This window comes from Giraffa tippelskirchi, chromosome 8 (assembly GCF_054371585.1).
Source record: "Giraffa tippelskirchi isolate mGirTip1 chromosome 8, T2T-mGirTip1v1.2.pri, whole genome shotgun sequence".
NCBI classification, from domain to species: Eukaryota; Metazoa; Chordata; class Mammalia; order Artiodactyla; family Giraffidae; genus Giraffa; species Giraffa tippelskirchi.
Genome location: NC_137282.1, coordinates 157,271,189 through 157,392,095, shown reverse-complemented (window position 1 = coordinate 157,392,095; position 120,907 = coordinate 157,271,189). Strand labels below are relative to the sequence as shown.

Sequence of the window (120,907 nt, the reverse complement as noted above, 5' to 3'; positions counted from 1 at the left end):
GTTGGGTGTGTGTCTGGGTGGCTGGGTGGGTGGAGAGAGAAAGAGAGAGAAAGGTTTCATGGAGGTTGGCTCAGCTGTCGTGGAGGTTGGCAGGTCCAAAATCTGCAGAGTGGGCCGGCAGGCTGGAGATCCAGGCGAGCCAGTGCCTCAGTTCAGATCCAAAGGCTGATTGCCAGCAGAGTTCCCGACAGGAGCCTTCACGGGCTTCTAGCTGTCGGGCTTTGTCTCTGCTAGGGAACTGCACTGAGATCCACAGGCAGCTGTGAGAAGACCCCAGCAGAAAGCTCTCGAGAGGACTGTGAACCACCCTCAGAGGCTGGCCCCGCACTCTGCCCCTGAGTTACCTCTGATACTGCATCCGAACGGAGCAGACAGTCAATGATGCCTCCTGATCTGCTGGGTGCTAGGATGGCAGGGCCTCAGAAGGCAGTGAGGACAGAAGGCGGTGGCTCTCCTAGGTGAATGTTTAAAGCAATCAAACTTACTACATTCAATTATGCCTCATCTGCTGCCCCTTCCAAATAATATTCAAACAGAATTCCCATTTATCAGTCCTTCCAACTTTGGCTGCCCATTGGAATGACCTAGAAGTGCTTTTAGAACTCCCAATGCCTAATCCAAAGCCTAGAACAATTTGGAATTTCTGGATGAGGGATCTGGGCAAAAGTATTTTTATAAGCTTCCCAGGTGACTCCAAATATGCAGGCAAGACTGAATAGCTCTTCTGTATACAGCTCCAGCAGCTCTTTGCACTACCATTGACCTTGAGTAACACAAATCTGAACTGCACAGGTCCACTTTTACCTGGATTTTTTTCTGTAGTGAATGCTACAGTACCGCATGATCTGCTGTTGGTTAAATCTATGGGTGTGCAATCGTGAGTACAGAGGAACCTCGGATACAGAAGGCTGACTATACAAGATACACAGATTCTCCACTCTGTGCGGAGTCGTCACTCTTAACCCCTGCATTGTTCAAGGGTCAGCTGTATTTTCTTCTCCACCTTCCCACATTGTATGAGGCTCCCCACAATGTCCATGTAACCCATTTTCATGGCCATTTGAGCTGCTCGGGCTCTGGAAAGAGAGTTTTCCACAATAATGTGATTTTCCTGGGGCCTGTACCTTCCCATGTCATATCAGAGGGTATAAAATGATCTTGAGGAGACAGCAGGAAGGACTGATCATGAAGGAAAGACATCATGAAGGAAACAGAAGCCAGATTTGGTAGAAGTTACATGGTGTAAAGAAAAGGAGGCATTCGAGCTGACCAGACTGGGCTTGGGCTCCATTTTTCTGGGGTAACTTTCTTTCTTGGTCAAATTCATCAACCTCATTGAGCCTGTTTCTTTATCTTTAATATTGGGATAATAATGTCTGCCCTTCAGGCGAGGAAGGGCTAGAGAGATCAGTTCAGTTCAGTCACTTGGTCATGTTCAACTCTTTGTGACCCCGTGGACTACAGCATGCCAGGCTTCCCTGTCCATCACCAACTCCCAGAGCCTACTCAAACTCATGTCCATCGTGTCAGTGATGCCATCCAACCATCTCATCCTCTGTCGCCCCCTTACCTGCCTGCAATCTTTCCCAGCATCAGGGTCTTTTCTAATGAGTCAGTTCTTCACATCAGGTGGCCAAAGTATTGGAGTTTCAGCTTCAGCATCAGTCCTTCCTATGAATATTCAGGACTGATTTCTTTTAGGATGGACTTGTTGGATCTCCTTGCAGTCCAAGGGATTCTCAAGAGTCTTCTCCAACACCACAGTTCAAAAGCATCAATAGACTAGATGATAACGCATAAAAAATGGCGCATAGTAAATAATGCATAGTGAATGGCATAACACATAGTAAATGTATAGTAAAATGGTCATTTTCGTAGTGAGTACTCAATAGATGGTATAAACTATTGGTGACTGCTTGGCTTAAGACAGATAAGAGAGAGGAATTAAAAGCTAAAATTTGATGTCCAATGACTTGTGCCCCTCGGTTCTCTCATGTGTAAAACAGGGATAATGTGTTGGGTTGAATAGCATCCCCCCAGTATTAATGTGCACTTGGAACTTCACAATGTGACCTTATTAGGAAATGGGGTCTTTGTAGATGTGATCAGTTAAGTGTCTCAAAATGGAATCATCCTGGACTTAGGGTGGGCCCTAAAACCAATGACTGCTGTCTTTACACAAGAAAGAAGAGGGGAATTTGAACAGATTCCAGATTTCCTCTAAGGTAAGAGACATAAAGACATACAAAGTAGAATGTCATTTGAAGCTGGAAGAAGAGACTGGAGTGATGTGGCCACAAGCCGAGTATCATCGAAAGCCCTCAGAAGGGAGAATTCTTCCCTGGAGCCTTCCAAGGGTGCATGGTGCTGCTAACACCTTGATTTCAGACTGTTACCTCTGGGACTGTGAGCAGATAAATTTCTGCTGTTTTTAGTCAGCCTGCTTTGTGGTCCTTTGTTATGGTAGCCCTAGGAAACTAATTCAGTAGGTAATATAGTACTTCCGGGTTATTGCAACTATAAATGAATCTATATTGTAAATATAATTAAATTTAGAAATGGTAGTTCAGTTCAGTTCAGTCTCTCAGTCATGTCCGACTCTTTGCAACCCCATGGACTGCAGCATGCCAGGCCTCCCTGTCCAGCACCAACTCCCGGAGCTACTGAAACTCATGTCCATTGTGTTGGTGATGCCATCCAACCATCTCATCCTCTGTCGTCCCCTTCTTGTTTTAGCTAAATGTTAATTAGGATTATTTAGATACTGGATAAACAACCTATCTGATGACATTCTATGCTAGGAGCCGAGACCACTAGCACTGGGAGGGTCTTTCAAGGGTGACTGTGTGAGAGCTGCGTGAAATAATGAATGATGCGCATAGAGGGGGCAGGAAGGCAATAAGGAAATGTCGAATTGCTGTTGCCGAATCCTGCCCTGGGCACCTCTACCCACCAACCAGGGGAAAGGGGCTTGCTGCCCTTGAGTCTCAGGTGCACAAGCACAATTCTTGTAATGCACATGTAAACACAAGCACACAAACAGCTTAGACTTCGCTGGCTTTCATCCTTGGACATCCGCTCCTAGAGTTGTGATCTCAATCTCTGTCCCAATGAGCAGCCACAGAATGGAGATTCATGAGCACAGAGCCTTTTCATTAAACCCACTAGAAAGACAGCAAAGTCTCCCTTCATCATTGTTGATACAGTCACACAAGTAACCTCTATATTCATTCCAGGTCTACAGTCTAATATGGCCCCCAGGTGGGCCCGAGAGAGGTTCATCTGTAACAGGGAAGAAATTTCTCCACCCATCTTTTCTTTCCCTTAATGTGAGGCTTACCCACACTGCTGAGCAAGGCAGCTGTGACTGAATTGGGTGCAGATAGAGCTCTTGGCCTCTTCCTTGTGGTTTGGTGGTATAAGGGCACTGGAAGTTCATGATGGCAGGAAGTATACAGAAGAAAATTCAGGCAGTGCCAACGCAATTTATTTCACAGAAAAAAGAATTTTATTTAACCCCATGATTTTAAAAACTGGCAAAGTTGCGTGTACATAAAATGTCCAACATGAGTGCATTTTAGAATTTAGTTAGAAGACTTTTCAAATGGAATAAAACATGCCTAGATTGAGAGTTCTCAGAATCCTGTACCAGATTCCTGGCAAGGTAGAAGTCGTATAGTATTTGTTTTCCTAACTCTGCGTCATCTAACTTCATCATTTGAATCTTAATAAAATTAAGTGTTGAGTGAAAACAAATCCCCAAAGTGTAACCAAATATATTGGCTCAGGCCAGACTTAAGCCTCAGCGGAAGGTTTTGTAAGCTCTCGCAGTGGAAGTGTTTTTTCTCTTCTTCCTGTCGGCATCTCAGAGGAGCTGCGCCTGGCGGAGCAGCTGCTAACAGACTGAGCTGGAAAAACAAGGCTTGGTTCTGTATCCCCAGGGGTGCAGCAAGATAAAAAGCTGCACACCCCAAACCCTAATGCAGTGACGGCCACCACGTTCCTGTCCTCAGGCCACGGCGTGTACATGGCCAGGGCCATACACATAGTATCCCTGGTGGCTCAGATGGTAAAGAATCTGCCTGCAATGCAGACAACCTGGGTTCAATCCCTGGGTCAGGAAGATCTCCTGGAGAAGGGAATGGCAACCTACTCCAGTAATCGTGCCTGGAGAATCCCATCGACGGAGTAGCCTGGCAGGCTACAGTCCATGGGGTCGCAAAGAGTTGGACACGACTGAGAGACTAACACTTTCACTTTCATACACATAGTAGGCACTTTATAATTACTTGTTCAATGAATGAATGAATCCCACAATATGATGGAGTACAGTGTTGTTCAACTTATTGGTTGCAACCCTATTGCTATTGTATTAAGAAATCAATTTAATTATCATAAAATCTTTCAAATAATAGAAAATAATAGGATAGAAAATAAATTGGTCTATCATACATATTAAAAGTGTGTTTTGTGGGTGGTATGTGTTTCTACTGGGTCATGATGTAAAATGCATTTCTGAAGGCATCAGAATTGCTTCAGGAGCCAGTGGAATCTCTTTTTGTATTTGCTGTCCCCTCTCTTCTTAAGACAGTGACTTCTCTCCCCAGTCAGAAAGCAAGTTTAAATGCTTGTAGTGCAGCCAGTTGGTCAAGATTGGAATCATCAAGTGTGGTGGGTCACAGCCGTGCTTCCTCAAAGGGATGCAGAGTTTTTCTGACCCATCAGTGGCTAAGATCACTGTCTCCTCTATCTGGGGGTACTCCGACCATAGATTAGCTCTTGGAAGGAGGAGTGAGCATCATGGCACACGTAGCCAGTCATTTCTTGGCAGCCACATGGTATAACATTGGGGACTAGTAAGGTTTTTCCTGAGTCTGTAGCTGACTCTTTCTGTACCGCTCCTTTTCTTACAATATCCCCATCTTTATTCTTCTAAGCATGCCTCTTGCCATATTACAACTTACTTTTAAATCACCAAATATCTTTCATTGATAATGGGACATGGATGAGTACAAGTCAATAGGTTACCTCTCTCCTAAGAAGTGAAAGTGTTAGTTGCTCAGTTGTATCTGACTCTTTGTGACCCCATGGCCTGTAGCCTGCCAGGCTCCTCTGTGCATGGAATTTTCTAGGCAAGAATACTGGAGTGAGTTGCCATCTCCTTCACCAGGGGATCTTCCTGACCCAGGGATCGAACATGGGTCTTCTGCATTGCAGGCAGATTCCTTACCATCTGAGCCACCAGGGAAGGCCTCATAAGTGTTTATGTTCAATATGTCTCTCCATGTAAAATGAAAGGTTTTAATTTCTAGTGAAGGAGGTTTTTTGTACATTGGCAAGATATTCGGGGTGGCAGAGTTCCCTTTTCAGGGTCCCTGAAGACTCATACCATGGAGTGACTGAAGAAGTCTTAGTTATGATGAAGTAAGAGTTAAATTAGACCAAGCCTCAATGACAGCAGGTATCATCTGTGAGGAAGAGGTGGGCAGGCACCTAAAGGAAAATAAATTCAGAGCTAAACAAGATCAATTTTTGATGCCCTGCCCCCGACCTTTTAAAGGTCAGTCTCCCTGACCTGAATCCTAGCATCCTATGGGCTCTCCTTGGGTTAATCTGTGTCACTCTGATAGCGCAATCTGGAGAGTCACCTGTATGCAATGCTTATTCTTCAGGCCTTCCCTCTTCTTTCTTTTTGTTTCTTTATAAAAATTTACTCATCCTAAGTCCCATTCTATCCATATGCTTTCCACTGCTGTATCACGTGAAAATTTGATCATCATTGTCAGCAGGATTTAAGGACTTAAGATGGAGAGAGTATCTTCAATGAAACAGTGAATCACGTGCTGGGACTCTCAGCTTCTGGAAAAGGAGGAAGCTATTTGGTGGTTAGGCCTATAAAATTTGGAAGTTGTAAGTAATCCTCAGTACTTTCTCATGGTATGCAATTAGGCATTATGGGGGATACAGACAACTACCTGGGCTCCAGGAGTTTGCAGTTAAGCGAGGTGGAATGGGGAGGGAACCTTGGATGCCAAACATTTGCATGCATCACTTTAAGTCATCTTACTTGATCAGGATTATCACATGATTTTAAGGGACCAAGACTCAGAAAAGTAAACTGTTTTCCCCAGGTTCTATATAAATACTGAGTGGTGGAGTCAGGATTGAAATTCAGGTCTGACCGGGTTCTGATGCTTGTGTTCTTTTCAGCATTCCACCGTGTTATGGAAACACAATCCAAGAGGGAGAGGTGAGAAGGAGAGCGGTAGAAGGCGGGGTGGGCCTGCGGTGGGAGTTTAGAGGAAGAGCCCACTGCCCTGGACCGGCAAGAGAGAACTGTTTAGAATTAAGTGACACTCAGACAGAGTTGGAAGCCACGAAGGATAACATATTTGATAGTCGCTGGAAGAAGAGGGGTCTTTCCAGGTTTGTTGTTGTTCAGTCACTCAGTCGTGCCCGACTCTTTACGACCCCGTGGACTGCAGCACGCCAGGCTTCCCTGTCCTTCACCGTTTCCCAGAGTTTGCTCAAACGCATGTCGATTGAGTCGACAATGCCATCCGACTTATCCAAGTAGGATGGCCAATAAAGGAAAGACTTGGGAGTGGAAATAAAAGTGTGCCAAAGGACAAAATCCTGGAGATCTGATTAAGGGAATGAAAATTGCTCCTGTGGTCTGCCTTCTCTTTTACTGCATCTTAATTCAGTTGAGGGTAGAGGCATCATCACCAGAGACGCTTTCCCTCTAAGGGACAGGAGTTCAGGAAGCTCAGACTTCCACGCAGTCTTACCTGGATCCACTGCCTCTGAGAAGGAGGCTCAGGATCCCCAAGAAAGGGCCTTTCTGAAGAGTCCCTGGTGACGCAAGTGGGGAGCTTCTGGGGAGCCAGGCTGTGGGAGCCAGGTGCTTCTTCCTTACTTTTCTGAAATCCAGGCCAGTTTCAATTTACATAACACAGTTTAATCCACAAACAGGAGCTGGAGGCAAGTTCTTTCCCTTTTTCTTTCTTTCTCTCCATGACACAGAAACCTTTATTTTCTCCCTACACCACAAACCGGTGCTGTTAAATAATATTGGATAATTGCACCTGTCGCGCTCCCCATATTGTGCTGGAGAAAAATAATTGCTGGTTTTCTGCTTCGCAGTTTAGCTGTGACTCCGTCATTTGACTCGGAGCATGTCATTTTCTCCCGTTTTAGACTGTGTACAGTCAAACTGTGTGAAAGGACTCTCAGATAGCGGCCCTGCGTGTGTGAGTGGGCGCGGGCCTCATTCAGCAATGATTTCTAATTTATACAGCATTGAAAATCCACTGCTATAAATAAACAGTTCTGACTGGCTTTGCTGCCTACTGAAACGCTCTTATTAAAAAAAAAAAGAAAAAGGAACCATCAGCTACATGAGAATGGAAAATAAAGTTTGGATATGGATTCAGGTTTCTGACACTTGTGCCCTTGAGGTGGGGGTACCCAGACTTGGGATGGGCTCAGTGCTCAGCCAGGCAGCCTTCGGGGAGACTGGCCTCCTCACTCTTTCCTCAACCCCCCTTCCCCCACACCCCACACTCTCCACATGCTGGCACCACGTGTTTGGGGATTACAGTATATGAAACTGACTTCCTGTAATGACAAGTGTTGCAAGTAAGTAGGTTCAGAGGAGCCAAAAATAGCTTGAGAAACGAATGACCCATTCCCAGGGAGAATGGGGCTAATGTATTGTTTAGGCAAACAAGGTAAGTCTTCTCCCCAAACTCAAAATTGGTGTCACATGTGAGATAGCAACTCCAGAATATAAGCACAGGTATGGACCAGTCCCTGAGTTTGAGCCAACTCTGGGAGATAGTGAAGGACAGGGAAGCCTGGTGTGCTGCAGTCCATGGTCACAGAGAGTCAGACACAACCTAACGACTGAACAACAACCAAGATAAAATGAGGTCTTGGAGGTGAGAGTGGCTCTAAATTCATGACACTGTACAAATATTATTGCTAGTTTTCTCATCGTTATCATTTGGTTTGTATTGTTCTCTAACCACTAAGGGTCTAACACAGCTTTATGTAGGCAGCTGATTATCTCCCTTTTAATGAACGTTTCATCAGTGTTCATGACTGGTGTTCTGTTTCTTCTCCTTTCTTAAGCTACAGCAGCACCAAGGAAGCACTGTGTGATTATGTCTGTGCTCAGTGGGGAATGGTTCTGAGGTATTTCTAGGGCTGGAATAGCTACGGCGCGGTGGCCAGTCATGAAGCTAGCAGAGTTTAATTTGGTCCCGGGGACAGTGAAGTCACAAATAGAAATCTGCAGGCTCATCCCAGCCAGGAGCTTACTATGACTCTGAGAAATATGCAGCCTGAGTCATTTGAGGGGGTGTGGAAAATTTGGGTGATCCCCTGTGGGCTTCACCTTTGGAGAATTTCCACTGTGACAACTGATTCTGGACTCCCGCTGAGACCAGGTGTGTGGAGCAGTCAAGAAGCAGCTGGTGTGGGAAAGGAGGTGGTGTTCCCAGCTTCAGAACAAGACTTGAGGCTCGTATTTGTATAACTGAAGAGGAGTGAAGATCCGGCGGGTCTCGTGGTGACTGTCCTGGTCTTCCCCTGGACTCCCTGCCCTATTGGAATATTCTGCTCTCTTCCCTAAGTCTATCAGACCGCCCTTGGTGTTCATTTTAACCATATTTCTCCTGTATCATGTTAGATTGGAAAGGCCAAGTACAATATACCCAACCCATATGAGTCTGTTGGCATATCGATGGACTCGAACATGTTTCAGTTCAGTTCAGTTCAGTCGCTCAGTCATGTCTGACTCTTTGCGAGCCCATGAATCGCAGCACGCCCGGCCTCCCTGTCCATCACTAACTCCCTGAGTCTACCCAAACCCATGTCCATCAAGTCGATGATGCCATCCAGCCATCTCATCCTCTGTTGTCCCCTTCTCCTCCTGCCCTCAATCTTTCCCAGCATCAGGGTCCCTTCCAATGAGTCAAATCTTCGCATCAGGTGGCCAAATTATTGGAGTTTCAGCTTTAACATCAGTCCCTCCAATGAACACCCAGGGCTGATCTCCTTTAGGATGGACTGGTTGGATCTCCTTGCAGTCCAAGGGACTCTCAAGAGTCTTCTCCAACACCACAGTTCAAAAGCATCAGTTCTTCGGTGCTCAGCTTTCTTCACCATCCAACATCCATGCATTACTACTGGAAAAACCATAGCCTTGACTAGATGGACTTTTGTTGGCAAAGTAATGTCTCTGCTTTTTAATATGCTGCCTAGGTTGGTCATAACTATCCTTTCAAGGAGTAAGCGTCTTTTAATTTCATGGCTGCAATCACCATCTGCAGTGATTTTGGAGCCCAAGAAAATAAAGTCAACCACTGTTTCCATTGTATCCCCATCTATTTGCCATGAAGTGATGGGACCAGATGCCATGATCTTAGTTTTCTGAATGTTGAGCTTTAAGCCAACTTTTTCACTCTCCTCTCTCACTTTCATCAAGAGGCTCTTTAGTTCTTCTTCACTTTCTGCCATAAGGGTGATGTCATCTGCATATCTGAGGTTATTGATATTTCTCCTGGAAATCTTGATTCCAGCTTGTGTTTCTTCCAGCCCAGCGTTTCTCATGATGTACTCTACATATAAGTTAAATAAGCAGGGTGACAATATGCAGACTTGACGTACTCCTTTTCCTATTTGGAACCAGTCTGTTGTTCCATGTCCAGTTCTAACTGTTGCTTCCTGACCTGCATATAGGTTTTTCTCAAGAGGCAGGTCAGATGGTCTGGTATTCCCATCTCTTTCAGAATTGTCCACAGTTTATTGTGATCCACACAGTCAAAGGCTTTGGCATAGTCAATAAAGCAGAAACAGATGTTTTTCTGGAACTCTCTTGCTTTTTTGATGATCCATTGGATGTTGGCAATTTGATCTCTGGTTCCTCTGCCTTTTCTAAATCCAGATTGAACATCTGGAAGTTCATGGTTCACGTATTGCTGAAGCCTGGCTTGGAGGGTTTTGAGCATTACTTTACTAGCATGTGAGATAAGTGCAATTGTGCGGTAGTTTGAGCATTCCTTGGCATTGCCTTTCTTTGGGATTGGGGCAAAAATTGACCTTTTCCCATCCTGTGGCCACTGCTGAGTTTTCCAAATTTGCTGGCATATTGAGTGCAACACTTTCACAGCATCATCTTTCAGGATTTGAAACAGCTCAACTGGAATTCCATCACCTCCACTAGCTTTGTTCATAGTGATGCTTTCCAAGGCCCACTTGACTTCACATTCCAGGATGTCTGGCTCTAGGTGAGTGATCACACCATCGTGATTATCTGGGTCATGAAGATCTTTTTTGTACAGTTCTGTGTATTTTTGCCACCTCTTCTTAATATCTTCTGCTTCTGTTAGGTCCATACCATTTCTGTCCTTTATCGAGCCCATCTTTGCATGAAATGTTCCCTTGGTATCTCTAATTTTCTTGAAGAGATCTCTAGTCTTTCCCAATCTGTTGTTTTCCTCTATTTCTTTGCACTGATCACTGAGGAAGGCTTTCTTATCTCTCCTTGCTATTCTTTGGAACTCTGCATCCAAATGGGTATATCTTTCCTTTTCTCCTTTGCTTTTTGCTTCTCTTCTTTTCACAGCTACTTGTAAGGCCTCCTCAGACAGCCATTTTGCTTTTTTTGCATTTCTTTTCCATGGGGATGGTCTTGATCCCTGTCTCCTGTACAATATCACAAACCTCTGTCCATAGTTCATCAGGCACCCTGTGTATCAGATCTAGTCCCTTAAATCCCTTAAATTTCCCACTTCCACTGTATAATCATAAGGGATTTGATTTAGGTCATACCTGAATGGTCTAATGGTTTTCCCTACTTTCTTCGATTTAAGTCTGAATTTGTCAATAAGGAGTTCATGATCTGAGCCACAGTCTGCTCCAGGTCTTGTTTTTGCTGACTGTATAGAGCTTCTCCATCTTTGGCTGCAAAGAATATAATCAATCTGATTTTGATGTTGACCATCTGGTGATGTCCATGTGTAGAGTCTTCTCTTGTGTTGTTGGAAGAGGTTGTTTGCTATGACCAATGTGTTCTCTTGGCAAAACTCTATTAGCCTTTGCCCTGCTTCATTCTGTATTCCAAGGCCAAATTTTCCTGTTACACCAGGTGTTTCTTGACTTCCTACTTTTGCATTCCAGTCCCCTATAATGAAAAGGACATCTTTTTTGGGTGTTAGTTCTAAAAGGTCTTGTAGGTCTTCATAGAACTGTTCAACTTCAGCTTCTTCAACGTTACTGGTTGGGGCATAGGCTTGGATTACCGTGATATTGAATGGTTTGACTTGGAAATGAACTGAGATTATTCTGTTGTTTTTGAGATTGCATCCAATTACTGCATTTCAGACTCTTTTGTTGACCATGATGGCTACTCCATTTCCTCTAAGGGATTTCTGCCCACAGTAGTAGATATAATGGTCATCTGAGTTAAATTCACCCATTCAGTCCATTTTAGTTCCCTGATTCCTAGTATGTCGACGTTCACTCTTGCCATCTCATGTTTGCCGCTTCCAACTTGCCTTGATTCATGAAACTAACATTCCAGGTTCCTATGCAATATCACTCTTTATAGCATCGGCCCTTTCTTCTATCACCAGTTACATCCACAACTGGGTATTGTTTTTGTTTTGGCTCCATCCCTTCATTCTTTCTAGAGTTGTTTCTCCACTGATCCCCGGTAGCATATTAGGCACCTACTGACCTGGGGAGTTCCTCTTTCAGTATCCTATCATTTTGCCTTTTCATACTGTTCATGGGGTTCTCAAGGCAAAACACTGAAGCGGTTTGCCATTCCCTTCTCCAGTGGACCACATTCTGTCAGATCTCTCCACCATGACCAGTCCATCTTGGGTGGCCCCACATGGCATGTCACATGTTTACCTACCACTAATCATTTGTGTTCTTTATAAAATGTGTCTGAAAATAAAGACCCAGAAAAATTCTCTGGGAAAGTTAAAGCAGGTTTATGAACATGTTCATTAATCACCTGACAATCAGCTCTTTAAAACCATAACCTAACTCAGCCATGAGATGAGTTAGATGGCATCACTGACTCAACGGACATGAGTTTGAGCAAATTCCTGGAGATGGTGAAGGACAGAGAGGCCTGGCTTGCTACAGTCCATGGGGTAACAAAGAGTTGGACATGACTAAGCAACTGAACAACAACAACAACTCAGCAAAGTGCTTCGTGCCAAAGCAGTCTCCAGAGTCACAATCACATCACTTCCCGTCCAGATCATTCCCCAAGTTAAATGTACATTTATTTGATGAATCAACCAGTATTCCCATGTAAGAGATTCTAACAATGTCCCTGTGTTCCATGTTTACTTGCCCCAAATGCTTGCTCACAAAGGGACAGATTTCCCAATATTTTTATAAGTTATATTCTCATTGTCCCAGTTAATTTGCTAACAGCAGCCATCTTCCTACATTTCCATTTACAGGAAAAAAAAAAATAGATGAGAAATCCATGAAAATAACTAGCTTATGAAAGTGCTTCTTTTGAGGAAAATTGGGATTATTCAGAAATGGGCCAGGACTGGGAGTTGGCAGGTAGGTCTGGGAGATAAAAGTTGTTGTCTTGGTTCTAACATTAAAGCTTTGGCCGCGTGAGGTAACTTCCCGTCTAGGTCCTCAGGCTCCTTCTCTGTGAAGAGTGTGGATGACCCTAAGTTCCTTTCTCTTTAAACATTCTCTGACACTGCATTTACATGAGTTTCTTTGGCCTTTGGTGAGGCGTTGACCACAGACCATCCTCCTCAGAGGTCAGACGGAGGTAACAAATTCTGAGAGAGCAGGAATTGTTTTGGGGGTAAATATTTCAAAAAGCCAAAAGTCCTCAAATTAATCCCTTACCTTCATAACCCTCTTTTAAAATTTATATATCATTCCCTATCCTTTCTACTTTCTTATGTTGCTCTACCACCTTCCCCTACCAGGAAAAAAAAAAAAAAAAGATGGGAAAAAATTCTCATGTTTTCTTCCTTCTTAGTTCTTGGAAAACAGTGTCTGATCACTTCATCTTCTTCCTGGGCTGCATTGTGTCACCTGCACAAACGAGAACAGAAAGAGACCTTAGCCTTCAGGGCTTCCCTAATGGATATTCTCATGTGGGTAGATGTCCACCCTGACTTGGGACAGTGGAGAGTTGAGCAAACTTTTCCACAGGCGAGATGATGTACTTTAAGAGCTCTGAAACCCACCAGCACCGCTGCAAGGACAGGAGGGGACATTTCTGCTGTCCTGCTTGGGGCTTGGCTCACAGCTGGCCAGCTGATCAAAGGAGCAGCTTGCATCACGTGGCTCTGAACATTTCCTGTGAACCACTGCTGGCTGTTGCTTTTGGCATGTGTTTGTAGGCTGCTCACAGTCCATCGACAAATTTTGAGATTTTGCAGATGAAGATGAAGAGACCACATCAAGCAAATGAGAGAGGAAATAGAAGAGTGGCTATTCACCTAACTAGGGGCCATTCTGTGACCTTTCACCAAGTCAGTTTATTGGCATGGGTAGAAAAGTACTGGCATATTGATTAGTGTTTAGTAAGCTTATTAGAGGGGTTTATTCTACTGAAATTGTAGCATTAGATTTCTAGAATGACTCCCATTTAGGCATCAATTGGTACCTCCATCTTTAATGATCACAGATTTTTGCATAAACTTCAGAAACTTCATTAACTCACTGTCCTTCCTGTCTGTTGCCAAACGCAGTCTTTTTTCAGCTCAGCCTCTTCTCAGTCTTTCTAGAGCCCTGTTACTCCTGGCTCATATTACCACAACAGTCTCAGCTTGCAATTCCAGGCTTTGTTCTTCAAACCCTGCCCCCTCCATCAGTTATATCCTTAACAATAAACTTTAAGTAGCTTATTGCATTTTGCTGGAACTCCCCTTCTCAGAGGCGTTAGAGAGGTCCTCCTCCTCACACTGATTTTCTAGGGTGGCTAGCTCCTAATCACCCAGCCCCCACAGCCACCTTTGAATTCATGTCTCTCAACATTTTTAACCACAGTCTCCTTTCTTCGATTCCTCATCAATCCATACTATGTCCAAGAACTCAAGTGAAGCCTTGCTGATTTATCTAGCTTTACATGTTTCACGTTCTTTTCATTGATGCTTCCACTTGTTTTACATTTTTGATGTGAATTCTCTTTTCCTCAGCTAGGTCTTCTCTACATTAGGTCTGTAGACATAAACACATTATCTTCTCTTTTCTGAAGTATACACTCAGGGCCTTTAATGCATCTGTTTTCAGGTAAACAACACATTAGTTCTCGTGTGTTCAAGAGCTTGCTCAGTGTGAACTTCTCAAAGCTGTTCCTTCCAGGGTCTCTCTGAGGGAACCTAAAACTTAGTTTATCCATGTTGTTACCAACCCTCAGCATTTCGAGTCTAACTTTGGATTACACAAAAGCTCATTGCTTCAACCCCGGTGCCAAAGATTGGAGATTCCTTCTTGAGTCAAGAGATACAACAGAACATGACGGCTTGGAGAGAAACAGCAGGAGCAGGAGCGGAGGTGATCGTGGGAAGTTCCTCAGGGGAAGGAAGGTAGGTGGCTCCTTCCATTGGATCAGAGTCTCCATGGCCAACACCATGAAGCTCTGGGGGGACTCACACTCTGTGAATATCACCTGAATCATATTTTTCTGTTGGGTTCTAGAAGGTAGGGATGGGTTCTTGGTCCTGAATTCTCATGGGGCTCAACAGTCTCTAGATTTCTTTGAGTCTTCAGAATTTATCTATGACCATGTTTTCACAATGTATAGCTGGTTTCTGTATATACGTTGTAGTTTTTCGACTTGTAGTTACTGTGGAGTTCATATATGTTGATCTATAACTATATCCATTTATTTTAAACTGGTAGTCATTTAAGTTCAAACACATTCTAAAGTTCAGCTCAGTTTAGTTGCTCAGTAGTGTCTGACTCTTTGCGACCCCATGGACTGCAGCACGCCAGGCTTCCCTGTCCATCAGAAACTCCTGGAGCTCGCTCAAACTCATGTCCATTGAGTCGGTGATGCCATCCAACCATCTCATCCTCTGTCATCCCCTTCTCCTCCTACCTTCAATCTTTCCTAGCATCAGAGTCTTTTCTAATGAGTCAGTTCTTCACATAGGGTGGCCAAAGCATTGGAACTTCAGCTTCAGCATCAGTCTTTCCAATGAATATTCACATTCTAAAGGGTCTACATTTTCCCCCCCTCATCTCCATGTTTTGTGTTTTTGATGTCACATTTTATATCTTCATGTCTGTCCCTTCCCTGTTTATTGTAGTTATAGTTTATTTTACATTTTTATCTTTTAAGCTTCATGCTATCTTATGTCAGTGGTTGATCCACAGCCTTTACTATATATTTGCCTGTGCTAGTAGGATTTTCCCCTTCTTATAATTTTATCTTTTGTTATAGCCTTTTCGTTTTTATTTGAAGACCACCCTTTAACACTTCTTGTAAGATCGGTTTCTCTCTCTCTCTGTGCACTCTGTCGTGTCCGACTCTTTGACCCCATGGACTATGGCCTGCCAGGCTCCTCTGTCCACGGTATTTTCCAGGCAAGAATACTGGAGTGGGTTGCCATTGCCTCCTCCAGAGGATCTTTCCAACCCAGGGATCAAAACCACGTCTCCTGCGTCTACTACATTGGCAGGTGGATTCTTTACCACTGAGCCACCTGAGAAGTAAGATTCGTTTAGTACTGATGAGCTCTTGATGTTTTCTTGTCTGAGAAGCTCTTTATCTCTCCCTCAATTTTGAATGATAACTTTCCTGGGAGGAGTATCCTAGGTTGTAATTTTCTCCTTTAAGCACTTTACCTATATCATGCCACTCCCTTCTGACCTGCAAACCTTCTGCTAAAAATCACTTGATAGCCTTAGGTGGGTTCCCTTGTATGTGACGCTCTGTTTTTCTCTTGCTGCTTTTAGATTTCTCTTTTTGTCTTTAACCTTGTCCGTTTTAAAGATCATATGTCTTGGAGTAAGTCCCTTTGAGTTCAACTTGTTTGGAATTCTCTGTGCTTCTGTACCTGGGCATCTGTTTCCTTCTTCAGGTTTGGGAAGTTTCCAACCATAATTTTATCAAATACATTTTATACCCTTTTTTCTCTCACTTCTTCTGGGAAACCCTATGACACAAATGTTAGTACTATTGATAATATCCCAGAAGTCTCTTAGACTATTCTCATTTTTTTTTAAGTTTGTTTTCCTTTTTGCTGTTCTGCCTGGGTGATTTCCATTATTCTATCTTCCGGATTGCTTATGCATTGCTCTGTATCACGTAATCTGCTCATGCGTTCTAGTGTATTTTTCATTTCAGTTATTGCATTTTTCAACTCTGATTCTTTACTGTAGTTTCTAGTTCTTTGTTGAAATTCTTCTTGTGTTCATCTATTCTTTTCTCCAGCTTATCATTCTTATTACTATTTCTTTGAATTCTTTGTCGGATAAATTTTCTGTTTCATTAGCACTTTTTGTTGTTTGTTTGTTGCTTCATTTGAAACATAGTCCTCTTGTCTTCTCATTTTGTTTAGGTGAAACAAACAAACCTGTTTTGTTTCAGGTGAAACAGATGCTCATCTCTGTCTTGACGTCAAGTCCTTGTGTTGGATCATTCCCCTGTAGTCTGCGTGAGCCCATCAGCTCTGGTGGGAGAGCCACGTTGGCTCTGGTGGGAGAGCCGGATTTGAAGTGAGCATGTCTTCATTCAGGGTGTGCTGGTGGTCATGGCCTCGGTGGGCAGAAGGACTGGGGTTGGAGGGGCAAGAGCCAGAACCAGGTGCAAACCATCGCTGCTTCTCTGCTCAGTGACTGTCACTGCTCTGCTGGAGGGGGGTTGGGGGCAGAGGGACTGGAGCAAGGACCCCTGAGGGAGCTGGTTTCTCTTGGATGTGATGGCAGTCTCCATTTTGGTTTGGGACAAGGGCAGTGCCTAAGGCCTTGGGGACACACTTCAGTGCTGGTTTCACTTTCTCCCCCATGTGTGCCCTCAGTTAGAGGCTGATGCCATGCCACTGAGCTGAACACCCCCCCCGCCCCCCAGGGGCGGGGACAGGGGATCTGTCCTGCTGTGATGGCACTCACCCTCCGGAGTGTGGGCAGGGATTCATGAGCTGGTAGTGATTGCCTCCACCTTGGTCGGAGCAGGGCCAGGGTCCAGGCTGGCTGCATGCCCTCGAGTGTGCACGCTCTCGCTGGCAACAGTGGCCTCTGCCTTAGTGGAGACCAGCACCGGCAGAGCAAGAGGGGCTGGAGCCGGAGCCTGGTGTGGGCCGAGGAGCACCCCGAGGCAGTCCCTAGGTATTTTGCAGCCAGTAGCCTCTGTGCTGTCGTTGGGAGTAAGCAGACCTGTGCGTGCGCTCCTTAAGAGTGGACTCTCAGTCTCTTACAGCCCTTAGTAAATTCCACTGGTTTTCAAGCCAGCCAAGCGGGCTCATCTATCCCATGTCAGACCCAGGGGCTGATATATGGTTCAACGTCCTCGTTCCTCAGGGAGGACCCCTTCGCCCGTGATATCTTCCCCTCCTCTGTGTCCCCCACCAGTGAGGGGCGGTCCTGAGCAGACTGCTTCTCCTCCCTCCCTCCTCAGTTCTGCGTGGATCTTTCCTTACAGCCTGGGCTGGAGCCTAGCTGCTCTGCTGGTCCCCGGGTTGGAGAGTCGCTCCATATGTAGCTGTGGTTCTGATGTGCTCGTGAGGGAAGGTGAGCCCAGCATCCTCCCACTGCCCCATTTGATCTCCTCCCCTCCTGAATTATTTCGGTCCTCTCTTTATCCTCCGTTAGTACCAAGGAGTAGAGACATTTTAAGCCACACATTTAATGTTCGTCTCATGCAAGATTCAAATGTTTTCTGCGGGCATGGTAAGGGAAACCACTCCTTTAGTCAACATCACTATGGACACATATGTAATTAGATACCCTATTATTCGTCCAGTTGGAACACGGGATAAATAAAATCACACTATTTAAAAAAATTGACACCTATGTATCCACAATCATAAAAGCTACTGACAGACTTAGAACTGAAAATCTGAAGAACATTTGCTGAGTTTCAGAGGCTTGGCTTGGATAAGGGTGAGGAGGCAGATTGTTGGGGGGATATGAAGTGTTAGAAGAATGAGATTCGAACATATACAAGATTCGAACAGTACAAGTCACAGTGCAGAAAGCAGTGGGAGGAGATGGAATTGAGAGCTGGCTGGAGAAATCCTCAAGAGAGAAGAGGCTGAGGAAGACGGAGAAGTAATAATCCTGAGTGGACTCTCTTAGAGCTTAGAGAGATGAAGTTAGGGCGAGAAATGCGAAAGGGAGCTGTATTCTTCTTTTTGACTAAATGGTGCCCGGTGGGGTTACGCTTTATACATACATGTGGAGTCAACTCATGGTAGGATTATTTTTTATGAAATGATCAGGGACAATATGTAAGATAGACAGACCTTATAACAAATCTTGTCATGGATAAAACCGAGGGGATATAGTCGATGTCCTCTAAGCAGCTTTCAACAATGAAATCTCCTTTAAATAAATCTGATCTATAGGAAATAATATTAAAGGAAGATTTTAATATCATTCCGTCCAAGGCACCATCACAAGGTTACTTGGCTAGACTGGAATTTTCAGCTTATAAACTATCCTGGCAGGGAAAGAATCTGTGGTCTTGGGCCTTGACAAAGGATACGCCTGGCACATAGCCCTCATGTGGACCATGGGCCACAGGTAAGAAGACTGCCTCTCCAGCCACACCTACATATAAGAGGCTCTCCATTTTGACCTGGAGGCACTTGGCCCCTTTCATGCCTGATGTATCTTATGGGTTGTTGGGTTTTTCTTCCTGACGGACTTGTTTCCTGGCATCAGCATCTTAATGTCTTATCAAGAAGGGGGAAAAGCAAAAAGCAAAATTAAATACTTAAGTGGCAGAGAAGGGGGCCTGTGTTGGGACCCCATGACAGCCCCTCTCTCTGAGCATTCAGAGTGGAAGTAATCTGTCTAGAGCATCTCTAGGTGCTCAGACACGGAGAGCCAAGCTTTCAGTGATCTACTAAAGACTGCTTCCCCTGTTGGCTTCCATCAGTGATGGAAATCCATGTTCCACCTCACTCTGCCTGCAACGTAGAAAATGACTCTTACCCAGTGGGTTTCTGGCCCCAACAACTGGCTCAGTGCTTGTCCACCCCTCTGTTCCATGACACAGAAAAGCTAGTACAGGTCTGGGAATGAGATGGTAACAACTCAAGCAGGTCAGTCCTCTGGAACCTCTTGAGAGCTTTCTGAGCCACAGCATCTTTTTGAAGGCCAGTGGTACCTTCCTGCAGGCCTGACCACAGTTGTCTCCCTGGTGCACAGGGCTTGCTCTCTGTGTTTATATACCCCTGGAGAATGTCACACACTTCCAAGTTTACATTTGATTCCTGGTGTCACTCATGGTTATTGCCCTTCTAAAGCTTCTGCTCATTTTCACCTACTGACATGACATATGAGGAGGCAGAAAGTGGGTAGACATGACCATCATTACCAACACCCTTCTCGTTCAAGCAGCTGACTTGGGAAAACACCACGTCGCACAAGGAAGCTAGTAGATATAATGATCTCAACTGGGAGGAGTCCAGGGTGCTGTGGCACATCGGGCTTTGTTCTCAGACCAGCAGTGTCAGTCTCTCTGGGGCACACGCTGGAAGGACAGCATGCCGAGCTTTTCTTCAGATCTACTGAATGAGAGTCTACATCTTAACAAGATCCTAATTTTAACAAGATTTGCAGGTGCATACGAGTTTGAGAGGCACTGTTCTATGACAGTGGTTCTTGACCATGACTATAAATTAAAATAACAGAGAAGTTTTGAAAAATACCCATGCTAAGTCCCCATCTCCATGGATAGATTTAATTGGTCTGGGGTGGGCTTGGGAATTAGTATTCTTAAAATTCCCCTAGTGATTTCATAAATCTATAGACACATTTGAGCACAACTACTAGAGAGACACCTGCGTATGACCTGGGTCTTAACTGATACTTCTTAATCACCTGGTAGTTGGCTGGTGACTCCCAACCAGCGTAGCTCAGAATTTCAGGAGCACAGATTCCAATTAATTTTAGCCTCAATTAGCCTGACCTCCCGTTTCACTCTGTAAATTCTTTAGGAACTACACTACCTCTGTCAATTTGCATTCTGTTAGGTGGTTGCTACTTTTAATCACCTTCAGCTGGAGAAAACTGATAATGTATACATGACATTGAAGGAGATGATTGGAATATCCACACAGAAAAGACGGTTACTGATTTTTCCCTGGTGAGAATGAAATTATTACAGCAATAGTAATAATGTAATTATTACAGTAGTAGTAACTAACCCTGTGTTCCAGACCCTGTTCTTGGCAGTTGACACTTCCCAAGTCATTTCTGATCCTCCAGAATCCCATGAGGAGGGTACTAAAATTGTCTCCATAATGCATAACAGAAAACCAGAATGCAAGGACATGGAGTGCCTTGCCCAGGGTCACAGGTCTATAAGTGGTAAGCCCAAGGGAGGAACCCAGGCATTCAGGCACAGTTTTCTCTTAACCACTGCCTCCCACCGCATCATCAAAGCACTCTTTTGAATTTCTGTTCTCATCCAAGGAAGCTCAGGCTGTGGGAAAGGCCAGAAAGTAGAGTTAGCCCTCAATTTGGACAGAGTAGGTGGCTACTTACATGTTTCCATAGATCCAGAACAGAGGGTTCGGAGAGGGACTCAGAGATAGAAGGATGTGTTGTTCAAGCCTGGGCAGGGTAAAGCTCTATTCACATGGGCACAGCAGGCATTAACCAGGACTGTCCTGGGCAAACTGAGAGGTGCAATTGCCCTTCATACAGGTCATCTTATCACTGAGGACCTGAATGCATTAACACAGATACGTGAGCAAGAGTCAAGGCAGGGCCTGGCTCACAGAGACCCTTGTGAGCCTTCTGAAGACTCAGATTTCCATCTGTCAATTGAGGAAGCCTTGCAGAGCTTTAGGGCTACCCTGATAGCTCTGTTGGTAAAGAATCCATCTGCAATGCAGGAGACCCCAGTTCCATCCCTGTGTTGGGAAGATCCACTGCAGAAGGGATAGGCTCCAGTATTCTTGGGCTTCCCTTGTGGCTCAGCTGGTAAAGAATCCACCTGCAATGTGGGAGACCTGGGTTCGGTCCCTGGCTTGTGAAGATCCCCTGGAGAAGGGAAAGGCTACCCATTCCAGTATTCTGGCCTGGAAATTCCATGGACTGTGTAGCTCATGGGGTTGCAAAGAGTCGGACATGACTAAGTGACTTTCACTTTCTTTATAGGGCTTTCAGTAGAATAGGAAGTGAGAAACGTTTTCACATATTTAGCTCTGTTTAGTTGTAGGTGATTTAAGTGTTCACTGGGGACATGGCTAGCTTCCCAGGTGGCTCAGTGGTAAAGAATCTGCCTACTAATGCAGGAGACTCAGGAAACGCAGTTTCGATCCCTGGGTCGAGAAGATTCCTTGGAGTAGGAAATGGCAACCCCCTCCAGTATTCTTGCCTGGAAAATCCCATGGACAGAGGAGCCTGGTGGGCCACAGTCCATAGAGTCATAAAGAGTCGGACATGACAGAGTGAATGAATATGCAAGCCAGTGTTCACTGCCATTGCAATTGTATGTGATCTAATTTCTCTTTTAATTTCTTATCTAACCATTTATAATTAAGATCAGTTCAGAATATAACACATCCTATTCCAAGGCTACATAGAATTCATATATGATACCCATTCTATTCTTAAGGAGTTAAAAATCTGGAGAGAAGAGAGACACACAGCCATTGATGGTAGTGTCTGTCACTAACACGAACATTCATACAGGCGTGATGCAAATGAGCAACCGCATGTGGATGCTAGCTCGTTTGCTCACTGGGGCTTTCGTGGAAAACTGGGTATAGTACTTAAACAATGAGGTTTATTAAAAGGGCTTTGTGATGAAAACAGCAATTTCAATAATATGAATACAGTGAAAATTTTGTTTTTTTAATTCAATAAAATGTTTAAAAGTCACTGTAGACTGTCAATTTTAAAATTAATCCTATTGAACTCAATACAATTGATTTAAGAAGTTATTGTTCTCTAAGCTCTGAGTAATTACTTTTTTCTCTGCACATTTTCTGCCAAGTTTTAAATGGATTAGTTTCTTCCTTTCTTTCTTTTTTTTTTTTAATATAAATTTTGGGAAGGCATCAAAAGTCTACCCAGAACTTCAGGAAGCCAAAACTAGTTAGAATCAGAAGTAAGCATATCTGAAATGTCAACACTGTTTTTTTTTTTTTTTCTGGATAATTTCCTGTGATTTGAAATACTGATTTTTTGAGTAATTTTTAGTATTTCATTTTTTTCTTTTAAAGTGTTTGCTTTTAAGAAGAATATTGCCTTTGAGGCTTTCTTAACCAGTTAAATTCTACAAGAGTAGAAAATATGTGAAAAAGCCAAGTTGTATGCTTGTTTCTCCAGAATCTTAGTCTCCTCTCAGAAATACACACTCTTGTACTGAACCTTCTGAAACTGTTGGTTTTTCTTTTTAATTTTTTTTGCATACACAGGCTTATGTTTTCACACCAGTTCATAGATTGGGTGGAAGATGTCACTTCTATTTTAATAGAACAGAATGGCTCGTGGGTGTGTGGTGTGGGGGACTGTGTGTGACTCTTGCCTTCCTTATGTACAAAATCAGAGTGGAGTTCCCGCACTTCTCCTGGGGTAGGTAACAAATCACGGATATTTTGCAACCTGACTTTTCCGTGGTTACTTTTCCAAAAGAAAATATTCTGGGCGTGGGGGCAGTAGGGGAAGCAGGGAGGAGAATCAAATCTTCCACTTTAAAACCAACTAAGTTAAGATTATTTTTTGCTATGAAGAAGCAACGTGGTTCTGCCTACCTATAATTAGAAAGCTCAGCTCTCTGACATACTCGCATTGCCTAAAACCTCCAACGAGAATTCTGATCTCAAGTACAGGGTATGATTTTACCTGATGAACACTTTACTGAAGGCTGAGAAGCAACCTAATGCGAAAGGGGTGGTAACTCTTCAAGGAAGGCACAGCGGAGGGTGGAAGGAGCTCAGAAGGTCATCTGGACCCACTTCAGTCGAAGAAGAAATCTTGACATTGAAGAGCTTGTGAATCTCACGTCCCCACTCAAGGGAGGGAGGTTCTGAATCCACTTTCTCGTGGAGGGGATGGGGACACCGTGCTCTTTGGATCTGAAGCTCTCTAAACAAGATGACGTTTAGCTGTAAAGTTAAACGAGGTGTTGTTTGGAGGAGCGGTGGGGGAGATAATTTGATGAGGTCTTTTGACAAAGTGTGAATTTCCCCCAGGCTTTCCCTTTCCTACTTTGGACAAAGGCATAAAACATTACTGCCTTCTACTTTACTAGTTTCTCCTTCTATTTTCAGGAGGAGTAAAGACATATAACAAAGAAAGGTTTCTGTAGGTAAAAGAGAAATGAACTGACCCCATTTCCAGTGGTTGAGCTTCTCTCCAAATAGGTAGATGCCGATATTTAAGATGTAGCTGACAGAGAAGAAGGCTGCTAGACCCACTGGGCTGAGTTTGGCAAGTACAGGATACACCCATGTACCCGTCTCAGAGTAGATCCATAGGACCCTGCAAAAAAAGACAAATTACCACAGTTAGGGCAGCAGCCGGAAGAAAGCCGTAGTTCCTTCAAGACCGATGAGATCCTGGAATCCAAGCAGAGGAAAAGAAGCCATGGGGGACATTTTTTAACAGCTGAGGTGTTTTCTGAAGCTACAGAAGTGAGTGTTTCCTGGATAACTAGACTGTTTCATTGAGACCTTCTGTTTTATGGGCTGGGCTGGGCTATTTTACCCAATCCATTAAAATTCAACAATTGTAAAAGAATATGGGAAAACATTGTACACATCATTAGCTAAACAAAATGTATAAGAACATGGATTATTTCTTCCCCTGAGAGATATGACCTGCTGAGATATTGAACTTGCTGAGATGGTGCCCAATATGCTCACTCTCAGCCAGACAAGCAGGGTCTGCTTTTCTGTACCTAAGAGTTAAATATGGCTTTTCTATTAGCTCCCCCAAGCCCGTTGGGGGAGGAGGGGCAAAGACTGAGCACTGCTGCTCTAATACAATAGGCCTGGGCTTTAATTGTTGGCCTAGATTTCAGCTCGGGGAAATAGCCACGGGTAGAGTATTAAGTAGGAATGGATGGATCTACAGGAGGCTCAGATTTTGCTCTTGTGAGGATAGAATATAAGTCATTTCTGTCAGCCAAGAGAAGGAAAAGAAATGCTAGGAGAGGAGCCGTGATGTCTAAGTGAAGCCTAAAAATGCAGTTTGCTGGAAACAAACTGCACCAGAAGATGCCAGAGTCTGAAATAACTCTTTAAATATGGGGAAGATGATATATCAGCTACAGTTTATAGTTGGTTAAGAGTACAGAATGTGGAACCAGGCTTCTGTGATTCAGACCCTAGTTCTGCTTCCTACTAGCTATGCTGCCTTCACTAATTTATTAAGCTTTCCTCTCCCCCCAACCTCTGTATAAAGTGGGGGTACACATAGCATACACCTTATAAAACTATTGTAAAGATTAAGGGTGTTAATGTAACACATGCAAATTACACACAACAGTTGTCTGGCATATAGTAATCATTTTGTAAGAGTTTAAAAGCTTCTTTTCTCCGAGGGATGGCACAGTGGGCATGCCTCAGCAATCTTTATGGCTATTCATCCCTTGTAAAACTTAGGACAGCCTAGGTTATGCTTCAGAAAAGATGTTCAGATTTGGATATCCAAGGCTGTCACAGGAGTTCAGATGGAGGAATGAAAATTACACGCTTAATTCAACTTTTAGAACCCAAGCGTTCTTGGTTGTTTCAAATACTTTTTCAAATGCTTTGTTGGAAGAGAGAAGGGCTAATATCAGGGCCAGGACTAGGGTGAGGTGAGGGAGGTGGACCTAAATTCACCTCTATGTATCAAAGGACACAACCAACAGAATATAAAAGGCAACTTACAGAAGGGGGAAAATATTCACAAATCATGCATCTGATACAAGATTATTATCTAAAATATGTAAATATATAAAGAACTCCTAGAACTTAACAGGAAATAAAAAATCCAATTAAAAATGGAGAAAGGACTTGAATAGATCTTTCTATAAAGAAGATATACACATGGCCAACAAATACAAGACAAGATACTCGGTGTCACTAATCATTAGGGAAATGTGAATTAAAACTGCAGTCAGATACTATTAGTCCGTCATACTCATTAGACTATCTTCTATAAAAAAAATAGAAAGAAAAAAAACATCAAGTGTTGAAGAGAATGTGCAGAAATTGGAACCCCTGTGCACTGTTGTTGGTGGGAATGTAAAATGGTGTAACTGCTATCAGTATGGCAGTTCCTCATAAAATTAAACCTAGAATTACCATATGATCCAGCAATTCCACTTCTGGGCACAGACTCAAAAGAATTGAAAGCAACGACTCAAAGAGATATTTGTACTCCTATGTTCATAGCAGCATTACTCACAATAATTAAAATATGGGAGCAACCCAAGTGTCCATTTAAGGATGAACAGATAAAATGTAGTACAGGTATACACACGCAATGAAATATTATGCAACCTTGCATGCGTGCACGCTAAGTTGCTTCAGTCATAACCAACTCTTTGCAACCCTATGGACCATAGCCCACCAGCTCCTCTGTCCATGGTATTCTCCAGGCAAGAATACTGGAGTGGGTTGCCATGCCCTCCTCCAGGGGATCTTCCTAACCTAAGGATCAAACCCACATCTCTTAAGTCTCCTGCATTGCAGGCAGATGCTTTACTGCTGAGCCACCTGGGAAGCCCTATGCAACCCTCAAAAGGATGGAAATCCTGACATATGCCACAACATGAATGGAACTTGAGGATACTAGGTAAGATAAACCAGTCATAAAGGGACAAATACTGTATGACTCCACTTATATCAAGTACTTAGGGTCATCAAACGCATAGAGACCAAGTAGAATGGGGCTGAGGGGAGGAGAGAATGGGGAGTTTCTGTGTAAGGAGTACAAAACTTCAGTTTGGGAAGAAAAGCATTCTGGAAAAGAATAGTGGTGATGGCTGCACAACAATGAGAATGTCTTAATGCCACTAAACTGTGTACTTAAAATGGTACGTTTCATGTTGTGTGTGTCCCTCCTTCTGGCCCTGCTGGTGTCACTCTGCTGCCCTGGACTTATTTAGATGCTGCTTTCATGTCCTCAAAAGCAGACTGGATTGAAAACAATAATAGTTATTAGTGTTATGACTAATGCTGGAATTCTGTGACATGTGTGTCCTGTGGATGCATTCTAGAAGGACACCCATGACACTTCTTTCCTGCCTGGCTGCATTGCATGACAAGACAGAGAAAGGGACAGAAAGGAACATTTTTGGGACAGAAAGTAAATACCCTCAAGTAACCTAGGGCCAGGCGTTTGAGGTCGGTGAGGAGCTCCAGATAGATTCCAAACGGGTTGCATTCATTCATTTGCTTTGTTTACTTCCTAGTGTTGAATTTAGGGCTTCCTAGTTTCTGTGCACATTTATATAAGATAGTCTACAAATAAGGACATTCCCCTAGAGGCCTGGAAAGTTTCTGTTTATTTACTTTTTGTTTCCTCCAGAGTACGGTTTGTAAAGGAAAGTTCCTGAAGTAAGCTAATGAAGTCCGTGCTTTCCCAGAGAAGGTGCTGAGAAAGTTATAAGTGTAATAACTGACGGTGGGGAAAGTAATGTAAATACAAATAGAATGTCAGGGGAGATGGCAGTCAATTTAATGCAGGGCGATCAGCAGAGAGGCTTGAGTGCAGAGATAGTCATGCTCAGGTGCTATTACCTCTTTATGGCTTGCCCAAATCTATGTAAAAAGGGAAGAGAGAGAGGGAGGGAGAGAAGGAAGGAGATGGCGGAAGATGGAAGGCGTGGGGGGGGGGGGAGGCATTCAGCCTGTGTGCGGCTGAATCGTCTTGGTCCTCCACCTCAGTGTCAGGTCCTCCCTGGTGGTGGTGGTGATGGTTTAGTCGCTAAGTCATGTCCGACTCTAGCAACCCCATGGACTGTAGCCCACCAGGCTCCTCTGTCCATGGGATTTTCCAGGCAAGAATACTCCAATGGATTGCCATTTCCTTCTCCAGGGGATCTTCTTGACCCAGGAATCGAACCCGGTCTCCAGCATTGCAGGCAGATTCTTTACCAGCTGAGCTATGAGGGAAGCCCCAGGTCCTCCCTAGCTGCCAATATGATCCCATGGAATCCTATTTAGGTATTTCTGCAGTGCACTGATTTCATGATTTCAATCCAGGATCCGCCGTTTCGTCCACTTTCCACACCGCAGCAACTCAATAATGTCTCTAAAAGAAAAATACCTGTTCCTGGCGCTCTCCCTCCTCCCAGGAGATCCACGTTGCTTTAGGAAAATGCCCACACTCCTCGCCCAGCCTACCTGGCCCTGCCCTGTCCACCCTCCACCCATCCGTCCTCAGATCCGCAGCCCAACCATTATGGACCCATTTCTGTTTCTTGAATGAACCAAGCTCTGCAGCTTCTGCACCCTACTATTGTCTTTGGAACAACTCTGACCTTCACCCTTCCTAGGACATACTTCTTACTCTGTCCCTAGCTGAATCTTCCTCATGTTTGAATGTCAACTTAACAGTTCATTTCTCCAGAAAAAGTTTCCTGCCCATTCTTCCCACAAACCCCATTCGATTAGGTTGCCATGCCAATGTGCTTCCCCGACCGTGAATTTACCCTGGTCGCATATTTGGCTGTCTTTCTTCAGGGCTTCTGGGAGCTCTGTGAGGACGGGGATTTTATCTGATATGTGTATCTGTTTCCCAAGCTCCTTATTTTTAAATAAATGGCTGTTGAGGTGGTACTACGAGCACCAGTGTTTCCTTTTAACTGCTGTTCACTGTGGCTTCTACAGGCAGGCCTTGGCTGCTGACGCATCAAGAACACCGCAGAAGTGTAAACAGTAGCCTTCCAAATAGTAGTTAATTGGCTGCTCACTTTATTAATACTTTGAAGAGGCCAGTGCTTCTGACCCTCAGTTCGGCAATGAATATTGTATGTGGAGCTGTCTGCCATGTGAATCTATGTGAGTCAGGCTAGGAGGGCATAAAGTGGTAGCCAAACATTAATCTTTTATAATCTCCTCATCCTAAAACTTGCAGCATCAAATGATTATCATGAAATTTGTATTTTCTGTGTCTTATCAATAGTGGAAGTCTGTTGGGTTAGAGGTTAGTAGATAACTAGGGGTTTGGTCGGCTTCAGGCACATAATTCTTAACGTTTTAATTCTCATGTCATATCTTTCGAGACCAGCAGAATAAATAGAATGAAAGGATCCTCTGGTCCCATGTTTTCATAAATAACCCCGTGAGAGGGTCACAGTTACATCTGATGCCAGAAAGCAAGCACAGTCTGCATTTACATTTTGTGAATAAATTGGACAAGTTAGCAGAAGACTTCCTGCACTGAAAATGCCCCTGAGAACTTATTACCTGGTGACTCCTCTGTGTCGGGGTGGAGCTGGTACTGACTTTGAAACTCCTACCTCAGTTCCCCTATCTGTCAGGGTTTCTGTTCCTAATGAAATATGAAGGATGATAGCTTCCTGGGTGGTTCGGTCGGTAAAGAATCCGTCTGCCATGCAGGAGACCCGGGTTTGATCCCTGGGTCAGGAAGATCCCCTGAAGAAGGAAATGGCTTCCCACTCCAGTACTCTTGCCTGGAGAATCCCATGGACAGAGGAGCCTGGCAGGCTATAGTCCATGGGGTCACAAAAAGTCAGACATGACTGAGCTACTAACACTTCTACTCTCTTAGCTTTAATAACTACAAGAGTTAATTTTTTTTTAACATTAAGTCGTGAAGTTCTACTGTTGCCCTAAAAATAAATTTCCTGCATGATTTACTTTCAAATAAATCATAGGTGGGAAGTAAAAAAACATAAATAAATAAATAAATACTTTTTTTTTAAAGGAGTGAGAAGAAACTGTGAAGCTAGAGTATTAGATAAATAGATTACCTGGGGGGGGGGTGTTTAAAATACTACCATTAATGAGAGTTTCTGGGGCTGGCAGCTTCTTCATAGGATTTAGAACTGTTATCCACCCTTGCTGGAAGGCTCGCTTCTGGCTCAAAGATTCCTCTTCCCTCAGGGCCATGGGATTCGTTCATGTTCCTGGTTTTCTACCATCTGGTCATTCTTGGCTACTTTGCTCTCCCTCCTGCCCCTTAGAGGAGGGCGTTTCCTCAGCCTTTGCAGCCCACTTCTCTCCTCTTCCCTCTGTCTTCTCTTGAGAAACCTCATCCCACCATGGGACTCCACTTCCTGCATCTCCACAGTCCCACCTCCTTGGAGACAGTCAGGTCTGCATTTCCAATTTACAAGTTCCTCTAGGCAAGTGGCTCATCTTTGACTGAAGATTTAGAGTTGTCTTTGGGGCATTAGCCACTCAGCCATGTCCGACTCTTTGTGACCCCATGGACTGAATGAGGTCCACCAGTCTCCTCTGTCCATGGAATTCTCCAGGCAAGAATATTGGAGTGGGTAGCCATTCCCTTCTCCAGGGGCTCTTCCCGACCCAGTGAACAAATCTGCGTCTTCTGCATTGCAGGCAGATTCTTTACCATCTGAGCCACCAGGTGAGTTCAGAGTTGTCTTGGGGGTGCTAAAAATCCTGATGCCCAGGACATATCCCAAACAAATTAAACCAGAATCTTCTGGAATGGGACCCAGATATGGGCTTTTAAACTGACTTTTAAATGTTATACCCCAAAACTATTTGTTTTCTAACTTCTCCATATCTTTTAATGGAATCACCACCTTCCCAGTTCACCAGCTGAAAATCCTGAGAATTCTCCTTGATTTTTCCTTTTCATTAGCCTACTACACACCAATCAATCCATAAAACCCCATTCTGTTCCACCAACAATGTGTCTCAGGTATGTCGCTCTTTCCTAATCATATAGCTATAAGAGCCTTTTCAGGCTCTTCTTATCTCTCACTTTTGTAACAGTCATTTTGGGTGAGCAGGAACTGAGATTTGCACAGGAAGAATGAAAAGTATAGACAATCATTTCCATGCCTAGCCCTCCATTTCCACTCCTTTTCAATTTGCATGCAGGCTGGCCTGGACCCCAGATGTTGATAACAGCGGAAGCTGTGTGGCATCTTCATATTTATTTTCCTACATTAATTTATATGAGGACTAAGAAGTCCTTCTGTGGAAAATGAGGCTAGGATTCTGACCCCCACTTTGTAGGTTGTAAAACAATGGTGCCACGCAGATGGTCCCGGACTAAGGTCACGTTTCAGGAAAGGGTAGCAGTGGCTCTGGGAGGGAATTCACACAGTGCACTAGTGGGGGTAGGAGAGGATTGTTGGTGCGTGTGTAATAGGGAGGCTGATACTGGAACTCGGCTTAGTTTGCCCTTCTGGCAGTTTCTAATGTCTTGTCTGGATAAGATGTCTAGGTGTGTACCTGTGCGTGTGTAAATGGGTGCAGAAACTTAGAGGGTTATTACACTTGGAGTGACCAGACAGCTTTGCTCTGGGCCCTCACCCGAGTGAGCACAGAACAGAAGAAAGGAATCATGTCTCTTTCCCCATAAGAACTGCAGTTGAGTGGTGACTTTACAGATCTCTCTCCCCAGGCTGGGTTATGGCTGCATATCTGTGTGACACTTACCTGGCATGGAATACCTTACACCCTGGCAGAGACACCTACCGCATCAGCGGATTTCTGGTCTATCAAGAGCAAGCTGTTGGTGCACGGCAGACCAGGTGGGGCCGTTGCAGTAGCCGGTAGCATTGTTCTTCTTCTGCCAACAGAGGAGACTGATGGGCGGGGGGGCGCGGTAAGCTGACCTTAAGGCAGGTCCCGGTTGGGGTGTTGGATCCAGGAGGTTGGGTACTGTGACTTTACAGTCTGTGAGGGAGAGGAATGCTCGGGACAGTGTACACAGGGCCACGTGTGAACACTCACTGAGTTATTAAGATCCCTTAGAGATGGAGGTCTCGGAGGACTAGACCCCCTGCAGAAGGATGGTCCAAGCGTCCAGACGTGGGGTGACAGTGAAATTGTTAAATGTCCGCGGATGAGGAATAAACCATTGCGATTGACCTAGATGACTTCAGAGTATTCTGGATGACTTTTTATTTGGATATTGCTTGATTCTGTATTGCTTTCCATGTCTTGCCGCTTCAAGCCATTATAGGTACTGTTGTCAAGACGGTCTTTGTAAAGCATAACTCTCGGGCCAAGGTATAGTTCTCACTGCTAACACCGCAGCAAACAAACAGCAGCAACAGCCACGTCTCACATAGTCTCTACCGTGTTCAACCCCCTCCAGCCTGCCATCTGCAAGACTGTGAACGGGCAGTTTCAGAGTCATTTCCTGTTAGTTTCTTTCATTAGTAGGTCCAGCTAAAGTGAAACCATTGCTTTAACGTGACCTGTGTCCTCTTGGCTTTGCGATTGTGCTTTGTTGTTCAGTTTCTCCTTTTTTTTTTTTTTTGCTGCTCCATCCCAGCCAGTCTCCTTGAGGGCCCAGATCCAACGACACCTTTGATGAAGTCCTTCCCACACGGCCCAGTCAGACGTAACCGCCTCTTCCTTGTGTTCCTGTTGGCTCCTTGCACTTGTTATGACATCTTATCACTTCCCATCTTGTGTTCTTATAATTTGTATGCATGGCTCATCTCCACTTGTTAAGTACAAACCCCCTCCAGACTGGGGCTTGGCCTTATATAACTTTGCTTTTCCCAGCAGGACCAGTCCTGTGTTAGGGGAAATATTTGTTCAATAAAAGAGTGAATAAAAGCCAGTAGTAGGAACATTTCTGTTTTCCTGCTCTTCAGCACGGCCTCAGAGAGAGCTAGGTGATGTGTTCCGGGGTGAGAGAGAAGGGCGGAGTGAGTGAGCTGCCATATTTATAGATGACTAATGCTTTCCAAAGGAAATGAAAGATTTACAGTTATTACTATTTTGTGAAGCTTTATTTTCCCTCTTTGGGGCCAGCCCTCCAATTTTGCAATCTGAAAAATAACAAAAAAGCAAGTGCCACATAGGAGGCTGTCCCCTTGATCTTGGGGGCTATTTTTAAGTCATTGTAACGTGGTTTCAGCAGAGAAATGCTTCCCCGGGTCAGGGTTGTTGCCATTTTTTTGACTCATGTTTGTTTCCCACGCTCTCTCTGGCCGGGACCATATTCTTTACCTCATTCCTGCTGTGCGGTTTCCCTATTTGAGTATCCAAACTGACACGCCTGACAGATGACCCTAAAATCTCTCCATGGATATCCACAGTTTGTGGGACTTGTTGATGGCCATCTGTGGGCACGAGGGCCCACGTGCCCCCAGAGTGTTACGTAAGGGTGGAGGCAGCTGGCAGCAATGAGTCTGAGCCGCCCTGGCGAGGGAACAGCCAGAGTGGGGGAGCTGTCAAACAGGAGGGCAGCGTAGAAAGCCAGCGCACAGGTGTCTTTGCTCCATTCCAGCAAAAATGAGGCCTACTGTCCAGAACGCTGATTTTGCACTTCCTTAAGGATTTATTGTTGTTGTTGCTTCATCACTAAATTGTGTCCGACTCTTTCATGACCTCATGGACTGTAGCCCACCAGGCTCCTCTGCCCGTGGGATTTCCCCGGCAAGAATACTGGAGCGGGTTGCCATTTCCTTCTCCAGGGGATCTTCCCCACCCAGGGGTCGAACCCGCGTCTCCTGCATTGGCAGGCAGATTGCTTACCAGTGAGCCACCTGGGAAGCCCCTCATTAAGGTTAAGAAAAACCAAATCCCAAATCACTTCAGCTCCCTGTCAGGGTCCACCCACCTACATTCCTGCTGGTGATAGGGCTCATCCCTTCCCTTCATTTGCTCCATTATTTCACTGTAACATACAATTTGAGCACAGACCTGAGAATGACTTCATGCAAGCTTTTAGACTCTAGAGATGATGGTAAGATTGGTTGCATTCTCACCCCTCTAGCATTTAGTAGCGTATGTTTTACACAAACAATGTTAGTCCGGGCTCCTCTGTCCATAGGATTCTCCAGGCAAGAATACTGGAGTGGGTTGCCATTCCCTTCTCCAGAGGATCTTCCAGACTCAGGGATCAAACCTGGGGGTCCCACATTGCAGGCAAATTCGTTACCATCTGAACCACCAGGGAAGCCCCAAATAGGGAGTGAACAAATACCTGGCCATCTGAATACACTGAAAAGAGAACTGGATTTGAAAGTCCTTGATTTAAGTTTCAGCTTTGATTTTTCCCTCGCCATGTGACCTTGGTTATGTCAGTTAACCCGCTGAGCCTTCCACCACCCACCCTCTCTGATTCTATTTGCAGATTGACTGATATCGCCATCTGTAAGCCAACATCAACTCTCCTGAGTTACTGCAAATGCCACAAACTGGCTTCCCGGTCTTGTTCCTCTTTAATTTACACACTTTTCAGCCAGAATCATCTTTCTAGGCATCTTTCTCTTCGACAAGCCATGTTATTTCACCTGTGTGCAAAAACTTAACAGAGAAACCTCCCTCAGTTTAGAAGTCTGAACTCACTGATGTGAATTCTTGATCTAATTCCTCCCAGTCTTAAAGTTGAGCCACGCCCTCAGCTTCTCTAGCCTTTCAGGCATGCTATTCCCTCTGCCTGAAGCTCTTTTCCACATCTCTTTTGACTTCTACTTATCTTTCGAGTCTCAGCTTAGACATCGCCTCCCTTGAGAAGCCAGTCCTCGACATTCCCCAGCACCCTGGGCTTATCCATGTTAGAGTCTCATCACCCTGTCTGACCATTGTCTCTTTTCTTTCTTCTGTCTCGGGCAGTCCCTGAAGGCAGCCTGGTATCTTGTACATCTCTGTGTCCTCATATCTTTGTTCAATGCCTGGCACTGAGGAATAAGTGCCTTCTTGTTACACCTCCTTTCTCCAACACCCATGTTCCCTGCATTGTCAGAGTACATGCCCAGGCAGCTACGAGCCAAACCCTCTTGACCACTGCTTTTCAACTTTACGGGCATCACAGTTTTCTCCAAATACCAGTGGCCTTAGGTGCTCTTTTACCTCCTTGGTTTCTGAGGAGAAAGAGTGAGGGTAGATACGAGGATTGATGATCAACTCCCAAGTCCTTCGGCAGAAAAAAATTAATAGACCAAAAATGTTATCTTATATATAAAGTCTAAAATTTACCCTTGGCAAGAAAGAATAAAATCAGCTGAAAGTCCACCAAAAAACAGTATGGAAATTCATGTGCATAATCAACCAGCTACCATCCTGCTTCTTCTCAACACACACAAGAGGAAAAAAAAAAATGTATCTTTTATGCACATGCTTACCCCACCCCAGGTCCAAGATATTCTGTAGTTAGGGATTTAATTCTTTGGTTAAGCCAGACTTGGAAAATACATGGCACATGTCCCACCACTCTCCAGTCACATGCTATTGGCAGATATTGCTAGAAGATAGCACAACTCTTTTAGGGTCCCAGAATCCTCCTCGACACCGTGCTCCAGACCTCAGCTACCAGCAGGTCCCCAATTCATGCCTTATCCTCTCAAACCGTCCTTTGTCAAAAGGCAGAGGCCCAGGCTAGTGAACAGTGTAGGTCAATAGAGAGTTGGGGTGGATTTATTGAGCAAGTGATTTCTTAGGGACAGGAGAAATCTGAAGGACTTTGCCCTCAGGGAAAGAATGCTGCAGAAGTGTGGGAGGAACATATCTTGCAAAAGGGAAGGGAAGGCTAGCCAGAAACCAGCACCTGAGTTCTGGGCACAAAGGTTATGGCTCTAAGACAAAGGCTGGGGAAGCAGGTGCTGCTGGAGACAAGTCCTGTGGACTGTGTTCTCTTCCAGACTTTTGTATCGACTAGAGCACTGCCCTGGGTGAATCTTTCCCCCAATGGGGGTTGGGGAGTTAGCCAGATTGGCAGATGTGAGAAGCTTAGGTGAGGCGAGGCTAGAGTAGGAACACCATGATTTACATCCAATCTGCAGGTATTTTGCTTGGCATGCCCCTCCTAATAAGAGCCAGAGCTTGGCCGTGGGTGAGAAGGCTGTGGAATGGAAAGGGGGGTTTCCAGTTACTGTATGCATGGCCAAGCACTTTCCCTTGATTACAGACACTGGGCATAATTTCTGAGAATTAGTGTCGCCAGGTGGTTGAATGATGAAATCTAGGCCAGCTATTTAAACTATCTCCCAGGCCTCCAGCTAGGCTGTTCTGCAAGCCCCTGGGCAGTTGCCCAAATGCCCTCTTGGTGCTTGAGTGCCAGATGTTGATGCAAAGAAGCCCACGGTGATCCAGGCAAGAGGGATGGACCAAACCTGGGCTGCTCAACCTGTCAAATGACTTCTTAGATGGAATATATTTAGATGCCCTCGATCATCCAGCCATTCAAACATTGTAATTACAGATGGAACCAAAGATTAATGTTTCCCCAGGGAAAGCTTTACAACGATGTGTGCATGCACGCATACCTGCATATTCTTGGGCGTGTGATGCTTCCATGAGCAGCAAAAGCAAACAATAAGATTAATTTTTTCCTGAAAGTTAAAAGATGGTGAAATCCCTGCTGTCCCAAGATAAAGGCACGTTTACAGAACAGTGTGCTGCTTCTGGAATATTCCTCAGAGTCTGGAATGACCAGTCCAAGTCAATTTTTCTCTCTGCCAGTCTTACCTGCTGACATAGGCGAGGCACGCTGCAGCCAGCAGGGTGAGTCCTCTCTTCCTCAGTGGATAGCAGTGTGGCCTGAGGATGACCTCGACTAGTGAGAACGGCAGAATGGACGTGTGCTGCAGGCAAAAGGGTGGGAGCTCGTCAAGTCAGGGCGCCCTGGCTGCTCCCAGCGCCCCCAATTCTCTCTTCCCCCCCAGCCTCCCCTCCTACACAGACACCAGACGAAACTTTCCAGAACTTGGCTTGGCTCTGCTCCTCAGAGGCCAAGGGCTTACAGTGGGTCTCTACTGCCCACCACATTGATCCGGACTCCTCTGTCTGGCTACCAAGGCTCCTTGTAATACGTGACCACCCTTCTGGCCCTGCATATTGCCTGCCGCTCCACTATCCTAACACACACACACACACACACACACACACACACACACGCATATGCAACACTCTTGTCACCGACCAAGGGCTGTTTCCTTCCCTCTTTGCAGTCAGCGTGCCTGCTCCCCCTTCACACTCCTGTTCATGCCTCGACTGTGGGGAGTGCGTCTTCCCGCCCCCCCGCCCCCGCCGGGTTCATCTCGTCCACGGTATTCACAGCCAGCGCAGTCTTCCACGCCGCTGTCTCTGAATTTCCCTCTTGTTGGTTTCTCTCCCTCAGTGCCGCTGCATTTATACCCCGTGCCGTGGAGTCTAGCACTCTCGGCCCACATTCGTCAGCTCTGTGAGGGAGAGGCCGAGAAGGCATCAGCCCGTCTCTGCCCGCCGCGGGGCGCCTGGCTCCCTGGGACCGTCCTGCCGACGGGGCGGGGGGGCCGGGAGAGGCTCCTCTGAAAACTGTCCTCTCCCCACGCCTTCCCTGCTGCACCCCCTTCTTTACAACCATCTGTTTTCTCACATCTTCCAAACTCTTAAACACTAGGTTTTACTAAACGACAAAGTCGAGGATGAGTGGCATTTTCTGGCGCAAAGACTGCGTGTCCCACTCCGCTCTGGCTTCTGGGAACTGACCTGGGAAGGGTGACTGGAGTCTGTTGGCAACATCCTTTCATTTATTAAACACATTTATTAATTTCCTCTGTTGTACTCTGTGCTTATTGGCAAGCATCTCGCAGTGTTAGTATCTTACACTTCTTACGTTTGGAGCGATCATCCCTCTTCCATCCCTGCTCCCCAGTTCCCTCAGCTTTTAGAAGCCTCTTGCATCCGTAGGTGCATCTGCCAGCCCTATCTGAGCCCTGAGCCCCGAGACAGCCATATCAGCACCTCACTCACAGCAGTGGTCGAGGCTTAGGAATGTCACAGAGCCACGTCACATGCTCCTGTGCCCGGCTATGCTATTATCCCTGTGTTTGTCATCCTCCCTGTCAAGGGGACCCAGTGTGGAGTGGGGTGAGTTCAAGGTTCTGGGATGTCCGCAGCACCAGGTATCTGACGGCAACCTTGCCTGTGGCCAGCGACCAGCTGGAGTATGGTTGTGTCTCCATGGGTCCCTCCCCAACCCATAGCTGGTGCCCACACTCCCAGTGATGGCCACCTCAGAGCCCTAGAAACTCTGTGACTGACACTGATGCCCCTTTCATCTTCCAGCAGGCCAGATGGGGCTGTTGGTCCAGTAGAGCTGCCTGCCTCTCTGCCCCGCCTTCACTCCGTCAGGAAGGTCCGAGACTTCTGTTAGGAACCATTAACAGTCCCATTATACTGGCCACTGATCTGACAGAGTTTATTATCCCTGCCCACAGTCAGCAGCTTCTGTTCTCTACGTTAATGATCGCTTGGAACAGAATTCCTGTGCCACACTGTAGTGCGTTTGCATTGGAAGCAAATGAGTTCACAGTGATTAATGCTTTTACAACAGATAACTCAGGAATGCATGACTGGTCGCCTCTTCTAGAAGCCTGCCCTTTGCAAGTGACATTCAATTGGATTTCCAAATGAGTTCTCCCTGATGGCTTCTGGGAAGTTTACTTCAGTGATGTCATTAGTGATGGGCCATATACTGTGGCTTAATACCAGCTAAAAGGTCTTTAAAAGAATCACATTGTTTGGTCAGGGCTGGGGGGTAGGAATGAGGAAAAGAGGAAGATTGTATTCTGTGAGCTTTCTAAATATTGAGCTCTCGTGAAGAGCCAGGCGTGATGCCATAAACCTCCTGGTATTCCAGAGGTACTGGCATTTCACCTCATGTTGACATAAATTACATAACCTTTGTCAGGCAGCACATATTTTTGAAAAACGGGAGAAAAATTTAGTAAAAGAAAAATCAAATATGCTTTCTGCTTCCAAAAAATCTAATAATTAGGCTGGGATTGACACAAATTAGAATGCTGCCAAAAATTACTGAAAACAGTGACTCATTCTGTATTTCAATTAACAGTTTCTCAGTTTCCCTTATAAACAGTGAAGCTGACAAAAATTAATTATCTCAGAGGGGGTAAAATATTTCCTTCCAAAGTAAACAAAACATCACAGGCTGAAACAATAGTATGCATAAACAGAGGGGATGGGAGGAAGCTATCTTTCCTCGTCAACTGAGCCATCGTTTCTGTAGATTTTTCTTTAAATACACCGTTCTAAGAGTATTGGTTAAAAGGCAAGTGTTTTTCTTTTTTTTTCATCTTTTTCTACTAAGTTACACCTTTCCTCCTATCCTTTGTGTGATACCTACTTCCATCTGAACATCTTGGAGACAGAACTATAAGCATGAAAGACTGATTTAAGTATTCATATAATAATTGCACTTCAGATTCCTTGGTTGCAAAGTAGTCTTGCAGATAAGTACTAAAATTTACCAGCCTATAGAGAATTCCTGTAAGGTTTTATGAATGGCAACACGGAAAGTAATGAGCACTTATTTTTACTAACTTCATAGCAGTAGACAAGTAGCTGCTCTAAATAGCTTCCCTGTGTCTGAGGCTCAAATTAAAACAGGATGCATTTGCCTGACTATTGAGAAAGACACAAGTCTCGATCACTCATATAACCCATGGAGATGAAAATTCTCCATCCTTTGGAAGGCTAGGATAGCCACACTCTTAGCCCCAAGATTCTTGGAGGTCCAAGAGCACTTAATTGTTTTCAGCGAAAGGAACTCAGAGAGCCGAGACATTTTAAAAATCAGACAATAATATTTTAAAGTCAGTTCTCTACCTCTTTCCTCTATTTCACTTCCTTATGACACCAGCTCTTAGGTTGAGTTGACCAATATAAATACATCAGCTTCTACCTTCTCAGACTGGTCATTGAGAGGCTTTTTCCTCCATGTGCTGTTTCTAGTCATGAGCTGATGTAACACTGCCCAGTTCACATTTGCTTTAGTCTTCTCCCTTCTTCCTCTCTGTTCGGCAACACTTGGATCTGAGAATTAGTTCCCTCTATTGGCTCTCCCCAAACTGAGGTTCTTTCTCTTGAGTCTCTAAGATCACGTCTTTGGTTTGTTTATCATACTAGTGGATAGACATTTAAAATGAAGTTTTAGTGCACCAGTAAGATTTTACTTCTGGGTACATACACAAGAATATCTTTCTTACTGTATATTAAATATATTATTTTTAAAATGTGTTTCAAAATAGAAGCCTTCACAAAATCTCCTCAGGGCAAATACATGGTCAAAACATCAATTAAAACTTAAACATAAGTAAAACAATAGACATGAAAATGGAGGCAAAACAAATGTTAATAGAACACCATTGTACCCAGGCTTGTTATTACAATGGCAGATCATGTTCCTTAAGCTTGAAAACTACACACAGTAAAAAACACGCAGTAAATGGTTGCTTTGTAAATCTTAGTAAAGCAATCTCTGGTTTTGATAATATCCATTTGCCAGCTAAAAAACTTGACCTCACTCCTCACCAGCTTCCCTCACTGCAGCTTCTGTCTCTAAATCCCACAGTTTGGGACAGGGGTGATGGTCTTTCTGGGAATATTTTGTATCCAAAAGCAGAGACCATCTGTATTCTCTAAGGCCCTTATGTTACTAAAGGTGCAGTTTTGCTCCATAGATGGTAATCTAGGGATGTAGACATAGGTTATATTACTTATTTATTTTAGGGACTTTTTTTCACTCTTCCACCAGGAGTCTTTTCCATCTCAAATATGAGAGTTTATGAAAGATACTTGGATTTGTAAAAATTCCCTTTTCTACTTTCTAGGAACTCAAGTGCACAGATTAGACACTACTGTAATTAAAGAGTCAATGCCTGGGTATGAGGGACTGGGAAGATAAGCCACCCACGGAAAGAGCTAAATGCTTCTCTTTGATCTCCAGTGTCTACCTAGGTGGGCTGATACAGCCCAGTTGGGTAAAAATTCAGAGAACAGAAGTTAAAAAACAACAGTTTTATTTATTGCAGAAGAGTAATAATGTTTGTAATTTACTCTGATTTGCACCAAAAATAAGATGAGTTGATGGATAGATAGATACATAGATTTATGACAAAGCACATACAGTAAATTATTAAGAGCAGGTCCTAATGGGCGGGTTACAGGTGTTCTCTATAAAATTCTTTCAGCTGTGCTTTATGTTTAAAAATATTCCTAATAAAATGTTGGGAGAGATGTGAATAGTCTTACTGACCTGGAAAGAGAAATGAATGCTCCACTGGGCTGAGGAAGAAAAGCATGCCATTATTTATGAACTTGTATGTGACTTGAGCAGGTGGGTAAATGATACCTTTCTGAATCTTCTGAACTTTCTAAGTGATTTTTTACTTACTATGCTATTGTCCTTTGGGTTAATAAGTAGCTTAGCCAACATTTCAAAGCAGCATTCTTCTATCACTAGGAAGCTAGTTGGCTCTGATGGTGCCCAGCCTGGTGAAGAAGTGCCCATTTAGATTCTATCCAGTTAAGGGTGAGATAAAAGAAAGATCTGGGCTCTTAAGACCCTGCAGTTAGGAATATACCTGCCTTTTCCTGTTCTCCTTCTCTCTGTCCCTGCCTCTCCAAAGCACCCAAACCCCTTCTTCTAAGTTGACTCTTTGCAGCAATAATAACACCCCAGACACCAGCTGTAATCAGTGACTCATTTCTTTTCCTTCTCAATCCAAACTCAATTCACTTTCCCCCTCAGATGCTTCCCATGGATGCCTATTCTTTTTATCTTCCCCAGCATCACCTCGCTCACTTTCTCCTATTTTGGTACATACTCAACATTGCAATTAGACCAAGCCTCTTAATGCAAGTTTCGCGTTATTTCTGTGGCTCCCTGTTGCCTCAGCCCACTGTCCACTCCTCTAATCTCATCTGTCTCTCAAATTTCCCGCAGTATCTCAACAGGCTTCTACTCAATCCCAGCTCCTCAGTATTGTGTTCCATTCTGTTTCCTTCTCTAGAACTCCTCCCTCTTCTCATCTACCTAACTCTTTTCTCAATTCTTCCCTCTCAATCAGACCCACACACATTTGAGATGCCTCCCAACCAAAAGCACACACATTAACATGAGAAGATGTGAAAGGTCACGAGGACCCAGGAGAAGACTGAAACAGGAACGCGCCGGCCAGAGGTTTGCTGGACTGTTGTGGTCGAGATTCAAACTTAGCAGTTCCATTCTGGAGCCAGAATGAAAAGAGAGAGAATGTACACAGTTCCTTTTCTAGGGGAAATTAAGCTTTTCCACTAGTAATTAGGCCTTAAAGAACTTTTCTCTGTTGCATTTTATTGCAAAGAGGAACTAAAGAGCCTCTTGATGAAAGTGAAAGAGGAGAGTGAAAAAGTTGGCTTAAAGCTCAACATTCAGAAAACCAAGATCATGGCCTCTTCATGGCATCACTTCATGGTAAACAGATGGGGAAACAATGGAAACAGTGACAGACTTTATTTTCTTGGGCTCCAAAATCACTTCAGATGGTGACTGCAGCCATGAAATTAAAAGATGCTTGTTCCTTGGAAGAAAAGTTATGACCAACCTAGACAGCATATTAAAAAGCACAGACATTACTTTGTCAACAAAGGCACATTTAGTCAAAGCTATGGTTTTCCAGTAGCCATGTGTGGATGTGAGAGTTGGACCGTACAGAAAGCTGAGCGCCGAAGAATTGATGCCTTTGAACTGTGGTGTTGAAGAAGATTTTTGAGAGTCCCTTGGACTGCAAGGAGATCCAACCAGTCCATCTTAAAGGAAATCAGTCCTGAATATTCATTGGAAGGATTGATGTTGAAGCTGAAACTCCATTACTTTGGTCACCCGACGCGAAGAACTGCCTCATTAGAAAAGACCCTGATGCTGGGTAAGATTGAAGGCGGGAGGAGAAGGGGACAACAGAGGACGAGATGGCTGGATGGCATCACTGACGAAGGACACGAGTTTGAGCAAGCTCTGGGAGTTGGTGATGGACAGGGAAGCCTGGCGTGCTGCCGCCCATGGGGCCACAAAGACTTGGACACGACTGAGCAACTGAACTGACTGAGCGATGGAAGTAACAGTGCACGGGTCTCCCCAGAGTCCCCATAGCAGAACACTTCAGAGGCCTCAGCACCCTAAAATGATACAATCTGGAAGCAAAATAATAAAACATGCTTCGAAGGGGATTCTGCCAGTAAGGCGATTACACTGTACAATTACCGAGGCTTCTGAGGATCAGAGCGATAGAGGGACTCCAGAAATAACATCTCTGCCCCGAGTGCCTTTGTTTGCTTTCACTCTGTGAGTCAGACAACAGCCAGTGTTTCATTCTCTGTTTAGACCCCTAGAGTGTAGGTTTATACGCTGTTGATGACGCAGAGATCTAAAGGCTTGCAGCAATTCAGAGTCAGTGGTGGTGCTGACATTCCTTTATTACAAATAAGCAGCCTCACCACAGAAACCATCCTGCCTCTCGGAGCTGAGCACCCAGCCCTTTCTGCCACCTCTGGGGCCCAAGTCACAGGCGTGTCATACCCCTGACAGATTCTGCTTCTGCATGAGATTCGGACTCTCCCCTGCCCTTCCCGCAGCTCTTTTGGTTTGCATTAGGCTCTTCTGTGCTTAATTATATTCAGTTTTCAGTTTTTACACTGTGAATTTAGTGTATTTTTCTTCTATTCTCGATTAGATTATAAACAATTTAAGGTCAAAGCTCTCACCGCCTAGTTTTTTTCAGGACTCCCTTTCACCCTCTGATCAATACATACTTTTTGACTGATTTTCTTCATTGGAACCTGCGTGTTACAAAGAAGAATTAAACCCCTAATATGGCCTGCAAAGCTCCCCGTGATCTGGTTGCCTACCCCATCTGACTTCCTTGCCCTGTGCCCCTGTCTTATGACCTTCACCCGGCCCTTACCCCCCGACTACACTGCCCTCCACCCACAGTCCCCGTTCTCACCCCTGGCATGTTACACACACTTACGTCTCTCCTTCCTCAGCCCCCTCCCCCTTCTCACCTGGTAGGGCTCAGGGAGGATATCATGGCCTCCAGGGCAGAACCGAACCTCTAGCAGGTACGCTTCCTTGGCAGGGCTGGATCACTTCCGTGTGCTGACCTGCATCACAGCGTCATACTGTCTCATTCACCCAATTCTAGCCAGACCTTCCAGAGATGGAATCACCTCGAGGCTGAGGGCTGACTCCAGGTGATCTCCAGTGTCTAACATGGTGCTTAACCTCTCTGGCCACTGAATACCTGTGGCATTAATGCTTGAATCAGTGAAACAGCAGAGTGAGACAGAAGGGAAAGAAGGGTTCTTCTACATAGCCTGGGAAAACGGTCAGTGTCCTGGAGCGAGAGGACAACAGCCACAGGCTAGACTCAGCTGGCCTTGGCAGCCACAGATTAGACTGTGCCCATGCTTAGCGGGGCCACAGAGTCAACCCCACTTCAGGCTGGTCACCTTTACCCTTTGTCATGGCTATCGTGCGCGCATGCAGCTGAGTTGCTTTAGTCACATCTGACTCTTTGCAACCCTATGGACTGTAATCTGCCAGGCTCCTCTGTCCATGGGATTCTCCAGGCAAGAACACCAGAGTGGGTTGCCATGCCCTCATCCAAGGGATCTGCCCCACCCAGGGACTGAACACACGTCTCCTGTAGCTGCTGCATTGCAGGCAGATTCTTTACCACTGAGTCAGCAGGGAAGCTATAGATGGCACTCCAAATCCTGAAAACGGGTATGTTGTGGGTCACAGGAGCACCTGTAAGAAAATGCGACTCCTGGGAATAACCTCTGGGCGTCCACATAATGGCAACTAAACTACAGACTCAATAAAGATGGGTCACCCTCCCTGCAGCCCCGCAGGAAGTCAGGAAGTCTTGAGCCAGCACTCTTTTTTCTGGGGCCCACCGGCTGGGGCCTGCCATTCAGAGCCTGGGTCAGATGGAAACTCGCCAGGTTTTGTCCGCTGTCCTCCTTGGACCCCCTCCTCTCTGTCCATCTGTAATCCATGCTTCCTCCTTGCCGCTGTGCCTGGCTCCACAGAGCACACACGGAGACTTGTTTTTAAGACATAGACAGATGGGCAGCTCTCTAGAAAGCTGCTCCAAGTTGGAGGAAGGAGACTGTTCTTTTCAAGAAAGAGAGAGTTTGGGAAGCGCAAGAATCTGCCCTTGCTTAAGAGCCCCCGTCTCTCAGGACACCTCCCTGTCCTCTCAACGACTCTCTCCTCTCCATGTCGCTAAAGGTCTCGATGTGGAGGCAGCTGGCTTCCGTGGGAGACAGCAGTGGATCGGGAAAGCACCCGGTCAGCACAGGCACTGGGGGCAAAGTGCCAAACTCTCCAGGTGACGGATCCTGCAGTGGGCCATTTCCACACTGTCTCCTTCCTGCCTCCAGCTCTCCTTGTTGACCCATCAGGGTATTCCTAAAGGGACTCATCCGCTGTTTGGCAAGAATGGCAGTTGCTCACCGAGGACTTTCCCAGATGTATGTAAGTGGTTGATTGAGGGTTAGCCTGTAAGTTAATCTATATGAGAGCGGGTACATGAGCTCACTGTGGGGGGTCTCTCCCATATAGGAAAGAGATGGATCAGAGTGGGGTCTGGAAGCAAAAGAAAAGTTTGCTTGAGAAATGCCCTCATCTGATATCCATCAACCACCTCGTGAGCAGCAGAGATGTTTCAGCATTCCAGGCCATTAAAAGGTCCAGAAGATATGGTCTTGGAACTCACAAAGATACTGATGAATTTCAACTTACACTGATTCTAACACTACAGGTTGCACACAGACCTGGGCAGGTTCTCTGTTGTGGAGGCTTTGACAGCATTAGGCAGCCACAGGCAGCACTAGGTTAAGCCTTTCAAGTCCACAACCAAAGAGAACAAATTGTCATTCACTGCAAAGACCACCTGCTTCTCCTTCACCGCTGGGTAAGAATTCATCACATCTAAGAGACTCAAGGGTTTCTCCCCAACAGCTTTTGAGGTATCCCAGAAAAGGAGTGTCAGGACAATCTGTGTCTTAACATCTCATAGACGGTCACTAAGCTGTGTTTTGTTCTCTCAAAATAAAAGCCAATCTTCAGTCTCTTCTATTAAAATCAAATAACTATAATCACAGACTACTTTTTCAGTTATGAACAATTATTTTTCTTGCTGAGCATCAAAAAGCCCAACAATGAAAACAAAAGGGACCATTATAGGATAGTAAACTGAAGCAGCCGGTAGGATAGTAGATACACAAGGTCAGTGCTCAAAAGAGAAAGCTAGCTGGAGATAGAGCTATGCGAGCCATCAAGAGTGAGGATGTTTTTTAGTGGTAGTTGATGAGATAACCCAAAGAAAGCGTGAGAGTGAGAATAATAATAAGGACTCTAGAAGTAAACACTGTGAAAGGCAGGGTCTCTCAATCTCTGAACCATTGATGTCCAAGAATGGATAATACCTGGTCATGGAGGGCTGCCTCTGCCTTGTAGGAGGTGTGGCACAGTCCTTGCTTCAACTCACTAGAAGCCAGGAGCCCTACCCCCACCCCTAGCCCTAGTTGTGACAATCACAACTGTCTCCACTTATTGCCATGTGTTCCCTGGAAAGCAAAAGCAACCCCCGTTGAAAATCCCTGACTTAAGTGATGGACAAAAGAAGTCCATCTTGCAAAGGTAGTTGAAAAGGAGTGTCAGACAGTCTGGTGGTAAGGTAAAGGCAAAGAGTATTTTTTGGAAAAAGATGTGGTCCGATGCCAAGGAAAGGTATTAAGACGTGAGCACCAGTGCCCCTGGTTTTAGGGCTGAGACCATGTGGTGAGCAGAAAGGAGCTTGCCCCCATGTTCCTGGTTGCTTCTTCTTCCTTCTAGGCTGACTCTCATGTTTATGATCCAGTTTCCTGCATCTTTGGGTTTCAACCTCCCCTTCACAGTATTGTTAGACTTGGACCTTGGAGCCCCTGGGTCTGGGAGAAGGTTAACATCAAGATGCCTCCATGGCTGCCATGGCCTTCTGTTCTACAAACTCCAGGAGTGGGCAGAAATCTAGACATGTTTGTAAGTGTAAAATTTGGGAGCCTACATGTGGGACAACCTGATGACAAGCCCGCTTATTCAGAGCCCTCTCCACTCCCAGGAATGCAAGCCTGGGGGACTGAAATAGTGTCCCATTGCCAAGAAATTTGGCTGACTTCCTTATTGTGGTCTTCTTAGGAAAAACAAAACAAAGTTTCTCAAAAGGTCATAAAATTCCCTCTTACCACAGAATAGTAAAATGCGGCTTTTACCAGTTCCTAGATGTGTTTGGAGAGAGATGCTCAAAACACACGAGCTTTTATTCCCAACCAGTTTGTGCTAGCAGAGCTCTCCAGGATGCCCCTCTGAAATGATTTTGCATTTTCTGGTTTCCAAACTCAGAGGGAAAATAGCACAAAGGTTTTTGTTTTGTTTCAGTTTAGTTTTTGTAGCTTTCAGATCTGATACTTCACTGGTAAACTCTGTTCTCAGTAAGGGAAGTGAAATGCTAAAATCTCCCCTGCCTTTATGAAGCCTTCCCTTTTTTTTTTTAACTTTCTGTTCTGCCCTCAATGTAAGGCTCTGCATTATGATGGCATTCTTAAAACACTGGGTTCCATCGCAGTCCCCGAAGTTGTTGTTCTTTTTCTATTGGTGGAATTCCATGTTACTGGGCTCACTTTTCGCATATACTAATGCACCCCATTACTAGCTTCTGCCCATTAACAGGAATCCTTGGTTGGATCTTATCAAGAATCTGTCTCAGAGCCAGGGCTAGTCCAGCCAGAAAAAGGAAGGGGAAACTGACCTTTCACACACTTTCATAGAGTTAAAAAATAAATAAAGAGGCTATTTTTGCAACTGATTCTTCTCTTCCCTTGGACTGCTTTTCTTTCAGCTGGTTACCACCATGGTCATTTCTTCATTCCTCTTCTCATGTTCAGCCTTTGCCACCCTTCCTCCTTGATTTAATGGTTTTTGAATTCTCTTTGACTACGTGAATGCTCAGTTACCTAACTAACAGCTGAGAATGGTGATAGCAGAGGAAAGTGTAAGCCTGGAAATGGTTTCTCCAGAACTGTTTTTGAGCCACAGTCCGGTCCAAATTAGAACAAATATCAACTCTTTTAATAAAATATATGCCATTACTATGACTCTGTACAACTCTTTGAGCATAAATCAGTCCTATATCTCAGATATAACAACTAAAATCACCAGAGATATTTCAAGGTACCAATAATCTCTCTAGAATTTTCATCACTTATAAATTTCTGTACAAAAGAACACCTCAAAGTTTCAAGCATATAATATCAGCCACAGACTCTGAAGGCAGGGCTGCTAAAGGCTTTTTCTCCGCCTTCAATGCCCTTTGGCCCCACACACCTCAGGAGGAACTCTGGGGTCAGTCAAGGGCACAGAGAAGCCACCAGGGCAAGAGGGAAAGACTTCATTCATTCTTTTGTGCAGCCGAATTCGTGACATGTCTACCCCAGGCCATGTGCTGTACGAGGTGCTAGGATTAAATGTAGACCAATATGAGCCCTGCCCTTGTAGACCTAACGGTTTAATCAGCAAGATTTTCCATAAACAACTAAACAACTACATAGATTCCAGTCATGTTAAGCGCTAACAGGAATCTACGCACCGGAAGAAAAGTGGAGGGAAGCACTTGCTTTCCATAATGCAGTCCAGGAAGGTCATTCTGAAGAGGTTGTTTTTAAGCTGGGATTTATATGATAAGAGCAAGCCATGGAAGAGCGGACAGAGAACATTCCAGGGACAGGGGACAGCATATGCAGAGGTCCTCGTGTGGGAAAGAGCTCTGACAGATGCAGAAATAAAGCAGAGCTGAAACCGCTGTAACACAGGGTCAGGGCAGACAGGCTCCACCAGAGTCTAGAACATTCAGCTGGGCCCAGGAGAAATTCGGGCTTTATTCTGTATAATGGAAAGCCGCTGCAGGCGCTAGGAGAGAGACACGATTTCCTGTTGATTGCGTTGCTCTATGAAGAAGGTTGAGGATGGAAGCAGGAAGACCAGTTTGGAGGTGTTGTGTGGTCTAGGTGAGGAGTGAAGGTGGACACCAGGGCGTTGGCCTTAAAGAACACCATCGTTTAGGGCAGGTAGAGGGCACATCAGAGACGGAGGTAGGAGGAAAACTAGTCAGTCTGTTATCAGTAGAGCCAAAAAAGCAGAGTTTCAGGGAAGGAGAAGTGTAGTAGGCCAAATGCTGCTGAGAGGTAAGTAAGATGGGGGCAGATACAGGAGCCCTGGGTCTGGCAGCCTGGGGACACTTGGGGAGCAGAGGAAGGGGAGTGAGCAGAAAGCATAGGGAACACGTGTGGGTCTGGGGCCGTGCTCTTGGGTGCTGCTCTGTTCACAAAGGCACACCTGCTGCTAGCATGTGTGGCTGGAATAGTAGTATCTGCCCTGAAAGAGACTCCTAATTAGCCAACCCCACTGCCCCCAGTAAGTCTGCCTGCAATGCGGGAGACTGAGGTTCAATCCCTGGGTCGGGAAGATCCCCTGGAGAAGGAAATGGCAACCCACTCCAGTACTCTTGCCTGGAAAATTCCATGGACGGAGGAGCCTGGTGGGCTACTGTCCATGGGGTCACAGAGTCGGACACAACTGAGCGACTTCATTTTCACTTTCTTTCTTTCATAGCCCCTAGAGGGCTTCCCAGGTGGCATGAGTGGTAAAGAACCCACCTGTCAATGCAGGAGACACAAGAGACATGGGTTCTATTCCTGGGTTGTGAAGATTCCCCTGGAGAAGGGCACTGCAACCCACTTCGGTATTCTTGCCTGGAGAATCCCACAAACAGAGGAGCCTGGTGGGCTACAGTCCATAGGGTCGCAAAGAGTCATACACAACTGATGGGACTTAGCATGCACGCATGTCTCTGTTGGTAAAGTCTCCATGTGGGGGCACTGGGCAGCTTGAGGGCAGAGCTGAGAGCTTGGTTTCCAGTTAGATCGCTCAGTGGGACAAATCCCAGTTAACAAGGAGGACGTGCATTTCACCCCTCCACTCACTAGTAGGTCCAGATTGTTCTGCAGGTGTGTGTGCAGAACTCCCCTGCTGACATTAACAGGAAGGTAAATCAGGCAATCCTGGGACTTTAAAACCCGATCCTGAAACTTTAATTATATACGAACAAATACACAGCACGTACCAGAATATTTAAAAAAAAACAACAACAAACTTGTGCTTAATTGTTACATTGCCTAGTATGAAAGGCAGGCAATTTGATCACCTCCAGAGATCACTTTATGATCAAGAGCCTTTTCTTAATTGCCAGAAAACTCTCAGGACCTCCTCTCCAGGGACAGTCGCCAGAAGTAGAAAGGAGAACACACCACCACATTCATCTCTAATCACAATTTAGTATTATTAAATAGCAGCCTGTGGAATAAGCCTGAGGGAATGGGGCTCTTGTCCCTAATAAATGGATGAACAAAAAGGGTGATTTAATCATTGATTCTTTCTTTCCTTTTGTCTACCCCTTTAAAATGAGTACTGCAGAAACTTTGAGTTTCCCTTTCAAATATATTCTGACCTTCCTGTGATGCCACTTCACCCTTCCCCACCCCCCAGCATATCTGACTCCAGATGAGCTATCTATGATGAGCTACTCCTAACTGGCATAGCTCAGTTAGGAGTTGGTTACATAATTTAGAGATCTGTGCCTTCAAGAACACTACAGTAGAAATGCTTCCGGGGGCAGGGGAATTCAATCCTGCAGAACAGGTCTTTCCTTTGAATCTGCCTTACACCGGGTCCCATTTCCCTGCTTGTCTCCACACTTTAGAGCAGCCTCTCACTATGGATTTGAATTTTCATCAGTTTTTTTTCCTATTCATTTTTTCCCTTTCTACTGATGCAGAATTCATACACTCCATTTCTATGTGGCTAATCTGGACATTAGTGTAATGAAAGTGTTAGTCGCTCAGTTGCGTCTGACTCTTTGAGACCCCATGGACTGTAGCCCGCCTGGCCCCTCTGTCCCTGGGATTCTCCAGGCAAGAATACTAGAGTGGGTAGACATTCCCTTCTCCAAGGGACCTTCCGGACTCAGGTATCAAACCTGAGTCTCCTGCATTGCAAGCAGATTGTTTTATCTTCTGAACCTCCAGGTAAACCCGTTCTAGATATTAAAACATGCGTATTTAATGTGGTAATGGCTAATATAAATCATTATTTCTAGCCCTTTCCCACCAGCAATCGAGGGGGGCTTTGCATAACTTAATTCTAATCAGCCCTCTCTCAACTTACCCTATTTTCATCCAGGATTTTAGTTCATTCTTTTTAAGATCACCATAAACTGAACATGTTACTTGTCATCGCTTTTGGTATCTCATGCTTCCCTTTTGAGGCCATTTTACATCTTCCTGAAGTATAACCTTTAGCATTTTCCATTACTGAGGGTCTGCAGGTGATAAGGTCTGTTTTTTAGTGTGTCTAAACATGTCTTTACTTTGTCCCTGTTTCAGAAGATACTTTCAGTGAGCAAATAGTTTGGCCATTTCTTTCTTTGATATTTTGAAGCTATTATTCCACCTCTTCTGGCCTCTTTGCTGGTATTGAGAAATCAGCCATCAGTGTAGCAGTGTTCTCTTTTGGGGAGATGCACTTTATTAGTCTGGCTCCTTCTAGGACCTTTCTGTCTGAGCTGTATGTGATGTCACACGAGAGATGGATATCTGCTCTGTGTCCTGCGTGTGTCTTTTTTTTAACGGCACTTTTTGAATCTGAGGGTTAGTTTCTCATAAATTCCAAGAAATAATGAGTGATTCTCTCTTCAAATATTGCCTGCACATCACTCTTTCTTAGCTCCTCTTCTATTTTATTTTAGCTTTGGAGAATTTCTATTATTTTCTTGTAAGTCAAATGTTTACTAATATTTTTAAAATATTTTGTTTGACATTTGAGGTGTTTTGTAAAGTTTGCATGTGTGTGTGTGTGTGTGTGTGTGTGTGTGTGTGTTTCAAGCTACTCTTGCTCTCTGTAGCTAGAAACTGCCATCACTCAGGACCTTGTTTCCTTTGGATGAATGACTCTCTCCTCTTGTTAAGGGTTGAGGGCATGATTTGGAAAGATACAGGACTTCACTCTCATTATCAGTCAGGATCCCACAGGAACGGGGAGCCCGTTGAGGGATTCCAAGCATGAAGGTTTTAGAGGCTTTGGCAGTTATTGGAAAGGGTAAAGCAGTAAAAGTCACAGAGACTTCTACTACGAGAGAATGATCAAGGGAGCTGGCCAAGAAGCTATAACAAATCTCAGTGGTCTCTGGGCACTGCCTCCCTTGAACTTAGCCTCTGAGTATAAAAGCCTGCGATTCCTGGGTGCCTGTCCAGGAGCTGATACTAATCTCACGCCTGCACATCTGTTCTCAATGAATATTAGATAAAAATGGCTTCCTTACTTTTACATCTCCACTTTTACATCTCACGGGTGTGCCTCTCATTGGCTGACTCTTACCTGGAACCATATGCAGAAAGGAATTCTAGGAGCTGGCGTGTGGTTCCAGGCTTACCCCTTGCTACACAGAGGAGGATGGAGGAGGAGTGATGACGATTCCGAGTTCACAACAGTTTGGCATAGGTTGTTACATATCACTGATAGCATTTTATGTTATACACATATTATTTTATTTGCTCCTAATAGCCTCACCTTTGCCAACAAAGCTATGGTTTTTCCAGTAATCATGTGCGGATGTGAGAGTGGGACCATAAAGAAAGCTGAGCACCGAAGAGCTGATGCTTTCAAACTGCAGTGCTGAAGAAGACTCTTGAGAGTCCCTTGGACTGCAAAGAGATCAAGCCAGTCAATCCTAAAGGAAATGAACCCTGAATATTCCTTGGAAGAACTGATGCTGAAGCTGAAACTCCAATACTGTGGCCACCTGATGCGAAGAGCCAATGCATTGGAAAAGACCCTGATGCTGGAAAAGATTGAGAGCAAGAGGAGAAGGGGGCAACAGAGGATGAGATGGTTGGATGGCATCACCAACTCAATGAACATGAGTTTGAGCAAACTCTGGGAGATAGTAATGGAAGGAAAGCCTGGTGTGCTGCAGTCCATGGAGTCACAAAAAGTTGGACACAACTTAGCAACTGAACAATAGCATCAGGGAGAATTAAGAAGAGTAAACACACCTATTTTAAGGAATTAATACCCAATGTAAGTCTATTAGCTTTTCCAAAAACCACACAACAAGACAATCCCAGAAATGGGGCTAGAACTGAGGTTTTTCTTGGTACCTAAGTAAAATCTTTCCATTAAATCAAACTTTAACTTGTAGAAAACTTGTTGATCTGAGATTGACCATTTCTGCAACTGAGACACAGAGCCAAGACATTTTGCTTCCACTCATCCCCAACTAAGGTTTGGGGATCAAGGTCCAGCCCCTTTCTTCCTAATATTCATCCCTTCCAACTTTTTAGCCCAAGAAGAACCTTAACAGATGTGAAAGGACTTTTGTGAAGATAGAGTTTGCTTCACCAGATGGCACATTTCCTAATGATCTGCACCTGGAGTTGTCTTAGACTATACATATCATGCTCTAAAAGTCACTGTCTCAAAAGATATTAAGTGTCATTCCCATTGGATATGCAGCTTAATATTCCAGTTGTCAAATATCATTCAACAAATATTTCTTAAGCACCTTTTTTGCTAAGCTTACAATTTCTGTGATCATCATGATATTTTAATGCCACTAACTCTGACATTATTAGGTTCGCAAAGCATTTTAAAATATGTCAGAAAAAGTATGCATATTAATTAAAATGTTCCCACATGTAAGACCTAAACTAAACTCTCTGGGTTGATTGGAGACAAAAGACTTTTATTAAATACTGTTTGATAGGTTAAGTATTTTAGTATCTCTGCCAATCACTGCTACAAAAGAATGTCAAGCACAAGTTGGGTAAAAAGGGAAATATCACTACATTATTGTTTGTTAGTCACATGTCCTAAAACAATAGCAAAAATGGTATTTTCAAGCAATGGCCATGACCTCTTGCTCCTGATCAGCAGCCTTGTTTCTAACATCAAGTTTTTATTCTGTTATTAAATATTCATAATTAGATAGCTGATTCTTTGAGTGAATAGATGGAGTGTGCACTACATGCCTGTAGATTTTTGTATTGATGGAGATGCTCTTTAATGGCATCTGGGCCATTTTGGCTGTCAGACCACTATTAAAAGACTGTGCATATGCACTCAGCACTCAATGTAGAATCACTGAGCATAAGAGCAGGATCTTCTCTTTGAGCAAACCTTTTGCTCATACTCTCACAGACTCTGGCAGTCACCCCTGTCTCATGTGGCTCAACACTCATGAACTCCCTAGGTCCCTAGAGAAAGAGCTCATTCTCGTCTCCACGTTCTCACTCCTCTTCCGCTTTGCTCTAAATATAAACTTCTAGAGAAAATAAATGAGTCTAGTGAATACATGAAGGCTATAGAAAAAGGATGAAGCTAGTAAGTAAGTTAGGGTGGGTTGAAAGAGCTGTTGAGATTTAGGAAGCAGCTGGCAAGCAAGTACCTATACATAAATGAATGTGCCCATTGGGTTGGAAGGGATGGAGGGCAGGGCTGGGAATTCAAAACTTTGAATATAAGCATGTGAGAGCTAGGAAACCATGTGATGGGTATATAATATGTGGGCAAGTGGAATCACCATCAAATAGGCTAGATAATTCTCTACAGAAATCATCTTGTTGTGGTGGTTTAGTTGCTAACTTGTGTGTGACGTTTTGCAACCCCATGGACTGTAGCCCACCAGGCTTCTCTGTTCACGGGATTTCCCAGGCGAGAATACTGCAGTGGGTTGCCATTTCCTCCTCCAGGGGACCTTCCCAACCCAGGGATGGAATCAGCATCTCCTGCACTGGCAGGTTAATTCTTTACCACTGAGTCACCAACCAAGCTCATACAAATCATCTCCTGGCTGGTAATCCAAAGACCTGGAGGTGAGAGTAAGATTAGAGGACTTGGAGAGGCTCAATTCTCAGTTAGGCACAAGTGATTGTTCTGTAGGCAGAGAAGAGACCAGGGAAAGAGATGTGGGCACTGGTTGAGAGCCTGTCAGCAGCTCCCTGTTCAAGGACAGGACTCGGTAGCTGTCAGAGTGTCTGCTGTCAGGTTACAAAGCAACAAGAAGCATGCAGGGGCTTTTCTGTGCTGGCTCCCTAATCAGGAAGGGGATGTCCATTCAGATCTATCAGAGAAGGCTCTCCCAACCTCCACCAGGCTGCTCGTGGGCATTTTCACTTCTGTTTTGAGATCATGGGATTTTAACTCTTTCCTACGTACTTAGGTCCGAATAGTCAAAGCTTTAGTTTTTCTAGTAGTCATGTATAATGTGAGAGTTGGACCATAAAGAAAGCTGAGGGCCAAAGAATTGATGTGTTTGGACTGTGGTGTTGGAGAAGACTCTTGAGAGTCTCTTGGACTGCAAGGAGATCCAACCAGTCTATCCTAAAGGAAATCAGGCCTAAATATTCATTGGAAGGACTGATGTCAAAGCTGAAACCCCAATCCTTTGGCCACCTGATGCGAAGAACTGACTCATTTGAAAAGACCCTGATTCTGGGAAAGATTGAAGGCAGGAGGAGAAGGGGACGACAGAGGATGAGATGGTTGGATGGCATCACCGACTTAATGGACATGAGTTTGAGTAAGCTCCGGGAGTTGGTGATGGGCAGGGAAGCCTGGCATGCTGCAGTCCATGGGGTTACAAAGAGCTGGACACAACTGAGCGACTGAACTGAACTGAACCTACTTAGATTCTATTTATTTGTCAGAGAGGTTTAGGATCTTCTGTTGTGAGTTTCTCCATCCTGGATATTCTCTAACATCCTCTTGGTGGTATTGCACATGATTGCCATGGAAGTAGGGATTAATTACATCACACAGGAGGGGAGACCTGCTAGCAAACCCTCAAGGGCACCAAATGATTTCAGTTATTCAAATTCCCAGTAACTTCTTAGAAGACATGTATAATTTTTGATCATTAAAAATCTTTGACCTTGATTTTGAAATTGGGATGTATTTTCTACTGGTGTTCTTCGATTTAAAAGGCAGCCCCTTGATAGAGCATCACTGGATAATAGAATTATAAAAGCAAGCTACTCTTCAGCACAAATTGGAAGTTCTATGAATTGGGATTAAAAAAAAAAGGAAAGATATACTTTCACCATTCTGGTTCCTGCTCTCAAGTGATGAAGAAAGCAGGCACTGTGATTGCTTGGTTCTAGTTATATAAAACTTTAAGTGGGCTGATAATCCTTTGGAAGTTCATTATCAGAATCTCCTGTTTACCTTAAGACTTCCTGAGCAGCAAGATGGCTTTATTGTCTTTACTCAACTCACTCTGCCTTCTAATTCCAGCTTAGCTTCTGGTTTCACTGCTGAGCTTTAAGCATTCATTTAACTTCTCAGTGTTTCTCTAGTCCCATTGGAGAGCCTAATCTACCTTAGATTAGGAGGTGAATGGAATGAATAAGGTATTTTAAAGCAAGAGGACAACTTATAAATAAAACTGTAGTGATTAAACCTGAAAAAATATCCAAGTAAATATCAAGGTATGATGAATGATTCTAATTTCATTCTTGCCCAGGAGCTTTAGGACAGCGCTCTGAAAAAGGGTCTTCCCTGTGGTTACAGCTGTAACGCATCCAGTCATTGGCTTAGCTAGAGCAGCTCTTCCCTCTCCAGAGTCATATGACAAGTGATTTCTCAACACCATTCTCTGGTCATTGTTGGCAGTCACAGCTTCTCTTTCTAATGTGGGCTTGGTCTAGAGTACAAAATGTTCAGAGAAGATTTAAGAATTTAATGGTGCAACAGATGTGAAGGAGAAGGAGACCATGGATCAAGGAATGCAGGCAGACTGTAGATGGGCAAGGCATGGAAACAGACTCTGCTCTAGAGCTTCCAGGAGGAATGCTGCTGCTGACGCCTTGAGTTTATCCCATTTAAGACCCGTTTTGAACATGTAGTTTAGTTGCTAAGTTATATCCAACTCTTGCGACCCCACGGACTGTAGCCTGCCAGACTCCCCTGTCCATGGGATTCTCCAGGCAAGAGTACTGGAATGGGTTGCCATTTCCTTCTCCAGAGGATCTTTCCCACCCGGAAATCAAAACCGGGTCTCCTGCATTGCAGGCAGATTCTTTACCAACTGAGCTAGGAGGGAAGCCCCTTGAACTTCTGACCTCTAGAACTGTAAAATAATAATTTGTATTGTTTTAAGTCATTAAGTTTGTGTTAATTTTTTACAGCAGCAGCAGGAAACTAATACAGACAGCACTGCCAAGGCTCTCCTTGGCCCCCTTGATTAAACCTCTCTCCTGCAAGTCACCAGAGTTCACTACTGCAAATCCAGTGATCATCTTATAGTGACGTTCTTACTTGACCTCTCAGCAGCTTTTGACATAGAATATTTCTTCTTTCTTGAGATATTTTTATACCTGCCTTCCAGGAGACTAAACTGCACTGGATTTCCTCCTAACTCATTGGCATCTTCTCCACCTCCTCTGTTGAATTCTCCTGCTTTTCCTCACAAGTACTGAAAGTTGGAATGTCCTAAGGCTTAGTCCTGGGGTATCTTCTCTAACCATACTTACTTTCTAGGTGATTTTATTTAATTGTAAAGCAATTTTTATAATGAAGACAATCAAATTTATGTCACCAGCCCAGAAATCCCCCCCTAGGCTTTTGTGTCCAGCTGCTTATTCTGCCTCTAAACTTTGTTGACCAATTAGCATCCCCAAAAAAACAAACAAAACACGTGTCCTCCCCCGCAACCCTTGCCCCTCCCCTACCATCTTACCTTCTCTGTGTCTTAAGCTAATAATCTCATCTCCTTTTTTTGCCCCAATTCAGTGAATCCTGATGGTTCTACATTCAAGGTCTATACTGAACACCAGCACAGCACATCCACGCACTCAGACTAAGCCTCCAAAGGATCTCACCTGCCATCCTACGAGTGACACGGGCTGGGACACTGCTTTATTGGCAGAACATTCTCTGGCTATTGTCCTGTATCGCATGGAGACAGAGGTAGATGAGAGGCATAGGCTGTCAGAGGAACCCTGACCAGGACACCTTCTTTCTTTTCAGACTTAGACTTTCTGGGGATAATATTGGAGAAGAGGTGGTTGTTTTTTAACTGCGGCATTCTCCCAAAGACACTATGGAGCACAGGCGCTACTTATAGCAGGTTAAAAGGATAGGTGGGAACATGCTGTATCGATAACAAGCATATAGATAAACTATAAGCTTCTTGAGGTTAGGAATTATACCTAATATTTCTCTTGTCTGCCCATGAATAATTCTTAATTTTTTTTTTATTTGAACTCACCTGGGGGCCCACTTTCCAAGTATATGCTCACCTGGGGGCCCACTTTCCAAGTATATGCTCAGTTATATCAGGAGATTTTAATCTGAAGTCCATAAATAGAACTTTGAAGGTCTATGAGCCGTCTACAACTCTGCACAAAATTTTATGGTTATTTGTGCTTTCCTTGGGAAAGAGTTCATAGATTACCTCAGATTCACAAAGGGTTCTATTTCTGAAAGGCTGAAAACCACTGAGCTATCCAGAGATATCTAGATTGTGGGTTTCCTCTGCCCAGAAGGCTGCTGGGGTGAGGAACCAGGGAGGCATGGGTGAGGGGCTTGTACTGTTGAGGACAAAAGGTGGCTGATGCTGACATTCCCACAGGTGACCTTCTGTTCTCACCAGGACTCACCTGCCTCTACCTGGCAGCACAACAGTTTCACACCAAGCTTACGGGGGGAGAGAAAAATCTGAAACTGAACCTGAATTTAGTGATGGACAGCATCTTGCATGCTGTAAATGAGGAGGAAACTGGAAGGACTGGAGTTTTACTTCTTTGACATTTTGCTTCCCCAGCAAGCTCTCAGACAGGGCTCAAAGGCTTTCTAGTTTGTCCAGGCATGACCCTCAGCTGGGACATGCGGGGCATAGCAGCCCTCCCATCTACCTTGTCCACTGGGCATTTATCACATACCGCTGCTCAATACCGCCTATGTATTAGTATTAACTGTTATCTCTATTGTTTCAGCTTTGTGCAAGTATACCAGGCTCAACAAGATTTGAGGGAGCCAGAAGTCAAAACTCTTGTCAAATATCCATCATGGTGTTATCCACATGGTCACAACTTCATTATTTTCTCAAGTGAATAAACGACAACACGTTAAATAACTGGGTAGCTGGATTCGGTATTTACTCCAATTTAAAGAGCCAAGATAAGGCCTATCTCATAAAAACAGATTGTTTTGAAGTCTCCATTAATGTAAATGAAGGCTTTTCAGTTCTAAAGCTCTGTGATCATGGACTGAGAGTCTTACATGATAACAGCTATTGATATTTATGCAGTCCTTGGTAGTTTATAGGGTGCTTATATACACATGCTCAATGATCGTGTGGTATTTTCAAATGCAGAGGGCCTCGGGGGGTCTCTGATATGTTCACCTTGCATTTGGAGAATGATGTCGGTTGATTTCCAGAGAAATAAGTTCCCCAGATATCCCAGGTTAGGATCTAACTGTTTCCTCAGGTACCGAGTCCTCTTCCTGCTGTTTAAATCCGTCTTTTCTGGTTCTATCTTTAGTAGTCATTTACATAATGCCTGAGGAGTTAATGGTTTCCTGGCAAAACCTGGTGGAATACTTTGTTGTTCTTTCCCTTCTTTCATGAAGACTGGAGAATGCTTAGCAATAAAACAGTCTGGTTGATCTACTTTAAATAAGGCAGCCTGATCATGGTGGAGGTAGGCATTTCACTGATGTTACTGTTTGGTTTGAATATACAGCAAGGATAGAAAAATGTCAATTAAAGATGATGATCAGCTTCAAACAGTCTTACTGCAATGGCAAGTCTATAATGAACTAGAGGGGTTAAACTGGAAGGAGACCAAAGACTTGAAACATAAAGGTTTTAGAACTACACTGTGTCAAAGAGGAGAGTGGTATTTCTTAACTTGACAAATATTACTCATAAAACCCAGGGCAACAACGCAAATGCAATAGGAAGAATATTCCAAAGCTAAGAAATAGCAAACATAAATGCTGTTGTGAAAATGAAAGACCCTTTCAGGAAAGCGTAACACTGGTTTTGTACAGCAGAAATTCTTATACTATGGGAGAAAAGAAAAGGAACAATTCTGGTTCCTTTTAAGGCCAGGCCCAGCCCCATATGGAGGCAACTAGACCAATGTCTGGTTTGACTACCCATCATCACTTTGGCTGCCACAGTGGTGGTTTCTGGATATTTACTCATTTGAGTTGTCACGCAAGGACACTATTAAAATGTAGAAAGTGTTAACAAATTAACCCAGTAACAGTCATTTCTGTATTCTTTTATACCAGTATTTAGAAAATTAACAGAGAGCATTCCTTGAGGCCACAGACCAGGAGACTTTAATACTGAGGACAGAAAATGTCCAGAGTAAGATTCACAGGTTGGGGTAGAGGGATGAGAGGCAGTCATGAGCACATTGGATGTGGATCAGACATGAAAAGAAAGCCTGGAAGTTTGAGGATGACCCCACTGGGAGTACCCAACACTAGCTGACACCAACATTTTCACTAGAATTGGCTCTCTTGAGAGATTCTCCAATTAAATTAACAAAATCACAGAAGAGTCTATGTCTGATCCAGGGCAAGGTTGCCTTTTTTGCTCTCTTTTTCACTCTCATCCCACCTTTTTTGACCCTAACCCTTTCACTTTAAAGGATTCGGGTTAACTGATTGGCCAAAAGTCAAGGAGCAGGGTCAAAAGAAACCCCCAGTTGTGAAGGTACGCAACTATTTTATGTTCTCTGTTGTATAGTATCTGCCTTGCTAATTAACTGATGGATAGGATGTACATTTTCAAGCTGTCTGCTTCCAAAAGTACCAAAAATCCATATGGCTGTTTAGCAAGCTCACAAGTGCTGGGCTTCCACAACTATTTGGAAGAAACCTAACTTTACTTGCATGTGGGAAAATGGTACCCCAAAGAGGTAGGAAGCTTGAAATAGATGTAGGAAAACTACTAGCTGGGCTAACAAAACCTCAAAAAGGTATTTATTTGATATATGTGTTTGGCTTCAGATAAAAGACACGTTCAATACTCTGCCTTTTTATTTTAGTAACGTCTAGCTCAGTCAGTTGTCTCAAATAGCTTCATTTTCTTAAGTAGTGTTTTGGCTTATTAGCAGGCAGATGGGGGTTTTGGATTTTTTTAACTGAGAATTCTCACTTTGCTATGTTAATCAAGCAAAGTGACATTCTTTCTGATTGCCTGGTGAATTATGAAACCAGATCGAACCCAAAGTTCTGCACTTACTGTAATATAAGGTGACAAAGAGTGAATCAGCCTTGGATTTAAATACTGTCGCACTTATGAGTTCAGTGGCCCCAGGTAAATCACTTACGTTTTCTGAGTATTTTTTTAATTTGGAAAAAAAGTCAGGATTATAGCTGTTATTTAAAGAAAGTTATGTGAATTAAATGGGCTCCTATTTGAGGAAGAGGCTTAACACAGTGTGTTTGTGTGTGTGTGTGTGTGTGTGTGTGTGTGTGTGCGCGCGCGCACGCGCGCATTCTCAGTCATGTCCTACTCTTTTCAACTCTATAGACTGTAACCCACCAGGCTCCTCTGTCCATGGGATTTCCCAGGCAAGAATACTGGAGAGGGTTGCCATTTCCTCCTCCAGGGGATCTTCCTGACTCAGGGGTTGAACCCACATCTCCTGTGTCTCCTGAATTGGCAGGCTGATTCTTTACCACTGAGTCACCTGGGAAGCCCATTTAACATAGTCTAAGTGCCATAAAATATTCAGAATATTCCCTATGTAAGGGTTTCAGATTAACGTTCATGGGAAGCTGGGAAGGTGAGGAGGTGATCTGACAAAAAGAAGGTTGTAGGAGGGGTCTCTGAGAGCTGGGGTTTATTTAATACATAGCATTTGGTCCTGAGCTCTAAATGAGATTGGAATTGTATACCTTAGTTAAAAATTAGTATCTCACAGAGAACATATTTAAAGTGAAAGTATGTTTTTTTTCCTAAGGGGCAGGCCACATGGTAGAGCAGGGTTAGTGGACTGAGCCGCTTTTCCAAATTGCTAATCATGTAAGTTTTGAGACAGTGGAAAAGTTGAGGGTAGAAGGAAGCCTGTGAACCCGAGGAGCCTTGACATACTTTGTTGTTGTTGTTCAGTTGCTCAGTCAAGTCTGACTCCTTGTGACCCCGTGGACATGCCAGGTGCCTCTGTCCTCCACTGTCTTCAGGAGTTTGCTCAAATTCCTGTCCCTTGAGTCATTGATGCTATCTAACCATCTCCTCCTCTGCCACCCCCTTCTCCTTTTGCCTTGACATGCTACTCCCTTGTGATTTCCTGGAGGTTTTTAAATGTCATTTTCTTCACAGACTCTTGGACCGCCTGCGCTCCTGACTAATGTGGAAATACATTTTGTAAATATTGAGAAGTGGAGCAAGCACTTTGAGTGATTACTTCGTGCATGTGGTGCCCGTGACTCAGACCTCCTCCTTCAACCCAGACTTGGGCAGTCTTGCTCCAGCTCTGCTTGTCCAGGCCACTGTCACTGGTATCCAGATACCGTGACCTGAATAACTCAGAACAGGTCCTGTTTACTCTTCAGCTCCTCAAAAATAAATGCGTGAATAAAAAAATCAAATGGGAAACAGAATTATGCAGAACATTTGTGATAAATGTTCCTGATCAGGTATCGGCTAAGATATTACTTCTGAGCTGTGACATATGCTTTGGACATTTGGGTGGTTTGGCGGGGGAGGTGTTTGAGTATAATTGACGTGAATTACATATTAGGTTCAGGAGTACAACATAATGATCTGATGTTTGTATGTATTGTAAAATGTTCACCACAGTAAGTCTAGTTAACATTCAGGATGGATTAATTTTAAAGCTTGCTTGATTCAATTCCTAGGTAGGAATCTCATTACATGTTATTAATATTTGCTGAAGTTGCTTCTCTTTCAGGACTGTAACCTCCAAGAAGTTGCCTGTCCTTATGGTTTCATGTCTTTTCAATGACCTCATAAGCAACTTGGCAGAGAATTTTGCCTGGACATCCCATCTGCTCTCAGTGACTCTGATTACCGCACAACTTTTTGTTCGTTTCATATTCTCAACGTGCTCTTTAAATAAACAGTGACAGGATGAAGAGGGAGGAGTGAACGGGATGCTGGGGCTTGAGGAGAAGTTTGGAAACATAAATAAGGCACTTGGAGTTCTCAGAACAGAATCTATTGCTTTTCAGGATTCACTAAATTTTCCTTTTACTCACCATTGCATGATTCAACCACACTGGAAAGATGTTATCTAGGGCCTTAGGGTAAACGAGTTCTCTGTCGTAGAGAAAGAGAATCCAGAATGACAAAAATACAAACTGCAAAATAGAACAGAAAAATAGCACCATTAGGTTTATTTTCAATCGGTGCTTCCTAAGATAGTCAAGAAAACATAGCAAAATAAAAATAGATACCAGTCTTAAAGATACATTCTTATATAGAATTATTAAATGAAGGAAAAAATTATTTATTGTAGAATTATAATGCCCAGTCTCTGGGGACTTCAGAGAGTTAGGAATCAGTTGTCATTGTGGCAGGCAGAGAGGATGTAGAGAAACAGGATTCGCAGACCATTAAGTCATTTCATTTTAACCAATGACTTCTCTCTTCTCTAAGCTTCCCCAGGAGGGCTGAAAGCAGCCAAATGGAGTGGCTAAGCCTTACACATGGCTTGCCCACTCTCTAGGTAGGCGTGGCCAGGGGAAGCAGGAAGACTGGGGTCGGGGGTGAGGGGCTGGGGAGAGGATAAGTGACAAGCCCCCAGGATAATCCACCAAGCTAGTTAACTGACAGTTGGAGCTCTTTCTTGCTCAGAACTCTGGATTGATCTCCATCCTCTTGCACCCCTTGGCTATCATTTCAAAGTCTCTGTCTTCCATGCCACAAAATCAATTCAGAGATGAAAAAAAAACAAAAAAACTATTAATCTTCTGATCGTCCTATCTTCTTAGATTCCAAAGGCTCAATTTCTAAGTCTTAAGAAAATGAATAAACTCCATTGTTAAGCAACTTGGCCTTTAGAAGATTTTTGGGGGTGGAGGAGGAGGTGTCCTGCAAAGTAAGATTGGAATGCCAGTACTTGCTCTGCTATCTGAGAACTCATTAGTGCTTGGAGAGTTTCATTCTGGATTTAAGTTTAAAGTCTCAATACTGTAGAAAGCAGGACGATGAGAGGTGGAAGGATTTTTCATTACAGGCCCTGCTGGGTTGCTGGTGTGCCTGGCCTCAGTTTGTTTTCATTCTAACTAATGAATGAAATCGTGAGTGATGTCGTAGAAATGTGGACAGTACCAGCTACAGCTGTCCCTTGCATATGTCTTGCTTTTTCCCAATGTCCATTCATCCAACAAAATGCATGAGGCACCACCCACTGTGGGTCCCACCCCAGGTATTTCAGACAGACTGTCTCTCTCCTCTCAAAACGTCGACTTTGAAAGGTTTCATACCTTTTTCTAAAAAATGGTTTCCACTTGCAAAAGTAACAAATGCTTATTGTTCAAGTGAAACCAGATGTATGAAAGGCAAGTTACTCATCTCCCTCTTTGGCATGCTCCATTCCCATCACCCCAATGGAACCAAGATTATCTTGGATGTATTTTGGTTAAGAAAGGTCCTTTAGACTTTCCTGCCCGACAGTAATAGGATCTTGTATCAAACATTCACAAAGATGCCAAAGTTAACGATAAATCTTGGCAGTGACGTGTCTTATTTCCCCAAGACACTGGGCAGTGCAATGCAGTCCTCGGGCCACTTACGCAAAGGCAGTTGCCATGGATTACAGTAATGGGCTCTTGCTGCCTAGGAGAAACGTTGGTCCACATGACATGTGCGTTACATCACCTGCATATCTTTGTAACTTACTGCAGATATCGGAAAAGCCAGTGTGGTGAAAAGCAGGTCTCTGAAGGCCGTTACGAACTTAACGTCTTTTTTTCCTTTCGTTCTTTGCAGCACATCTTCCAAGCAGGCCACCCCGAAGAAAATGGCCTGCAAGAGCTAAATTCATTACAACAAATGAGCACATTTTCATTTCCTTTAATTAATACATTCTTCACTGACGTGAAGCACCATCCCTCTGGGAGCAGGGTTGATTTGAGAAGGAGGGGGCTGCTGGCTGTTCTGGTTGGGAGCCAACTGGAAGGCTGGTCTTTCAGCTCACTGGGCCCTGACCTTGCTCACTAAAACGGATTGTGTAAAGTTGTTTAGGGGATAATAATGTGTGCAGTAGTTAGCGTAATGGACTTGAGCGAAAATAGAAACAAAATAGAGTCAGCTTAACCGGAGAATGTAATGAGACAGATACCCTGGCTGCACAGAGGAGGGGAAAACCAAACAAACAGCACGAGGGCACTGCACCAGGGTCAATGGTGGATGTATTCTCGCTCCTTCCTAGGAAGAAAATAGCTTTAAACGCCTGGTGTTGCAATCTCATTAGAGAAGCCAGAATCAGGGTCAAGAGCACCATGAAGGAGCTCTGTGCTCCCCCGGGGGAGACCCACATGACGACATCTTGCCTGTCTGAGGAAGAAGCCAGTGTCCCTTGCCCCCACAGTAAGAGGGGGGATCCAAAGGCTTTGCAGAGATTATCTGCCTGAGAGAATGATTTCAATCCATGGGGATTAGAGCACATGGTGGGCTTGGGTACATCTCTGAGTACCCTGAGGGCCTTGAGGGTAAAACAGAAGCAGCTTGTTACAGAGGACCAGTTTGAGTGCCTTGAGTCATACTGAAAATTCCCACTGGCTATCTGTTTCACATATGGCGGTGTATGTGCTTCCATGCTACTCTCTCTGTTCGTCTCACCCTCTCCTTCCTCCCCGCTGCCGTCTCCGTAAGTCTGTTCTCTATGCCTGAGAGGGGAAGGGTGGGAGGTGGGAGGGAAATTCGAGAGGGAGGGGACATACGTATGCCTATGGCTAATTCATGCTGATATCTGGCAGTAAAGTAAAGTGTTAGTCGCTCAGTCGTGTCTCTTTGCGACCCTAGGGGCTGTAGCCCACCAGGATCCTCTGCCTGTGGAACCATCTCAGCAAGAATACTGGAGTGGGTTGCCATTCCCTTCTTCAGGGGATCTTCCCAACCCAGGGATCAAACCTGAGTCTGCTGCATTGAAGGCAGATTCTTTACTGTTTGAGCCACCAGGGAAGCCTCCCTAATGTATGACAGAAATGAAACCAATATTGTAAAGCAATTATCCTTCAATTAAAAATAAGTAATTTTTTTTTTTCAAAGAAGCAGGGCCATTTTTGAGGCCATAGATCACAATCAGAGCAGGCTCTGTCCATTCTCACAACTTGCCACAAACCCACAGCTTCTAAAAAGTGTCATGACAGTACAGAATAGGAGCTGGTTTTGAGTTATTGCCTCAGAATCCATCCTGGTACGGAACAACAGCCTGGACTCTGCTCCAAGTCTGAGTCAGGCAAGTCCTGGTACCTTGGAAGTTGGACTAATGATCAACCACATCGGTGGCTGGAAAACAGCCTCTGAGCCTAGAACCCTAGAAGACCTCTAGCCGAGCTGGCCTCTTGCTGCCCTTTGGGCAGCAGGGGTGAGCAGGAGAGGACACCGGGAGAAGAGGCCAGCGACGCTGCCACCTGGGTCCTCAGATCTGCAGCTCCCCCCAGTCTGTTAGAAATGTGGGTGCTCAGCCCCTCCCCACCCCACCCCCAGACTGCAGAACCAGAGACTCTGGGGACAGGGCCCAGGAATTTGTTTTCTAATAAACTCTTCAAGTGACCTTTGTAAATGCTTAGGTTCTAGAACCACTGGATTAGACACAAATTTATCATTTACAAATCTTACCAACTACTCGAAACTGTGATAGCTGATTTGGGGGGTAATAGTTGACTTTTATTGATTTTCTATTTAACGCCAGGCACTGATCTAAGCTTTCAATTTCTTGTAACAACACTATGAGGTAAGTAGTATTATTCCTCTCCGCATCCCATTTTACAGACGAGAAAACTGAGGCTGACCAAACTTGCCTGAAGTCTCATGGTTGATAAATATCACGGCCATGAAACCCAAAGTTTGTTTTCCGAGTCAGTCTTTACAACCAACAAACATGTGTCAGTTTGTACAACCATACAAACCATGTGTCAGTTTTCTAAGAACAAAGATGAAAGCACTGTGGGAGCTCAGACCAGAGACCGCTATTTCCAGGTGGGAGAATTAAAAATGACTTCAAAAAATACCAAAGTCTGATTCTCAGCCCCCATAGATTCTAATGTGCTGAGTCTGAGGGTGCAACCTAGCTTCAGGATGTTAAAACATTCTCTCGGGTGATTCTAATCAGAGCAGCCAAGGTTGAGAATCACTTGTCTAGAGGAACTTGCTTTTGCAAATGCAGTCCAGGGAGGCGTGGCTGCGGAGATGCAGAAAGTGAAGCTCCACAGTGGAATGAGGTTTCTCAAGAGATGACAGAGGGAAGAGGAGAGAAGTGGGCCACAAAGGCTGAGGAAACGCCCTCCTTTAAGTGGCAGGAGGGGCCGCAAAGTAGCCAAGAATGATCAGATGGTAGAAAAGCAGGAACATGCAATAACCCCTTTCTGGCCCTGAGGAGGAAGCTTCAAGCCAGAAGGGGTCCTTCCAGTGAAGGTGGGTGTGCAATAAAGCGTGGGCAGTCACTTAAGTCATGTCTGACTCTTTGCAACGCTATGGGACCCTAGCCCACCAGGCTCCTCTGTCCATGGGATTCTCCAGCCAAGAATACTGGAGTGGGTTGCCATGTCCTCTTCCAGAGGGATCTTCCCCACCCAGGGATCGAACCCGTGTCTCTTCAAGTCTCCTGCATTGGCAGGCGAGTTATTTACCACTAGCACCACCGTGGGCAACAGTTTAAAGGCCACAAGGAGGCTGCCATGCCCCAATCCTTGTCATTCACTCCTGCTGTTTGGCCCCTCAGGGCTGCAGAACCGGGGGGCAGCCTTTGCCCGTGGAAGCTGGCCGCAGGGGCCTCTCCCTCCTTCTTCCCCAGCGGCCTTCAGCTCACCCCCCGAGGACAGCGCAGGCAGCTGCTGGAGTCAGGGAGGGCCTGGGCCCCGGTGAGGAGGCCTGCACCGTTCTGTCAACACGGCAATTCATCATGCACAGAGCACTGAGTGTCTGCCAGGTTTTCCCTCCTGGGGAGAGCGGCCTCCGCCCAGCATGTGAAGTCCATGTGACCACTCTCCGCAGCGGGACCTTCCTCGTGTCATCCCAAGTCAAGCACATCCTGACTTTCTCTTGCCTTTTCCCAGTCATGGAACGTGGAAACTGGACTCTCACCGGCTCTTACTCACAGCCTCTGGGGCTTCTCTTTCTCCGACACAACTTGAGTCCAGGCCACAAACCCGCCAATCCCTTCTCCCCTCTCCTCTCAGCTTGCAGGCGGACGCTGCCTTGGAGAGATGCCCACTGTGTACGTGAGGCAGCCTTGTTGCCACTGATCTCCACCCGCAGTGACGTGCCACCTTCTGCATCAACAAGGAATTTCTATGGGGCCCTTGCGGAGGAGCCCAGGAAGCAGGTGAGAGGGGGATGCCAAGAGAAATAAATAAGAGAGAACAAGGGCTTGAGCGTTTCCCAGGTAGCCCTAAAGGTAAAGAAAGTGAAAGTCACTCAGTTGTGTCCGACTCTTTGCAACCCCATGGACTATACAGTCCATGGAATTCTCGAGGCCAGAATACTGGAGTGGGTAGCCTTTTCCTTCTCCAGGGGATCTTCCCGACCCAGGAATCGAACCCAGGTCTCCCGCATTGCAGGAGGATTCTTTACCAACTAAACTATCAGGGAAACCCTCAAAGGTAAAGAACCGACCTGCTAACGCAGGAGGCATGAGAGATGTGGGTTTGATCCCTGAGTCTGGAAGATCCCCTGGAGGAGGGCATAGCTACCCACTCCAGGATTCTTGCCAGGAGAATCCCATGGACAGAGGAGCTGGTGGGCTACAGTCCATGGGGTCACAGTCATGGACTGAAGTGACTGAGCATGCACACAGGGCCTAGAGGATGCCCACAGCAGAGCTGGGAGCAAGGAGAGGGAGGCTTCACGGAGGGCCTTGAAGCCAGATTTGAATCAGCTCACAAAATGGGACACTCATTCTCTAACGACGATACACTGGAACGTTGAGAAGACACTCACAGAAAGAACAGTCCAGGGGGAACATGGCAGCGGTTATGCACTGAATCGTACCCACTCCCCCACCCAAATTCACATGTTGAAGTTATAACCCTCAGGACCTCAGAAAGGGGCTCTATTTGGATGCAGGGCCTTGAAAGAGCTGATGAAGTTAAAATGAGGCTGGTAGGGTGGACCCTGACCTGGTAGGACTAGTGTCCTTATAAGAGGAGGAGATAAGGACCCAGAACCACATGGAGGGTAGACCACGTGAAGACAGGGAGACACAGCCGTCTGCAAGCCAAGGAGAGAGGCTTGTAGAAGCAGCCCCGCTAACACCTTGGTCGTGGGCCTCTGGCCTCCAGAACGCTGAGGAAATTTCTGTTGTTCAAGTCCCCTAGCCCGTGGTGCACTGTTACAGCAGCGAATTAATACAGTAGCATTCAAAGAAGATAGCAACAACTGGCCAACTTTTATGGCTCTTACAACAAAACTACTGTGGTTTACATTCCTCAACTATTTTGGCTGCTCAGAAAAGCAGAGCTGATGGTATCTTCTGAGTCAGGATTTACTCCAGAATTGCTGCCCTCTGATGTATCTTTCCATCCCTAATTCCACTGGTGTTTTGGTGCCTTCTCCTGAAATACTGCTGATCTAAGTTTGTCCGCTGTCTTCCATTTTTGTTGCTAGCTGACAAACTTACCACCTGGGAGAGCTTACATTTACATTTTTTATAACCAGTGCAATTTAAGAAACCACAGCTAAAGGATATTCAGTTTTTACATTTGTACGTTTTCACAAGATTCACAAAAATCTTGAGAACACAGAAGCTTATTAACCTTTCTAAGCCATCAAGTTTATTTTCCTTGCTTTAAGCCAGAACCCTCTTAACCTATCCCAGGAAATGAGAATTGCTTCATTTAAAAATAATCCCACAGAGGGAGATTCCACAAGTTTCCTGAACAAGACGTTACAGCTCTGATTGAATGAGTCAAGTAATACAACGCCCAGCTCAGCTCTCCCTGCCTGACTCAGACAGGCTGGGACTTTCTCAGGTCTTGCCTTCAGAATGATGCAACGCTTGCAGTGGAGATTAATCCAGAATAAAGCAGCAAATGGGGACTAGTTGTGAGGAGTTTTATTAATCTATAACTGTGGTGGTAAGGGTGGTGGTGCTTGGGACAAGTAGAGGAAGCCTTTGCCAAATGAATCTGAATTGGGGCTTTCCTGGAGATCCAGTGGTGAAGACACTGCATTCTCCTTGCTGGTGGCACAGGCTCAATCCCTGGTCAGGAAACTAAGATCCCGCATACTGTGGGGTGCAACCAAAAAAAAAATATATATATATATATATATATATATAGTGTGTGTGTGTGTGTATTACAGGTAATATGCTATTTCAGTCATCATTTATGCACAATTTAACTTATGAAACAGATAAAAGAATGAGATTAAAAAAATACATGGAGAAAGAAATGATATGAACACAAGAAACAAAGAGAAGGAATTAAGAACATTGAGGGACAGATTGGAAGGGAGATACATTTGTCAGAGTAGTTGGCCTGTGTTATGCAGCTGATCACAGCTGGCTTCTGTGTACGGACAGGATGGCCACGGGGTAGACCGTCTTACCAGTGGGATGGGCTTCTCTAGAAAGTCGCTCTTACTGGTGGGAGTCATGTTTTAATCATTTATTCATGCAGCCAACATTCACAGAATGTCTGTTAGGTGCCAGAAATTAGACATGATACAGACCAGGGCAGGCTCTACGTTAATATGTCTTTATTAGGAAGAAGAAGAAAGAGGCGGTGGAGGAGGAACCTTTTCTATACATTGACTCACATTTTGTGGGTCAGGAATCTGCGATGCTGAGAGGTACCTGCCGAGTGTTCAAAGAGCAGGGCTCTCAGAGCATCTGAGAGAGGGAGGGAGCCAGGAGAACCGAAGAGCAGCGCAGCCGCCTGCCATCCACTGCTCTCGAACTCCGGGAAGGAGCTCTGGAGCTCGCTCTGCCTTCAGAGTTGTCCTGGAGCCCAGCCTCTGGAGCCCAGGTCCGCCGGTCACTGCCTTAAGCCCTGGTCCTGGCGGCTCCCTTCTGCCGAGGACAGCTGTGGGACAGGCGCTTGCCTGTGAGGCATCAGCAGTCAACCCTCCTCCCAGGAGCTGAGGACTGAGTACCTTGAGGCTGAGGAGGGCAGGAGTCCATGCACCACACCACACAGCCACTATGTAAGAGGCACAGAGAAGGGAGGTAACCCACTCAGGAGCACAGAGCAAGTGAGGGGCACCCAGGCATTGTGGCTCCAGCCACTAGTCTTGATACTGTGCAGAGTGAACCTACCGAAAGGCTGTTGTGGTTACTCGATAAATTACCGTTCTTTTATTTGGGTGTTGATGGGGACTCTCCCCTCCTATCAGCCCTCATTCTTTCCACTCTCTGAGAGGTAAAAACAGTGATCTCAAGCGTTTTTGTGGAATAGACAGTTAACTGTATTTCTGACTCTGTTGAGCCTGAGAGTGAATATATCAGCCTGATGATGGAAATCAGAGATTGGTCCCAAGTATGGAAGTGGGCTCTGTATACTGTAAATGAATCCCTGTCTTCTCACTGTTCATGGGCTACCTTGGACTTTGGACGATGAAATGTCCTCGGGCATCTCTCTTCCCCTGGCCTTGCTCTGCCATCCCCGAGGACGTATGCATTGGAGTTGCTGCTGTCAAACTGAGAGCTTGAAAGCGAAAGTGAAAGTAGCTCAGTCATGTCTGACTCTTTCTGACCGCAAGGACTATAGCCCACCAGGCTCCTCTGTCCATGGGATTCTCCAGGCAAGAATCCTGGAGTGGGTTACCATTTCCTCTTCCAGGGGATCTTCCCAGGGAGCACACCTGGGCCTCCTGCATTGCAGGCAGATTCTTTACCATCTGAGCCACCAGAGAAGCCAAAGAGCCAGAGAGTTTGATGAAACCCCAGTCAGAGCTGCCTGACTTGGGCAATTTTATACGAAGAGCAGAGAGAAATGTCAGTGCCTCTGTTGGTGAAGTAGGGTGAGTGAAACAGGGAGGGGCTCGCTCAAAATCTCCCCTGGAGATCCCAATTATGAGGCACCACCTCCAACCATGTTTCAGAAGGAAGTTTATTTTGAAAAAGAGGAAAATTCAGCAAACTCTATGAATTCTACAAGCCAATTTAAGTTGTAGCTGAAAATTCCCTCTATCTCCTCTCCCCAGCTTGCATTCCCTGGGGAATCCAGGACCGCCCCTGGATGGAAGTGGAGCAGATGGAGAGGAGGGAGCATAACATTTGTGGAAGATCCAGGCACGGGAAGCCTAGCCAACATGAGCACGCGGGGGGTGTCCAACAGCACTGCCTGGTCTCCACACCCAGCTTCTGGGAGCTTTCCCATTCGGTGGGATTTACTGCCCTCTACTTGAGCCTGCAGACTCTCCCCTAGTTCACCCCCCTACCCCCTTGAGCATCCACTGGGCATCTGTTATGTAGATAAAGCAGTGACTCCACTGTGGGCCTCCGCCAGCTGGGGAGTTGGAGCACGAAGCCCGTGGAGGCAGATACTTGAGCGCTGAGGCAGGTGGGTGATCCTTGCCGGAATCCATGACCCACCACCCATGGTGCTCAGGGAGGGGACGGATGTCCCACAAGATCCCCGCCCCTCTGCACCTCCCTGCTCTAGCTGAGATGACTAGAAACTCACCAGCACTCTCCCATCTTCTCATTTCACTGTTTACTGCTTAACACCATTCTGGATGCTTCCCTCATGTCAGATCCTTCGTCCCTCACAGTCATTCTGTGGTTAAGCACTATTTTTATTTCTGTCTAACAGATTTGGAAGTAAAAGACAAAGAAATATCCAGCCTGGGGTCAGGAGCGGTAGAACTGAGGAACCACCCATGGAGCCCATGATCCTAGAGCCCAGGCTGATAACCGCTAGGCTACACTGCTTTCCCTCTCCACAGCGAATTGGCTGCCTCTTCCCTGGGGTCAGTTTACTCCCTCAGAGACTCACATCTCTCTTCTCCTTCCTCTACTCTCCTTAGGTACCAGGAAGGAATCCGTCATGGTGACTAGTTCTCCTTGGAATCCCCTCAAATCACCTCATGCGCCAGGCATCAATCCTTTGAATCCCCTGAGGTGGCCTCGGAAGGAAATGGGACACACTTAGAATGCCGACTTATATTAAGTTAGACTTTGTTCTCAGGGTCCATAATGGATATTCAGCCCACTAGAAATTAGGGCTGTCTAAAGGAGTGCATGCATGCTAAATTGCTTCAGTCGTGTCTGACTCTTTGCGACCCCGTGGACTGTAGCCCACCAGGCTCCTCTGTCCATAGGATTCTCCAGGCAAGAATACTGAAGTGGGTTGCCATTTCCTCCTCCAGGAGATCTTTCTGACCCAGGGATTGAACCCGCATCTCTCATGTTTCCTGAATTGGCAGGCAGTTCTTTACCACTAAGAAGCCACCTGGGAAGCCCCATTTAAAGGGGAGGGGTGTAAATTTCCTGGAAGCAAGATGGGGTACCGACTTCAGTAAATTTACGTAAAATAAATTCAAGAGTGTTATAGTAAGTTATGAGACCTCCGTGACTTTATCAATGCAACCATTAGTTAATTAGTCATTTGCTAACACTAATCGTTAGGAAACACAATCCTTTAAGACCTCAAGAACTAGAACTTTTAAGGCCCAGTATTTCACATGAAGTCACATATGTGAGGTCTGACCTTAAATTAATCCTCTAAAACATATTCAGCCCATCTTTATCGATTGGAAAATGCTTCATTAAGTCACGCTTTCAAGATAACACCTAACAAAAGGGAAACAGCCACAGGTAAACTCCTCTCTGCCCATTTGAAGGGCCCGAAGATGTCCAAAGAGACTATACTGCTCAGGAATGCAGAAAAGTCTGAGGTCAAGTCCAGTCAACATACGAAGGCACCGAGTTTTTATTATGGGGATAATCTGTGCCCACCACTGTAGCAAATACAGTGTAGAATCATAGAATGTTAGGGCTGGTGAAGACTTCAGAGATCAAACTCATGTTCTAGAGCTATTTACAAATTGATTGAAATGTTAAGAATCACATGTGGGTGGAGACATGCAAACAATACATAAATAAGCATAGCCGAGCAGATGCTGGAAAAACATAGGGAAAGGAAAAAACAAATCTAGAAAAAAACAAAGCGGCTCAGCAGAGATTTTTAAGGAGAATTAGAGATTTCAGGTGGTCTGGGAAAGCAGCAATGTGGTGGAGAAGCAGGTGGGCCTTTCGTTCAAGGGTGGTGTGGCTGTGCATAGAGCAGTGACCGCACAAAGCCTGGGGACCAACACTGGAGAAGACACAGGGCTTCCTGGAGAACGGACGAGCCTGACTGGGGAGGGAGCGCCAGAAAGAAAGCGAAGCAGGCACGTGAGCTCCTAGATCAGGACTTTAGATTGATCCTGTGAGGTAGGAGGGAGCCACTCTAGTTTCTTGAATAGTTGACCACACTTCTCAATCAGGCTCACATGTTTGAAACAAAATAAAACCAGAACTGTTTGTGGGGAAGATTAATCTGAAATCTGAGTGATGGATGGTTGGACTGATAGTGAGAGGACAGTGAAGAGATAATCTGGTCATCTAGGTACCAATTAATAAGTGCCTACAATGAGAGGGGCGATATGACTAGAGAAGAAGGGGTGAACCTAGCAAGAGGGAAAACATAGGATTTGGTGACTCATTACTCATACATGGCTCATACATGAAGTCACATATTTGAAACCTAATCTTAAATTAACCCTCTAAAACATATTCAACCCATCTTTATCAATTGGAAAATGCTTCATTAAGTCACACTTTCAAGATGACACCTAACAAAAGGGAAACAGCCACAGGTAAGCCCCTCTCTGCCCATTTCAAAGGGCCTGAAGATGTCCAAAGAGACTATACTGCCCAGGAATGCAGAAAAGTCTTCCTTTTGTTACTCAGGGAATTAGCACTAGGAAATGTGTCTTTGGCAGATGAGTGTCTTTCTCCGTTCTTGGAAATGTGATGGCTCTGGGACATGTAACTGAGCTAGAAGTCAGTAAGCTGGTTTGAGGGAGTGGGTGATGAATCTGCTTTTAGCCACACTTAGAGTGAAAGCTGAGCACCAAAGAATTGATGCTTTGGAACTGTGGTGTTGGAAAAGACTCTTGAGAGTCCCTTGGACTGCAAGGAGATCCAACCAATCCATCCTAAAGGAAATCAGTCCTGAATGTTCATTGGAAGGACTGATGTTGAAGCTGAAAGTCCAATCCTTTGGCCACCTGATGCGAAGAACTGACTCATTTGAAAAGACCCTGATGCTGGGAAAGATTGAAGGTGAGAGGACAAGGGGACGGGAGAGGATGAGATGGTTGGATGGCATCACTGACTCAATGGACATGAGTTTGAGTAAACTCTGGGAGTTGGTGATGGACAGGGAAGCCTGGCGTGCTGCAGTCCATGGGGTCGCAAAGAGTCGGTCACGACTGAGTGACTGAACTGAACTAAGAGTGAGGTAGGACACCCATACCAGAATTTAGATTTGATTAGATCATCAGTCCTGGCTGACACGGCTCCCTTGACATTGACCATTCTTAATATAAAGCACATAGATACAGAAAGCTGAGACTTTTGCTGTGTTATTCTAATTCCACAAAATCATTTTTTGTTATTGTTTTCTGTTTACTTGTTTTCATAAAATTCTATGATTGAAACAGAAAGTCACCTTGATATTTTTCAAGCACGGCAGAGCTGTAATCAGGCTTCTCAGGTGGCACTAGTGGTAAAGAAGCTGCCTGCCAATTCAGGAGACAAGGGTTTGATCCCTGGGTCGGGAAGATCCCCTGGATGGGGGTATGGCAACCCACTCCAGTATGCTTGCCTGGAGAATCCCATGGACAGAGGAGCCTGGCGGGCTACAGTCCATAGGTTTGCAAAGAGTCAGACATGACCGAAGCGACTTAGCACACACACAGAACTCAAATCTCAAATTTCAGGTCTCAAAGTCAGATTACCAGTGAGGAGGAGGCTGAACTTCCAGGCCTCTGTGAACTGAACTTTCTGAATTTCCTCTCCTTAGCATTACAGAGAGTCTTTTTTTTTTCTTACCATGCATTACCTCTGCCTGGATTATGATGCTAAAGAATTGGAACATTTTGTCCAGTTTCTGAAATCAAATACTTATATTGCACCCTATATTTAGGTTAAAATTTTCAAAACTTAAATTAGCGTCCCCAAAGAATGCAGCATTCTTAGCTTTTAACTCTAAAAATAATTTTACATATTCCCCAAATGTTTTTTAGAAACCTATTTTTCTCCCATTCACTCATACTTCATTATTTCATTCATCTGACTGTGGTCAGCTGGGCTAGTAAGAAAAGAAAGGAGCAAGTGATGGGATTGGTTTGTGGATGGTTGAAAATGTGCATTTGCCATTTGGTTGGGTGATTTGTCCTTTAAGATGGATCCTGAGCCTATAAAAAAATTGAAGTGGGATCTGAACCTGGCAAAATGTATTTGCTTTTCTTAGATAAATCTGTTAGTCTTGGTGTGCTGTAAAATGGCATTATTCCTCCACTGGAAATTGCACTTCCTACGCAACATATGCCACTCTGCCTTCCCTCACAGACTTCCCCAAGCAAAGTTCAAAATCTCTTCTGCGTATGTTGTCAATGACATAATGAAACCATGACTTTAGTTCCTCGTTTAGGCTCATCTGAGAAGCACTTCAAGGTCAGATTCTTTTTTTTTTCCCCTGAGAAGGAAGTATTTATTACCTGCAGCAAGTAAGGAGAACACTGGGGATCTCTCCTCAAGTGGTGTCTCCCCAAATAGCAAAATTGGGGAAATTTTAAGCTAAGGGAACATGCATATTCATGAGGGGGCTTGAGTGGAGGAGAAATAAACATCAAATTGGGGCAAGGACTTGTGGAGTGGGTGGGATGAATTGAGAGAGTAGCACTGAAACACATACATTACCAGTTGTCAAACAGATAGCTAGTGGGAAGCTGCTGTATAACACAGGGAGCTCAGCCCAGAGCTCTGTGATGACCTAGAGGGGTGATACGGGGGGGAGTGGGAGGCGGGTTCAAGAGGGAGGGAATATATGTATACATATATCTGATTCCAGAGACATGGCATCCGGTCCCATCACTTCATGGCAAATAGATGGAGAAACAGTGGAAACAGTGGCAGACTATTTTTTTGGACTCCAAAAGCACTGCAGATGGTGACTGCAGCCATGAAATAAAAAGACGCTTACTCCTTGGAAGAAATGTTATGACCAACCTAGACAGCATATTAAAAAGCAGAGACATTACTTTGCCAACAAAAGTCTGTCTAGTCAAGGCTATGGTTTTTCCAGTGGTCATGTATGGCTGTGAGAGTTGGACGGTGAAGAAAGCTGAGCGCAGAAGAACTGATGCTTTTGAACTGTGGTCTTGGAGAAGACTCTTGAGAGTCGTTTGGACTGCAAGGAGGTCCAACCAGTCCGACCTAAAGGAGATCAGTCCTGGGTGTTCATTGGAAGTACTGATGTTGAAGCTGAAACTCCAATACTTTGGCCACCTGATATGCAGAGCTGACTTATTTGAAAAGACCCTGATGCTGGGAAAGATTAAAGGCAGAAGGAGAAGGGGACGACAGAGGATGAGGTGGTTGGATGGAATCACAGACTCAATGGACATGAGTTTGAGTAAACTCCGGGAGTGGGTGATGGACAGGGAGGCCTGGCGTGCTGCAGTCCATGGGGTCGCAGAGTCAGATATGACTGAGTGAATGAATTGACTCACCGACTGAATTGACTCACTGACTGATATCTGATTCCAGCTGTTGTATGGCAGAACCCAACACAACATTGTAAAACGATTATCCTCCAGTTAAATTTTTTTTAAAAAATAACAATTTTTAATAAATTTTTTTTAAAAGAGATAAGATTCTTTTAAAAATAATTTTAAAAAGCGTTTCACAATTAGTCAGCACAAGAGGTAGCTATGGATAACTCCCAAAATGGGTTTCTCAGAGCAAATTGCCAAGTAAAAGAGAATGCCTAAACTCACAAACTATGAAGAAGAAAGTTAACGGAATTTTGTACTGGATAAAATCAAAGGGTTTTAACATATAACCGATATCAGAGACAAATAGGTTGCTTCCTGAAGCGTACTTACCAGATTAAGGAATGTTAGGTACTTCCATTGTCCCCCATTTAGAAAGATTTGGGATTTCTGCGGATCCTTTCCTTCTTGTAAGATATAAAAATTGAGGAAGATATACCAGCTCAAGACAAGCAAGTGGTATACGCATGTAGATGTCCTCGCCATGGCTGGGTCTGAGCAGAGAGCCGTGAGCAGCTTCCTTCCAGCGTCCTTGTCACAGCTGAAGTCCTAGCATAGGCTGGAGATGGAGCACCGTGAAACACACCCCTCTGGGACTGACAATTTCAACACAGCTGGGTTTTGCTTTCCTCATAGGCTCCTGTCCTGATAAACATCGGGGACAGGATTATTGCTGAGTCTCAGGTGCCTTCATTTAGAAAATAGCAGGGAATCTTCAGGTTTGCTTGTGCATTTCAGTCTTTAGGCTTTGAAGAGGGCAGGGAGCAATGCAAGAAGTGCCCTTTGCACTATTTGGCTAGGGTGGGGCATGATTAAATGACCTCATCAGTAAGTCAACCCTAGTGAAATACCTTCATGGCCATATATTCTCTTTTCTACCTTTCCTTTGGGGCAGCATGAGGCAGCTGCCAAAATATATCATGAGAGAATGAGAATGAGATTGACAAACCTGGTGGAAGAGATTGCGGGTACATTTAGCACAGAGGAGAGTAACTAGAAATGGGAAGGGTGTTGTAATCTTGCTCCGAAGGTCTCTGAGGCCCTCTGAAATCTGAAATAACCTTTGATCCTCTATCGATCAGCCCCAGGGTTTTAGCTGCCCCCCCGCCCCCCCCCCTAGATTTTTATCTGTATCCTAGAGAAATAAGAGTTACTGAGAGCTGTTCCACACACTCCATTTGCATAGACATTTCTATTCCCTGGGAGGGAAGAAGTACAGCAAGTCTGTAGCCAGAGAACCAGGAAGAGACGTGTGGCCATGACCCCAACATACCTGAGTTCGGTCACCCTGGAAGAGAATGAGGGTCTCTGCATTGTCTTGGAGTGGACAAGAATATGCTTAGGCTGGGCAAAGTTTTCAGAACTGGGCCCTGCCACAGGCCCGACAGAGGGGACCTCAGAGAGGTCTGGAAGTGTCTACCTTGTGACATCACCAGCTCATTTCCCCCAGGCAACTGGCTCAGAGGGTTCTGAGCAGATCCCTAAGTGAAGTGCTCCTGGGGCAGTTAGTAAGTCTGGAGTGTGTGGTGCTCAGTGATTTAATCAGAGCTCACAGATGCTAGGGGTAAGAACAGTAGGCTGTACCTGGAGCACAAAACACAAGCAAACCTAGGAATCACTGGATCCCAAACATCAGGCACTAAACATGAGGGAAGAGCAAGGCTGAGCCAACAGTATAGGGTCTGCATTGGAACCATTCCCAAAGGAAAGGACAGTCTGGGAAATGAGAAATATAAAATCCCATATGCAGGTCCACAGCCTAAGTTAATGCCGTATATAACAATATTGCCTAATAGAGTACTTACCATGCAGGAGGTATTGTTCAAGTGCTTTGTGCATGTTGATTCATTCAACACTCTAAACACTATTATGAAGTACGTTCTGTTGTAATCCTCATTTTCAGATGAGGAAATTGAAGCCCAAGCTGAATGCATTCAACAGATAGTAACAGGCAGGTTGAGTTGCAGTCTGAACTCTAACCAGAGTGAAGTGAAAGTCGCTCAGTCATGTCCAAGTCTGTGACCCCATGGACAGTAGCCCACCAGGCTCCTCTGTCCATGGGGATTCTCCAGGCCAGAATACTGGAAGGAGTAGCCGTTCCCTTCTCTGGGGAATCTTCCCAGCCCAGGGATTGAACCCAGGTCTCCCGCATGGCAGGTGGATTCTTTACCATCTGAGCCATCATGCCTGACCACAAAGGAACCATACTTGCTCTGTACACCCTCAGACTCAGTTTTCAATATTTATCCACTTTCTGTTAAGCCCACTTCAATCCTCTACTTCTTCCATCAGAAATATTCTCTCAGGAAAGGATCAGATATGTCTTAAAACTTGGTGCACATGTGAGTCCCTGTGCTGTCTCCCAGGGTGGATTCCTAGTAAGCATCATAGATGCTTTTAGAGCATCATAGAGACTTTTATCTCTTTATACAAAATCTCAAGCACAGGTCTGCAGATGGGTAAGGATTTCAAGGAATATTGGGAAAGGAGAGGAGACAAAGACCTCAATCTCCCTGGCATTTCCCAGGGAGCTGGTCCAGCCCTTTGTCCATCTCACACTATGTACTGACCATAGTGATTTTGCCACCTTCTTGGTCTCTACCACTGCTTTATAGCTTATGACCCAAATTTTATACCTCTAGTCCCAACCCTCTACCTATTTCCATCCAGCTTCAACATATCTTCGACTACATGTTGGACATTCCCTCAATTAGTTAGATGTACCCCAAACTCAAGATGTATAAAATGAATTCACTACCTTGCCCTAAACCTGACTATTCACTCCATCCTCTGTGAGTATGGGCCCATTTTCTTCCTGGGAGTCCTCCTTGTTTCCTCTCTCTCAAGATGCCAAGTTCATCTCCCAAATCCAGCTCGAGTCACTCCTCTTCTTTCCATTTCTTCTACAACTACCCTAGTTCAAGTCTTCTTCATCTCTTTCAAGTACTACAGTAACGCTCTTCTAACTGGTTTTCCTAATTCTAGTCTTATCCCCCAACTGTGTTCTTGACATAGTCAGGGTGTGATTCTACCTAAAATGCCAACCTTACAACATCTCTCCCCGACTCAAGTCCCTTTACTGCGTCAGTATCATTAATAGAATAATATCCAAATCCCGTAACTTGATGCAGTGGCCCCTCACACCTCGCGTTGAAACTCTTTCCTGCTTCACTCTTGTCTCATACTTAGTGCTCCTCCTACGACACCAAATTGGCCGAGTTTCCAGTCACACCCGGCTATGTCAGGCCCTACTGCCCTTTCTCCTACTGTTTCTTCTGTGGCCTCCTCCCAACATGTCTTTGACTTGGTATCCCATAACCATTTTCTAAAATGCAGCTCAGCAGTTTGCTTCTCTTAGAACCCTTACCTGAACCTCTCCTCAACCAGGCCATGTTGAGTAGCCTCTTCTAGTGTTCCTTAATACCCTGTGCATCTCTGCAAATTGCATGATGATTAGTGTCCTAGTGCTGTGACAAAAATACCACAGACTGAGCGGCTTATCAACAACAGAAACCTATTTATCTCAGTTTTGGAGGCTGGGAAGTCCAAGGCCGAGATGCCGGTAGATCCTGTCTGGTGAGAGCTTGCTTCCCAGACAGTCACATTGCTGCACATGTGGGAAGGGGCCAGCATCTCTCTGGGGCCTCGGTTGTAGTGACTCTAGCCCCATCACCAGTGCTCCAGCCTCATGACATAATCACCTTCATAAGATGTCACCTCCCCATACCAACACTTTGGGGTTAAGATTTCAACTTATGAATTTTGGAGAAACACAGTCTATAGCAATTAGGAATTTATCATTTTTTATGTTCCATTATCTCTTAAACACATACAGGTGGTGTGTTTTGATTCCTAGAGCTTAACATAGTGCTAAGCACACAGTAAGAATTTAATAAATATCTGTTGAATAAATGAATATGTGCATACCAGGTGTGTTTGTCTAATGAATTCTCCAGGCCAGAATACTGGAGTGGGTAGCCTTTCCTTTCTCCAGGGGATTGTCCCAATCCAGGAATCGAACCCAGGTCTCCCACATCGCAGGCGGATTCTTTCCCAGCTGAGCCACAAGGGAAGCCCCTTGTCTATTGAACCTTACTATAAAGCTGTTTCATTCATTAAAAACCTACTATATTCAAAATGTTCAGCTGCTGGCTTCTGGGGAGGAGGTAAAATACTACAATCAGGAAGACATAGGCTAATCCCTGTAGGAACTCACAGTCAAGTGGCAGAGACAGATATGTAAACAAAAAATTATAGCACGATGTGATAAGTACTGTAATAGAGGCAGGCATAGCGTACTAATGGAGCCTAAATTAGCCTGCAAATTATTCTGTCATTCTAAATATACAGAAGACGGAGTTAAAGATGAATGCATTGACTAAAGCAGGGGAGACTCTGGATGTTGTGCAGAAGAAAGTAAGAATTAATGTAATCTCCCTGAACAAAGTTGTCATGGCCACCAACACAGGGAACAGTTTTGTCTGACAGAAATGATGACCCATTCCTAGGCCAGTCACAGAATAACGAAGTGAAATGGGCGAGGACTCAAATGTGGGCTTGCGTCTACTGCATGACCTTGAGCTGGTCAGACACTGACTTCCATTGGGGTGTTAGTGACCTCAAGTATGAAATGGTGATTGTTTCGCTTCCTAAAGCCAGGATGTCTACTGGGCTAAAGGAGTAGTTGAAGAAGGCTAGCCTGTAAAGAGATTGGAGGGAAGTCCCACACCCTCACAGATGCACACCCCCTCCCAGGCATACCATAGCACCAACCACAGTGGAAGGGTTAGTGGAAGACCCTTCACAGTGATGGCTGCAGGTAGCACAAGGGTGAGAGGGAATTAAGGGCTGTGAAGCTCAGAATTCTTGAGGCTATGGCGAAAAGGTTGAAGGAGTATTGTTTCATTCTGGCACAAGGGAGGGACCCCTCCAGCTGATGATGCTAAGCAAACTAACTGGTAAATCTCAGTCCCTTTAAGCTTCAAGACAAGTTGGTTGGAACTTATCTGTATTCCACTTACCCTCTTAACCTATATAGAGCCATTTCAATTTGGCTCATTCCTTTCGAAGTTGATATATACCCCCACAGCCCTTATAAGCTCTCTTCACTTCGTCTACCCTTTAGTGAACAGTCCCATTATTAAATTCCCAGCTGAGTGGGGGCTACCTCTTTCTGCTGCAGTTCTGGAGAGCCAATCAGATTATGAGCTCCTCCTGGGGTATCTGATACACCTCTGGGTCCTCAGCCCTTTTTATTTGTTGTTGTTGTTGTTCAGTCACCAAGTCGTGTCTGACTCTTTTGCGACCCCATGGACTGTAGCCCGCCAGGCTCCTCTGTCCATGGGATTCTCCAGGCAAGAATACTGGAGTGGGTTGCCATTTCCTTCTCCAGGGGATCTTCCCGACCCAGGGATCAGACTCGCATCTCCTGCATTGGTAGGCGGATTCTTTACCACTGAGCCACCTGGGAAGCCAGCACTGTTTATGGTAGCAGGTAAATTCTAGATGCTAATAAACGTTGTTTGCATGGATCAGTTCTGGTATTGTGGCTTTCTGAATATCTTCCTGGGACAGGGGAAGTTTCTCTTACCCTTGGATTTCCCGATCATTACTGCTCTCATCACCCAGAGTTGTTTGTATTTATCTTCTAGATAAATTTATCTTCTAGCCCTGCTGCCTCTGAACCAATATCACCCCCACAGTCTTCTAATGGCTCTTTTCCCTAATAAAAAGTATGTGTTTCTGGAAATAATTAGATGTGTGTCATGCTCAGCTGAAGCCAGTTTCAGGGAGACTAGGATCTTCCTTTCAGTGGACTTTGCACCCCTAGGGCCCCTCATCCATTTGCTGTACAAGCGGCTGAGAACTGAGTTAGAATGAAGCGTTTCACCCATTGGGTTATTTATGTCCCATCTAACAGCACTTGTTTCTCTCAGAGGTCACTGCTAATGCCCTGCTTTTTAAAAGCTAGAACATTTATTAAAGGTTCCCATCTGAAGTCCGTTTGGTGAAACCATGTATGGGTTTCCAGCCACCAAACCAAGCCAACTCTGAAAGGCATCAGAACCTTTTTTTTTCTTTTCCAATCTATGAGAACTTTCCTGGCCCTTCATGTTGGCTGTTGCATTGGGAAACCCGACCCAGATCTACCTTACCCTCTGATCTCTTGCTCTGCTTTCGCAGTGGAGTGCAATGTCTGTATTAACCTACTTGGACCCATCAAAGGAACAGAGTTCTCTCGATAATTTTGATGGTGTGTTTTCAGTTGCAAAGCCAAAGAACTCTTCCTGTTTACAAGCATGAAATTGACTCACATTGTCTTGCAGGTTTAGAGCAGGAAAGAACCGTTTGACGTCAGACGTAAAATTAAAGCTCAGAGAGGTTAAGGGACTTGCCCCAAATCACACAGCTGTTAATGGGGGGAGCAATGATCATAACACAAGTGTCTTAACAATCAGGCCAGCGAGTTTTCACTGTTTCTTGAATTGTTTTGTTTTGTACCCAAATTCTAAAATTTTCAAGTGTATTTCTCTTGCTTGAATTAGTGTATCACTTGATTATGTGAGGTCTGATGAAGTTATTAAAGAGAAACTGTGTACCTAAAAATGACTTTTTTAATGCCATGTCAGATTTCATGTTTTGTAAAACTGTGTTAATCAGAAATGTGTGAGTTTTCTCATGAAAGAACTCAGATATTTCAGGTAGACTTTTGCATGCTGAACTAATTAGCAAAGTTAAGAAATGTATTCAATACTGACCAATCAGCAATTCCAGTTTCAACCTTTTAAAACTCATGTGAATGTTTATTTTCCTGGGAAATTCACCACAAGAAGGTTAGCAGTTAAGCTCTGGCTATCTTATTTTAGAAGTCTGTATAGTACCATGTTTGAGTCATGTATATAGAAACTGCACTCTGATTTGCTGATTTTTTATCTAATAATTATGTCATTTGTTGAAGAACAGTATTGAAGGCCCTAACAATAATTATAAATTAGGCTATCTCTACTTTCCAGTCTATCAGTTTTTCCTTTCTCTATGTAAGACTCTATTATTTGGTATATACAACTTCAGAATCACTTATCTTTCTGGTGATTAATCCTTTTAACATTATGTAATGTATCACTTTGTCTCTAGTAAGTTTCTTCACTCAGATAAAGCCTACTTTATCTGATATTAACATTATTATTCTTTCTTTTTGAAATTAATGCTTACATGGTACCTAGTTTTTATCTTTTTACTGTCAGTCTATGTATTTTGTTGACATTAAAGCAAGTTTCATGTAAACATCACAGATGAGTTGTGAGGTTTTTCTTAACACACTGTGCCAGTCTCGGCCGTTCAATAGTTATATTTAGGCGTTTACATTTAAGGTAGTTTTTAGTTTATTAGGACTTAAGTTTTCCATTTAGTTACTTGTTTTCTCCTTGTCTCCTCTGTTTTTTGTTTGTTTGTTTTTTACTACTGTTCCTCCTTTCATGCCTGCTGTGTGTTCATTAAACACTTCTTAAGATTCTATCTTGGTTTAATTATAGTATTTTTGAGTGTATCTGCTTGTATAGTTTTCTTAATGATTGCTCTGAGTATGACATATGTGACTTATTACAGCCTACTGGCATTACAGTTTGCCTCTTGGACTCCTTACTTCTGTTTTAGTCCCTTTATTTTACCCACTTTTAAATATCATCATCTTGGAAATCAGATTGTCTTATAATTTTTGTTCTACTCATTAAGTAATTTTTAAAACTCATGAGAAGAGTTAGTCTATTGTTTATACCACATATCTGCTATGGTTTTTCCAGTGGTCATGTATGGATGTGAGAGTTGGACGGTGAAGAAAGCTGAGCGCCGCAGAATTGATGCTTTTGAACTGTGGTGTTGGAGAAGACTCTTGAGAGTCCCTTGGACTGCAAGGAGATCCAATCAATCCATCCTAAAAGAGATCAATCCTGGGTGTTCATTGGAAGGTCTGATGTTGAAGCTGAAGCTCCAATACTTTGGCCACCTCATGCGAACGGTTGACTCATTGGAAAAGACCCTAATGCTGGGTAGGATTGGGGGCAGGAGGAGAAGGGGACGACAGAGGATGAGATGGTTGGATGGCATCACCGACTCGATGGACATGGGTTTGGGTGGACTCCGGGAGTTGGTGATGGACAGAGAGGCCTGATGTGCTGCGATTCATGGGGTCGCAGAGAGTTGGACACGACTGAGCGACTGAACTGAACTGAAATGAACTGCTCTCTACATTGTTCTTTCGTCCTTTCTGATGCTTCAAGCTTCATCCTTTTGTCATTGTTTTCCAGTTAGAATTATAGACATCCCTCAAGATCCTTGGGTGATTAGTTTTAAGACCTTCTGCAGATCCAAAATCCAAACGTGCTCAAGTCCTGTATATAAAATGGTGTAGCATTTGCCTATAACCTAGGGACATCCTCCTGTACATGTTAAATCTCTGGATTTCTTATAATCCCTAACAGAGAATAAATGCTATGTACAGGCGGATCTTAGAGATATTGCAGGTTCAGTTTCAGCCACCACAATAAAGCAAATAACATCGTAAAGTGAGTCACTTGCAATTTTTTGGTTCCCCAGGGCATATAAAAGTTGTATTTACGCCCTTCTATAGTTTATTTAGTGTGCAGTAGCATTATTTCTGAAAGAATGTGCACATCTTAATTAAAAATACTTTATTAATAAAAAATGCTAACCATCATCCGAGCCTTTGGTGAGTCACTGTAGAAACATCAAAACTCACTGATCACAGAACACCAAACAAATGTGATAATAATGAAAAGGTTTGAAATGTTGTGAGAGTTATCAAAATGTGACATCGAGACACACAGTGACAGATCTGTTGGAAAGTGCTGATAGACTTATTTGATGCACGGTTGCCACAGACCTTCAATTTGTAAAAAAAAAAAATGTAATTATCTATGAAGTGCAATGAAGCAAAGTGCAATAAAATGAGGTATGTCTATGAATAGTTATAAATACAGTAAAAATTTTATGTTAATAATTTCTGTCTGACAAATTCAACTTTGCTTTTTGGAACTTTCTGGAATTTTGGGGGGGGGGATATCTTTGACCTGCAGTTGGTTGAATCTGTAGATATGGAGCTCATAGATATGGACACGTTCAGTCATGCCTGACTCTTTTGGACTGTAGCCCGCCAGACTTCTCTGTCCGTGGAATTCTCTAGGCAAGAATACTGGAGTTGGTTGCCATTCTTTTCTCCAGGGATCTTCCTGAGCCAGGGATCAAATCCAGGTCTCCTGCATGCGGGCAGGTTCTTTGCCATCTGAGCCACCAGGGCCTTTATAGGTATGGAGGGCTGACTGTAATTCCTTTAGCCGTGTTTTAAGGGCAAGTCTGCTAGTAACAAAATTCTTTTAAGTTTTCCTTCATCTGAGAATGTTTTTACTTCCCTTTCATTCCTGAAGAATAGTTTTCTAAGATACAGAATTCACTGTTAACAGTTCTTTTCTTTCAGCACTTGAAAAATACTGTGCAACTTCATTCTGGCCTCCACTGTTTTAGATAAGAAATATGCTTTTATTTGAATCTATGTTCCGCTATGGTTAATGTTTCATTTCTCTCTGGTTGTTTTGAAAACTATCTTTAGTTTTCTGAAGTGTATTTACAATGTGTTGTGGCTTGAATTTCTTTGGACTTCTCATATTTGAAGATTGTGTAGTTTCTTAAGTCTGTAGATTTATACCTTTTATCAAATTTGAGAAATTTTCAGCCATAAAAAAAAATGCTCTTTCAATCTAATTCTTTTGTATTTCCTTCTGGATCTCCAATGGTATGAATTTTGGATCTTTAGCTGTTGTCCCATAGTTCCCAAAGGCTCTTCTAATTAGGTTTTGTTTTTCCAGTCTATTTTCTCTCTGGTTTTTGATTTGAGTAAATTGGTCCAGAAATGATGTTTGGCAGAAAGCAGCACAATTCTGTAAAGCAATTATCCTTCAATTAAAAATTAAATAAATAAATAAATAAATAAATAAATGGAGCTTCCTTTAAAAAAAAAAAGTTTAATTGATTGTATCCTCTGTTATCTCTACTTTGGTACTGAGCTCATTCAGTAAGGTTTTTTTGTTTTTTTTTTTCTATTACTTTATCTTTCAATTCTATAATTTTAATTGGGTTCTTTTTTATAGCTTCTACTTCTTTGTGGATATTTTCTATTTTTCATCTATTTCAAGAGAATTTTCAATTGCCCACTAAAGCATTTTTTAATACTTTTTATTAAATCAATGTAAAGCTGCTTTACACTCTTTGTCAGATAATTCCAATATCTGATTCATTTCTGTGTTGGTAGAAGTTGATTGTCTTTTTTAATTCAAGCTGTGCTTTTTCTGGTTCTTGGTATGGCCAGGGTTTTCAGTTGCATCCTAGAAATTTTGATTATTATCTTAAGACTCTCTGAGTCCTATTTAAATCTTTTATTTGAGCAATCAGTCACCCTGTTTAGGGTTAGCACACAGGTCCTGGCCTGACTTTTGTAGACCATGGTTCCAATGACAACCTAATTTCCTGAGCCTTTGTGATGCTACCTTGATTTACTTTGTGTATTTGGTGCCACTGGGGGTCCCAATACTACAACCAAAAGTATCTCTGGACATTACCAAAAGTCCATGGCAAGAAAACCACCCCTAAAGTGAAGACCATTGCTCTATAGAAACCAAAAGAATTCAACATCCTCCATACAGAACAGGCCAGTATGCTGGCCTGTATGCTCTCCCCTGAAGCTTTACAGAAGCACCTCAGGATCTCAGTCTGTGTTTACATGCACTGACTCCTTGCTTGGGATGAGGAAAGACTTTATTTGCCTCTTGTTCCATCTCAAATTTATACTCAGGGAGGATATTGATAATGACTCCTATAATGGACCAGAATTTGATTTCCTGTAGAATCCAGCTCAGAGATTAATCTAGTCCTTGACAAACAAGTGGTCTTTATTAAGGAATTACAGCTATCGAGTTTCAAGGTGAAATCCTCTTAGTATTACATCTATGGCAGGCATGTTTATATATTCTGCTTTAAGACATCTGCCAAAGATTGTTATCCGATACATTTTTTTTTCATGTTAATTAGTTTTCTTCTTATTTCTGCATTGCTGAAATGACATCAGGTGACCTTTTGAAAGTTTTTTTGCTTTTCTGCCTGGAAACATAGGGCAGTGTTTCATAAAAGCAAGGAAAAGGTTGCTGTGTGGTTTTTTTTTTGTAAATCCCCTTAACAAAAAAGTAAACAAAAAGATCCAAAAACACACACAAACTGCCAAATTGTTTATTGCAGAGTTGACTCATTTGGTCGAAAGGAGTTGTTTTGGTTAATAATTTACTCGACTGACCCCTGAATAGAAATACCACACTTGACCTGTATAAAAATGAAGTGAAACCTCCTAGAACACTTGTTTACAAAATGGCTGAAGTTTAAGGTCAAATCTGTAGGTCCCCTTGGCATTTTCTGTCTGCCAGCCCTGTCTGAATCATTATATATCAATTATTCATCTAGAATGTTTCACATTATTTGGTTGGTGGAGGTACATTTTCCATCATTCTCCTCCAGAAGGTTCATGGCATTTTGGGGCTACTCAAAGGGATTCCAGTTTTTGTTGGTGCCAAAAATAAGCCACATGCCAATGCAGAATAAACTCAGCATCTCTCTCTTACCTTCAACAACAGTATAGATTTCTTTGAAACCTGGGCTGCTCAGGATGAGAATGTTTTATAGCCTGTGAGCTCCTGTTGACAGAAGTACAGCTGCTTTTCAGCTGGTCAGAGGTAAGGTCTCTTCCTAACCTTCTACTCCAGTATCAACCTTTTGTATACTTGTCTTCAAAGATATCAAAACTTTTCCCATGATATTCTGCCTTTTCCCCTTCCCTGTCCACCTTCCAAGATTCAGAGGGAGTAATGTTAAAATGATATGGAAAAGGCTTACATAGAGAGCAGATGAAGCCTAGCCGCTTGTCTTCAAGGTTGACCTCAAACCATGAGGCCTCTTTGCCAATGAGCTACTTGAAGTGCTGAGGAGGTGACTTTTTTAATGTTCTCAGAAACAATGATTGTTTCACGGCAGGCCTATTGACTCCCAACTGTTGTAATTACACAGAATAGCTTTTACAAAGTTTTTGGCTCTTTGATGGTGTTAAAGTGAGCGTCCCAGGTTCCATGAGTCTAGCTGTAGCTTTCAAAGTGAGGACCGTCTCAGGAGCTAAGAGAGAATACACTGGGCCTAGAAGTCACTGGGCAAAGTGCCACATAGGAAAACCCAGTGCTCAGTCCCAGCACTGGCGTTTTCCTACCATCAGGGACATCAATATGGGGATACTGAGAGAGAGGGGATGACTGAGGAAAGGTTTGCCAGATGCTGGATGATTTGGGTGGTCCTCAGATTGCTTTCTGTTTGGTGAGGCTGCTGGTCTGCAGCTAAATGTTGACTTCCAAAGAATCGTGGTCTCCAGAGTGAAGTGAGGCAAAGCCTGGTCACTTAATGGCCAAGAGTGTGGGCTCTGAAGTCAGTGTGCCCTTCTTCAAATCCTAGTTTCACTCCTTCTCACCCATGTGACACCAAGCAAGGGAATGAAACTCTGAATCTCGCTTCCTTCAACTGTAAAATTGGATAATAAGAGTGCCCCACTCATCACAGGTTGAGTGAGACAGTACAGGTGAAGTGCTAAGGATAGAGCCGGTCAGGTAGTAAGTACTCGGTAAGTGTTAGGTTTTATGATAGGAATTACTCCCAGCCTGTCTGTCCTCACAGCTGCCACCTGGTCAGAATGCCCGTCTAAATGACAAGTACCCCGCCACTAGAAAGTACAGGAACAGAAGTGGCAGGAACAACTTTCACAGTGTATCTTTGGTGAAGGGCATGTTGAGGTGCTAAATCTGTCAATAGGTTCTTCGTTGCAAGAAGGCTAAATTCTTTCCAGAAAACATTTGATGGGAACAATTTTCAAGCATATTTTAGAATTCTCTTAAGGTCAACATTAACTTTTAAGCTGAAGAAGAGCTGTTATTCTTGACCTGGGGCTTTCCATTAAGTCTGTAACTCAGAATTTCCCAGTACCCTCTGAGTAGTTTCTTAGGAATTGAAAAGAACAACTGAAATAGACTTGAAGTCCAAGGTTTGTGAACTATCACACCTCTTTCTGTGTGTGTGTGTGTGTGTGTGTGTGTAATGGGGGCAGGTTCATGTGGGCAAGGGTAGGTAACAAGAAAAGTAAATGTTCAGTGTGACTTGGTGTCTTTGCTTTAATCAAGGGGGATTGTAAGTAATTATCAGAAGTCTTCTGTTAACAGAGTGACATATGGAAAAATTCAAGTGTGTTCAACCATTTACCAAATTCTGAAGCCTCCGAAAACTGATTTTGAATTCGAAGCCCAAATATTATCTAGTTAGTATTTTCTTCTGAAGAAATCAGAGAGCAGGAGTGACTGTTCCTCCACTGCAATGGGGACACATGTGTGTGGCTCTAATGGACCACACAGGGGCCCAAGGATCCTGGGCGTTCTCTGTGTTTGAGAAACAGAGAAACAGCTCCCAGGACCACAGAAATCGTAGAACAGGAAGAAAAGGGAAGACGTTGCAAAAGTTCCTCTAATCTCTCTGCCCTGCCACTCCCAGCCCCAGCCCAGCAGGGGAACAGCGGGACGCTGAGCTACAGCACTGTCCCCAAGCCCACAGAAGAAGGAGCCGCTGGGCCCATGCCTAGAGCTCCTGAGGAGGTGCAGTGCGAGCCCTCTTAGGGAGCCCCCACCGGACAGACCAGCTTCCCATCCTGCATGGATTCTATGGACTGAATGTTTGTGTCCTCTCAGAATCACATGTTGAAACTCTAGTTCCCAATTGGATGGCATTTGGAGGTGCTTTGAGGGGTGATTAGCTCATGAAGATGGAGCCCTCAAGAAGGGATTATTGCTCTTATAAGAATACGTGGGAGAGTTTGCTTCCTGTCTCTGCTCTCTGCCTTGTGAAGATACAAGAAGAAGACGATGATCTACAAGCCACAGAGTGGTCTCTCACCAGACACTGGGTCTGCTGGCACCTTGATCTTGGCCTTTTAGCCTCCAGAACCACATGGAATAAATTTCTGTGTTTAGATCACCCAGTCTGCGGTGTTTTTGTTATATCCACCTGAGCTCTCCAAGGCAGTGGGCACACACACTCCATCCCCCCCCCCACTTCTTTGGGTGGGCAGAGACATGTTCACAATGTGAGACAGAGTGGTGGTGTGTCCATGTGGCCTGGTGTGGAGTGAGTCTGGCTGAAGGGTCGACTGAGAGCCTCTTCAACTGCCTGAGAAAAGGAACAGGGTAAGGAAATAGAACATATCCTTTGAAGTGCTGAAACTATGTATGGTTCAGTTGCGCAGTCGTGTCCGACCCTTTGCAACTCCATGGACTGCAGCACACCAGGCTTCCCTGTCCTGGGGGAAACTATCTCCCGGAGTTTGCTTAAACTCACGTCCACTGAGTCGGTGATGCTATCCAACCATCTCATCCTCTGTCGCCCCCTTCTCCGTCTGCTCTCAATCTTTCCTAAGCTGAAACCATAGCTATTAAATATTGGCCATTTAAAATTATTATGACGTATTATTTTCATTAATTCATTAAAACAAAGATCTGATCCACGTAAATAATAACGCACTGTTTAGTAAGCACATCAGTGACTGAAGCATGTACAAAGCACTTTACACAAATTCTCTCATTGTTTTCCTTCCCACAGCCCTCCAAAGTAGGCTCTATTGTGCCATTTTACAGTTGAGGAGGCCACATCTGAGGATCTGAGTGGTTAAATAACTTATCCAAGGGCACAACCATAAATAGCAGAACTGGGGCTTGAAGGCATTTCTCTCTGACTCAGAAACCAATTATCGTATGGGGACTCTGTGTGCTTTCTTTGAAACTACTCTGTGAATCTAAAGTTATTCCAAAATAAAGAAGGTTATTTGAAAAATAAAATCCATTGTCTAAATCGATTTACTAGGCTATTTTTTCAAGCAACTTGTGAGAGTTTTGATTTGCTTATTTGCTAAGTTTCCTGGAAATTTTGAAAGTGTGTTACATCTTCACCTGGGGGTCCTTCCAGCATCTATGTTCCTAAAGAGTTCTTCTTTTATTTTGTCACATGACACACTCAGAGTAGAGCCTGCCACGTGAAGAGCTCTCAATAAATGTTAGTCATCACCGTCATCATTATCATCATCACTATCTTCACAAATAACCATTGGTTACTCTATATTTTAAAAACCACTGAACATATTAATCACCCCTACTGGACAGTGAATGACTCAAGAGTAGGGCTCATAGTAGGTGCTTAACCTATTATTAAAACAAATAAATCCATGTGCTCACAATTAGATCTTGCAGCAAAGACTCTTCTGACCAGTGGGCGGTTTGTCCCTGTTTCTAATTCTCCTTAGACCCCGGGGGGCAGGGGTGTTGTCAAAGTGCTGTGTCCTCCATGACTCTTGGCCACTTTGTCAGAGGAGAAGCACGCTTGCTCCAGCCAGCTGATGGCTTGGGGTCAGGATGCAACTAACTTAAAAGCACTGGTTCCTAAGACGGTTTTCCTCTTGCATGTCCTCCTTTGGCTCTAACTCAGTCAGGTCCAGTTTCCCTCTTTGCTGTGCTGTGCATCAGGGGAAAACCCACAAATGGGAACCCCATTGGTGTGCCTCCTCATCCCTCGTGGACACAATTTAAAAAGAGTCAGATTGTCTTTTCTTGCTGTCATGTTCGTTTCGTATGCCATGTTCCCATTTTCACTAAATGCCAACAACTGTTTATGAATCCCCAGGAGCCAGGAAGATTAGGGGCATGGTTCCAGAAGCCTGATGCATCAGGAAATGTGAACTCTGAAAAACAAAAGTTTTCACTGAGGCTTTGCTGAGCTAGCACACTCTGTGTTCACTGAGACGGCAGGCCCCATCACATGAGTTTGCTCAACCAACTGGTGATGCCTGACGAGGATACTGTTTTCAAAGATGTCAGTTCTAGGTAATTGCTGGAAAAACCCTCTAGCTCAGCACTACCCAACAGAACTTGCTGCAACGATGGAGATTTTTACGTCTACCTTGGCCAATACGGTAACTACAAGCCACATGCAGTTATTAAACCCTTGAACTACAGCTAGTGTAAGTGAGGAGCTGTTTGATCTGCTTTAACTTACTGAGACTTAACTTGCCTCATGTGGCTAGTGGGGAAGTCTGGGAGCCTTAGTGGTAAAGAATCTGCCCGCAATGCAGGAGGTGTGGATTTGATCCCTGGGTCAGAAATATCCCCTGGAGAAGGCAATGGCACCCCACTCCAGTACTCTTGCCTGGAAAATCCCATGGACGGAGGAGCCTGGTAGGCTGTAGTCCATGGGGTCTCTAAGAGTCAGACATGACTGAGCGACTTGACTTTCACTTTTCCTGTTCATGCACTGGAGAAGGAAATGGCAACCCACTCCAGTATTCTTGCCTGGAGAATCCCAGGGATGGCGGAGCCTGGTGGGCTGCCGTCTATGGGGTCGCACAGAGTCGAACACGACTGAAGCGACTTAGCAGCAGCAGCAGCAGTGTGTGTAGTGTGGCTCTGGGTGAGCAAGACTGGGAATGCAGGACACTCAATATTAAAACAAGACAGTCCCAGGTAAACTAGGATACTTGATCACTCTAAAGCGGATCCCTTTGTAAAATATGTTTGGCATTTTTGGAAGCGTGAATTAGACATGTGCTGGCTACAGTGCAGAGAGAAAGGGAGAGAAATGCAGAGGCAAGATAAAGAACTGAGTTTTCCTTCCCAAGCAAAACACAAATAAAATACTCCTTCAAATGAAGGGATTGATGTGATCATGGAGTTGATTCTTCAAACTGAAATAGCCTGTGTAAGACTGCAATAAAAATATGAATATAGGAAACACCAATAAAACATTTTCCTCAGACTACCTGTGGAAACCACCAGTAACTTACTTGAGCATATTTTGAAGCCCACTCAGGTGGGAAAATAGAAGGTAATTTGTGAGTTCACTGAAAAACCATAACTGCCTTGATTTCCTTATCCTAGCCAAGGGAAGGGTTAAGAACCCTTAGAAGTTACTTCTTGGATATGCTTTTCTTGGGAAAGTTCTCTACCCCAAAGTCTCATCTACCTGCCAGCCAGCAAGCCTAAAACTCACCTTGAGTGACTTCCTCTTGAGTAAGCATTGTCTTCTGTTGAAATACAGATATATTCTAAGAGGGGTCACAGAGGACCATATATTAGTATCATTTTGTAATTCAAAAATTTATTAGATTGATCTGAACTATCAAGATTGTGAAGGAATGAAATAAAGCAGTAGTCTCCCAACACCTTTGATTATATATTCTTATCAAGAAAAATTTTGAACTCTGTCCCCAGTATACATATATTTATTGGTAACTACTCTCTATCCAAGAATACACAGAAGAACTGTACAACAAAGATCTTCATGACCCAGATAACCACAATGGTATGATCACTCACCTAGAGCCAGACATCCCGGAGTGCAAAGTCAACTGGGCCTTAGGAAGCATCACTACGAACAAAGCTAGTGGAGGTGATGGAATTCCAGTTGAGCTATTTCAAATCCTAACAGATGATGCTGTGAAAGTGCTGCACTCAATATGCCAGCAAATTTGGAAAACTCAGCAGTGGCCACAGGACTGGAAAAGGTCAGTTTTCATTCCAGTCCCAAAGGAAGGCAAGGCCAAAGAATGTTCAAACATCTGCACAATTGCACTCATCTCACACGCTAGCAAAGTAATGCTCAAAATTCTCCAAGCCAGGCTTCAACAATACGTGAACCATGAACTTCCAGATGTTCAAGCTGGATTTAGAAAAGGCAGAGGAACCACAAATCACATTGTCAACATCTGCTGGATCACCAAAAAAAGCAAGAGAGTTCCAGAAAAACATCTACTTCTGCTTTGTTGGCTACGCCAAAGTCTTTGACTGTGTGAATCACAACAAAATGTGGAAAATTCTTAAAAAGTTGGGAATACCAGACCACCTTACCTGCCTCCTGAGAAATCTGTATGCAGGTCAGGAAGCAACAGTTAGAATTGGACATGGAACAACAGACTGGTTCCAAATTGGGAAAGGACTACATCAAGGCTGTGTATTGTCACCCTGGTTATTTAACTTACATGCAGAATACACCATGTGAAAGACTGGACTGGATGAAGCACAAGCTGGAATCAAGATTGCCGGGAGAAATATCAATAACCTCAGATATGCAGATGACACCACCCTTATAGCAGAAAGTGAAGAAGAACTAAAGATCCTCCTGATGAAAGTGAAAGAGGAAAGTGAAAAAGTTGGCTTAAAACTCAACATTCAGAAAACTAAGATCATGGCATCCTGTCCCATCACTTCATGACAAATCTATGGGGAAACAATGGAAACAGTGACAGACTTTATTTTTGGGGCTCCAAAGTCACTGGGGATGGTGACTGCAGCCATGAAATTAAAAGATGCTTTCTCCTTGGAAAAAAAGCTATGACCAACCTAGACAGTATATTAAAAAGCAGAGACATTACTTTGCCAACAAAGGTCTGTCTAGTCAAAGCTATGGTTTTTTCAGTAGTCATGTATGGATGTGAGAGCTGGACCATAAAGAAGGCTGAGCCCTGAAGAATTGATGCTTTTGAACTGTGATGTTGGAGAAGACTCTTGAGAGTCCCTTGGACTGCAAGGAAATCCAACCAGTTCATCCTAAAGGAAATCAGTCCTAAATATTCATTGGACGTACTGATGCTGAATCTGAAGCTCTAATCCTTTGCCCACATGATTCAAAGAACTGACTCATTTGAAAAGACCCTGATGCTGGGAAAGATTGAAGGCAGGAGGAGAAGGGGACAACAGAGGATGAAATGATTGGATGGCATCACTGACTCGATGGACATGAGTTTGAGTAAGCTCTGGGAGTTGGTGATGGACAGGGAGGCCTGGCGTGCTACGAGTCATGGGGTCATAAAGAGTCAGACAGGACTGAGCGCCTCAACTGAACTGTCTATCCAGGGCTTTCCTGGTGGCTCAGGTGGTAAAGAATCTGCCTGCAAAGCAAGAGACCAGGGTTCAGTCCCTGGATCTGGAAGATCTCCTAGAGAAAGGAATGGCTACCCACTCCAGTACTCTTGCCTGGATAATTCCATGAACAGAGGAGCGTGGTGGGCTACAATCCATAAAGTTACCAAGAGTTAGAAACGACTAATCAACTAACACGTTTACTGCCTATCCATATGTTTTATTAAAGCATTTTTTAAAAATATTTTGAAGAAAAACCCCACTTTCTACTTTGCTTTATTTTGCGTTGCTTTACTGTTCTCACGTCTCTAGTTCATTTGCTCTAAATCGGCATCCATATTAAAATGTGTTTGTAATTTCAGTCATCTTGGTTACCTGAATCACAATGGCTTTAAAAGTGATTATGTTTTAGATGTCTTGGTGTCATCAAAAAGAGTTAAAAAGTATCCTGTTTCAGCATTTAGCATGAATTACTTAGGTTTTATTTCTCTTATTTTGCTCCTTCACATTTAAACCTTTATTGTACATTTCTTTTTCTTATCACTGGACCATTGGAGGATGGTGGTGAACTGGAGCTACAGTTGCTGTGATACATATGAGAATGAAATCAAGGCATTGGGTCTGGCTCCTTTATGGACCAATTTACTTGCAGTCTTGCTGTCAGTGGTCACTAAACTTCATTTTGCATAAGAATTAGCTAGAGATCTTTTTTACCCTCTGATTCCAACCCAAGAGATTCCGTTTCAATGGGTCTGGGGAAGAATCAGCCTTTGGAATAAGATCCCCTCCCCACCCCTCCCGCGCAGGCAGTCCGTAATTGGGCTGTACTCACATCTCCAGAAATACTGGAGGAGACAGTGGGAACGGGTGATCACCAAGGCACCCTTAGTAGTGAGTAAAACAGTCTTGACTTTATAACATGGTGATAAATGCTCAGAAGCGTGATCTCTGTCACAGAATTGCTACAAATGGGGAAATTGAGGGGCGGAGTGTGTGGATGTGGGTGTAGATGTGTGCAGATGCAACACCACGTTTCTATCTATGACACAACACTTAGAATTGATTTTCTTTCTCAAGAAGGAAGCTTGTTTTGAATGTATCTATTTTCAATATGCTAAATCCTTTAGAAATTATACCTTTTCGGTCTTAAGCTTCCAAAGAATTATTTGCAAATTCATGTCTCATTAACAACTGTGCCACACACACCCCCGCCAGCCCCCCAAAAGCAATTGTTTAAATCATATATCTTGATTTGTGGTTCATAGTGAGACTTAGGTCAGACACCGGGACACTAAAAGAATACACTAAAAGAACTAAAAGACACTGAAAGAACACAAACAGCTTATGATATCCAACTGTACACTTTCCTTTTTGCCACAGATGGGTTATATAATCAGGAAGACAGAGACGGTTGAATAATTTACTTCCTAGGAACCTCTTAAGCCCAGTACGCACACAGACCCTAAACAGATGAGCCTAATCCCCAGATCCTGAGCATATCCAGACCTGTCTGTACCAGCATGAACACGGCATGGTTCTGAAGAGAGGATTCTACGTATGCCCACTGATTAAGTGAATGGTAGTTATTGTTGAAATAGAAATAAAACCCCATTTCAAATTCAGGCTCTTCGTATAGTCTTCTTGCAATTCAATATTCACTTTCACCCCTTTCTTTTCTTTTCTTTGTTTAGAGACGTGCATGACCTCAAAAAGTCAATGTGCATCATTAGAAAATGAATTTCTTTCTTTCCTTATAGGAATTAATTTGGCAAGCCGCAATTAATTGACCAAGAATGATTGCAGTAACCATATTTTGTGTATCTAATCCTCTGAATAAGATTGCGCCCTGTGATTACTTTGAAATGCTGCCTAAAGTTTGTTTTGAGGGCTCGGGGTTGCCGGAGGGCTTTAGGGAGACCCTCATGGTGTGAGACAGGAAGGTTTCTTGTTTCTTGATTTCACAGAAGTGATATCCTCCAGTAGAATTCTATGATCTGCTGCTCATTGAAAGCATGTCAGGCCTGAGAGAAAAGTATTCTGGGGATCATTCTAAATCAAATCCCTGAGATTTGCTGGTTTTGTTCAATAGAAAGAGCTAACAGCAGAGGCACCGCGACTCACCCTAGCCAGCAAGGTAAACTGTGATACAGAGGGTTTACTTGAATTTAGCACCTCATCCTATTGCCCTCCCTCCGGGACCACTGTGGTCCCCCAACAGATGTCCTCCCCACTCTCTCGTGCGCCTTCAGTACATTTTTCAGTGTTTCTCAAGTACTTATCAGTTTCATCCCTTGTAAGCGGAGAGGCTGAAGAGCTGTGACGGGGTGGAGCGGATGGCATCAGGCTTGATGAGCGGCACAACTCAGGGGCTAGTTGTGTGTGTGTGTGGGGGGGGGGGGTGCCCTTTACTTCTCCTCTGCTGCTCGCAGCTGGAAACTTTGCCACCAAAAGGTTTCCCTGGCTCGTTGGTGGTAACTCATTTCGCTGATTAAAAAATAAAAGAACAAAAGACTAGGCACCACGGTGAATGTCAATATCTGGGACATTGGGAAATAAGGCAGGCTAGATCGTGCTAAATTCCTCTTTGCTTTCTTCTTTCTAAGGGTATAGGGGAAACTTTTTCTGATTGTGTCAGTGAAAGTGTCAGTTGCTCAGTTGTGTCTGACTCTTTGCGACCCCAATAGACTGTAGTCTGCCAGGCTCCTCTGTCCATGGAATTCTCCAGGCAAGAATACTGGAGTGGGTTGCCATTTCCTTTTTCAGGGGATGTTCCTGAGCAAGGGATCAAACCCGAGTCTCTTGCACTGCAGGCAGATTCTTTACTGACTGAGCTACCAGGGAAGCCCTTTTCTGATTGTAAAGAAGAGAATAAATTACAGCTAGACCCCTAGGCTTTGAAAGGAAGAATGACAAAGAAAAGGGGCATTTTCTCAACTTAAACCCACTCAGTGTTCCAGAGATGATTCATGGAGTGTTCAACTGCTGGGTGTCTGAGGCCCTCCCACTACTGCTTGGCTGGGTAGGTGGGTTGGGTGTGGCCTAGCATTGGTGTGGACACCAAAGCAGCAAGTGGCAAGACACACCTTAAAGGCCTTAAACCTCTCCATGTGATTTCACACGAGAACTGGAATTGAGCAGACATCTGGCAACACTTCACTGGCACAGAAAATCAGTGTTCAGAAACCCCAGCTGGAGTTCTAAGAAGCTGCACAAATCCACGTCGCTGCCCACCCACTGGAGGGCCCCTCGCCCACTCCACAACTGCTCCTCTTCACACCCTGATAAAGCTCAAAGGCCAACTCCCAAGCATGGAGCTCACCTCGGGCAGCCCAAGTGTCCTAAGAGTGAAAGGCAGGGAGTCGAGACCACGCCAGCCTCCTGCGTGCAGGGGGTTTTCCAACCCAGCGCTTCGCCAGCCGCCTGCCACCTCTCACCCAAAGGTCAGAAACGCTGAGTGGGCCAGGCAGTGCCCTCACCCACTTACCTGGTGATGCTGCCACCTCTCCGTCCAAGCCAGTCGCCAGTCTGGTAGGATGTTCACCTGCAAACTGTTTTTCTTAAGACTTAGCCTCACCTTGTGTGGTTTCCACAGGGATGGCTCTGCTCCCAACCACCGTCATCATGCTAAGTTGCAAAACAGAAAAACAAGAAGGGCAACTCTGGTTTGGGGAGTCCTTGGGACTAGCTGCTCGTGAGAACGCTCTCAAAGGTGAGCAGGCAGCATACCTGACTGATGAGTGGGGACAGCTGTGGCTCCCAGGAAGTGGGTGCGCAGTCACTGGCAAGAGCCACTTTTTTTTTTTGGTGAGTGGGTGTTCAGAGGCAACTCCCTGCACAGCTGGCATCATCCACCTGAAGGAGGAATGTACAGAAATAGGGCGATGGAGGGAGAGGGTGTGCATGTGTGAGTGTGTGTGTGTGTGTGTGTGTGTGTGTGTGTGAATGTAGCACAAAAGGTTTCTATCAATGAAGCCAAAAACTGAATTCCCTTTTTTCTTTAAGTTGCTTTATTGAAGTATCAATATATAGAAATCTGCACATATCCAAGGCTTCCCAGATTGGTGACAGTGGTAAAGAACTTGCCTGCCAATGCAGGAGATATGAGAGGTACAAGTTTGATCCCTGGACTGGGAAGATCCCCTGGAGGAGGGCATGGCAATCCACTCCAGTATTCTTGCCTGGGAAACCCTATGGACAGAGGAGCCTGGTAAGCTACAGACCATAGGGTCACACAGAGTCAGACACAACTGAAGCGTCTTAGCATGCACACACATATCTAAGGTGTACAAGCTGGTGAGTTCAGATATATGCAAAGATGTATATACCATCACTATAATCAAGGTAGCAGACATTTCTGTAACCTCCCAACTTTTCCTGGTATTCCTTAGGCTTTTTAAATTGTTTTTGTTTCTTGTGATCAGAACACTTAACATGAGATCTACACTCCAAACAGAATGTTAAGCACATGACCCTGTCTTGTTAACTATAGGCATATGTTATACAGCAGATCTCTAGAAATTATTCATTTAGCATTACTGAAACTTTATACCCATTGAATAACAGCTCCCCATTTAGAACTGGTTTTCCTTTAACTAAACCTCTATTTTACAAGAAGTTGCAAGAGCTTTGGGTTCTCCTCCCATGAAGCAGCATGATTCAGCAGTGGTTTTCAAACATTTCTTTTTAAAACACCGAAGCCTCTTTTTTTTTCCCCCTAAAGTCCTATACCTGAGTCCTAAACTACAAAAGAGATCTAAGCAGAGGTGCTGTGGTTGGAGTGGGTGCTGGCCCCAGAGACCCAAATCCTTCACTGATCCCTCTCTCTGTATTCAGGAAGGCCCCAGAGGCACCCACAAGGAGGCCCTAAAGCTCCCCAGAAAAAATTTAACAAACACGTGGGTGAATAGGAAGGAGTCTGGCAGATCTGCATTTAGATTCTGACTCTGCTGTTTGTGATCATTGAGACATTTGGTCATTCATTAGTACCTCTGCACCTCAGTTTCCTCATCTGTAAAATGGGAGTCATAACACGTAGCTACAAGGACAGGAGAAAATGCAATTAAGGCACTTGGCACCCAGTCTGGCATGTGGGCTCTTTATGTGACTCGTTGGTTTAGTTATTTCGGGGAGTGTTGGGTTGTGGCCAGGAGAGTAAAAGAGTGACAGCAGGGAGACTTTCCTCAGCTCAGAACTGTTACGATTGTTACTATCTTATTTGGCAGTCTTTTCTTAAAAGCATCTGAATGCTTTGTTTGGTATTCTTTCTTTGAAAACGGGACAGTGAGGATAGTAAAGAGACAACACATTAAATGGGAGAAATCTATTTGCAAATTACATATCTGATAAGGGTCTAATATTCAAAACATATAAAAACTCCTATAACTCAACAGCAACAAAATAATATCAAAATAGGTAATGACTTGAATAGTTATTTGTATATCTCCAAAGAAGATATACAAATGGTCATCAAGCTCTTGAAAACATGCTCAATATCCCTAGTCATTCAGTTCAGTTCAGTCGCTCAGTCGTGTCCGACTCTTTGCGACCCCATGAATCGCAGCACACCAGGCTTCCTTGTCCATCACCAGCTCCCGGAGTCTACCCAAACCCATGTCCATCGAGTCGGTTATGCCATCCAGCCATCTCATCCTCTGTCGTTCCCTTCTCCTGCCCCCAATCTTTCCAATGAGTCAACTCTTCGCACGAGGTGGCCAAAGTATTGGAGTTTCAGCTTTAACATCAGTCCTTCCAATGAACACCCAGGACTGATCTCCTTTAGGATGGACTGGTTGGATCTCCTTGCAGTCCAAGGGACTCTCAAGAGTCTTCTCCAACACCACAGTTCAAAAGCATCAATTCTTCGGCACTCAGCTTTCTTCACCGTCCAACTCTCACATCCATACATGACCACTGGAAAAACCATAACCTTGACTAGACGGACCTTTGTTGGCAAAGTAACGTCTCTGCTTTTAAATATGCTATCTAGGTTGGTCATAACTTTCCTTCCAAGGAGTAAGTGTCTTTTAATTTCATGGCTGCAATCACCATCAGCAGTGATTTTGGAGCCCCAAAAAACACTGTTTCCTCATCTATTTCCCATGAAGTGATGGGACCAGATGCCATGATCTTAGTTGAAAATGACCTTAGTCACTAGGGAAATGCAAATCAAAGCTACAATGAGATACCACTTCATATTCACAAAGTTGGCCGTTGTAAAACAGAAAATGACCAGTATTTGTGAGGATGTGGAGAAATCAATAACTTCCTGCATTGCTGATGGGAATGTAAAATGGTACAGCATCTATATAAAAGTTTAGTAGTCCCTTAAAAAGTTAAATATAGATTTGTCATATGGACCTAACAATTCCACTTGTAGGTATATACTCAAAGAAATTGAAAACAAATGTTCAAACAAAAGCTTGTAAACAAATATTCACAGCAGCATTATTCACAACATGCAAAAGGTGGAAACAACCCAAATGTTCATCAACTGATGAGTGGATAAACCAAATGGGCTATATCCATACAACAGAATATTACTCATCCATAAAAGGAATGAAGTACATGCCAAAACATGGATGAACCTTGAAAACATTATACAGAGTGAAAGAAGCCAGACACAAAAAGCCAGATATTGTGTGGTTCTATTTATATGAAACATAGGAAGGAGCAAATCTATAGCAATAGCGTTCAGATAAGTGACTGCCAAGGACTGGGGGAGGTAGAAATAAGGGAGTTACTGCGAGTGGGTAGCAGTTTCCTTTTGTGGTGATGAAGAAGTTCTGAAACCAGATGGTGCTGATGGTTGAGCAGCATTATGAATGTACTTGATACCACTGAATTGTACACTTCAAAATGATTAAAATGTAAGTTTTCTGTTATGTGTATTTTATCACAATTAAAAAAATTAAGACAAATGTTTATCTAGCCAAAATACAGCTTGTGCATTTTTAAAGTGATTTTGGATTTTCTTTTTTCTTTGACCTTCTGGCATACACATAGCAAAACACAGCCCTAAAATGCCAAGACATTGGTGCTAAAGAAGACTCATTCTTGTTTCAGGGGCTCATCTCCCTCCACAGGGCCAAGGAGAACTGAACTGGAGAATGAAAGTGAAAGTGAAGTCACTCAGTCATGTCTGACTCTTTGCGACCCCATGGACTGTAGCCTGCCAGGGTCCTTCGTCCATGGAATTTTCCAAGCAAGAGTACTGGAGTGGATTGCCATTTCCTTCTCCAGGGGATCTTCCCAACCCAGGGATTGAACTTGGGTCTCCTGCATTCCAGGCAGACGCTTTACCATCTAAGCCACCAGGGAAGCCCCACCTGGAGAATATGAGTGCCCATTTCTCCCTCGAGGGACAGCTTGCAAGGGAAATGTTCCAGGAACCAGGCCCAGAGCCTAACTGGGTTGTGACCGAGCACCCCAGCTTGATTCCTTGGACATAGCTACTCTCAGCTTCATGGGGGGTGCCACATTCAGGCCTTGGCTCATCACATGGCCCTGGTAAGCTCATAACACTTTCCCTGGGCTCCTCCTCTAGGAAGGGGACATGTCAGAAACTGTAGTTTCAGGCATCTTTCCTGGGATTTCAAATGAGACCCAACTCTGGGGCAGGACTTGGAATCCCATGGGCTGTTTGGCCCACACACCTCCCCTTGGGCCACTTTTGCTGTTATGTTATTTTTCATTGGTGGGGCAATCACTGTACCCCTTTGCACAGCTTTCATCTGGAGAATCTTAAAGCTCTTTACCTCCATTCCGTTCCATCATAGCCCTTTTTAGCAACAATCTTTTTTTTTTTTTGCATTCCAAACTATAAAAACAAAATTCTTGGTGAGGCAAGCAGACTCCCTTCAGCCAAGTAAAGGACACTCTTGGGTAGGGAAACTCCTGCCCATTCACTTGGGATGGCCTTAGCTCACATCTGCCCATTACACGCAAATTCTGGGCCTGGTCTGAGCCAGCCTCTTGGGTTCCAAGCTCTTCTCTTAAAGGGAGAGTTGGATTTGATCTGGTTCTTTTGTCTTTAGCTAATTCCCGTTTTATCATTTAACAGCCTAAATTTAGTTCAGCACTCCATCTTCATAGTTCAGCTTTCCAATGTGCCATCAGGAACAGAAGCAACTTTGAGTGGGAGGCATTGCAGAGGAGTGATGTGGGGCCTGGGGCCAGTAGGTAGGAGGAGGGGCTGCTGTATTAGCAGAGCTGGCTTCTGACACTTCTAGTTTGGCCTCAGACACATAACAGACCCACGTACCACAGAATTCCTCTGATTCAACTGAACAGAGGTTTAGAGCTGCAGTGAAATAACTAATCAGCTCTTTCCTTCCTACATCCATTCAGCAGTATGGTGTGTTGGCATAGTGCACAGTAGCTGTTAACCACTCTAAGAAAAGAAAGAGCCACTCACTCTGATTAGCTGTCAGAACTAATTTTCAGCCGTGTTATTATATGGTAAGGAGGAAAAAGGAAATCCAAGGAAACTGTGCTTACGGCCACTGCCTAATCAGGTTTTTTCCCCTTCATCTGTTTCATACAAAAGCTGCCTAGAATTACTGGTGTGAGCCATTAGGTTCCTCTCTTCAAGTGTTAATTAAATGTGATATTTTAAAATATACACTCCTCTTTCCAGGTAGAACAAACGGAGGCTTTTGTAAATTGTTCAGTGCCCATTGGTCCCCCATTGCAGTTCTACTTCATTGCCTTGTACCTTCTATTCCCCTGTTGGGCCACAGTTCCAGCAGCAATAAGTACAGAGCAATTATTTCTGCCAGAAGTGTTCCCCCTTTCAGAGCCTGAAAGGGGCTTGCCTTATTTTGGTTATGTGTATCTGCGTGCTTGAAAGAAAGGCATATTATAATATCAGGCCTCTTTGTTTTCCCTCTTTTAATACCCACCGGTTCTCCAAGATGTCGTTGGCAAACACAACACCATTTGCTTTTGTTCCCTTTATAAATATTTTCCACGTGAGCCCTATTTCTTACTCATAACTGCTGAGTGTCTTGCTACAGAAAACAACTGTTCCAAAGTAGTAGACTGAACGAATGCAGTCTGTGTGGTTCAGATTGAGGAATATTTACTGTGCCTTTGAACCGAAATGCCTCAGAATCTGAAGCAGCTTATAGTCTCTTGGGTCTTTGAAAGCAACTCAAATGGTAGGTTTGTGTGTGTAAGATGGGAGCTGGGGGCAGGTGGTGCGACCTGGAAAATCCAGTGAATCTTCCCTGTCTGTTCCGGTCATGAAATTATCCATTCAGCAGCAGTTGCTGAATGCTTGTTATGTGTTTACTGCTCTCGCACAAGTTAGGACACCCAAGGTGACCTTTCAATCAAAATAGAAAGCTTGTACTGCTAAGTCGCTTCAGTCGTGTCTGACTCTGTGCGACCCCTTAGACGGCAGCCCACCAGGCTCCGCCGTCCCTGGGATTCTCCAGGCAAGAACATTGGAGTGGGTTGCCATTTCCTTCTCCAGTGCGTGAAAGGGAAAAGTGAAAGTGAAGTCGCTCAGTCGTGTCCGACTCTTAGCGACCCCATGGACTACAGCCTACCAGGCTTCTCCGTCGATGGGATTTTCCAGGCAAGAGTACTGGAGTGGAGTGCCAATGCCTTCTCCTAAGCTTGTACTAGACACTCCATATCAAGAAGTTCAAGGAATCAGATCTCATTGTTACTATATATCTATGAAAGATGGAAACCCTATTGATGGCTCAGTGGGAAAGAATCCGCCTGCTAGTGCAGGAAATGCAAGAGATATGGGTTCAATCCCTGGGTCAGGAAGATCCCCTAGAGAAGGAAATAGCAACCCACTTCACTATTCTTGTCTGGAGAATCCCACAGACAGAGGAGCCTGGCAGGCTACAGTCCATGGGGTTGCAAAGAATCAAACACAACTGAGCAACTGAGCGTGCACACACAAACCCTATCCACGAATCTGGAGACATGGAGCATTTCGCTAGTTTGGAAGAATGCTTACCATAAGACATTACGTAATTAAGTACATTTTTATTTTAAAAAATGAATAAATTTTGTATTTTGCCAACAGACAAATCCTATATAGTCTTGTACTCTGATGAAAAATGTTCAGATTACTGCACAGAGTGCCAGCTCTGCTCTTGCCAGAGTTTATTATAATAAGATGCTTGAAAATATTACTTTTGTCCAGGTTCAGATCATCCAACAAAGCTTCTGGTTCTACGCTAGGTAGTAACGATAGGAGGTAGGCAATTGGGAGTCACATGCCTGGATAACTTCCTCAAGGTTCTGCCTTCTTCCTCTGAACACCCCGTAGCCTCTGGTTTTAATTTGATCTTGCTACTATGACTCCTTCCCCCCAAATAATGATCTGTACCTCATCCTAGATCAGGTTCTACTAACCATTCCTTTTTGAAGCATTGTAGCAAGACGAGCCATGATTCCTTAAATGATTAAAGTGTTTGTTAAACTCTTGATAGATTTAGGCCAACTTCCTAGGACTCTCAGGAATATGTGACTGGGTGGACTTTGGGGAGCTTCATTCTAATAGGATTCTCATTTCAAACATACATCTAAGTATACAAGTGCCACCCACTGTACCCCGTCTGGTGCTAGGAGTAGGGAGCACATACCATGTATCGCCGCAGGGTCATACGCGTGCGGTGCTCCATTAGTTGGCGGTCCCAACTGACTGTTTTTGTCAAGTAGTGAAAATGAACCCTGACTTTTCTTTATGCCATGCACTGATTGGGGATGTGTTGGATCTGTTGAGCAAGAATGTACTTCTAGAACTCATTTGAGAGCTCTCCAAATCTCAGGCCTTCCACTCTCTATTTTCTTACAGTGACATCATGATGTTTTTCCTGCTGTTGCTTTGCTTTCAAAATGTGTTGTTCTTATAACGGTCTTTCCTGCTGTGTTAAACAGTTCGAGTCATGCAAGGGGACTTTTAAAATGGACCGTGATAGGTTATGTTTTTGAGGTGTCTACACCATGTCTCTCATTTTACAGCCCTCTTGCTTTAGCATCTTGCCACCCTCTCATAAAGGGGTGAAGCTTATTTCCCTCTCTACCCTCTTTGGATTAGGAAGTGACCTCTTTTGATTAGTGTAATATTTCATAATTACACTGTGTACCTCCAAGGCAAGGTCTTAACTTTTACTTGCCTTTACTTTCTGGAAGGGTCCTTCTTAGACTCTAACAACCATGCTGTGAAGAAGCCCAAGCAGACACGTAGACAAGCCCGCATGGAAGAGAACAGAGGCTCCCAGATAATATTCCAGTGAAGCTCCCACATAGCCACCAACACAACTAGCATCCATATAACTAAGGCCATTTTGAATCTTCTAGCTGTCCCAACACCCAGGCCAACGTCGAGAAAAGGAGGACTATTCCAATTGCGAGAAATGAAAAAATAACCTTGAGCAGAAATACGAATTAGTAGAATTCCTGGAATTGGAGGACAGGTGATGGCAGGGGCATGAGGTGCATTTTGGATAACTGGAATTTTCCCAGTCTCTGAAATCATGCTGTTTGATATCCTGACCACTTCTTTGGAAACATGGGAAGGATAAAAGGTGAAAAGAATCCAGAAACTTTTTTGAAATTAAGATTTCTTCTTTTTTTGATGTGGACAATTTTGAGATTTACTGGATTTGTTATGATGTTGGTTCTGCTCCTTGCTTTTGGCTCTTGGGCCTTGAGGGAAAAAAAAATAAGTATGGGATCCCAACTCCCCAGGGAATTTAGCCTGCATCCTCTGGGTTGGGAGGCGAACCCTCAACCGCTAGGCCACCAGGGAGGTCCCCAGAAACATTTTTGTTTGGATTATGACACCTTAAAGGTGGGCCCTGGGGCTTCCCCAGTGGCTCAGATGGTAAAGAATCCACTTGCAATGCAGGAGACTTAGGTTCGATCCCTGGGTCAGGAAGATCCCCTGGAGAAGGTAATGGCAATCCATTCCAGTATCCTTGCCTGGAGAATTCCATGGACAGAGAATTTTGTCAGGCTATGGTCCATGAGGTCACAAAGAGTCGCACATGACTGAGGGACAAACACACACACTCATACAAAGGCGGGCCCTAAGTGGCCTACTCAGCTCTGTCTTGTAGGAGATGCTCAGTGAGCAAGGGACTGAAGTCAGAGGCAGCTTTCCTCCTTGACTCCCGGGACTCTTCCTCTCCCTCCAACCCTTTCCCACTCCCTGAAACTACCAGTTGACTTTCAATCAAACAGAAATCGACATTGCTTATCTATAAATATCTTCAATAGCATTCAAACTAACCAGGTTTTCTTGAAATTGACATCAGCTAGGACTCCATCATTAATAGGAGAGCCTCTTTCCATTGGAGTCTTCAAAAAGATTCACATGAAAATGATGCTTTCCATCCTCCCCCAGCTCCCACCCCCACCCCAGAGCAGAGGCATTGAGCAGAGATGTGCCTGCCCCACAGAAAGGGAGATTCTGTTTCACTAGACTTAGAAAAGCTGGAGAGATTTAAATCTTGGAATTAGCTACAAATGAGTAATACAGCATTAGCACGAGCTGGCCATAATGTTCCTCCTAAGGACACATCCCTCTCGTTTGGTTACTCGGCTTTTGGAGCTCCAGCTGAACTTCCCCTGAACTTCAGCTGAACTCTCTCCTGGTTGGAGACAGTCATGCTGTGGAGCAGTGGTTCTTACATTTTAATGTGCATGCAGACTACCCGAGATCTAGACAGAATGCAGATTCAGCAGTTCTGGAGAAGGCCTAAGACTCTGCATTGCTAACAAACTCCCAGGTAATGCAATTGCTGCTGGTCCCCAGAATGTGCTCTGAAGAGGAAGGATGTGGTGGATTTATCCCAACGGCAAAGAGCTGTGAGACATGGATTCAGTCCAAGTTCTATATGATTCTGTGCACTTTACTTTAAATCTCATTAAAATTCTGACTTTTTGTCTGTAAAGTGACAAGTAATAGTATCTGCCTCAAAGCATTGTTTTAAGAGTTCAATGAGGTAATCAGTAAAGCACTTTATAAGTCTTTATTAACTTATTGGTTGGTGATCTTGAGGCTTGCTTGGATTCTCCACCAAGTGTGTGTTGGATAACGGTGGGCTTCTTACAGCAGAACCAAGAAGAGGACGATGGGGATTGCCCAGCTTCTCGGTGACTGACTGTCCTTGAGTCTGAGTGGAGGGGAAGCAAAAGTTAAAACTGATTCCGTTGACACCACCAAGGGCTGGTTGAGACCCCAGTGCTTAGGAGATGGAGCAGCTAGCTGTGTCCCCATGCATTGCTGAATAAAAGACAAGAATACATAATTCCCTCTTGATTCTTTTTCTTATCAGAGAGAAAGGATGGGAAACAGAAAATATTTCTTTAACTGAGGTATTAGAATCAATGAATTTACTGGACAGTTGGAACAATTCTCTCCTAGGGTTAAAAGTGATAACTCTTGTCAAAGGCCTTAGAAATCTCTAGAGCTTATACAGTTTTAAGGCTTTATTATTGTAGAATGTCATTGTTGAAAAAGACTTCCTTGACTACATGCTGATCATGTTGAATTAGTAAAAGTCTTATAATTCATCTAAATAAATGTGGTTTGCCTAAGTCCTGGCAGGTTAAGCTGAATTATAGCTACTTGCAAGCGCCATGATTGGAGAGAAACAGCTTAGATAAAGGTAGTTGTTATTATATTTTTGAGCTTCTAAGAAACAGGGAAGCTAGTTTTGGTTTCGTTGGAAAGGACACCTGGGCGTTCACTACACACCACCTTCCCCCAGCCCTGCCCAGATGGTAGTGAAAGCGAACCTTGGTGATTTCAAGGTTCTTTCAAACCAGATTCTTTCAAAGAAGAATCACATTCCCTTGAGCAGTCATTAAATTTCTAGAGCAAATTCCTGTCAAGCCCCTTTCAATATTTGTAAGTTTTTCTCCAAATCTTTTTTACTTTGGTTTTCTGCCAGAAATGGGTGCAGATGCATCAGCTACCTCGCAAAAAAAAAACCTGTTCTCACAAGTTTCATTGCACCACTTGGCAGAGAAAAAGGCCTGGGTACAGGCTGAGAACTTTCACATAAATCCAGAAGGTTTGGGAATTGAGCCACTTGACTTCCCGCCCATCACCAAGAAGAAACAAACTCTGAGGCCAGGATCTAAGATTCCCCTCAGCAGAAAAGGAGGAAACTCTCCAACTTTCTTTTTGAGGCAAATTCCATAGATTGTTACAAAGATAGGCCATTTCAGAATTTTCCAGGATAGCAAAGGAGCTCACAGTTGCCATGGTTCCCTGGCTTCCTTTCCCCCCACCCCTCTCTCCCAACCTCCATTGGTTCAGGAGACTCTAACCCCACGAAGATGTGCTAGAAGGGAGGAGGCGTGGGGCAGAAAGGGGAGTAGGGAGAGTGATTATTTTTGTCCAGCCATTGTGTGTATTTGGGTGTTCATGAGAGATAAAGGATGGACTCACTTTAATTAAAGAGTAAACAGTCAAGGCAATGGGATATGCAGCTAGGAAGCTATTGAGAATGTCTTCACATTACTCACAAGTTAGTAATTTCCCTAAGAGTGGGAGTTTCTTTCAGATATTTGCAATTTATTTTTAAGCCTTTTAGAGTGTTAGAATAACACACACAATTTCTCTTTTACTATTTTCATGGTATTAAAAGGCATTTTAGACCCAGGCATTTTAGAACATTTTAAATTGACTAGAATTTGTTGTTGTCGTTCAGTCATGTCCGACTCTTTGAACCCCTTGGACTGCACCACACCAGGCTTCCCTGTCCTTCATTATCTCCCTGAATTTGTTACAAAGATACAGTCAAGTTAGTTAGAAACATCCAGGGACCTCTCAAACTCATCACAGGGCTTACTTGAAACATGTAAGCCAGAAAGTTCATTCAGGGTTTTGTAAGATATGGGAAAACCCAAAGGAATATTATGGCCAACCCAATATATGTATACTCACATCCCTCATGATCTTCTTGATGCTTATAGGTTTGAAGTGGTAGCATGTTCACTGTCTACAGGCCTTAGCAGTGTCCTCAGGAGATCATTATTGCTTATGCCAAGTCACTTTTCGTAATTGTTGCTGTGGAATATGTAAGTTAAGGGCATTTTCTGAGAACCTGTTAGGTAGCTACTGTGGGACTTGGAGGAAAACATACCTTCAGAAGATCTGGCCCTTAGGGCATGATGGAAGAGGCTTCTGAAAATTTTAAAGGCAAAAAGCCAGTCATGTATTTGGATCTCAAACAAATCTGCCCATGTTCCCAGGTTACTCGAAGGGAAAATAAATAATTTAAGTTACTTACCATTTGTTGATTTCACAGATAATTTTATTTTAGTACTGTTAGGCCTAATGGACGTGCAAAGCTGAGTGCATGGTGATTAAATGAAGTTGAATCAATGAAACTCACTAAAGCATGGCACACAGTAACAGTATAATAAATGCTATCTTACATTGTATCATCATCATCCTTATTATCATTAGTTCTGTCACTAAGGACCTCTGTAGAGCAAATGACATGCATATATTTATAGAAGGCATGGAAGCGTGTACGGATTACTTACTCTATTGTTGGTACAGATAAAATTCTGTAGGAATCCAGGGAAAGAAAATTTAAATTGGAGATAAACAATAAAACATGCAATAAATAGGGAAACATAATACCCTCCATCCCCTCAATATTATATGTCTGAGAAAGCCAGAGAGTAAGACTTTTGTGGGAAAACATGGTAATTTGGCCTTCAGCACAAGAACCTCAAGTATTCCTGATTTCCTTAAATAATATGTTGTGGTTCTGTGCAAAATTAATTGATTCCAATCCTTCTAAGTTTTATTTATGTGATGCTGCTTTAATCCTGTTAAAAACAATGTCATGTTAGCAAAGCTAGGGTACCAACTTCAGGTTGACAGAAAATTGTATGAGTCATTGATCATGGAACATTGTTTGTTATTTAGGTCTCCTAAAGAGACTCTGTGAAGTTATAAATTGGTGATACCTACTTATGAAGTTGCCTAAAAAGAAGCTGACATAATATGATTAATCTTCTCCCACACAACCTTTACATATCTGGTGCTTGGAAATGTTTTGATCAGATTATTTATTGAGCATGAGGTATGTATTCAGCATTGTGCTAGGCACTCTCGGGGTTACCAAAGAAGCATATGGTGGGTCCTCTGTCCTTCAGAATTTTTAAATCTACCTGAAACAGTGTGAATCATAAGAGGAGGGCACATGACTCAGGAGAATCCATGATGTTCTGAGGTAAGCTTCATGCAGGAAGAGCTTTTAAGAGTTCAGAGAGAAGAGACATGAAGGTCGACCGGAGTAGGTAGGTTAGGGTCCCATCTGGGGGCCTGAGAAGAGCTCTTTTGATCTTCATTATAGAGCAGAAATGGCCTCTCGTCGGAGCTCTGGGACTCAAGAGCCTTTTAGGAATAAGAATCATAAGTGTGCTCCTTGTCTAATGAAGAATATCCTGTGTGTCTAGCATGTGTTCAAAGGGGCGGCTGTAAGGAGCGGGGCCCAGGAGTGATTTTATTACACTCCACGTTCTCGTTGAGCCGAGCCAAGCTGCCTTTCCCCGAGGAAAACATCTGAGTTATCTTGTCGGGGAAGATGAAAGTTTGCTGTCATCCTTCCACTGGCTACAAAGGACAGGGGGATATTTCTCAGCTGAAAGGGAGAACTGTGTCTAGTCATATCGTCAACGTCGCTGGACGTTAAAAACAGCAACATCTTTTCTGCCCCCTTTTTAGACGACGCTTTGATGGAATGGCATGCGGTCACCAGTTTCACAGAGTCTTCATCTGTGTGTTTTCTGTTTTCATAAATTATCCTGCACAACAAGGCCATTTAGTCAAAACAGCAAAGCCAGGGTGACAGTGGGTCAGGCTGATGCAAAGGCTAGCATCTCAGATTTACCCCAGAGGATCATTTCCTGCCTGGTCACCAACGTACCACCCTAGGTTACTAGCACCAGCAGAGGATGGTTTTGTGGCTGAAAAGATGTAACATATACACTGAGCATCCAGGAACAGTCTCTCCTTTGCTTGCAGTGGCAGATACAGGGCCCTGGAACCGTCTGTAACCAGCATGAACACCCAGGCAAAGAAGCTTGGACCAAAGCCTGGTGGCTAAGCAGAGGCCTCCAGCCGTTCACTCCATAAGTTCATTCATCCAACCACCAGTTGCTGAATACCTGTGACCTGCTGGCCGCCTCTCTAGGAGCCAGCTTTGCGAAGACAGAGTCTCAGTTCTGAGCTCTCTCTACGTCTGGGGAGCCATAGACATGGAAATACCTAATCCAAATGCAGTACGGGAAGAGAGTTATAAACAAGGTGTCCTTTATTTCAGTAGAAGGCGTGACTTACTCTAAATGAGGTGATGGTCAGGACAATTTTTGAGCTGCTGTGACTTGAAGGGTAAGTGGGAGTTCTGGTGGAAAAATGGAGGAGGGCCTGGAGTATTTAAGAAATTGCAAATAGTCCCATATGGATGAAGTGTAGGGTCCGGAGGATTGCGTTGCTGAGCTGGTGGTAAGTGATGGAAAGATGGGCTGAAGACAGACTCCCAAAGGGGCCTTTGATGGGTCCTCTCTCCCGTGGGTCCTCTGCCAAACTTTTTTTTAATACCAAAAACATTTTGTATTGAAAGCTGTAGTCGCTCAGTGGTGTCCAACTCTTCGCGACCACATGGACTGTAGCCCACCAGGCTCCTCTGCCTAAGGAATTCTCCAGGAAAGAATACTGGAGTGGGTAGCCTATCCCTTCTCCAGGAAATCTTCCTGACCCAGGGATCAAACCTGGGTCTCCCTCATTGCAGTGAGATTCTTTACCATTTGTATATATACAAACGGTTATATACCCCAATACAAAACGGGCTTCCCTGGTGGCTCAGACGGGAAAGAATCTGACTGCAACGAGGGAGACCCAGGTGATAGTTGTAGGTGAACAGCGAAGAGACTTGGCCATACATATACATATTTCCATTCTCCCCCAAACCCGCCTCCCATCTAGGCTTCACGTAACCTTGAGCAGAGTTCCACTGTGCTACACAGTAGGTCCTTGTTGGCTATCCATTTTAAATCTAGCGGTGGGTACGTGGTAGTGGTTTACTTGCTAAATCATGTCTGACTCTTTAGACCCCATGGACTGTGGCCTGCTAGGCTCCCCTGTCCATGGGATTTTCCAGGCAAGTATACTGGAGTGGGTGGCCATTTCCTTCTCCAGGGGATCTTCCCAACCCAGGAATCGAACCCAGGTCTCCTGCATTGAAGGCAGATTCTTTGCCAACTGAGCTATAAATCTAGCAGTGTGTACACGACCTTCCCAAAGTCCCTAACTATTATGCCAAACTTTGGAGTCAAGTGGAAAATCTCTAGCAGTTGATCATTGGGAGAATAACGTGGTAACTAGGTGTCTGTTTTAGACATTTCATTTTGCTTTTGGCTTGGGATTAGCTGGAAGTGACTCTGAGGCGGGAATAGAGTTATTAGGCTTTTGATAGTGTGTGAGGGAGAGTTCCTGCTCTGCGTTTACAGAAGTCTCAGCAGCAGGAGAGTGACCTCCGGCCAGTTCTCACCACCACAGAAGTAAGTTCTCTGTGGTTCTCCTCATTTATTCAGCCAGTCCCTCAGGTGCTCCCACATTTACTCATCAGATCTTTATTGAGAAATTGCTATGTGCTAGATGCTTGGAGGGCTTCCCTGGTGGCTCAGGTGGTAAAGAATCTGCCTGCAATGCAGGAGACCCAGGTTCAATCTGTGGGTTGGAAGATCCCTTGGAGAAGGGAATGGCAACCCACTTCAATATTCTCACCTGGAGAATTCCAAGGACAGAGGAGGCTGGTGGGGTCACAAGGAGTCATGAGAGACTAACATACACAGACACTTGGGGATATGGTAGACATGGTCTACCCCACCCTCTTAGAGTTTAAATATTAGAGCAAATGACAATCAGATCAGTAGTTTTTATAACTGAGTTTGATTCACCTGGACCTAAGTTAAATGTAGCATCTGAAGACTGACAGTTGAAGGCATGCTAAAACAGTACCCTTCAAATCTCCTCTGAATTGCCTAACCTGTAACCTCTAATGACATGTTGAATGAAAGAATAAATAAATGAATGAAAGCAAAGAGATGTCAGCCTGGACTTTTCCTGGCTGTAGGGCTCCCATCTCCACACTTCAGTCCACAGGTAGAGACAGTCATACAGAGTGGAGGTGTTCAGACACTGAAATCAGGAAAACCTACTTAGGTACCTGGTTCCACATCTGCTTGGCTGGGGGAAGAGGAGCAAGTCCCTTGACCTGTCTGTGCTCAATTTTCTGATCTTGAGAATAGGAATGAGAAAGTCTACCTTGCCAGGATACTATATAAACTATTAAAAGAACTGAAGTCTAAAGATTAAATAAAATGATATATTTTAGGGCCAGGCACAAAAGAGCACAATTAAGGAGTAACTGTCATGGTTCTTGGGTCCCCTTGTGACCTTTCTGTATACATAGAACTTGAAAGAGCTTCAGAGTAACCCCAGCTCATGCCACTCTTTGCCCTAAATCCTTAGCAGACTCTCTGTTGCTTTCTTTTTTTTTTTTTCTCGGTACAGCACTTAAGGCCGTCTCTGATTGAGTCACTACCTATCTCTCCAATGTCATTTCCCTTTCCCAATCTGGCATTACCACCATCCCTCCTAGGGCCTCTGCATTGCAGAGAACCCTGGGATCACAGAAAACTAACCAATCTAATCACATGGACCACAGCCTTGTCTAACTCAATGAAACTATGAGCCATGCCGTGTAGGGCCACCCAAGACAGATGGGTCATGGTGGAGAGTTCCTACAAAATGTGGTCCACTGGAGAAGGGAATGGCAAACCACTTCAGTATTCTTGCCTTGAGAATCCCATGAACAGTGTGAAAAGGCAAAAAGATAGGACACTGAAAGATGAACTCCCCAGGTTGGTAGGTGCTCAATATGCTACTGGAGAACAGTGGAGAAATAACTCTAGAAAGAATGAAGAAATGGAGCCAAAGCAAAAACAACACCCAGTTGTGGATGTGACTGGCAATGGAAGCAAGGTCTAATACAGAGGATGAGATGGTTGGATGGCATCACCAGCTCAATGGACATGAGTTTGAGTAAACTCCGGGAGTTGGTGATGCACAGGGAGGCCTGGCATGCTTCAGTCCATAGACACAGCCAAGAGTCAGACGCAACTGAGACACTGAACTGAACTGAACCGAGACCTTTATTTTGTATTGCTCCAGGTTAGAATTTGCCAACGTGAGTTATTTGTATGAGATTTGGAAGGGAGCAGGAGAGGCCATTATTTTATGGAGGTGATTACATTCTGACTGGTGGTAATTTGGTTTTCATGATCAAATGTTCATTCTTTACCAGGAGCAAGCCAGGAGCTGTTTTCCACAAGAAGATTAGTATAGATAGGCCAAAACGTTCACTCAGTTTTCCCATTGTGAATGGAAAAACCCAAATGAACCTTTTGGCCAACTCAAGAATTAGTTTGCAGAAGAAGACATAGCTATTCATCTTAGTTATTCATCTAATAGGTCTTCAGAATGAGTCTCCTATCTAGGCTTTCAGATTCCTCATCCAGCATGTCAGACTCACCATCTGATCTGCTAGATCAAAACACCCAAATTCTAGCGCAGTTTATGCATTAATAGTTGTCAGGACATGTAACAGACCCTTCTCTTGTTTTCAACCCCTGGCAAAACTCACTAGATCGATTAGAACAGCACCCTGGCTGTGACATGTGCTACCTGCCGTGTCCAGCGATTTCTACCAGATCTTGTGCCTCTCAGTGATAGGAGGCATGTGTGTGTGTGTGTGTGCATGTGTGTGCGTATGTGTGTGTTAGTCGCTCAGTTGTGTTTGACTCTTTGGTAGAAGGCATAAGACGATGCAACTTCCGTTGCCTCTCCAGGGAGCACCCCAACATCCCCTAGCCTGTCGGGCCCCTAGAAACTTCCCCATAGACAGGGGTTTCCGCTCTCAGCCACGAGAAGAGCATGTCCCAGGTAGGGGATGGTCCTTTAGCCTGGTTCCCAGGAGAAGATACCTGAAGCAGCAGCAGACAGAGCTGCAGACAAGCGGAAGATCTGTGAGCAAGACAGAACTTCTTGTGGTTATAAACTTCTGAGACTTGGGGCTTATTTGTTATCATAGCAAAATCTAACCGATGTACCTCTCTTATCCCAGCCAGGTGTGTCTTGTAACCTCTTGCAGGCCCCTTTCTTTCCCACTGCTGTTTTCTTGACTGGCAAGTCAAAATGATGTCTTTCATTCTCTTGTTCCTGATTCCAATCTTCAATTCAGAAGTCTTTTCTTTCTTAATCCCCCGATGGGAAATAAGTTCTCCAGGTTTAATACCAAAACACTTTAGTTACATCACTTTAATGGTTCAGCACTTTACATCTTATACTTTATGATTTGTTTACATGTCTGCTGTAGCTCTTCTGGTTGATTTCTCAGTATCTACTCTTTGTGAAATGGCTAGTCTGAGTCAAACAATTTGGTCCCCTTCTTTCATTAGTGCTAGTTTTAGCAGTGGTCCTAGAATCACACCTTGGCTAGTGGAAAAACAGGGGAAAGCTCTGCCGGATTTCTAGGAAAAGTTTCCTTGTTCTCCCTATTTTTCCTTCAGTCCTGAAGAAAGAGGCAGCCCTTCCTACCTACCCCCCAAACACCCCACCACCACAGCCTTTTTTTCTCTGCTCACAACGTGAAGATCAAGCAAACAAGAGAGATGAACTCCAAGTTGAAAGCACAGAGAAGGTGTGTCCTGCCCGCATAGCTCCAGGCCATGTGCCACTACCCCGGGAGACCATCCACAGAGACTTCTCCAGGCACCAGTGTGGGCCTCGCCCGAGTTAGACACTTGATAATTTATTACATGAGTTAATAAAAAGAAAGCCTTTCAGGTTGTATATGTTTGGGATATAAGATCTTTGAGTAAATCCTAATCCAATGATGATGATGTGATGGCAGCCTGGGAAGTTGGTGGAGAAGCTGTTTAATCAAGATACTCAAGTACGTTTGCTAGAAAGCAAAAAAAACAAACAAAAACTTTTAAGGAAATAAGAATCACTGAAAAGGAGAAAAAAATAGGGAAATAACTTTCTGGAACAAAACTTGTATAATCTCCCTTTCTGAGGTCTTTGTAAGCCAGATGAAAGATTGTACAAATATTCATTTGTGCAGGAAGTCCGCGTTTGATTCTACCCATAGGATTTCAGTAAGTGCGGCCAAACTAAATAAGGGTGTGAACCAATTCACTAGTGTCACCGACAAAAGACTACACTTTAAATCCGATCATTTATCAATATTAGATGAATAAAACTGACAGATTTCTTTTCAGTTTTCATGTATCTCTGTATAGTAGTTTTCTCTCATGTCTTTTACAGAATACAGTTTAAGATCTAATCACCACAATTTAGAGTAGCCATTTTCAAACTCTCTGTGAAAGATTTCTATCAGTAAGCTGTATTTTGATGATTTCTGTATTGAAAAAACTCATAGGTGATACATCTTAGGGACCTTCGTAGCACGGAGGACCTTGAGGCTCCAAAATACGGATGGTCTTTTGAAGACCTGAGAAAATTGTTTTAACTCCTCTGAATTGTTCAACTTCTAAACATTGAATAATTAAAACTAAAGAAACACTTTCAGTAAGGTAAGTGAGGCTTTGTTTTGTTTCATCTCGAGACATAGATGTTGGTGTCAGGGCTACATGGATAGGGGCCGTTGAGCTTTCAATTCTTAGATAAAAAAGGAAAATTACAAAGTCCATTATATAATTATTAATTCCTAAATTCCTTCACCCTTGAAAACCAGAAAAACCCAGTTTTTCTCGATCTGTAATCCTTTTCCCTCCCACCTTAAATCCTAAATGCATAGATAATCCTGGGGAGAACGACAAAAGCAGGGCCTAACACGGTTACTGGGAAATTAAAAACAGAAGTTCTCATTAAGTCATTGCTTGCTTACCTGCTTGCTTGCTCAGTTATGTTTGACTCTTTGCAACCCCACGGACTGTAGTCTCCCAGGCTCCTCTGCCTGTGGGATTTTTTCAGGCAGGAATACTCGAGTGGGTTGTCATTTCCTCCTCCAGGGGATCTTCCTGACCCAGGGATTGAACCTGCATCTCCTACATTTCCTACACTGCAGGCGGATTCTCTCTACCTGCTGAGCTATCAGCAGGGAAATCCATCCTGTACCGATATTTTCCCTCTTGCAACACTGAAAAAAAATTCACTTCATTCAAGTGAAATGGTATGTCTAATTCGACAGGCCTCTGAAGAATCAATATTCAGTTTCAAAAGTGTGATTATTTGTCCTCTCGTGCACACTGCGTGATTCTCGGGTATTGACGCACTCAGCCTGTAGAGGTAATGCCATCTCAGGGCAGTGACGGAGGGTAGGGCAGGAGCGGAAAACCTAACATATGATTTCTGACTTGGATATTGACTGACAAGAAAATGTGAAAGTAAAATCATTCTTTGTCCCATGACTCATTTTACTTCTTTGGAAAACAAATACATTATATTACAAAATCTTAGCACACAGTGCTGAGGAAAGCAGGTCAGATGTTCTCTTTCAGACTTCCCTTTATTTGAAAAAAAAATCATTAACTTTTGATTCATCAATTCCAATCTTACAAGAAATAAGTTCTTAGTACATGGTTGCTGAATCACATCTTATAATAGCACAAAGGTGCATTTGTGGGTGGAAGGTTTCGTTTAAAACATGGATTCAGAACAGTGGGCTTTGTTTGACTTTCTGGGGTGGATGCTGAGCAGCCATCCAAGGGGTAACCTTGATAGGAACTTCTTAGTGTGGAGACGGCTGGAAAGCAAGAGGAGGAGGCAAGCTGGGGTCTGAGCTAATTCAAGGCTGGTAACTAACAGGAAAAATGGGAAGCAGAAGAGAGAGCATGTTCTTTGTTTTTTCATTTACCTTGTTAGTTAGTGTTAGTCATTCAGCCGTGTCTGACTCTTTAGAATCCCATGGACTGTAACTCACCAGGCTTCTCTGTTCATGGAATTCTCCAGGCAAGAACGCTGGTGTGGGAAGTCATTTCCTTCTCCAAGGGATCTTCCTGACCCAGGGATTGAACCTGGATCTCTCACATTGCGGGCAGATTCTTTACCATCTGAGCCACTCATAATCCCAGTGGCTTCTATTTACCTTGTCTTCTATCAAAGATATAAAATCAGTACTTAATGAGATAGTGATAATATTTTAGACGTTTATGACCAAAGATTAATTGTATACCAATTCTAAGTTGCCTAAAGAGTGGTTTGTTGTCATTGCTTGACATTTAACACAGTAATATTGTGATAGTTGACTAGAGACTCTGAAAAAGACAATTTTTTTTTCTATTTCCTTTGGAGTTTTATTGGTATGCACTCATTTTTATAAAATATTGAGTAGGAAGCTGAAAATAAACATGAGACATGAAGTGGCTGTGAAAACTGCCTCTCAGGTCTTAGCTACAGGGGGCATAATTGACCAACAGCCCCAGCTCCTGCACTCAGAAATGCATCACTACTTTGGCACCAAGACCTTGTTCCCATGGGCTGCTCCCAGGGCAGTGAGTGAGTGAGGCAGGGTTATTACACGAATCCTTTCCTGGAAGGCAGGGACTCTTCAGATGGACATTTGTGGCT

At 44.1% G+C, this 120,907-nt stretch overlaps 1 protein-coding gene, 1 long non-coding RNA gene and 1 other non-coding gene across 21 annotated transcripts; all 3 read right to left on the bottom strand.

Moving 5' to 3' along the window:
• Nucleotides 1-344: 344 nt before the first annotated feature.
• Nucleotides 345-4,040, bottom strand: LOC145518821 (uncharacterized). Its single transcript, XR_014063327.1, has 3 exons — nucleotides 3,824-4,040; nucleotides 1,571-2,583; nucleotides 345-454 (listed from the first exon to the last, which is right to left on the bottom strand). It is a non-coding gene; the product is annotated as an uncharacterized LOC145518821 (long non-coding RNA).
• An 8,246-nt stretch (nucleotides 4,041-12,286) lies between these two features.
• On the bottom strand, nucleotides 12,287-79,576 carry ADTRP (androgen dependent TFPI regulating protein). 19 transcript variants are annotated; one of them, XR_014063323.1, is made up of 9 exons: nucleotides 78,486-78,620; nucleotides 77,546-77,857; nucleotides 64,124-64,258; nucleotides 62,479-62,580; nucleotides 35,784-35,899; nucleotides 23,525-23,676; nucleotides 23,038-23,300; nucleotides 20,728-21,181; nucleotides 12,287-13,095 (listed from the first exon to the last, which is right to left on the bottom strand). XR_014063323.1 is itself a non-coding variant. In XM_081523796.1 (8 exons), the coding sequence occupies exons 4-8, from the start codon at nucleotides 62,484-62,486 to the stop codon at nucleotides 13,061-13,063; spliced, it is 378 nt and encodes a 125-aa protein (XP_081379922.1). In that variant the 5' UTR covers nucleotides 62,487-62,580; nucleotides 64,124-64,258; nucleotides 77,546-77,857; nucleotides 78,486-78,620; the 3' UTR covers nucleotides 12,287-13,060. The 19 variants fall into 19 exon arrangements, 10 of the variants coding, with proteins under 10 accessions (XP_081379922.1, XP_081379923.1, XP_081379914.1 ...); XR_014063322.1 differs by lacking the exon at nucleotides 20,728-21,181 and adding an exon at nucleotides 18,477-18,572; XR_014063325.1 differs by lacking the exons at nucleotides 20,728-21,181; nucleotides 78,486-78,620 and adding an exon at nucleotides 79,018-79,572.
• A 23,921-nt stretch (nucleotides 79,577-103,497) lies between these two features.
• Nucleotides 103,498-103,569, bottom strand: TRNAS-GGA (transfer RNA serine (anticodon GGA)). The gene has a single exon. It is a non-coding gene; the product is annotated as a tRNA-Ser (tRNA).
• Between the last annotated feature and the right edge of the window lie 17,338 nt (nucleotides 103,570-120,907).

Coding starts and splice junctions, on each gene's coding strand:
- ADTRP (XM_081523788.1), bottom strand. CDS start 77,698: ATGGCGAGGACATCTACATGCGTATACCACTTGCTTGTCTTGAGCTGG. Junction 64,259..77,545: donor ACCTAACATTCCTTAATCTG/GTAAGTACGCTT, acceptor TAATGAATTTAG/CTCTTGCAGGCCATTTTCTT. Junction 23,677..35,783: donor TGCCTCGCCTATGTCAGCAG/GTAAGACTGGCA, acceptor CTTTTTTTGCAG/GGTCCTATGGATCTACTCTG.